Raw genomic sequence first — 144,179 nt, 5'->3', positions numbered from 1 at the left:
CCCTCCCTCTGTCTCCCTTCTCCCGTTGTCTCCCTTCTCCCTCAGTCTGTCTCCCTTCTACCTCCGTCTGTCTCCCTCCCTCTTTCTGTCTCCCTCTTTCTGTCTCCCTCCCACTGTCTGTCACCCTCCCTCTGTCTCCCTCTCTGTCTCCCTCTCCCTCCCTCCCTCTCCCTGTCTCCCTCTGTCTGTCTCCCTCCTCCCTCTGTCTGTCTCCCTCTTTCTGGCTGTCTCCCTCTTTCTGGCTGTCTCCCTCTTTCTGTCTCCCTCCCACTTTCTGTCACCCTCCCTATATCTCACGCTCTGTCTCCCTCTCCCTCCCTTTCCCTCCCTCTCCCACCCTTTTCCTCCCTCCCAGTGCCCTAGCACATTTATCTGTGAGGGGCTGCCATTACCATAATTCCCTTTAAAGGGAACGCCAGCATCTTGTTCATTGCGACGCCGGGACTGAGAAATGTTGACTGTTTTTAAAACAATGTGGTTTCTAAAGACACTGCCCTAAGCACTGGCGCTGCTTGTCTGAAGTACCGCAATACTTTGGCACCTTCAATTGCTTACCTGCATTGGACTGAGTGGTCCCAATACTCCTGCCACTGCAGGAATTGCCAGCAATAACATAATTACTCGAACCAAAGCGCACCAGCGCTTCAACATGCACTGACTGCAGGCAAGTTTAGAATGCGTCTACGTAACTCAGAAACCTTTTGGATTTGAACAACAGATGGTGTTCCTGGATTCTGCACTTGCTGCTGCTCTTGCTAAGCACGTGCTATTTGATGACTGTAATTAAGATAGAACTGACCGGCCAATTTAGCTCGATGGTCGTACTAAGTCAATACAAATATAAAGAAAATAACAAGTCTTTGGAGCACAATTGACATGGTAAACAAACAAGGTGCCACGTCTGACAAGATTAAGTTTTCACACACAGTGTGAGAGTAAAGTCATCTGGATATAAGCGCTGTCATTAAATAAACACTCGATGACTACATTAGACACAGCAGGCGAGATACACATAGGTGGTGTATCTACCTAAAGTATCTATGTAAAACTGTTTTCATTAGCTCATATTTAATGGAACAAGCACCGATGTTTCTGTCTCCTTTCCCTCCCTCCCTCTCCCTCTGTCTCCGTCTCACTACCTCCCTCTGTCACCCTCTTCACCTCACCCTGCGTGTGTCAGCCCGGGCTGAGACAGCCTCCTGGCACACACAGCCCCACCCGAGCACTTCACAGGTCTTTGGAAAGACCGTTTGTATGTTAATGAGGCCGTGCGGTATTTAACCTCTTCTTAGGCCCCTGCAGCTCCACTCTGACTATCATTGGAATCACCCGGCGGTCGGACCCCACAAAGCAGCAGAGTCTCTTGGACTCGCGCTGTAGCAACCAGCAGTGTTTGAAGACACGATTAATTTTTTTTTTAAATACACGGGTACGATGTCTGGAAGTTCGGCGGGCCGCCAAGGAAGGCTTGCCGGGCCGCTGGCGGCCTGCGGGCCGTACTATGAGTACCCGTGTATTAGAGTCTATGATAAGGTTAGCCATCAATAAACATTGTAAATAACACTGTCTCTGCTTTATGGTGTTTCTACGTATAATTTTGTGAATTGATTTGAGTGCATTTTTAATGTCTTGTGGTTAGTTATCTTAGTAAATACAGCTGGGGGTTTACGACCCCTAACCAAAAAATTTCACGTGATGTTTTGTGCTGTCGGTCACAGTAGATATAGATAATAGAGGGCAGTTGGGGGATCCTGGTAACTTCATGGGAAGGGCTGGAACTTAGTGATGCCTGGCCAAATGGTGAGAACCATGCAGATTCAGAATTACTGGTTCAAATCTGCATACAGTGTCCCCATTCAGAGGACCAATCTGCTTCAATTTATCACCTGCTATGAGCAAATGGTAAATGGAAGTGTGAGAGGTGGTGCAGGTGGTGAAGGTGGAGGGCATCAGAAAGCAGCAGAGGCAGTGGCATGGCAAGGGGGAGTGTTCTGTGCTTCCCTGTGCCATAGAAGGGGGTCTGATGGGGGCCAAAGCTGGACTGTGCTTACAGCACACATGTACATGTGATTTTACCGGTTGGATTTTTCAGCCAATAAAATGAGATTTAGAGTCACTAGGCCAATTATCACTAGCACCTCGCCTTGGCTGTAGTATTCCACATTGGAAACCTGCTCCATCCAGCTTACAATCAGAACCATAGAGCAGTGCAAAAATAATGGGTGTTTCAAAAATTAAAAGTGAACTATGCTAAATGGAAGAAGGCCAGTGACCATTATGTTTGTTATTTAAGTTTTCTGAACATAAATGTGGCATGTAGTTCCGAGGACAGATTGAAGGAAGCAAGGGGTAAGAGCAAGGTACAAGAGTACAAGTGAGAGAGAGAGAGAGGAGAGATGGGGTGTTCAAGGGAGCAGCAGAAAAGGGGGAGAGACGATTGCACTTCAGCGTGATTGAAAATATGAGCAGAACTTACATTCTTGTAAAAGACAATGTAGTAGTCTCTGAAATCAATCCGGCAGCTGTGGGCAGTTTCTTTATGTGCGTCTACAGTGATAGCCTACCTTCAAAGCCGTATCAGTTTTAACCAACTGGGAAAGGCACATTTCCACAGAGTGTTTCAAAACTGAACACATGACCAGTCCTTTCAATCAATTCAGACGTCCAGTAATAGAGTGTCCATCATCATTTCTTCTTTATTCAGTACAGATTTCAGAGCAGAGAAAACTGTTTAATGTGTTTGGTATTCATGCTTGCAGGATACAAACTAAGTTTTTGACAGCGAAACTCAGAAGAAGAGAGCACCTTATTAAGACTACTATTCAAACTAGAAATGGGGTTTGATGATTTAATCCATTGCTGTCAAGTCTGGTTAATTAGATATTTGGTGATGCAAAAGCCCTACATTGGTTAGAAGGGACCCACAGAAATACAAGACCCTGTACTTCTGAACTAGCACAGTGACAGAAAACAACACGCTGGAACTCATAGTAGGAAAGGGACAGTTGATAGTGAGTTCAATGTTGGACTCCTGCACATATCACAGAAGAGGAAAGCCTTTTGTGATCTTGAGTGAGGTTTTTTCTCCAGGTCATGGGGCTTGTAGAGAGCACATTTGGTAGTAGAGGTGAAGCTGCTTGCTTGCCCTATTGCCCCAGTTTACTATAATGACTGCAAAGGTTAGTAAAAAAATCTATATTTTCATTGACTCTCCAATGATGGCCGTGGTAGAGCAGTCAAGACTTGACAGAGACAAAGGAGGTGGTGTGAAGAGTGGTACCAAATACATTAACACAGGGTAATGACAATCAATGCAGGTCAAAGTCTAGTTATGGATATCACTTTGCCATGAATGTATTTTATGCTCGTTTCTTATGAAGAACAAACCCCCTGTAAAGTACCAGAGCACAGTACTGAATGAGTGGTAGGATACTGGAGAGGAACATAAATATAACCAAATAAAAGATTATTGTTAGCACTTGTATAGCATATTTATGTATTTTTAATGTTTTTAATTTATTTTAAAGGTTTTGTATAGCCCAAACAAGACCCTTACGGGTATCAGAGTGCTTCACAAGTGAGGTAGTTAGACAAACGAAGCATAGTACAAAAGAAACATAGTAATTTGAGATAAAGACATATGTTACAACTAGATTGTTCCAGTAATCCGAGATAATGTTCACGTAAATTTCGTCATTAGTTGGGATGTTACTTCTTTTTTGAAGGATGCAGATGATGGGTTGCGTCTGGTTTCTGGGGGCAGTGCATTCCAAATCCTTGGAGCAATTCCAGAGAAAGCGCAATTATATGTTTTCTTCTTAGCAAATCTTTGAGGCTTTAGAAGAAGGTTGTTGGCGCTTCTAGAGGATCTGTTCCCACACGAGAGCTCGAGTTTCTGGGCCAGGTAACTTGGGGTGTTGTGTTGTAGAGCTTTGTGTGTCATGCAGGTGATTTGTAGTTGGATTCTTGCTTCGAAGGGTAGCCAGTTGAGCGTTTTGAAGTCGGGGGAGATGTGGCAATGTCTTTTGGAGCCTGTGATGAGTCTGGCCACTGAGTTAAGCGATGCTCTAATCGGAGCAGTAGACGATCTAGGGAGTCCACTAAGTGTTGCACTACCGTGGTCTAGTCTGGGAAGTACTAGTGCTTGAACTGCCAGTTTGAAGTCATTTGCTGGGAGGAAAGGTTTTAGTTTTCTCAGGGTGTGCATCTGAAAAATTTCTCCTTTTGCTGCAGCACTGATATGTTTTTGCATGTTTTTGGTTGCTGTCCAGAGTTACTCCCAGTGATTTTGCTGAGTCGATTAAAAGAAGTTGGCAGTTAAGCGCTGAAAGTTGTTTAAGCCATTCTTGAATGATGTCTATTTGGTTATACAATGTGGCATTAGTACGGCATTACAGAACCTCTAGTAGTCCAGAGTTTGACTTTTCGAAAATTTCAATCAGAGTCTGATTCAGTTTTGTGGAAGTGTTGGTCAGTAGGGTAAGAATTTTAGATTTAATGAGTTGTGAGGTTTTCTTTAGTGGCGAGACCAGCGAGCAGTACCACATTGCTTAGATAGTTCCTTCTTGATACTGGTGCAAATTGGCAGGCAAATGTCAATGTGTGGTAAGGAGCTGATGGTAGCAAGTACTGTACGATGGCTTAATGGACAGTTAAGTTCATATTCAAGCCATGTTAGGTGCATGTAGAGAGTTCTGTCATAAAGAGTACAATTAGAGTTGAGATTTGGTATATCTCGGTAGATATTACTCTTTTGAGCACGTTGATACCAAGCTATAAAGCATACCTGTGCTGTGTTATTAATTTATAAACAGTTATGTCTAACATGCTCTGTAGCAGGTGGTGTGTAAGTATGCATAACTGTATGCATTTAGATGTGTGTGTATTTATGTATGTATGTATGTATTTTTGCATGTGGTGTTTGTTTAGCATAAACCTAGCCAAGAGCAGCACTCTACAGGCTCAAAGAAAACAATCCAGTCAGTGAATGGTTGGAGGGGTAGCTGGGTTCAGAAAGTGGAATTAGACTGCTACTGCATTGTGATGTGTTTTGAAAGAGTTGTGTGTTCAGCTCTTTTCCAAAATGGAACTGGGGATGCGTTGGTTCTAATGCATACGGGGGTGAGTAGATGTTGTTCCAGAACTTGAGTACATAAGTGGAGAAGGTCTATTATTTATCTTATTTTTTTAGTTTTTGCACTTCATCTTCATTCAAACAGTGTCCTTGCTTTCTGTATGTTGCGAGCCACTAGAGTTGGTGAGCTTGTCAACCAGTTATGGGTGGGTGCCACTCATAATGCCTTTTTAGATGATGCAGCTGTTTGCCAAAATCATGTAGGCTGGCAAGGGGTGCTAGTTGATGTTAGACCTGTCAACCATAGGGTAGTCTCCCCCCAAACCTTTTGCCTTCCTCCTCCTCTTTTGCTGATCTCATTTGTGCTGGCCTAAGGACTCTGCACAGTTTACTACTGCTAACCAATGCTAAAGCATTTGCTCACTCCTTAAAATATAGTGGCATTGGCTTATACCCAATTGGCATATTATTTTACTTGTAAGTTCCTAGTAGAGTGGCACTACATGTGCCCAAGCACCGAATGTACCATCCATTAACCCTTAAGCAACCCTTTAAACATGTCTCAGGTCTGCCATTGCATCCTGTGTGTGAAGTTTCTAAACTGCCATTTCAACCTGGCAGAAAAACCCTTTTGCAAGAACCAGACCTTCCGTTTTTAAATATATGTGTCACCCCTAGGATAAGGCCTAAACAGCCCGCAGGGCAGGGTGCAAGATATTTAAAAACCAGGACATGTAATTTTAAGTTTTACATGTCCTAGTCGTGAAAAACAGTTAAATATGTTTTTCACTACTGCAAGGCCTACTTCTCCCATTGCATTTAATACGCTGTAATCTCAAAATGGGAATACGTAAAAAGTTAATGTTTGGTGTTGTTGGAATTCTAATGAAAAAATCTAACTTATGGTGGTCAGATTTAAAATTACAATTTTGAAAATGCCACTTTTAGAAAGTTGGCATTTTCCTGCCTTAGCCTTTTAGTGCCTGTAGCCTGTACCTGGGTCACATGAATTGGTGTTGTTGATAGTTGAGCTTTGTGCATTCTTCCTAGACAACCACACACAATATGGAGCTTAGATGTGCCTGGATGGGCTATCACTGGAAAGATGGGAAGGGGAGGAGCTGGGCCCAGCACCACTTACACCTGAATAGGCTGTGTCCTGCCACCACAGAAAGGGTTGCATGCCCCCTGTAGTTAGTCTGGACACAGGATAGGGAAGGCAGGATGCCTGGGGGACTTCAAAGGGAAATGTCTATAAGCTTCTCCCCCAATTGACAGGCACAACTGGGTATAAATACTGGACCTCAGACACCAGCTCTTCAGGACACTTTTGGACCTGTGGAAACTCTACCAGGAAAAAGGGCTGTTGTGCTGCTGAAGGACTGCCACTCTGATGGACTGCTGCCCTGCTGGACTGCAACCCTGCTATACTGACCTGCTGTCTGTGGCCCCCTTGCCTGGGTGAGAAGGACAGGACTTGCATCTCTTGAACCCATAACCCCAGAGTGACTACAAGGGCGAGAGCTTCCTGATCTGAATCTTCAGGGGCACAATAGGCTACCAACAACCTAGCACCTGCACCTGGACTCTGCCATCTGAGAGTTTAACCTGCCAAATGGTGCCACCCCAGTCCAGGACCCTTGGAAGTGGGCCTAAGGTGCTCTGCCATCCTCTGTGGCTCTAGCGGAGCCAATGCATCTCCTCTGCTGCGCGGGTAAACCCGCTACTGTGTGGATTAGAACCACCGCCAAGACCCCCATGGCATTGCAATCCTTCGCCACATCAAAACCGCTGCTTTGAGGTGCATGCTCGTTGAAGGACCCCGCATCCCTAGATCGACAGCAGCCTCGATGATGATGATGGAGCTCCTCGAAACAGACACATCACCTTGCCTGCGCGATGTATCCTTGGCGTTGGACTTTGCATTGCAAACCCTTGTCAATGGGATCCTCAACATTGCCGCAGGACCTCGCACCGCAGCCTCGCCGCATCATCTTCGGGTACTTGGTGCATCTTTGACCCAGAACCTCACAATGCTCCGCAAACCAGGATTTACTGCACTCAGTTCTGCAGGCCTAATTGGGTCCCTGCAGCTAGCCTGCGCTTGATCATGGCCAGCATGAATTTGTGACTTTGTCCCGGTCCAGCATGAACAGATATCCACAGTTGACGCTTTAAGCCTTTTGGCGTTTTTTTGAGAACATCTTTCAAATTGAATATCTCTGGTTCTACTTATTGGACTTCAACTGCTTTTGTCTTGTTTTATTTATTAAATATAACTCTATTACGTCCACCTTTGTTGTGATATCCTTTTGTGGCCTGTTTTCACTTTGTTTCTGTTTGAAGTGTTGTACAAATACTTTACACATTGCCTTTGAGTTAAACCTGACTGCTCTGTGCCAACGTAGCCTAGGGTTGAACACAGTTTCATTTAGGGGTTGCTTGTGACTTCACCCTGAGAAGAATTATGATTGCTGCATGAGAAAGGTTTCACTCCCCCTCAACCAGTAACCCAATTTCTTACAGAGGAGTTCAATCAGGTTTGGTGTAAGGGCTTGAACTGTGGTTCTGAAGCCACTTTTTGTAAGGAATGGTTGCTCTTTAGCAGACACAGCTGGTCAAAATGCATCTTGGTTTTCGTAGTGTTGTTGAACCATGTAGGCACTGGATTGCCACAACATAACTTTTATTGGACGTGACTTTACTGTAGATGAGGATGTCAACAGGATCTGGAAAAAGTAGGGAGTTGGAGGATGACCACTTTGGAATGCAGCGCAGAGGGGTGAAAATTTGAGAAAAAGCAGCCTTGAGGTTATCAATGTGCTCTAGAATGCCCTGTATGTTTTCACTTAAAAGTGGTTGATGACATGCAACTTCCTATGGAGACTGAGTTAGTAGAGTACTGTCAGGCATGGTGTTGATGCAGTGCTTAAATGCTTTGAAGAGATATCTCTACTTTTTCTGGCAGTTTCATTGATGGTGTTAGTATAGTACTTGGCAATGGCTGATGTCAAGAGTTGACTGCAGTCTGCATAGAGGGACTTCAGGAGCATGAGGTCATCGGGGATTCAGTTTTTCTTCCTATGATGAAAGGGATCTTTTCTGCATGATCATTCCCAAATTTGTTGACTGGTGCTGCTGGTTACTCACCTCTGAAGTGAGTGCACTGAGCCCTGCTGAACAGGTCCCATAGCATTTGCCCTGGACACTTTAAAGTGTATATGCAATTGGATAATCCCTGATTGGCATATCTAACTTACCTATAAATTCCTCTAATATGGCAGAAAGCGTACCGAGAGCTAGTAAGTTAAATGTCACCAGTAGACTGCAGCAATTATTGTGCCAATTTGCTGTCTTTCAAGGCCCTTGCACCACCCACCACCAGTCCCGGTAGAGCAGGATTAATAATAGCTCATACTACCCAGGCCCTTCCCAGCCAGCAATGCAATTTCCCATACGTCCTGCTGACTTAGTAATAATAAATATGCATATTGAAAGGTGTAAAGAAAGTGTGGACGCGACTGGTGGAGCACTCTGACAGAAGGTTAAGATGGGGTCGGGTCAGACGAAGTTGGGGAAGGGTGGGTGGGACAGGTTAGTTTAATTACCCCATTACATGTATCCTTTTCCTTAGACTACAGCTGTTCTGCAATGCAGCAAGAATTGGCCCACTAAATGTTACATCCGAACAATACCGTTTATTAAGCACTGACCAAAAGGAAATGTAATTCTGTTTAATACATACAGTGCTGCTATTGTAACCACGGCGGCCTTTCTAAATCAGACTGTATTGTGGAATCTGATGTACCTAACATACATGTCTATTTCTCAATGAATGCTAATTGTTAAAGAAAAAAAACTAATAAAATGTGTTATAAAAAAATGGTGCCAATTTGTTGTCAAAAAGTGAAAACATGGCTAACGGTCTGGCTTTGCAGCCTAGTTGGGCACTTTTTAAACTTCCAACTGGACATGAGAAAATAGCTCCTATGCCATGATCAAAACTTCCTTTTGAATACTTGTAAGTCAACCCTAAGGCAGGCCTTAGTAGTCCTTAACGCAGGATGGCAGATATTAAAAGGAATGACATGTTAAATCTAACCTTTACATTTCTTGACAGTGAGAATTCAAAATTGTCATTTTCACTGTATTAAAGCAGTGGTCCGATTGGCTAACATGGAGCCCACACGCTAAGTGCTAACTTCCATTAAGGACCACCAAATATAGCACTTCAAGGTATCAAATGAATTGTTACATTAAACATGACATTTCTGAAGTTGGATTTAAAGTAGCTTATAATGCAAAGGGGATAATAGAAAGATACCCTAAAGATTGCCCTAATGTTCTAGCAGGTGTTTCTTATTACCTACTGCAGTTGTCCCTTTTGAAAGTGTGCTGTCCTCCTGCAAGAGATGTGAAGCTCTCTCTAGAACAGTATCTAAAAGGACTAAAGGTGTGAGGAAATGTGACCACCTCCAGAAGAATGGCCAGAGAGCTATGGAATTCAGATGACCTGGCTTCAAAGGGGATACCATCTCTCATGGGCAAATGGGAATCACCCTTCCCTTTGTGCTAGTAGACAAGCTGGCATCTCTTCTAAATGAGGAAAACTCATTGCACAACCGCCTTTAAAGGAAGACTGTCCCAGGTAAAAAGGGTCCTGACATCTGTAATTTGGGCAGAGAAATATGCACTGTGGAATTGTTAAGAGCCAACCTCACAGAAAATTGTATAGAAGTGGGCAGGGTTGGCCCATGGGAGTTGTAGCTCCATTGGTTAGTGACCCTTTCCCATCCACAAAGATGAAATTGGCATAAAAGTTGGCACTCGTAGCTTCCAGCCTCTGTGGGTTGCTGGACTCAGAAAGAACAGAAGAAGGCCTGTGCCTGTTGAACCTGTGGACCTGAGAAAGACTGCTCCAAACAAGACTTCATCTGCTATAACTCCTGAGCCAACACAGGACTTCATAAAGAAAATGGTTGCTTCTGCTGTTAAACCCATGTCGAGAGACACGTAGGGCTGTACCTGTCCCAGGGCTAATTGGCTAGTCTCCTGTTAAGCTTCAGACACCTAAAAAGCTAAGGAAGTCCTGCACCTACATAGTGACCAAGTGACCAGTGTCCACTGCACTCGCCTTGAACTTGGCTGGTGTAGTCTGAGTGATCGAGTTGTAGCCCCAAGAGGTCCCTACCAGGTCCTGAACCCTTGAACCATGCTGGAGCGTACTCTTTCTCACCACAGAACTGAAATTCATCAGCCTAAAGACAAAAATAAGGTTTTTGATATAGAGCTCAAGGCTCATAGACTACCTCTCCTTGAAGATTGAGGGTAGTTTCGAATGACATTGAGAACCTAGGCCTTCAACAGAACGTACATTTTGCCTGGCCTCTGATGTTGAACCCAAATCCAGTCCCTGACAACCTCACTGTCGATGAGAAAAAGGAACCACAAAGGTTTGTAATCCTGATCTGGACCAACCGGGACCATCGGGTCCTGACTTCAAACATGGTCAGCCTGCAACTTTGACTTTGCCCTGGACTGCTTTATCTAAGGATCATAGACAATCGCTTAAAGTGAAAAGCAGTGATATATACAATTATTAGAACTTTTTCAAACTTTTTGGACTGAAAAGCAGAGATTTATAAAAACCTTCCAAAAATCATAACTCAAGTTCCCTTTATCACATTTTTGTCATTTTGGTGTCTATTTGACAAAAGGTACATATTCTACTTTTGTAAATTGGAGTGAGGTTTTTATTACGTCTTTTTCCTTACTTATTGACTATTTTGGTACCGATTACCCTGATTGCTCTGTTCCACAGCTACCCAGGACTCAGCAAAGGTTTGATTTAAAGCACTAATACTCAAAGTACAGGCAAGGAGCTGCATGGAGCCCTCCTGACCTTTATATGCCACCCCCTGGTCAACAGCAGCACTGGGCTGCTGTTTACTTAACTCAGCATTAACATTAACAAGCACTGTCAAAGCCAATAGGTCTTGCCAATGCTCGATCTATTGACTTTGTCAAAATATACATATGTTTGTAGAAAGACTGTTGTACAGCCAAGACCTCCATAGCCAATCACAGCACCAATTATCACTCGGGTCAGGAAACAAAACACTGTATAACTTGATATTCAATCCAGTTTATTTTTTTCATGAAATTTGTTACACCAGGTGCATCATAACAGCGTGAAGTGGCCTACGCGCTTCGGCTGTGGCCTTCCACAGGGTCAAGTAGGTAGTTATAGTTAGGACTCAGTTTCCATAGGAAAAGCATTTTTTGACTTAGCTATAACTTTGGCGTCTTTTGACCAATCTTCATGAAAGTTTCCAAAATGTCAAAATAGGTTGTGCTTGTCATGGAAAGTTTGGGGATGATCCGTGCAGTGGGGACCGAGAAATTGCAGTGCAAAAAAAGGGTGCGTTTGTAATGTTGATTCCCTTAGGAATGTGTTGTCAAACCTACAGCCCGAACCGTTGGATGAAATTACACCAAATTTGGCAGAAAGGTAGATGTTGTTACGCAGATTGTGCTTTTTGTCATTTGGTGCAAATCCGTCCAGTAGTTTTTGAGAAATATAAGCTGAAAATTATAGCTATCTCTTGTCGCAGATATTTCACGAGTGTTTTGCGATGAATCACGGATGCGCGTACCAGTGGGAATGCACTGATTGGCTGGACAGAAAGTTGTAGCTGCCATTTTATCTTCCAGGAAAGGTTCCTGGGGCTGGAAATTCGTGTGAAAGGTAACTTAACGGGACAGCATGGAGACACTCTGACCCCATGTTTAAGAAATGGGTGTGTTAGTGACACAAGTTATGTCCCCAAAATAGAATGTTTTGGTTGCACGCAATATTCGTGGCTACGACCGACAGCGTGCCTCCGGTGTACTGTTGCGGGGTTGTCTTGATTATTGTGAAGTTATTGCCAATATTGGTGGAAATATAAAATAGTTTATCAGTGAATCATTAATACACAATGTTATAGAGATATTGAGATTCTGATAAATGTTGTTATAGAGTTATTTAGATAGTGGGTTATCTACTGTGATGGTCAGAATTAATTATACAGTTATTGTTTTTGAATATGGTGGTGGCTATTGAATTTCATCTTTTGCTTTCCGCTTTCTCGACATAACCGCTGGGATCACGATGACCAACGTCATTGCGATTTCCAGCCTCACCGCGAAAACGGAAAATAGGTTTTGGAGATGGTTGTTCTAGAAATACACTAGACAAGCATGACTTTAAAGTGTACAGTAATAAACTCTTGATGTGTAAAATAATGTAATATGTGTGCATTTATGTGTTTTTCACTTTATGGAAAAGGCGCGATTGTCACAGTTAACGTCAACATAGCCACTTTCCAAATAACGCAAAAATGTAAAATAGGTCTTAAAGATTGATTTTAAAGAAACTTAGTACCAAAACATTAGTGTAAACATGTTTAAAGAAGCATGTATACAGTGATTTTTGTAGCACAATGTTTAGAATGGATTTTTTTACTTATTATTTTTGGATGCGTTGGTGGCCATTGAATGTCTGCCTTTGTTTTCCGTTCTCGCAAAGTATTTGCGATCATCATGACTTTGTCGCAAAGATTCCCAAAAACAAAAACAAAAGGATCTTTTTAAAGAAAATTAACAATATTTTGCATACCCGTGTTGCAAAATATTGTTGTGGTTTTAGATTTACAGTATTGTGTTATGTGTATATGACTGCTACACATAAGACTGGATGCAGAGTGCCAGGTTACTTAGAAACACCCTGTTGCCTTCGTCTGTAAAGTGCACTCCATCATTTCTATAAATTCCATGCATTCCAAAACGCAGATTGTTGTTATAGATACCGTCCATGCGATGGTTTCTGAGGAATGCAGAAACAGTTTTATTAACATGTTCCCTGGCTTTGTCAATCTGTGGACAGTATTGATTTGATCACTTCCATTTCTGTTTTAGGCCTATATAAGAGTACGCCAAGAAAGTGTGAGGGAAAAGCAACATCAGTTCTACAAAGGTTTCTTTCATTAGGATTTCCAGCCCTCCCCCAGTCAATGTACCTAGGTCAAACACAGAGCATAATCATGAGGTCAGGAGCTTTGGAAATTTACAATGGATTTAACGAAAGCCAGCAACTGATGAAACTTTAACCCTCCGTGGCCAAACAAAGTAATCTGCCCATTTATATATTGTAGGAGTGGGACTGCGTGGCCCCCTTTTGGAGCACTTGAGGGCAACGTCACCCCCCGGGGCTACAAAGAAAAATGGTTGGGGGGGATGCAAGGTCTCCAAAGCCCCGGGGACGACCACTCCCCCGGGGCATTATGAATGGTGGGAGGGCCGGCTCCTGGAGTGCCCCGGGGTTTCCAACCCGCCCTCCGAGGAGCAAGGAAATCTGTTCTCTCTTTCAAAGTCTAAATCAGATTGCTTTTCCACATGGGGAGCTGCATGTTAGTAGCTTCCCATGTGGAAAAGCAATGCCGGCTCCCAAACGCGTAGAAGTTGTGCACCAAAGGTGCTGGAGTCATGCATGCTACAGATTATGTGTCATGCATCCAGCGCGTGCACACCAGGGGGCCGCACTGAGCGCTGCGCTGGGAGCGCGACTTCTAATTTTACCGTTAAAAAAATAGCCCATATCAGTAAATTCTAATATACCAGGGGACCCTATTCCCCGGATCTTCTAAAAAATGTTGGGGACCGTGGGGAAAGCCACAATGCCCCCACGGTCCCACCGGCTCCCCATGTCCTTCGGGAGCCGGCATTGCTTTTCCACATGGGGAGATGTGAACTTGCATGTGGAAAAGCAATCTGGTTTGGATTTTGAAAGTGAGAACAGATTTCACTGCTCTGTCTTTCAAAATCCAAACCAAGTTTGCTATGGGAGGGCTGGAGCCACGAGACTCCCGTCCTCTCATAGCAAATAGCAGTGTCCCATGGGTATGCACCCCGGGATAGTGCAGGAGCCGGCCCTGGGGTGTGGTGGTCCCCAGGGCCCTCGAGGACTCCAGGCGGAGGGCCACACAGCCTGCTTCCCACAGTACACAAATCCCTGGGGGGTGGTGGTTCTCGGGGCTTGAGGGGGGTCGTTGAGGCCCACACACTTCTAATTTTGCAGGGGGGCCTTGGAGCCCCCCAACCATTTATTTTATAGCCCCCGGGATGGCTCTCACTCTTGCATAGGAAACAGCAATGTTGAGAAAATCGTCCGGTAAGATAACAAAGGATTTTGAAGTCCATTTTCTGTGTTTTTATTGTAGTTTGCAGCCGTTAAAGCGACGACAATTTTAACTCCGTCTTTGTAAATATGTCACTAAGTTTTGTAATGTCGACAATCTTGTTAAATAGGCACGAAGTATTTATTGAAGTTCATTGTGAATCATGAAGCAATACTGTCTAATTGTGATCGATAAAGAATTGAACGAGTTGTGTACTTGTTTTGTTCGTAATGTGCATAGGGGCAGATTTACAAGTTCATTGCAATACTTTTGCATTACTTTTAAGATGGGAAAAGTGACGCTAAAGTGGCGCAAGGGGGTTGTAAATCTGGTACACAGTGTTCTGTTTTACTTTGCTTTCCTTTCTGTCATATACAGGATCCTGCGTAAATATAACGGTTTCTGTACAGCCAGTACCTTTCAACCCTACCCTCAAACGGCTTACTGCCTGTTACCATAGTAACAGTTCATGGAACACTTAAGTGGGCACAGAGGTTTAGAAGTTCACCACACTATGTTGCTAATCGAAACAGTTACTGTGCTAGACTTTTAAAAGATTTCCATAGGAACCGTTAGTCATAGCTTTAGACTCTGATAAAGAGCTGGTAAAGAGTTAGCCTCAGTATTATACTTCAAGTTATAAATATCATTTCTATTTTTAAATGTTTTCTAACTGTATTATTATCACACTAAATAATAGAGAAATGTCAGAAAAAGAAGACGTATATGCTTTTTTAAATTAACTTTTATTAAAACAACAATAAATAACTGGAAAAGTAACTTAAAGATAACAATGTAATAAATAACTAGAAACATAACTTTAAAAAAACAATTAAACAAAATGTGATATGGACTCCAATAGAAGTAGGGTAGGTAATCTGCAAAACAAAAATGAAAATAAGTGTTCAAAATTAGATCGATGTGACTAAATGAGGTCAAACATTACAAGTTAAGGTAATACTTGGCAATCATTTTTAATTTGCACGTCTGCAGCGTGCCTGATACATTCCACCTCTCTTATAGGCCCGCGTTCAAGAGGTGTCTGTACGGAAGTACCTACTGCGTCAGATTTACGGTATGGAGCAACAGATCTTTAAAATGATTCAGAGATGAGACCGAATTAGGTGAGAGATCAAGTCATTATGCAGAACAATATTCTTTAGGGCTTATTTACAAGCCTCTTGTGCCACTTTTGTGTCACTTTTCCCATGTTAAAAGTGACGCAAAAGTGGCGCAAGGGGCTTGTAAATAAGCTCTTTTATTTCTAATGCATTTAATCAGAGGCATTGTATATCTAGGTTGCTCTGCTTATCTTGTGTAAACACTGTGACCAACAGAGTTCACAGCTTGAACTCAGCTTTGGGTGTACACGGCAGAGTGGACAGCAGTGTCCATAACTTTAAAAGAGAAAGAGAATTGATGTGAGAGAGAGTGAGAGAGAGACAGAGAGAAAGAACAACATCAAAACTGTGAGAGAGAGAAAGTTACAGATGGAGCAGTTAATACTGGAGAAAATACTCGTAGCTCACCTTTTGCCTCCGTTGTGTGTCCAAGCACGTGCTAGTTCCTAGTGCACCCTCCAGTTTAGTGATCTGAAAGATAGTATATAGAGTTAGTAATACCATAGTACATATAACTGCACACATATATTTTTACTTTATTTAATTGTACACTCAGGATAATGTATTTCATCAACTTCCTCTGTAAGGAGGTGTCTGTGCACTGTTTCTTTCAAAGTAGTATATCCCATGCACTCCCACTGCATAGCTGTGAGTTCTCAATGTTGCGTACCTAGACTGTTGTACTCCATTGACTTGCAGAGTTCGGAGGTGAGTGTTTTTCAAGGGAAGTCAGAGGCAGATTTACAAGCTCCTTGCACCACTTTTCCCATGTTAAAAGTGACACAAAAGTGGCGCAAGGGGCTTGTAGATCTGCCCCTCAGACTGTTGTAACCTATCCTCACTGCTCGGAGGTAATTGTACATTCCTACGCAGTGAAGCTGCTGCACACTACCCACTCTTTTCTTTCACAGATGACTTGTCGTTGTTTCGGAAACAAGCTTATTTGCTCATGTTGTGCCATTGGCGTGATTCAAAGAGGGTGCACCACGTGGCGAAGCAGCCTTCTCAGACGTTACGATGGCCACGCATCATCGCAGAATCCACGAACGTAGAGCTTTGTAGGTGTTTTGTGGGGGGATGACGCCAATTTGTGAAACACAACCTGTAAGATAAAAAGGAATTTAACATTGTGTGTAATTTCTTTATCAAAGGAGAGAGGAATTGAGAGAGTGACTGAAAAGCATATTCAGAGCTCACCTTTCTGTCACCGGTGTGTTTTTCACCACGTGCTGGGACATAATGCACCCTGAAGCTCTACATATAAAGGATAGTAAAAGAAAGATGTTATGATTGGTATTTGTTACTATCTTAATGTGGAGTTGAATAACATCGCCCTTTCACACACCTTCCCTCTCGCATTTAAAAACAATTATTTGTATATTTTATATTCCGGACATTTGACCGATTATAAAAACGCTCCTGCTATTGGAAAAAAATATATACATGCAATAAGATACGGTATATAGGACTGCGTACGCCTAAATCGCTGCATCGGTTTCTTGTATCCAGTCTGCTGCACCCCATCGACTCGCTCCGATGCGCACCTAGGCCTCATTGCTCACCTTTTTGTAAACAGGATACCTTCTACATCATGCAGCCCCGCTCTGCCACCAAGACATCTGACATATGGTGCCTTAATATCAGTATGGGTAACGACATACTCGTGCTCCTATCATCATCCCAGGTTCCCCACCCGCTCAGTCCTTCTGGTACCACTAACTCAGTGACCAAAGAGGCCACGCACGTAGTGGTGGGCCTACAAAGGGACAGTATGTCTCACCGTGACATAAAAATGTTCACTCTTCTTTGCGATGATTTATGGTGCACTGAGTTAGTACTATCTTTGGCGCTGAGCTTGTACGTATCCTGCAATAATGTGTAGTGCAGGGAGGCTGCACTGGGAGCAAGGTTTTCTGTCTAGTGAATTCTGTCTTAATAAGGCTACGGGGAGATGACTTGTGGTGCAGTGAGTTAGTGGTACTAAAAGAACTCAGCATGTGCGCACTCTGCGATGGTTTGTGGTTTGGGAGGTCGCAGTGGTATAATGTCTCTTGTCTACTGGAATGGGTCATGTACAATCGCCAATCTACCTGAATCGTGAGCCGTCACAATGTAGATTGAAGGCAGTAGTCATCACTGACATCAAGAAATTCTTTTTGTCGTATCCTTTAACAAAATCTGAGGACATAAAGTGCAATTATCTCTACTTTAAATAAATCAAGGCTAAATTTCATGCTGCCGTAGTATAGATTCAAAGCTGAATTGAAGTTGTGAACCTTGCTGTCAAAAACTGTAGATCGAAGGCAGTACTGAGCACAGATATGGACAAATGATTTTTGTTTCTTATTTTAACAAAAGCTGAACACATACAATACAATTGTCTCTGCATTAAATAAATCAAGGGTGAATTCCCTACTATCCGTAGTGTAGATGCAAAGTTGAATTCAAGTTGTGAACCCTGCTGTCCGCAGTGTAGATCGAAGGCACTACTCGACACAAACATCGATGATTGCTTTTTTGTCACAGTTAACAAAATCTTGGGACACAGTACAATTGTCTCTGCCTTAAATAAATCGAGAATGAATTTAATATTGTCTGTAGAGCTGATGTGCCACTGGTACCAAGTTGTGAACCCTGCTGGTCGCAGTGTAGATCGAAGGCAGTAGTTGACACAGACATCAAGGAATGCTTTTTTTGTCACATACTTTAACAAAATCTGAGGACACAGTACAATTGTCTCTGCCTTAAATAAATCGAGAATGAATTCAATGTTGTCTGTAGTGCTGATGCGCTCCTGGTATCAAGGGGTGAACTCTGATGATCTCAGTGTACATTTGAAAGCAGTACTCAGTACAGACATTGAGGAATGTTTTTTGTTGCATCATTTAACAAAATTGTATCTGCCTTACATAAATCAAGGCTAACTTCAATGCTGTCCGTAGTGTAGATGCAAAGCTGAATTAAAGTTGTGAACCCTGCTGTCCGCAGTGTAGATCGAAGGCTGTAGTTGATACAGACATCAAGGAATGCTTTTTTGTCACATACTTTAAAAAAATCTGAGGATAAAGTATAATTGTCTGTACCTTAAATAAATCGAGACTGAATTCAATGTTGTCTGTAGTGCTTATACGAAACTGGTATCAAGTTGTAAACTCTACTGACCGCACTGTAGATTGAAGGCAGTAGTGGCCACAGATATCGATGAATAATTTTTGTGACTTATTTTAACAAAGTCTGAGGACATAGAGTACAATTGTCTCTGCCTTACATAAATCAAGGCTAACTTCAATGCTGTCCGTAGTGTAGATCCAAATCTGAATTGAAGTTGTGAACCCTGCTGTCCGCAGTGTAGATCGAAGGCAGTAGTTGATACAGACATAAGTCTGCGGTGCTGTGGCGCTGAGTTCACAATCGGCCTGTATCGAAGAGGCATGTGCTCATGGCAGCAGCCACATGGCAGGGTGAGGACCTTCGCTGTGGTGGAGTCTCTTCTCTTTGCAGAAGTGAACCACGCCCAAGGCGTAGCCTAATTATTTATAGTCTTACGCTGACGTTGCGTACGTTGGACCAGCCCACTCCGCTTCTGCTTCAAACGGGGGGGAACACAGCTACATGACCGAAATATTCCCCAGTGTCTTAGATAATATGGTTGCGTCCACTGTGCAGTACACTACACGTATCAATGGTATATCTACACACAGAAACGTTTTTGGTTTGTATAGTGAATTGTGTATAGCATTTCACCGGTAGTCTTGGCGTTGTGCTTTTTGGAAAAACAGGGGACCCCTACACTAATAGGTTTGCCATAGGTAGGGAAACAACACTTTTGGAAGAAATACTTATAGCAAACATTGAATTAATAAGTGCCCAAAACTCTCAAAATACACATGTGAAAATAATAAACAGAGAATTGTGATACGACCTTACATGTATTGTGATAAATTAAATTAAGCAACACAATATGTAATGATATACAAACATTTTTAATTTATAGATGGATAATTACTTATATTCTTTTTCCGTTCAATATATTCAGATTTCATTCAGATAATACTTTCAGTGCAATTAGATTATAAACAATGTACAAAAACACAAAAAGATGACATAAGACATAAACATATACTATAAAAAGTCACAATGGATCGGTCAATGTTCTATTATGGTAGGCAAAAGCGGTTGGTTTTGACTACGCGCGTTTCGGCATTCTGCCTTCATCAGGTGACCGTCATTCGCATATAGACTCAACAGGACAAAGAACTAGAGAAAATACAAAAAGATTTTTTTACATATATATATATATATCTGTACATATTAAAAGTTGAGGGTCGCATCATGGTAATATTACAATCAAAATACCTTTATATACTAGAGAGAGTAGGTCACTATTTACAAAATAATTTACAATCCTATTATGCTAAATCTAGTGTCCGGAAGAACTTCGAAATAATCTCATACTTATCACTTACAGAGTTACATATATATATAATTTCTGACGTGCATTTTACCTGCGATATAGGAAAAAATTCCACTAGAAATAGTATTAGCAATAGGGTGTATGTCCCCATAGAGGTTATCCACCCCTACTGAACTATTATCTATCAATTTTCACCCTATCCAGGATTTTCATTCAGCCTAATATTACCTATATAAATAATAAACCAGATTAGGTTTCCATAGAAGACTCCATCGCAAATTCCAATTTAAGCTGGTACTATAAATGTGTAAGTATATGTAAAGTATGGTGAACTTTTAAAAACTAATTCTAACATGCAAAATATACTCTGAGTAGGTTCTCATTTTTAACATAAATCACCATAGTGGCTGTTATCCCCCATATAGTATTCTGTTAGAGTCCTTATTAGATATCTTTAGGTGTCATATCCTGATTGTGAATAATGGTCTGATGAGAAATGTTGGCTATCCATGAAAACACACCATATGTTATCATGAGCTTATATAGGCGACGACTATATTCTGTTCCTCTATACACTGAGATGCAATGTAAACTATCTGGATAATAGAAATATGTATATTTAGACATAAACTTGTCTCAACAGATAAACAAAAGGTACTTTACCATATGAGCTGCGTTATTGTAAATAGTGTATTATAATATGTATATAAAAATTATTTTGTAAATAGTGACCTACTCTCTCTAGTATATAAAGGTATTTTGATTGTAATATTACCATGATGCGACCCTCAACTTTTAATATGTACATATATATATATATATATGTAAAAAAATCTTTTTGTATTTTCTCTAGTTCTTTGTCCTGTTGAGTCTATATGCGAATGACGGTCACCTGATGAAGGCAGAATGCCGAAACGCGCGTAGTCAAAACCAACCGCTTTTGCCTACCATAATAGAACATTGACCGATCCATTGTGACTTTTTATAGTATATGTTTATGTCTTATGTCATCTTTTTGTGTTTTTGTACATTGTTTATAATCTAATTGCACTGAAAGTATTATCTGAATGAAATCTGAATATATTGAACGGAAAAAGAATATAAGTAATTATCCATTTATAAATTAATTTTTTTTGTATATCATTACATATTGTGTTGCTTAATTTAATTTATCACAATACATGTAAGGTCGTATCACAATTCTCTGTTTATTATTTTCACATGTGTATTTTGAGAGTTTTGGGCACTTATTAATTCAATGTTTGCTATAAGTATTTCTTCCAAAAGTCTTGGCGTTGAGTACATTATTGTTGATGTGAGAAATATTTCCCTTATACATACTTGGTTGCCACATCTCTGAACATTGAGCTAGTGTGCTGTTGAGGGGACATATTATTTTGGGAAGGTCCGTTGTCCTGTTTTGCGCTGCCTCTGAGGTAGTAGAGGGGGAGGGGTCAGGAGGGGTAGTTGTAGTGGTGGTGGCGCTGGGTATTGTGATTTTTTTGGGTGTCAGAAGTGTTTAATTAGTACCTCTATCACATATTGCACTTTAAATATGGGTGTGAGTTGGATGTAATTCACGCAGTACATAGTCGACATCTTTACACTAGTTAAATGTTAATGTTGATTTGTTAGTGGTAAGTGGAACTATTGCCTGTTTTTTTAAGTAGCATTGCAGATTTGGTTTCTTGGTGAAGATATGGGAAGTGGTCAACATTATAATTAGGAATTGTCATTTAAAAAACCTTTGAAATTCACTGAAAAAACCATAGGTTTCAGGCAGGTTATAGTTAGGAATTATCATTTAAAAAAACCTTAGAATTTAACTGAAAAAACCATAGGTTTCAGGGGTGTTATAGTTAGCTGCACATTTCACTCATACAAAACCATTGAAATTCCTCCGTTATAGTTAGTTGTACTAACTGTAACTCTCGCGCCCGCAATTCACTGGTGATGATGTCACATATTACATCATTCATGACATGGTCAGTGACATCACTGATGACATCACTGCTGACATCTCAAATGACATCACTGATGACATCGCCGATTACATCATTCAGTGAATGTGGTTTGGTTCGTTATTTAAATATGTATTATATATACATCAATCTGCATTGAAGAATCAGTGGATATATAAATATCTGGATGGAGGATATAGTAGCAGTGTGATTGACTGTTTACTTGACTAATTTATAGTGTCTCACTAAATATATTAGATAGTGACTAAACTGTATGAATATCTATATTACTTGGTCAGTTGTTGTGTAAACTACTGCACCAGTTGGTTACTAGCTACGTGAAAGACTATATTAGTTATTGATTAGTTAACTGACTATTTGAAGTGGAGCTATAGTAGTCTGATTTCATTTGCTACCTTTCTCATGATCATAGAGTGGAAAGTTGAAGAGGTCGCCATTTTATAATTGCTTTCTATGGGGGCGGGTGTACCACTCTTGTGCTTAGTTTTAAAAAAATGTAACAGTCTCTAAACTATCCAAAAAGAGCTAAAACAACAATGTAATATATGAACTCAGATAACTGGTATGTATATAACTTTTTAATTATTTAAAAAAATTACGTTAGACTACCTGTGCAACCATCAAGGACGTCCTTTCTCCACCAATCTGCAAACGCACCTCCTGGCATACTAGTAGTTGGGGGACGAAATCCCCTTGGCTATTGAGGATCGTTGGGGGCCAACCACTCCTCTTGTTACCTCCAGCAAGTCACACACAGTGAGTTTGCTAAGATGTCTTCGGAGGCCATACCCCTTTTCTGCACCATGCTGCAAACACGTCTCCTGGAACACCACTGGTTGGGGAATGAAGTTCTCTTCGATGCTAAGGGACTACCAAGAAGCTAGTCTAGACACATATCCACTCAGTTACCCACACTGCGACTCATAAACCAACTCATTCACTAATACAGCCACTGATATATCCACTCATACACCCATATAGCCACTCACACACAGCCAGTCACTCATAGAGATACTCACACACCTACTCGCTCAACAATAAAGTCAATCACGCTACCATTTACTCATCCATGCAGCTATACACACACCCATTCATGTATTCATATAGATACTAACACATACTCAATCACCTATACAGTCACTGTCACAAGCACACGCTCACGCATGAGGCCACTATTGCAATAACTCAGTCACGCATACAGTCACTCATATACTTCAACACCCACCTATACTGCCTTTCACATATGCAGTTACTCACCCATATACCACTGACACATCCATTCACTCCCCGACACAGCCGTACACACACACACTCACTCACCCATACAGCTCATTACACTTACTCACTGACACATACAGCCACTGACTCACCCACTCACTCAACAATACAGGCAGTTACACACACCCTCACCCACCCACACTGACATTGAGACACCCATAGATATACTCAGATAACCAATAACTCACTCACCCATACAAAAACTCACGTACCCACTCACACACCTATACAACCACTTAGAAACCAACTAACAGACAGATACAGACATTCACACAAATCACTCACCCATACATTCACGGAGACACTTAATTATTCACTTATACAGTTACTCATGCACTCACTGAATCATCCAATCAGGCATTCATACAATAACCGATTCACCAATATCCCTTGGTATGTTTATTTAACACTCATAAACTTTTTTTGAAAACACTCACAGTCACTGGATGATGTCATGTGTGATGTCATTTGATATGCCATCAGTGATGTCACTGACCATGTCATGAGTGATGTGATATGTGAGGTCATAAACAGTGCATTGCGGGGGCGCTTGTTATAGTTAACTCAGCTAACTATAACTGCTGAATTTCTCTGGTTTTGTACGAGAGAAATGTCAGACTAACTATTACGTCCCTGTAACCTTTGGTATTTTCAATGAATTTCTAAGGTGGTTTTGTATTATATTTCCTATCCTTAACATCCCTGTAACCTTTGTTTTTTTCAGTGAATTTCTAAGGTTTTTTAAATGCTAATTCCTCACTATAAAATCCCTGTAGTTTTTTAAGTAGCACTGGTGTTTGAAGAGTGGTGGGGAAAGGGGGCGAAGCCTCAGACCAGCTCTCAAGAATATCGTTGTGTAGGACTTACAGAAAGTACTGGGAGGGCTTCTTGCTACTGTAGAAGTTAGGGTGGGTGTATGAAAGGTTATAATGGGGTGTGAGTTGGTGCGTCAGAGATGCTGTGGATGATGTCATCAGTGATGTCATGAGTGATGTCTTGTGGGATGTCATGAATGGTGTCACTGACTATGTCATGAGTGATGTAATATGAGAGGTCATAAGCAGTGCATGCGGGGCATGAGTTATAGTTAGTTCAGCTAACTATAACTGCTGAATTTCTCTGGTTTTGTATGAGTAATATGTCAACCTAACTATAATATCCCTGTAACCTTTGGTTTTTTCAGTGAACTTCCAATGATTTTTTTTATCATATTTCCTAACTATAACGTCTCGGTAACCTTTGACTACTTTTTTCAGTGAATTTATTATGGAGGTACAGCAGCACCCACCTGGGGTTGTATTATTGGCAACTACGAGTACCAGGAGGCAATCTTGCTAACGCCCATTGGGGTGGGACTTGGAAAATATAAATTAAGTGTTCCACAAAGTCTGCTGCCCCCGTTGTTGTAAGCCGGTGAACAAGGACAGAAGTATGTCTGAAACGTGTCTAGCCTGTTACTTCGAATCATGGTGGAATGCAGGCACTGCTGCTACCGGCAATAAATGTGTGAACAACTCCCTGTGTGGCATCTTCATTGCTGCAATATTTTTGTGGTGGATTTTAGCGTCCGGTCCAGCCACGAAGACGCCCCACAGAGAGCCCCAGAATTCGCCGAACCAGATCAGGTGGCAGAGCGTTCTCCTACGTTGCAGCTAAGGCCTGGAATGAACTTCCCGTCAACATCAGACGCTCCCCCACCCTCCACACCTTCAGTAGGAACCTCAAGACTTGGCTTTTCGACTGAACCGGAGCTGCAACCCCCTCTCCCCCTAGTGCATTTAGACCCTTACAGGTGATTAGCGAGCTTTATAAACCTCCTGATTGATTGATTGATTGATATAAGCGGCTCTGCAGTGCTCGGAATCACGGGCATTGAGGGAGACAAGTGTTGCTGATATACATGGGCAGGGGGCCAAGTTGCTCCATAAACTGATTCAACCCACTGGGGTAAGACTATTGCTATATAACCCATTGGGGGAGTAAGAGTTATTATGGAGGTATAGCGGCACACACTTCGTATTATATTATTTATTTGGAACTATGAGTACCAGGAGGCCATCTTGCAAAGGCCCATTGGGGCGGGACTTGGATAATATAAATTAAGTGTTTCACAAAGTCTGCTGCCCTTGTTGTTGTAAGCCTGTGAACAAGGACAGAAGTATGTCTGAGATGCGTCTGGCCTTTTAATTCGAATCGCGGTGGAATGCGGGCACTGCTGCTGCCGGCAATAAATGTGTGAAGAACTCCCTGTGTGCGGCGTCTTCATTGGGGCAACCTTTTTCTGATAGATTTTAGCGGCCGGTCTTGCCAGGAAGACACCCCGCTGCGATATATGCGGCTCTGCAGCACTCAGCATCACGGGCATTGAGGGAACGCGGAGACCAGTGTTGCTGATATATATGGGCGGCAGGCCAAGTTGTTCCATGAACTGATTCAACCCACTGGGGTAAGACTGTTGCTATAACCTACTGGGGAAGTAAGAGTTATTATGGAGGTACAGCAGCACCCACTTGGGGTTGTATTATTGAGAACTACGAGTACCAAGAGGCAATCTTGCTAACGCCCATTGGGGTGGAACTTGGATAATATCAATTAAGTATTCCACAAAGTCTGCTGCCCCCGTTATTGTAAGCCTGTAAACTAGGATGAAAATGTGTCCGAAACACATCTGGCCTTTTAATTTAAATCGCAGTGGATTGAGGGCACTGCTGCTGCTGGCAATAAATGTGTGAAAAACTCCCTGTGTGCGGCCTCTTCATTGGGGCAACCTTTTTGTGATGGATCTTAGTGGCCGGTCCAGCCGCGAAGACGCTCCACTGCGATATGAGCAGCTCAGCAGCACTCTGAATCACAGGCGTTGAGGGAACAAGGAGACCAGTCTTGCCGATATATATGTGCGGCAGGCCACGTTGTTCCATGAACTGATTCAACCCACTGGGGTAAGACTGTTGCTATAACCCACTCGGGGAGTAAGAGTTAATAATGAGGTACAGCGGCACCTAATGGGGTTGTTTTTTTGGGAACTACGAGTACCAGGGGGCAATTTTGGTAACGCCCAATGGGGGGGGACCTGGATAATATAAATTAAGTTTTCCACAAAGTCTGCTGCCCTGTTGTTGTAAGCCTGTGAACAAGGATAGAAGTATGTCTGAAACGCGTCTCGTGTTTTAATTCGAATCGTGGTGGAATGAGGGCACTGCTGCTGTCGGATATAAATGTGTGAACAACTCCCTGTGTGCGGCGTCTTCATTGGGGCAACCTTTTTGTGATGGATTTTAGCCGCTGGTCCAGCGGCAATGATGCCCCGCTGCGATATAAGTGACTCTGCAGCGCTAGGAATAACGAGTGTTGAGGGAACGAGGAGACTAGTGTTGCTGATATATATAGGCCAGGTAGATTGGTTGACGTCAGACGCCGAAGTCGGGAGTGGAGAGAGAGACGGAGTGCCGGAATTAAAGCAGACTTTCGGAAGGACCATGAAATAAACCTGTGTTGCCAACTGTGAGAAACTCGCGTCCCCCCCGTCTATGAGCAAACAGTGCCGGGCACCTTCATTCCAAGAAATGAAACATTTGAAAAGAATCCCGCCTTGAGATATACAGTATTACAGTGCCTTCGGAAAAGAATATTGTTGCCCTGCAAAAGCGACATTTCAGTACAGGACAGTCTCCAGTCCAGGTCCTGAGGAGAACCCCTCACTAACACGTGGGTTCGAAACGCGTTGACACGGTACTGGAACAAGATTCAGGAAGGGCATGTCAGGACTCTAACTGTGGATAAAACTCTAGACACGGTACTGGAACAAGATTCAGGAAGGGCATGTCAGGACTCTAACTGTGGATAAAACTCTATCTGACTTTTGACCCTAGTACTTGCCAAGTTCCAGTATAAACAAGCAAGCAGGCTAGCAAAAACACTTAGTGCCTCTTGTTTGTCTGTAGGTTGCATATCAGGACTGGTGCCTCAAACATTGATTGATAATAGGCATTCTATGTCTGTGTTTTTTGTATATATTGTGTAACTGTAAATATGTTTCATTTACAGTGATTGTTTAATTTACGTTTTGAAAAGTGTAAATCTATGTGAATTTTTGCTACTGAAATGGTATCGCTCTCTAGACATATATGAATGAATTTTGTGAAAAAAAGAAAAAATAAGTAAAAAATACTAAATGAAAGGTGTGTCCGCTTAGATCAATTGGGTAAGTGGGACCAGACTTTGTTGTTATAACCAATCTACCTGGCCAATACTTTTGTTGTTTCAATTTGAGTGGTCTAGGCCAGATAGTATATAGACCCAAGCCTTCTTTGTTTCCTTTGATATATATAGGCAGCAGGCCTAGTTGTTCCATGACCTGATTCAACCCACTGGGGTAAGACTGTTACTATAACCCAGTGGGGAGTAAGAGTTATTATGGAGGTACAGCTGCACCCACTTGGGGTTGTAGTATTGGAAACTACGAGTACCAGGAGGCAATCTTGCTAACGCCCATTGGGGCGGGACTTGGATAAATATAAATAAAGTTTTCCCCAAAAGTCTGCTGCCTCCGTTGTTGTAAGCCTGTGAACAAGGGCAGAAGTTTGTTCGAAACGCGTCTGGCCTTTTAATTCGAATCGTGGTGGAATGCAGGCACTGCTGCTGCCAGATATAAATGTGTGAACAACTCCCTATGTGCGGCGTCTTCATTGGGGCAACCTTTTTGTGATGGATTTTAGCCGAAGGTCCAGCCGTGAAGACGCCCGCTGCGATATAAGCGGCTCTGCAGCACTCGGAATCACGAGCGTTGAGGGAACGTGGAGATCAGTGTTGCAGATATATATAGGCAACAGGCCAAGTTGCTCCATGAACTGGTTTAACCCACTGGGGTAAGACTGTTGCTATAAGCCACTGTGGGAGTAAGAGTTATTATGCAGGTACAGCGGCACCCACTTGGGGTTGTAATATTGGGAACTACAAGTACCAGGAGGCAATCTTGCTAACGCCCATTGGGACGGGACTTCGATAATATAAATTAAGGGCCACATGAGGATGGCGGGCGGACTTTGTCCGCCCATCATCCTATTGTGAAATGGGACCGCCCGCCATAAGGGCGGGGGTCCCGTGGGGGCCATTAGTATGCATCCTGCATTCCTGACATTGTGGTGGGCGGTGCACTCAGCACTGCCCGCCACAATGCCAGGAAGGCATGTAGTGCACTTCCATGCACAACATGGCAGGCACCCCGTGGTGCCTTACATGTTGTGTATGGAACTGCAGGGGGATACCATAGGTACCCCCCATGTGCACCCTCACCCCCAGAATCTCTGGGGGCTCAAATAGCAAAGCGGGAGGGGTTTGGGGTACGTGGGAAATCCTCTCACTTTGAAGTCACTGAAAAAAACTTAAAGAAGTGGACTCAAAACCAAACAGCGTCTGACATTTGTGAAGTGCTCCTAGACAAAAGGACAAAGGAAAAAGTAATTCCTAAAACAGCTGCTAAAATAGGACAAGTGAAAGGTGACAAGTAATTGGGTGCTCTGTGGGAGGGAACAAAACATGAAAAAGAGGGACAAATAGGAAAGATTAACCACAAGATGAAAGACCTTTTAAAGAACACACAAAGTAACAAATTAAAAGCAATAGGCGGGCTATAAGCCCACAGAGTGTATACAACATGTCTCTTCGAGACAACAAATTCAGTGTCTAGAGCCGATATGTAAAAAGATGTTACATAAACCGACAAGTATTTATAAGAGGTTAAGTAAAGTTAAAGAAAGAAATTAACTAGGATGTCCTGCACTTCTCGGGTAAGATGGCGACCGTGTAGGACGGTCGGGAAGCAGCTCGAGTGAGGAGATGCGGTCTGGAAATCTGTAGGATTCAGAAGAACCCGAACCATACACCCGCAGTGCCGACACGAGGATATGCATCCCCCACAGATAATGCGCGTTTAAAAAGATCCAGCTACCCTATCTGATCGGATCTGAGCGCAAGAAAGACAAGGGGGAAGAAGAAAAAAAACGCGATCAGCACTGAAGGAGATACCGCCGCATGAAACTTGCCTGCGGTTGGCCGCTTCAGCGGCTTCTGTTGGAGCTGTTACGGGCTGGGAGGAGGCGGAGAGCCCTATTGGTTGTCGGTCTGCGTGCAGAGGCTGCGGTGTCTGCAGAGTCGGCGTCGGCGTCCAGCAGGCAAGCTCGGCGGGGTTTGCTGGCTGAGGCAGCGGCAGCGGAGGTTGTGGAGTCGGCATCCAGTAGGCTTGCACGGCGGAGTCTGCAGGTGAGGGGGAGGCAGTGCAGGAGGAAGGGACAGATTGAGGCTCTGGAGATTCGATTGAGCCAGCGACTATACTCCCCCTGTAGTGATGGGAAAAACGCTCTGAGAGCTCTGGAGGCTTTGGAGGCTCTGGCGGACTGTGGCCCCGAGGGGTTAATTCGGGAGTGTAACAGCACGAGGGGTGAGGCGCAGTTTGGGCTCCCAGAAAGGAGGAGAGAGATTATGGCCCCCAAAAATACCGCAGGAGCCAAGGCAGCTGCTGCTAGAAGAAAGGCTGCAGCAGAACTAGCAGGCTTAACTACAGAGAAAGAGTCGGAGGGTAAAAAGACCAGGAGACAAGATACCCCAAATAAAAAAATGGCACTACAGGGTAATGGTAAACCCAATCTAGACTCTCAGGGTACCACCCCGATATCGAATATTTTTCAAAAACTGGCTAAAATGAAAGGCTCTGATGATACTGCTGATACTGCTGATTGTATAGCCATCAGTAACGAGGTTGACCAGGCTACGACTAGACCTAAGGATGGGGGGGGGGTTCCCAATGATGCAGAGGTTGTACCTGCAAATGAAACAGATATAGACTTGCCTGTGCTCCAGGATCAAAACGAAGACACATTGGGGTCTAAGAAAGTGGATCTAGGTACAGGAGAAGCGGAGGGCATTGTGCCCGAACTCAATCTGCTAGAAAGAACATCAGAGGAGGAAACCGGGGGTGATGGAAGCGACAAAAAAGAGGTCCCCAGCGAAGCGTTCTTTTCGGTGTCAGAGGGCGGGGAATGGTCGGAGGAAGGGGATGACAGTTTGGATCAGGAAATTAGTGGGTCTGATGCAGACACTGACAGCGACCTGGAACAGAATGATCATAACCCTCCAACAACCGCGGTGAAAGTTGTGACAGGCCCTAAAATCCAACATAAAAAAGAGCAACTGACGTCTAAGTTTGCTAATACGGTTCAAGATAGTTTAGGGGGGGAGACGGCACAGATGTCTCTCCTAGAGGTTATCCATCAGGAGATAATCTCCCACAGGGAAGAAGTACGTCAGGAAAGCCGCAAATCTCAGGCAGCAGCTAGAAAAATACAAGGGGCAGTCAGGAAATTAACAAAAGTCTGCATGAATCTAGGTGAACGTGTTAATAATCTGGAGGAACGAGTGGTCTCAGTAGAAGCTGAGACGGCAGCAGCTTCTAGCAGTATGGACTTACAAGGAACTCAAATTACTGATATACAGTGGAAATTGGAGGCGTTGGAGAATAGATCAAGACAGAATAACCTGCGCATCTTGGGAATCCCCGAAGGTTCAGAGGATTCAGACACAAAAGCATTCGTGGTGAAGTTATTTGAACAGGCCTTTACAGATCTGAAAGATTGGAATTGGTCGAGGGAGGTTCAGAGGGCACATCGGATACCTTTCAAGATTCACAAAAATGCAAAAGAGGGGGACAAACCAAGGGCCATTCTGATCTTCTTGGGCAATTTCAACTTGAGGCAAGCAATCTCAGAGAGAGCAAGACCTGATAAAAAAAAGACTGTGGACGGTTACTCCTTTTTTGTGCGCCCTGATTTCTGTCATGTCACGGTGGAGAGACGCTGGAGACTACGTCAGATGATTAAACCGTTTCAAGATAAGGGCATGCAGGCATACTTGATTAATCCGGCTCAATTGAAGATAGTCAAAGATGGTCGAACATTATATTTTTCTTCCGAGATAAAGGCCAAAGAATTTCTGCAGCTGTAGGACATGTAGCAATGCGTAGCAATGAGTAGCAATGAGTAGTAATGTATAGTAGTGTATAACAGTATTTAGAATATTTCTATTTTTGCCTGGTAGAGTAAATTTTGTTTTGCATAGGGTACTATCTTGTGAAAACAGGGATCTCTATTTGGATTAATAACCAACATGACAGGTACACGAAGTGGTGGTGATGGGTGGTGTGGGGTGTAGTAGACATGGTGGTGGGTGATAGGGTACGGGTATTCAAGGATGGGTCATATGTTCAAATCTCCTCAACTCGGGCAGCGAACCATCACGTGCACAGACCTTCAGTCTGAGCGCCTCTAAGGAAGGGGGGGGAGCCCTGGCAGGGGAGGGGAGCAGCAGGGCAGGGAGGGGGAGGGTGCGAAAGAATGGGGGGAAAAAAAAGAAAATTTTTGAGATGGAAAGGAGTAAGACTAGCACTATGAGCAGAATGATATACATGGATAACAGTCATCATAGGGAGAAGAAATACAGCAATAATGTCAGACATTAGGATTTGTACCATAAATGCAGGGGGGTTAAATGATTGGAAAAAAAGACAAAGGATATCACACTGGGTAAGATCTAATAATATAGACATACTCTGTATTCAAGAAACTCATATACCCTGGGATAAAAGGAAGCTGCTGGATATCTATGGGTATACGCTGATAGGGTGTTCATCACAAACATCGATGATAAGAGGTGTGGCTATTTTAGCTAAATGCAATTTGGGGGGGGTGAAACGTAGCAAAACGGATGGGTCTGGTAGATGGGCCATAGTGGAATTGCAGATGGGGGTTACGCTGTGTGTAATTTATGGCCCAAATGAAGATGAGCCAATGGTTTTTGATAAGCTGGAGGAAGAACTGGCTAATTGGGCAACCCCGATGATAGTATGTGGGGATATGAACATCACAGCTGACTGGAAACAGGGAAGCAGATACACAGGGCGTAAACGGAAGGTAAAGAGGGCTCTTGACTCTCTAATAGAGTCACATGGCTTGGGGGATGTTTGGGGACTTAATATGCCCGGGGATCCAGGGTATACATATTTCTCACATCCCGCACAGAAATATTCTAAATTAGATTACTTTTTTGTGACAAAAGGAGAAATCTGTAAGGTTAAAATTACTAAAACCCCAAGAATTATTTCGGATCACAATCCTCTGATACTAACATATAAAACTCCTAGTACTCAAAGGAAATTCTCAAAGTGGACGTTTGAAAGGAAACTCCTAAATGACGAAAGGTTTGTCAAACACATTAAACAATGGGCGAAAGAATTTTTTGAAATGAATAGATACAGTGCATCTAGAAATGGTGTATGGGAATCCTTTAAAGCTTCATTAAGAGGGGAGACAATCAGTTGTGCAGCCAAATTAAGGAAAGAGGATAGAAGTATCTTGGAGAAACGTACATCGGAGTTAGCAGAAGCTGAGAAACGCCACATAATGGAAATAGCTTCAGGTCAGGATAGTTCGGAAACGACTAGAACTATGGCTTTGATCAAGGGGGAGATTCTAAAAATAATTACGCAGAAGGAGATCGGTAATTATCAGACACACAGAGCAAGGAGATATGAGACAGGTGAGCAAGCTGGAAGAGTCCTAGCCCTCCGTATTAGGCAAGAAACGAATAAAAATAAAATTGCAAAGATCAAATATAACGGTGTTGAGCATACAGACCCTAAAGCTATAATGGGGGTATTCCAGAATTTTTATCAAAAATTATATGATCAAGAGACTGTGTTGGTACCAATTTTGCATGACTATGGGCCATCATGCCCCTCGCTGGGGGAGGAGGAGAAGATGCGACTGGACTTAGACATAACATCAGAAGAGATCAAGACTGCTTTATATGAATTAGCAGCGGGTAAGGCAGTAGGTCCTGATGGGTTACCATTAGAAGTTTACAGGGCTTTGGAAGACGAAATCCTTCCTATGTTGGTAGATCTTTTTAATGGAATAATCTGCACTGGAATGATCCCCGATACATGGAAACAAACCAACATCGTTATATTTCATAAGAAGGGAAAACCGGCGGAAAATCCAGGCTCGTATCGGCCAATATCATTGATAAATTCGGATGCAAAACTTTATTCGAAAGTATGGGCCAAAAGACTAGGGAGGGTAATTGGCCAACTTGTCTCACCCTGGCAGCATGGGTTTGTCCCGGGTAGGGGGACAACGGAACACATTGCGCGAGCAATCTCGCTGTTTGACTCAAATGCTGCTACGGGAGGAGATATGGCCATGATCCTTTTAGATGCGGAAAAGGCCTTTGACCGTGTAGTATGGGATTTTATGTGGGAGGTTTTAGCTAGAAGGGGTTTTGGAGAAAAATGTAGAAATGCAATTAAAGCTATGTACAGAGATCCGGTAGCCAGAATTAACGCAATGGGTCTGCAGTCGGAAGAAGTGGTGATTAGGAGAGGAACTCGACAGGGGTGTCCCTGTTCCCCGATCCTTTTTTCTCTCTTCATCGACCCTTTTATCAGGAAAATCCTCGCCTCTGATAACATATCCCCAGTTATAACCAATGGTCATAGCACTAAATTATTGGCATATGCGGATGACCTGGCAATCACCACTAAGGATCCGCAAACGGCAATGATTGAATTAACTCATCTTGCGCATGAGTTTGGATTATGTTCTGGCTATAGGCTTAATACCGAAAAAACTATAATAATTGGGACTAGAAATATCTATAAAAGAGATCCAAGATATGTGGATTCTGCAGTTTATCTTGGGGTAAGAATCAATGCTAATGTTGGGAAAATCATCGAGGAAAATTATCTGCCTCTACTTACCTCAATAGATAGAGAACTCAGAAGATTAGATGTTTTACATTTATCTTTGATTGGGAGGGTGAATGTACTGAAAATGTCAATGTTTCCGAAATTGTTGTATTTATTCCGTGCCATACCCTTACTAGTAGAAGAGGGTTTGCTTAAAAAAATGGAAGCAGTTTTTGTAAAATTCGTGTGGCAGTATGGGAAAGTCCGGAGATCATTAGCTCGACTTTCTACACCATTAGAGGAAGGAGGGCTTTCTGCACCCAATTTGAGGCTGTACCATTGGGTTTGTTTACTGCTGCAAATGAATTATTTGTTGAGAAATTATGTTTTAGAAACTCCACCTGGCTTCTATAGAATTCCGTCAATTTATGAAGTATTACTAGGAGAAAGGGCTCGGGGGCTCCTAACACGAGAAATTAATGTATCATACTTTAAAAGGAGTAAAAGCAAAGTAATGCTAAGTGTATGGGGTACTTGGAAGGCGATACTGAAATTCCTGAAAATCCCGAAGATCAATGGTATGATTGACCTCTGGACCTCAAGACCTTTTTCTCATCTTGGAGAGAACAGAAATAGTAGCTCATGGAAGGCATTGGGTATTAGATGTCTGGGGGATGTCATGTGTGGGGATGATTTACTGGAGTTCGATATATTACAACAGAAATTTGGTATTCCGGCTACCCACTGGCTCCTGTATAATCAAGTCAAGCAGACGATTAAATCACTCAGACCGAGATTAGCATTACAGGAGATAAATCCTCTTATAAAGTATGTAATAAATGGCGGCAAGAAGATCAAAGTAGGGTATAGTTATCTCTTGAAGGCGCTGGGTAATGATATTATACAGATAGAGTCTGCTTGGGCTCAAAGGATAGGGGATCCAAATGTAGACATAGATTATGTGCTCGTATTGAACAAAAAGGTATTAAGAGCAACTAATTTAAAAGCGCAGCACTACAAGATGGTTTTCAATTTGTATTATACCCCTGCAAAGTTGTTTCAATGGGGGCTAAGAGATAACGATAAATGTCCAAGGTGTAATCAAGGCCCGGCGGATCTTCTGCATATTTTTTATTCTTGTCAGAATCTCACACTTGTTTTAACAGAAATGGAAAATTTTTTATCGGGGCTGCTAGAGTCTCAAATATCTCTATCCCCAATTATGGTTTTACTTGGTAGGGATGAAAACCTAGCAATCGGACATGACGCTGAAGCATTTATTTTTCTATCCGTGGCGGTTTTTAGAATCTTAATTGCAGCGGCTTGGAAAGACCCGATTGTGCCCTCTTTTCAGATGTGGCTAACCAGGCTGCTGGGGATCCATAATATAGAGGAATGCCTATATAACTTTAAGGGTAAAAGGATGAAAGAATATGGTAAAAGGATTTGGGCTCCTCTTAGAAAGTGGAGAGAACGAAGATGAATAGACAGTGAGTTGATGTAAGAATGATCCCCCTGTATTATTTGGACTGTAACATTTTTGTGTACTTTTGCTGCCCTTTTGCTGCTTGCCGAGATGTTTTTACATATTAACTGTCTGATTTTATCATATTCAATATAGTTTATATCCATATGTGTAAATGTCTGATGGGATTCAGTTGGTATTTGTAAATTGTGTTATATTCCGATCCATCTCAATAAAAAGATTTAAAAAAAAAAAAAAAGGATGTCCTGCACTTCTCAACTTTAATAACACTTTCATTTTAAACACATCTTACAGCAAAAGTGTAAAAAAATATACAAAGTCTCTTCAAAATTAAAAAAATATATTTTCTTAACAAGCAGAACGACTTCTCCTTCATCAGAATATATCAGTTCATATATTTTTTTTTGTTTAAAGTGATAGTTTTCAAACATGAATTTAAAACCATTCATTCTTTCCCCACCCTTACAACAATGCCAATATTTAACTAAGAGTTAAGTCAGTCGTTATATGCATCGTCTGGGTAGCCTGAGTACCTATTATACGTGAACAACATTATATTTTATTAAATCAAAAATAGGAAATGATTTTGTGAAGTGCACATCCTGAAGTCATATAATTTGAGTTCTTTTTTTTGTTTAAACTCTTTTTAGTGATGTTTTTTGCAATTTGCACAACATATCAGAAATACAAAGAATATCATGGTTTAGTTGTTACTATGTATTGGAAGGTCTTCTTATATGTGTTAATGAAGGAAAAGGAGGGTAAGTTAAAACAACTGCCTAGCATCACACAATTTGGTGAAGTGGGGAAACTGGGATTAATCCCAGGTTTTCTGATTTCACATTATGCATTTCAATCACTTGATATATATGTTTATCATTCCTTATACCCACCATGCCACAAACACCACCTCGCAATCCCTCCTGCCCTGACCCTCAACCTGCTGGCATCAGTGCAGCCCTCTGTCACATCACAGACCAAACCTTTTGGCCCCTAGGAAAAATGTTTGCAAGTACCCATGATTTAAATAAACCTACCTGGACTTGGTATGGATTAGTGCCATTTTCATTCGGTGAGGTCTCACAACCACCTCAACTAATAATCCACTTTTCTCACAGTTCCATATTCTGTGCTGTCTGCAAATGGAGCACTTGTTGATGGTGAGATCTTTGGAGTACCAATGTGCTGGAGGGTTTGACTTGTTTGTTTTAGTTGGAGCATGAGAATTTACATGGGTGTCCAGACATATGTTGAAGCTCAATGAAAGAATGTTGATGTTGGACATGGAGGTGGTAGGGCTAGAGATGGGTTTGAGCTTCAGGCTGTCAATTGTGAAGTCTCTGAATGCTGTGAAGGGTTGTTGTTATTGTTTTTGTTGACTTCAATGTGTTGGTTGTACGCCGAGCAGGCTGATGGATATAGTTTGGTTTTTCGGACCAGTCCAGGGGTATTTTGGGAGGAAAAAGATGAGACTGAGGTATAGGAGTTTTGAGTGTATTTGTTGAGTGATACGCTGTACCATGTTTAGTGTATCGGTAAGGTTTAGAAGGGTGTCTCCTGTTCTTTCCATTTCTGAAGAGTTTAAGAGGTTTGAGTCCCTAAGGAGGGTGGAGTGTGTATGTCAGAAGTCTGTTATTCATTTTTGATCTGGTAGGCCTGTAGACAATCTGATAGGCGATTGCATGAGTTGTAGAGAGTAGGACATGGCAAGTGCAAAGCTCAATTGCTTTAAGTGACACTTGATCTCAGGATATTGTTTATTCTCTCCAGTGCCTTTTGCAGAACCCCTGATGGGTACCCCCTGTCTTTAAATTTCTCATCAATGATTTCTTTGTGTCTCAAAGTACTGTTCATTACTGCTGATACGTCTGGCTTTGGTCAATTCATCAAAGGGAATGCTCTATTTAAGATGGCAGCTATCCGCACAAAGAAGACAATTTCCTGCAATGTCTTTTTGGAAACAAGAGGTTTGGATTCACCTTCCTGAACTTTAATTCTAATATCCAAAAACGATTGATTCATTGCTTACGCTCCTTGTGAACTGTAGGTTTAAAGTGTTTGTATTAGGTAAGTGAATAAACTGCTGCCTTCTGACCATTCAAGATAATAAAAAGGTTGCCAATGAACCTGAGCCACAAGATGATATTTTCGTGATAGATGACAAGTTATGATGGCGGAAACACCTGATCACCCCAGCAGCCTACCCAAAGGTTGGCATAGCCTGGGGTGAAGCAGATATCCATCGCTATCCAAAGGGTTTGTCTGCATATTTTGTTATTGAAGGGAAAAATATTTTTTTCAAGAAAAAATCTAATCATGTGTAGTAGAATGGTTGTGTTGTGTGGACAGCTTAAAGACTGTGCTTTTAGGAAGTGCCTGCATGCTGCAATTCCATCACTGTGTTAAATGTGTGCCGAGCAAACATAGGGAGTCAAAATTGGGCTGATTTGGCAAAGCATGCAGGCAGGCCAGCAGGTACCTGCGTGAGCCTGTGAATTTCAAACCTCACAACCAGGATACCATCAAGGAAGCAAGGTATACCAATTAGCTATCAGGATGTGGAAAGTTGAGCTCAAGGAGGCCTCTTGGAAGTCAGCCCAATGTGGCAGTTCAGGATGACACTGGTTCTTCCATCTCATCAGCTCACTGGGTGGCTCACTACCATTGGAACAATGCTTTGGTCATGGTTGTGCCCATATCTATGGATAAATATGGTGGCTTGTACCCACTTGAGATCGGGTTTGATCTTGAGGAGGTTTATGCAGCTATTGCCGGCAGCCCCTTCAACAAAGCCCCCATCGCAGATGGGATATCTATGGATCTATATAAGGCCAAACCTAATCTCTGGCCCACTATTTTGACTAATGTATTTAGTGCTGTGGCCCAGATAGGACTATCCAAGTCTTGGAAATCTGCTACCATAGTCCCAGACTTAAAAAAGGGGAATAGGCAGGATCCCACATGTTACAGACCAATCTGCCAGTTAAAACTCAGTTTTGAAGGTGGTAGGTCGGATAGTTTTAATGTGTGTAGAAGCCTGGGCCCTACTTCATAATATTATTTGCCCTGTCCAATATGGATTTAGGGAAGGGATGGGCACCCTGCAACAATGTATGACCCGTAACCTCTTGATAAGTTAATATGTAGTGTCTATACAGGGGTCCATTTTTCTTGCATTCATGGACCTCAGTAGCGCCTTTGACTGGGTAAACAGGTCAAAGCTTTGGGACATCCTGGATGTATTAGGACTACCTTCCCACCTGGATAATATTCTTAGAGCCCTACATATGGACGTCAATGCGTAGATATAGCATGGAGGGGTAGTGTACCTAAGCATTTAGTCTCATGAAGGGGGTAAGGCAGGGTTCTGTGATGGCACCAATTTCATTTTTGTTACATATAAATAGTTTGTATACCTGTCTGATAGATAAAGGTGTTGACCTAGCCAAGATAAAAATCAGTTAGTGTGCCCTCCCTGCTCTATGCTGATGATGCAGTATTGGTGGCTAGAAGAGCGAATGAGCTAAAGCGATTGGTTGATCTTTTTATTGCTTTTTTGGATAACTTGGACCTGGACACTAACTTCACCAAGACTCACTATATCGTCTGTGGGAGGGAGACTGCAAAAACTAGACCTATTGATATCAAGGAGAGAACAATTACTAGAGTCCCTTCTTTCCCATATTTGGGAGTGTCTTTTGACTTATTAGAACAATTGGCTTACCTGCATATCTAACTGATGTTCTAAATTTAGTCAAGCTTGCAGTGCTCTGTTTAGATGTTCCTCGTCGATAGGCAACAAACCCATTCTGCACCTACTGCAAATTTATAGAATGAAATGCCTCCCAGTGTTGTCTTATAGTGCAGCAGTTTGGGGGTACAGTAACTGCAGGGTGATCCAGCAGGAAAAGGAAATATTTCATTGAAAATTATTGGGCCTGGACATAAAGAGTGCATCCTTTTTCATTCATGAAGAATTGGGATTGGTGTATGTGGAGGATCAGGTTAAACTGGCCTGTTACATTGGATCTCAGTATGGCGTGACAAGAGATTGAATTCTAACAAGAGTGTGATTGAGGATTGTCTCGGATGTAGTATGGCCACAAGCTACTGGGCTTAGATTATATTAAACTGTCGCCCGCTCCTTAGTTTCTGTGGACCTTTTTAATAGACATAAAAAATTGGCAGGTGGTAGGGTGTAGACTGTGCAATATGATGCACCTACATTTATCTACACAATTATTTTGGCTCCCTCATGCATGAGAGTGCTCAGAAGGGCATTGAACAATGACCACCCAACGTTGTTAGATGAGTGCAGACACTGTCTACACACATTTGACATATACCACAGAATCAAATGGTTTAAAAAACGTTCCTTGAGGAGGCTCCAATCTCCTTTTTTAAGATTCTTTAGCCTATTAAAAAGGTCTACCACAGAATCTATGTCCTGAGCAACGCTCATATTTTAACGCCAACAATAAAACTACAAACTTTGTTGAACAGTCAATATGCTGTTTTATTTTAAATTTTCTGATCCGTTATATTGGAAGTCAAGTTTGTTATGTATCACAAACTTGCACATGCTGCAATTGCCACATTTATATTTGAACTGAGGCATATAAGACATTTTTTTTACTATTTATACAACTCATTTATGTTTATTTATTTAGTTCAGACGACTTCCAACACATTGGAATGAATACTTTTCCTTGATAATACAGTGCTGTGTTTTAAGACTCACATTCTGACTTGTCAGTCGGTTTACGAATGGCTAATTCATAGTGGCGTTGTATTGTCAGACGCTCCTAAGAGGCTGATGTTTACAGAGTATCGTGTTTATTTGCACTCCATTCCAGGACACTGTTGTGCTTTGACGACAGCTCCTTATCATCTCAGATAGAGAGTTTACAGGATCTTCAATCTTGTGGAAAGATTTGGCCACTGTGAGTCGCTATGGTCGAGATACAATAACTAAGTAGATCACAGCACAAGATAAATTGTGCCCTACACTATTGCCGTGTTTTCTTGCTGTTTCCCATTTTATCTTCTTCTTCTTTAGAAGCGATGCACTTTGGTTGTGGTTTTATTTAGCACCAATCGATCTTTGGAGTCTTGACTCTTCTTTTCACTTTATACTTGGAGGTGCACTTTTTGGAATATTGGGGCATATTACCAAGGGCAAGTATTGCCGCTTTTTCGGCGAATTGTGCCGAGAAAGCGGCGATACTGCTAGAGCCCTATTAACAAGGGCATTTTGAAGCCTGGCGCAAGCCCACTTTGCATGTTGGTGATAAACATGGCTAATGACATGCAAAGTGGGCGTTCCCACGTCCAACCACATGTAAAATGTGGTTGGAGGTTGGAACACCCTATTACCTAGGCAGGCATTGGGAGAGGGAGACCTGCGATAAACTCGTTTATCGCAGGTCTCCCAACGCCGGCTCTGCCCAGGTGTTAGGGCATTGACAACATGGGGGAGTGGATCATAAAGCTGAATCCACCCCCCATATTATCAAGGAACACATTAGCGCGTGAAAACAACGTTTGTTTTCATGCGCTAATGTGCCATATCGCCGACTATCGCCAGATTTCAATTCGCCTACGTGATGTGCATTGATAATTGCGCGCTAAAAAGCCGATGAAATCCGGCGATAGCCGGCGATATGAAGATGTGCGTTGTGCGTTTACTAACGCACTTCTTGGTAATAATATGCCCCATTGTTATTCTAATCCCCTTTTTTACAATTTGATTATACTATCTTATGCTAACATCACATATTTTGAAACCATACAATATTTGTAAGTATGGTTCACTTTCAGGTGGCCTTTTCATTCTTTGCTTAAAATCACTATCTTAGTTGATAGTGTTTACGACAAGTGTACATTTTTCTTCATTGTGATATATTGAAGCTTTTGTATTTATTTATTATTGCCCTGAGGAAGTCTTGGGTGAATGCCCATAAAGACGAAACAAGTATTGGCTTTGTGGCTATCTGTTGTTAAAAAGAAAATAATAACTTAAGTATTCACCTGACAAGATCTGGAAAAATAAAGCACCAATAAGAATACGGGAGAAGGCTACTGTGTGGATTTATTGTTGGCGTTAATATATGAGCGTTGCTCAGGACATTGGTTCTGTGGTAGACCTTTTTAATAGGTCACAGAATCTTAAAAAAGGAGATTGGAACCTCCTCGAGGAATGTTTTTTAAATCACTTGAAGGGCGAGAGAGAAGCCAGGGCGTTTGAGAAACACAACATTAGATCCCTTTTGCTCCTGAAATCCGTAACGGGTACCGAATCGTACCTCACAGCTGCTAGACATCTTTGGGAGAAATCATTGCTTACAAAATTTAATTTGGCCCCTATCCGTACAATGATCTGTTTCCCGTCGGGTCAGTTTGATCCCCATGCACTCTTAACTTGTCCTTGTGACAGCTGCCCCCCTAACTTTGAAACATTTGGTTTTACTTTGTAAATATTATGATTTTTCTACTGAAAAAGTATTTAATACAGCTTTTAAAATCCAGGGGTTTCATCCAATTTCGACCTGCCTTTTTATATTTACAGCTATAACCTGACCATGTGGTGATACTGGTGGTTATGGCCTATCTAATAAGGAGCCCTATTTTGGAATAATATTATGTGCACATAATTTACAATGATGTGACATATAGGTTGGCTTCCTTTCCCCTAAATTGTGCTTAATGTTTATAGATTGTGCAATCTAAGAGTATTATGGTGGAATGCATATTTAAATGTTTTTAATGTATTTACGTGGATCCTATGTTTTTTATCTTTTATGATTATAATACATAATCGGATAAAGATTTATTACTACTACTGCACTGATTGTGATGTCTCTATATTGTCTGTGCTAGTCCAAGGCCAGAAATTGTTCCGGAGTGTGTAAGGCTCTTTAAAGGGTAAGCAACATAAAAATGTGGTTTTCCCTCTGTTGAATTTTAATGAGTTGTTATTCAGCCAATTTGCCATCCCTTTTAAACATTTATGGAATCCCTCCACTGAAGTGTGCCTATTGTTATCCAGTGAAAGAATTAATTGCGTATTATCGGCATAGTTTACAAAGTTAATGCTATGGGATCTGATGAAAGTCAGCAGTGGGCGCAGATATACATTAAAGAGGATAGGGCTCAGAGATGAGCACTGAGGTACACCATGGTCTGCTTTTTTTTTAATTCCGAAAAGAACGGGGGGGATTGCTTGAGTTCTGTTTGAAAGATAGGGTTCAATCCACTTTAAAAGCGTTGCATCCACACCTGGACAGCAGTATTTGGTGGTTGACAGTGTCAAACGCAGCTGACAAGTCTATTAGTATCAGGACCGCTGTTTGACCTCTGTCAACCGTCATTCGAAGCTCATCCATAGCTAAGATCAAAGCAGATTCAGTGCCATGTGCCGGTTTAAAGCCTGCTTGTTTGTTTTCTAAAAGATCGCGACTTCCAGGTAGATTGATAATTTCTTACATACATCATTTTTCACTATTTTTACCGGGTAGGGGAGTTGTGATAATGGACGGTGGTTACTGAGTATTGCAGAATCTGCTGAATTCTTGTCGCCTCTGTACTTCAGGTGTCGCAGTTTCAACCTGTTTTGCTCCCTGGTGTCGTCTTTACGTCTTGCCCAAGATATCTGGTTAGGGTGCATAGCCCAAAGGTGCTTCCACATGAGACATGTATTCATAGAGTTCTGCCCAGGTTTCTTAGGTTGGCCCCCATTCAGCACCTGATTTCAAAAAGGTGCGAGTTACTTTTTGGGCATTGAATTATTTTTTTGCCCAGCTGGATAACATAAAACAAATTCTGGGCCACAGATTCCCTTCTCGGCCTAGCGGGAGGTGCTGCTGGTCATGTTGATGGCAACAGTACCAAAACTTTATCTTGTGATATTCCATCACGGGCCTAGGGTTTCATGTCAGGCCCAAATAAGTAACAGTAAAAAAATGTTTTTTTAAATGTGTGCATTTTTCGGAGTTGCTTTATTTATAACAGGATCAAAAATGGTACAGCTGTACAAATAACTTACATTTACACCACATCGAATTGGTTGTTGTGACTCTATTCATGCAAGTTGAAATAGCTGCAGCTCCATGCCTGCATTCCGTTTTAAGTACCACAGCACCACAACACTCATAAACGCAGAAATGTAACGGGTAGCAGCTACTAAAGGGAAACATAAAATACCACAAAGTGACAGACAGTCCAATGCAAATGTAGGCTTGAAAGAACTAGAGTTCATTTGAAATCCATTTGAATGTCTCTCATCAGAGTGTTGTGATTTAGTTAAAGATATCTAGAATTCATGAAATTGAGAGTCTACATCAGGTTTCTTCAACGAGTAGCTCGTGAGCTACTAGTAGCTCTCCAGCTGCCTGTGAATAGCTCTCCTGTATGTAGCCCAGCCTACTTATATAGAAGATTTTGATGAATTTGCGTGGTTTCATTATTATTTGGACACCAAATTTATAAAGCATTTATTTGAGACGAAAATGTGTGTGTTTTCTGAAATCACAAACTGATGTTTGGAGAAAAATGGTTTTCATTTTCAAAATTAATTTAAAGCTATTATCTGAGTCAGAGAGATTTATTGCTCATATTATTACGTTGGAACCATAGGGATTACAGCTAGGGCTGTTATATATTAACCATGTAGGTGTATTCCAAAAGAATAGTGCTTTTTTACTTTACTGCTGGCAACCCTGTCTAATGTACTGATGTGATCACTAATGACAATCTTGGATGGGATAGGCACCATTAGATCACTCATATTAGTAGCTCTAGATGATTTTTATTGAAGAAAAGTAGCTCTTATTACAGAAAAGGTTGTAGAGCCCTGGTCTACATTTACTAATACTTAGATTTTGGGGGTCGGATAAAGTGATTACAGAAAGTACTAATTTAAGAGAGTTCTTTGCTACATTTTTTAACTTACTGATGTCCTAAATATTTGAAGAATTATAGGTGTGCTTTTAGGAATCTTGAATGCAAAAAGAACAATTAATGGACAGAATGCAGAACAATCGGGGTGAATGTTTTGAATTGTTCTGCATTCCATCCATCAATTGTGTGTCTTTTGCTTTCTCGCCCTAAGTGCGCCAGGTATGCCCAGACGTGGGTCCTGGGGTCACTGTGCCATTGGACTCAAGCTATCCTGGTTGAAAAGGGGTGAAACCCCGAACCCGGTCCGAGGATGCATGTTTTCTGGTCCAGGGAGGAACTGGTTTGGCAGTTCGGGCTGGACTGTTCCCATGAGGCACAGGGTCAAGACTGATTTGCATATGGCCAGGTCTAAACTGGGGTGGCACGGTGAGCAAAAGAATGATGGATTTAACCCAGATCTCTTGACTGGGGGTGAATGTTTTGATTTGTTCTGCATTCCGTCCATCAATTGTGTGTCTTTTGCTTTAGGTATATTAGACATGGTCAAATGGTTGTTTGTCACTAGAAATGTAAACGTAATGAGCTGACTTTGGCTGGAATTACAACATAAGACTCTAAAGTAAATAACAGAACACAATAAGAATATACGCTTAAGCAACATAGCAGTACAACTAAAACTTGATGGGTACAGCTGTACAAAACAGTCAAACAGAATGCAACGCAACTACCACAGTACAACACAACAAACGCACAATGCAACATTTAAGCATAACACAAACCAGCCAATACCACATACTATATCACAATCACAAACAATTCAACACAACTAATAGGTACAAACATTCTTGTCACACATTTCCACCTCCTTAAATCTCTTTTTATAATATGGTTACGAGCAATGAAAATTAATAGCACCAGTCAAAAACGTTTTGTGATCTGGCCTCAAGTCTTTGTGGTTAATATTTTTTTATGAATGCTGGTGCTGTTGTGCCCTTCTTGAATCACTTTTATGGTACAGGTTACTAGAAAGTTACACAACCAATACCTTAGATGCTCCCAGTGACAGCAATCGTTTTGCAATTAGAGGTGCAAATGCTCTTCTGCCTCGTGAGGCGGATACTGTTTAGCTTCCCCCATGGATACTATTGTGATGATGATAATTTGTAGAGCGCATGGCTGCTTTCAATGAAACCTCCCAGCTCTGGGATTCTGTTTTCTTAGGGCTCCCCTAGTTAAAAGAGGTAGGTGAAAAAGATGGATTAGTTGAAGAGCCATGTTTTCAGCTACCTTGGCTTTCATTGTGCAGTCTCCTCTGTGCCTTCGCCGTGACCGCATCATGGATTTGTTGTGCTAAGTCCTCTACTTGTTCTTGGGCATTCCTTTTCATATTAAAGTAACTTGTGCCCATCTTTGGGCATGCAGTTTGTCATGGGTCCACTTTGCAACCCTAGCCTAATTAATTCTATACTTTCATATAAGCTATTATATTTTAAGAACTCCATTCGATTACACGAATGTATCGTAGGCCTGGATAGTATTGGTGATCATTATGATCCTCATACATATATATAAATATATATATATATATATATATATATATATATATATATATATATATATATATATATATATAAATATTACCTACTGGCGATAGCCAGTAGGTATATATAGTTAGGATTGTTTTCCATAGGGAAATCGCAACATTCTATTGGGAATAACTTTGGCGCCGGTTGAGGAATCTTCCTGAAATTTTCCTTAACTTTGCCTCGCGGCGCTCCGCTCCTTCCCTGAAAGTTTGGGGGGGGATTCGTCAAGAGGGGGCCGAGATAAAAGGGGGTCCCAAAACGTGTTTTCCCCATGTTAATTTCCATAGGGCGGTTGGACTCACTTTTAGCCCGAACGGCTGAATGGTTTTCCACCAAACTTGGCAAAATTGTAGGGACTGGTAGCCCGATGTGCCTTTGCTATGTCTCAAGATATGTGCTCCAGTGGTTTTTACAAAAATGTACTTTGAAAAAATATATATTGGGCTACATTGGGCTATATATAAATGTAGCCCAATGTAGCCCAATGTAGCCCAAAGATGGCCACCAGAGACAAAAAAAAACAAATGTAGCCCAAATATCACCCAGATGTAGCCCAACTATAGCCAAATGACAGAATGTCCCAGAGTGTTCTAAAGAACAACAAGAGCGCTAACAGTCTTACTTATGACAAAAGTATGGCACACCTGAAGTCATCTTGATTGGAATAAAGTGTTAACACTTAAAACATTTAATTTGCAAAGGAACAAAATGAGGGGGTTCATTTTGCCATAGAAATTATGATTAGTGCTGAAGAAAGAAAAATTAGGGCACATTTTGAGTGACTTCTCAAATCCTCTTATATTTCATTAAAAAAATTCTGATATGCAGTCTCCCAAGATGGCCACCAGAGACAAAAGAGCCCAAATGTAGCCCAAATATCAGCCAGATGTAGCCCAACTATAGCCCAATGACAGAATGTCCCAGAGTGTTCTAAAGAACAACTAGAACGCTAACAGTCTTACTTATGACAAAAGTATGGCACACCTGAAGTCATCTTGATTGGAATAAAGTGGTAACACTTAATACATTTCATTTGAAAAGGAACAAAATGAGGGGTTTCATTTTGCCATAGAAATTTTATATATATATATATATATATATTCACTGAAAAAAACCTAGGTTACACACCAGTTATAGTTAGGAATTAGCATTTAAAAAACCTTTGAAATTCACTGAAAAAACCATAGGTTTCACACCAGTTATAGTTAGCTGGAAATTTTACTCGCATAAAACCATTGAAATTCCCACGTTATAGTTAGTTGGACTCACTATAACTTGCACGTCTGCAATGCACTGCTGATGACGTCACATATTACATCACTCATGCATATATTTAAATATTTAAACATTACTCGCTAATATATGTATTCACTAAGACACACTTAATAAGCCAGTTAACCAATCATTTTTTTTTTTTAAAACACAGAAAAAACCATAGGTTTCAGGCCTTATATAGTTAGGAATTAGCATTTAAAAAACCTTTGAAATTCACTGAAAAAAAACATAGATTTCAGGCCTTATATAGTTAGGAATTAGCATTTAAAAAACCTTTGAAATTCACTGAAAAAACCATAGGTTTCAGGCCTTATATAGTTAGGAATCAGCATTTAAAAAACCTTTGAAATTCACTGAAAAAAACATAGGTTTCAGGCCTTATATAGTTAGGAATTAGCATTTTAAAAAACCTTTGAAATTCACTGAAAAACCATAGGTTTCAGGAGTTATATAGTTAGGAATTAGTTTTTAAAAAACCTTTGAAATTCACTCAAAAAACTATAAGTTTTAGTGGTGTTATAGTTAGCTGGACATTTTACTCATACAAAACCAATGAAATTGCTCCTATATAGTTAGTTGTACTAACTATATTTCGCGCACCCGCAATCCACTGCTGATGATGTCACATATTAGATCATTCATGACATGGTCAGTGACATCACTGATGACATCTCAAATGACATCACTGATGACATACCCTAAGAAAATAGCGATTGTTAAATGTAGCGCACACAAGAAAGTGACCGATAAAATAGGACAAGGCAATGCCTTCGCAGATCACACAGCCCGTGAAACTGCAATGCAGCGAAGCACCACATCCATGTACGTAGTGAAGTCAATGGCTGAACGTTGGCATGATGTCAGGCAGGAAGTGCTAGACATGCAGAGATCTGCTTCTGCGGAAGAACTTGAGCAATGGTCTAAGGAGGGAACATTGGATGATAAGGGCTGTTGGCAAAATAAAGGCATGACCAAGTGGAAACTGCCCATAGCCTATTTACAACCTATGATTCATATGGTACCTGGGCCGGCACATGTTGGAGCTTACTCGATAACAAAATTGCTTACGCAAGTTTGGGAGTATTCAGAAATTGCCTGCACAGCTAAAAAGATAGTGCAGACCTGCTTGATTTGTCTTCAGCACAATCCTGGAAAAGGGACGTGGATGCCTACAGGAGGGTTTGCTACACCAACTGCATCTTTTGAAGTTTTGCAAATGGATTACATCCAGCTTGAATCCTGTAATAATCTGAAATATGCCCTAGTAGTGGTATGTGCCTTCAGTAAGTGGGTAGAGGCATACCCTACGAAAGATAATACAGCTCTTACTACAGTAAAGGTGTTTCTAAAATAATTCTTCTCCACATTTGGTGTTTGCAAACTTTTATGGAGTGATAACGGACCCCATTTTATTGGGCAAGTTGTTGAGTGTGTCCTGAAAGGATTAGGGATTAAGCAGAAGTTTCATGCTGCCTTCCATTCACAATCAGCAGGGCTAGTGGAGAGATACAATGCTTCTCTCAAGCTTAAGTTAGCTAAAATTCAGGCTTCTACATCCTTGAAATGGCCTGATGCACTACTCTTGGCATTGTTGTCCATTAGATCAGTGCCTCATTCAAGATCCGGTCTGACGTATATGAGGTGGTATTTGGAAGGCCTATGAATATTTGGGGAATGCCTAAGCCACGCCCCATACATGATGTACTATGTGTCTTGATGAGTGATGACTACCTATCACAGTTGACTGAAAGTTTGATTTCTATTCATCAACAGGTTCGAGAAGCTCTTCCTGACAGGTCTGAAGGTGAGAGCCACGGACTACGGCCCGGCGACCATGTCGTGGTTCGATCCTACCTGAGGTCGAGCAGCTTGGAGACGAGGTGGTGCGGCCCAGAGCAAGTCCTCCTAGGATGAGAACTGGGGTTCGAGTGATGAACAGGAGGAAGTGGGTGCATTCTACCCACTGCCAGAAGGTGCCATCTACCCTGGTGGAACCTGCTGCCCTGATCGACCATCGAGACATCCTGGATACGGAGAAAGGCCAAGCCAAATCACATGAAGAACCTTAGGAAGTCTTCCTAGACCATACAATCCCTGGTGTATCCCGATGTCAACTGCGGCCCCTGAAAGAAACTTCATTGTTGAAAAAGACTGTTTGAGCAACCGTCCTGGGTTAGTAAGAAACTGAGCTAAAGAGGGGGGGGTCTTCTGTGTAGTAACACCCGTCTTAACCCTCAGTGAAGAAACCAATGGCAGCTCAGGACTTTAGAGCTCCAACTTTTTTGTTACTTCAACAACGAGATGAATATGCCTGTGGAGAAAATATCAACTGCTGCAAGGATCTGTGATAAGAAGATAATGTGCATTGTTGGATTTATTGTCACTGTGGTCACTATGGCAGTGATAACTTGGGTTGTAGAGGAGGTGGCTCCTGCTCGACAAATACTGACTACCACTACTCCAGCACCCTTTGAACACCACTATTTTATTCTCCCTTATCATGAGCAGAAGCATAGACAGTCTTATCTGAACAACACGTTCATCCAGATGTTGATCCACACGCACAATGCCACGAACATTGCTAACTGTTGGGTGTGTGGAATGATGCCAGCTCATCAGAAAAAGGGGGGAACACCTTTCATTCCTCTTCCCTTTTCCCACAACGGTTCTTGTCAAGCTTGGTTTGCACTTCTATTAGCTTCTCAAGTGGCTAATATTACTGATATGGGTGTAGGGAGAATAAACTATTATCTTAATAAAGCATGTTATCCTTATGGAGAAGGTGATCCGCAAGCTAAAGGGACTAAATGGGAGATGGAGGAGTACCAACGAGGAAATGCTTCTGCACATTATGTTTACCCAAATACTCGAACTGCTAAGAGTAATGGGCCATTTATTATAGCTGTCACTTGAACCCGGGCCGATTTGTGTGTGAGTAGTGTTGGGAAAATTCCAGTGGGAAGAAGCGAATGCACTCAGGTTTTGACTATTGATGGTACCAATAACAGCAACTTTACGTCTTCACATAATACATACTTTATTTGTGGAAACAAGGGACACTACCATCCACCTTGGATGGTCTGGAGTCTGTTATGTGTCCTTTTTGCTACCTCCTATGTTTTTGGCACCTGCATCATATCACAAGGACTATTGATTGTTTGATGATATTTCTAAGAACAGATACAAAAGAACAATAAGTAATGATGAGGTGGACCAGACTGACACCGCATTACAGCAATACGCTGACTTTAACTTAGGGCTGTTCTTTTTTGTTGGTGCTGCCTTGAACAGCAGGAAAATCAGACGGTTGACTCGTTTCATGGAAGCTGTGACTAACCAGACTGCAATGGCACTTGGAAACATCACAGAGGAACTGCAAATTGCAAGGAATGTAGTGCTCCAAAATCGTATGGTTCAAGATGTGGTTTTGGCTGATCGAGGTGGTGCATGTTTTACCATCGGAAGTAGCTGTTGTGTATACATTCCAGATCATGCCCCTTCAGTTTTTGATTTGATCTCTAAACTCCACAAAATTGCTGCTGCGATCCACCCTGATACTGGCACATGGACTTTTGCAGTTGGATTTGGACATTGCTCGCTACCTGGGGCTGGAAACTATTGACAGTTCTGTGCATATTATTTGCAATTCTACTGACATGCTGCCTATGTATACAATGTGGTCCAATGCTTTGCTCCATCTGTATCACTGCTTGCACACCTACCAATCGTGATGTTACACAAAAGAATGCCCAGCGTATATTCGACAAAGAAGTTGATGACATGATGAAAATTGATATACATGATGTATACTTAGACTCCTTTAGCCTGTAAATGTCTTCAGCTAATGCTAAAAGGGTAGTTTGTGGAAATTTGGCAGAGAGCGATGTTAGCATTTAGCTGAAGCAATCTTGTTTCCGGCAGCCATTTTGTCGACCATGTGCTCACCATGTGCTCTTTCCTTCTTCTCTGTCGTTTGCCCTTGTGCTTTGCTCAAAGAACTGACTATACTTAGCCTCTGCTACTGTGCACATGCTCAGAAGAGTTTGTAGCTGCCCATGCACCTGCTTAGGTTTGTTACTATCAGGATGTTTCTACTAAAGTCAGCAACTGTTGGCTCCTCCTTCTTTGTTGACTGTGCATTTCTGTATGACCATTTATGTATGTAACTCTCCTATGTGTGCTTGCACTGCCTTCTTTTAAGCTCCTTTGTGGGTATAAAAGACCCATGGTTCTTCTACTTCTTGTGCTACTTCATACACTACCGAAGGGTGTTGTGTGAATATAGTTCCACCTCATGAGGTTAATAAAATATTTCTTTACAATTTCAGTTTCCATGCCAACTTCTATTTACTGGTCTGAGGACTTGTGCGCAGAGAAGGGCGAACCCCTAGCACTGATAGGCCTTGCTAAGGTTCACCTCTACATAAGGACTGGCCAAAACAAAACAACAAGGGGCATTGTTGTACGACCTTGCTTATAATGTGCTTATAATGTGCAGACAAAATCCCAGGAACCTGCAGAATGTGTACACAGCCTTGGGTTCTTATTTGAAAACGGCAATAGAGACAGTTGCAAAAATAAAGTCTTGTAGTAACGTGCGCAAAGCAGCGGGCAATCTGCAGCGTGCGAATGCTAACTTAGAGAAGATGACAATGTCCCCATGGGCCATGTGACAGCAGGAGGGGGAGGAAGGAGAGGTACGGGGTGGAGGAAAGGGGGAGGATAGGGGGAGAGGGGGTGACCAGTAGGCAAATACATGCCCATCAAATCACTCAGTGTATGTCCGTTAAATCCGCGGATCAGCAGGGTTGTATGCATTTCTTTATTGTTCTTGAGAATCCTTACCGGTCAGTCTAAGTACCGTGAGATACCTGGGACAGGTGAGTTCTTGAAAGTCGCAAGATAGGAATTGGATGCAACGTCCCCACATCCTATGGAAGCGGGGTAATGCCTCTTCCACAAAGGCAGTGATCTTCTCCACTGCCAAGGTGTTCCACAGTCTTTGCAGCCAGTCCAAGTGCATTGGCATAGTATCCTGCCCCAATTCAATAAGAGAGCTTGTCTAGCTGCCCAGAGGGCTAATGTAATATCCTTGGCTCTAGTGGAATAAAGTGGGTAGGCCAATGGGTTACAAAGCCCCAACAAAGTGTAGCTAGGGAAGTGTGGGTTGTCGATGGTGAATATCTCATCAACATCTTTGTGGACCTCTACCCAACATCTCTGGAGTTTGGGGCAGTGTCAGAGGAGGTGGGTAAGTGTGCCAATCTTACCACAGATACATCAACATATGCCCATGGCACCAGCCATCTAGAGTGCCACCCTAGCAGGGGTGTAATACCAATAGTGGGCCGTTTTCTGCATGGATTATTTTGCCAGCTAAGCTAATGGAGGATGTGCATGCCAACCTCTTTTGATCTGGGAACTTGCTGCTGTCTTTAGGTGAGTTCAGAAATGTGTAAGTGTCCGAGAGAAAGTATTTGTCATCCATTTTGGTAAATAGCCATTTTTCAAATTTAGTGAGTGGTCTACTAGCATGTGGTTGAATCAACGTGTGGAAAACCTAGTGCTTAACCACTGCGTAGTGTCAAAACTTGCCATAGTTGTCTTGGAGCTGCGGGAAGTCTAATGCCCCCATATGATTATAAAGGTCACCAGTGTGCTTGCGATTGTCTGTTTGCCATACATGTTAATCCGTCCCAGTTTATGTGGGTGGGGATGCCGATTGTCCTATAAAGAGTGAGCAAAGAATAGGGGAGGACAGTCCTCTCATTACAAGGAATCTCTCCCATGCCAATCTGGTGATGGAGGAGATGTATACCCCCGCTAGGTGATGTTTTTTTAGGAAGCCATGGAACCATTTAAATATATGAATTCCCGCTATAGCTTGGTCAGTAGAGCATCAACTTTTTTCAGAAAGGGGCCTGCTTAATTCGACCATAGATCTAAGCTGGGGGCGGCTAAATAGTAGTGTGTAAGCTTTGGCACCCCAAGGCCACCAGGTGCCACTGTCTGCGACCAAAAGGTATGTTCATTTTCTGCCATGCGGGGCTTGTTTCCCATCCAAATGTATGACTCTATTGTGTGCTGGAGTTTTGTTAGCATATGTGAGGTAGGGCCAAAGAGATTATCTGCATTACGTATAGGAGCTTCGGTAGCAATGTCATTTTTACTGCAGCTAGTCTGCCTACTCAGGGCAGGCTGCCCATTCTCCAACTCTGGAATTCTTTGCGGGTTGTGTCTAGGAGTGAGTGATAGTTACACTCCAACGTCTCCCCGAGGGAGGAGCATAATGTAAGCTCCAGATAAGGCCCCCCATTATGGGCCCATTGGAAGGGAAAGCTTGCTTCAGAGTGGCCTGGTCAGCCAATGGAATTGTTAGATGGAGGATTTGGGTTTCTTCCAAATGATCTAAGGTCTTCCATTAGTGGGGGAAGGAAGCTATGGGGTAGGGTCAATGAGATCATTACCTCATCCGCATATAGGGCAAATGTATGCTCCTATTTAACAAGGGGGATACCTGTAATCAGTGTATTTGTCCTTGTCCAGTTTGCCAGGGGTTCCATGTAGAGGGCAATAAGATTAGGGGACAAGAGGCAACCTTGCCTGGTTCCCCTGGTGATCACAAAGTACCGAGACAAGGTGCCATCAGCTTGTACCTGGGCACTCAGGCTAGCGTAGTTACTCCAAACCCATGTCAGGAATTGCTGTCTAAATCCTGCCCTTTCCAATACCAGTCGGAGAAACAGCCAGTGCACCTGATGAAATCCGGTTTGAGCCAGGTCGAATAATCCCTGCATGTAGTGATTCAACTGGGCGATCAGGATTGCTGTGAAGAGCTTAGCATTGATGTTCAAGAGTGAAATGGGGTAATAGGAGGCACACTGCACAGGGATCCTTCCAGAGCTTTGGTATGACCATGACAACCGCCTCTCTTATGGAGGAGAAAAGAATGCTTGAGTCTCCTATAGAGTTGTAAAGTCAGACAAGTACTGAGGCAAGTTGGGGCCTAAAGAGTTTGTAGAACCTCAGGGGGGAAGCTACCAGACCCTGGGATTGTGATAGGCTGCAGTTTGGATATTGAGGCAAGGACCTCCTCTATGCGAATATCTGCCTCAAGTGGAAGGGCGTTGTCGTTGGGTATGCATGTAAGTGACACTGGAGGCAGAAACCCTTAGCAGTCCCCTATATTTGTCTCCTCAGGTTTGTATGGGGTGGTATAAAAATGATCAAAGGCCTGTGCACTATCGCTACCCCGGCAGGCTCTACTACCAGCCCAGCATATGTCCTAAATAGCTATGTTGACGGTAGAAGCCAATCTTCCTTGGTATTCTGGCTAAACATCTTTATGGGAACTGAGTACAGTCATAAACTAGAGGTCGACAGGCCAGAGTCAGTCCAACACGGAGTCTCAGTTGGTGTCTCGATCCCGGAACCCCTGTAGGAGTGGGCTGTGTTCTTGTCAGCTTTCTTCCAGTGTGGGTTTGGGAGTGACTCTCCGCATGCGGCACCTTTGTCTGCTTTTAGCAGTGAATTACCGCATCAGGGTGTCCACAGCTCCCTTGGAGGAGGGCCCCATTTGTATTTTATGGTATGGTCCCAGATGAAAGTGATTATCGGTCTGAAGAGGCAGCGTCACTGTAAGGTGATAGGGGACAGGTCCTCATAGAGCCACACTTTGGCTCCTTCCAACATCACAGGACTTTCTTTTCTGGATGCTGCCATTATAACATCCTTCATCTTGTAGTTATGAACATAAGTTAAGATGTCCTGAGATTGCCCCTGCGCTGTAGCAGGGTGGCCCTCTGTGTGTGTGCAATTAAGCACGATCTCTTTCTCAGCCAGATCTGAAAGTACATCTTGAAATAGGCAGATGACGTGACCCTCCAGGTCCTCCCCTGTCATCAAGTAAGGGGCCCCTTAGCAAAATATTAGATTGACACAATCTGTTCTCCAGATCTTCTACATGGAGCTACATGTCTAAATTCTGCTCTCAGAGTTCCACCAACTCTTGTCCGTTATTCTCTAGTTCTTCCTCACTGGCATCTCCACCCATCTCCAGCGTCGCTACTTGGTTACCTAGGACTGTCACCTCCTTCGTAACCTCTTTGATGTCCGTTGCCACATCAGCCCGAAGCACCACTATGTTCTCACATAGCTTGGTGAAGATGGCCTCAATGAATGGCCGGGTGACCGAGGCCAGGAGGTCATCTGCATCGGTCTCTGCCTCCAGTGGCGTCGAATGGTCTTCAGAGGGCTCCTCTACACGGGGTCAGTCTTCTTCACAGCCACCTTTGAGAGCATGTCCTTTAGCGATGAGTCCATCTTTATACTGTGGTCTGCTATATTTCTTTGGAGGGGGGACCCCTCATTGCCAGGTTGTTCCAAGCAGGGGTAGACTGCCCTTGGCCTTTCAGTAGGTGCACTGAGCAAAGACCTCCAGTGATGAGATCTCGTCCCAGGTGCTCGCAGTGCTAAGTGTCTGCGGTTGTACACTGAACCTATCCCCGTGCTCGAGGACAGTCCACACTGCCTTTCATAGTCCAGGCCCTCAAAGAGACCTGGGACGGTGCACAGCAGAGCACCCTTGGCAAACTGGAGTGCAGTTCCCCCCAGGGGCAGAAGGGTAGAGGTGTGGGCGCCCTCTACTGCTCCTCGGATTTGCCCACAGTCCCAGTAACTCGTGGGTGTCCAGGTAATACAGAGCACCAGCAGACCCTGTGAGCCTCAGTTAAACACCTCCTCTCTGGGTTTCCCCCAGGCTCATTGGGTGTAGTTCTGCTGGGGCTCCATCTTACTCCAGATCTGAATGGGCGCCTGCCCTGTCTTCAGACTTGGCCTCGCCTCAATCAGGATGGGGCAGCGTCACCGCTGGGCCCCCAGCCGCTGCTGCTAGATGCATGAGAGCGGACGGTGAAGACCATGTGGCAGGGGTGGTGCAGGCCCCCTAGCAGGCCCCAGCTCTCTCCGCCTCGGTGGCCCTCTTTGAGTCAGGCAGAGGGGGAGACCTGCAGTGGTCATGCCCCTAACAACAGCCCCCTAGGTCTCGTCATGGCCCCCAAGTGCAGCACAGTGGAATTGGGTCCAGGCTGCAGCAGTACACGGCCCGCACATGGGCCTCCATGGCTCCACAGGCCGAGGACTGCCACACTTCAGCTCAGCCCTCTCCAAAATGGCAGCGCCGCCTCCTGGGTGAGATGCGGCTGCCGCTTTCTTGCTGAAGGAGGCAGCTTGGGATCTCTAAGGCATGCCTGCTATCCATGGGGAGGGGTCTGCTCCTAATCACGGGCCCCCTACAGTGCTTCAGGTCCATTAACTGGGCTGCTCTGGCTGCTGGTGTCTTCAGGCTGCGGAGCTTCATGGAGGAGCTCCTAGGAATTCACCATCTTGGCCATGCCCCCTTTGCGTTTGTTTTGGACCCAGGTTACAGTTAGAATAAATTGCTCCAAAAATTAAATACTTTTTCAACACTTTGGGCCAGTTTGTGTCACTTCTTGTGACTGTTCACTATGACAAACTATTGATACATCTGGTCCCTTATTTCCTTTTACATCGAAATGCAAGTCAAGTCTGTGGTGAAAAATGGATTCTGGTGTATATTCTTACATTTATTGCACAAAAAGTCTTTATACGTCACCATTAGTCACAAGGGCATACATATAATACTGGTGAGTGAAGTGAGGATGCAGAATTGGGATCTAACTATATATAGTGAAATTTCAAATACGGTGATTTCTCTCTGCAGTGCACAGTGTGTCAAGAGACACCAATATGATTTCCCTGCATTTTAATAGCATGGAAGACTATACCACCACATACTTCAAATATTGACTCACTGACATTCGATTGGATAGATTTTGCTGTTTCTCACTCACTGTGCCAAGTAGATGGACTTTTATATTCACTCTAAATCCCACATTTTGAAGTTGCTGAGAGCAAGAATGTTTGAGGATTGGAGGCACAAACGGGTAAAATGAATCTGCAAGGTAGTGACAAATCAGCCGGGATGCTTGAGGACTATAGACATTAAGACATTTGAGAGCAAAGAAATGCAAAATGTTGATTTAACTAGAATGGCATATGCCTGATAAATGGTATGATAAGGAATGGTGTAGATTATAAGATTGCCTTGGCTGAAGACTTCGAGTCCACCGCCTGGGCAAGTCAAAACGTTTCACTCACGATCCAGATGTGTGATTTTGTGAATGATAGTGAAATCTTTTGTCAAATCGTTGTTACAAGCAGAATATCTTATTTGAGTGTTATGCAAGTGTTAAGAAAGCGACAGAGCATTGATAACCATGCAAGAAAACATGAAGGGTAGGGGCAGTATGCAGCTTACCTTCTTTGGCCAGTGTAGAATGAGGGTGGGTGTCTACACTCCCCATGCCTACATCTGAAACCACTCCTGGTTCTCGACATGAATACATCAGCAAACATTTCTAGGGTGGATAACTATGTAAAGAAGGTAATTACTGGGTAAGTGCTGAGTGATTACCCCCTTTTTGAGGCAGAAGGCTCAAAAATCCAGTCCCCATACATCACAATTCTGAATGAGGAAATTCTACCATACAGGTCGAATTTCTGCCAACTGAAAATGCCCTTCTCCAGTGTAAGATTCAACCAATCCTGGTTATGTATTCACTGGTGGAAATTCACCTTTGCAAATGCTCCCCCCCGACCCCGCAAGTAACATGAAATGTGGTAAACAAAAACGGAGGTCTCAAATTATGAAATTATGTAAAGCAAGTTCTCTCTTTTTGCAAGTCTTTTGATTTGCTATATGTTGTGAAACCTGATCAGTTGGTGTTTTATAAGTTCCGTTATGTAACTCAAATAATAACATTGTTGTACAAAAAAAATGCATCCAGACTAACATATGTGGTACAATGTATTCTGCAAAACAATATATTAAGTACATTATTAAGCCTAAACTGTGAAGCAGTTATCTGCAGAGGTCTGCAGCTGCTCAGGCAACAGACAGTGTTTTAAAGAAGTATAATATTTGCATTTTATAGGCTTGCTTTTTTAACCAGCTTCAATTCTATCAAGAGTGAGTTCCAAACACTCTGTGGTGATCTCTGTTCGAATTCTAAACTTACTACAGAGTATCAACAGTCGGGTTTCCAGTTTTTTACAGAAACAATGAAGGTGCAGAATGGGGGTGTTGAGTACATTTCTTTAATAATCACCCTGTTCTTCCAAGTAGGTGGAAATATGATTTAAGGGTTTTTTTCCGATTTGTTGCCAATCCATGTTTCATTTTTTTTTTAAATGAATTAAACTATCGCGCACCTTTTTTTTGTAAACTACAAATGAAATCTGCAAATTTATGGATGTTGAGGTGGAAATTTCTAATTATTAAGAACATTGAGTCTGTACAATTTAAAGCCATACTTGGCAATGGATTATTAGTTTGCGTTTGCACCACTTGTCCTAAAAAATGTTCCTCACTGAGCTACTGTTTGCATTTAATAAGGCGAATCTGGGTATCTCTTTTGACATTGTCAAGTGATTACATTTACATAGACAACCTTTTATTTGGTGAAAAGTGAAAAGATTGCAAAGGCTTGCATTATATAGAAGGAATGTTTGGGGTAAAAAACGGACCCGTTTCTGCTAAATCTTAAATATTCGTCAATTACTGTCGTTTTTAAGCTATTTTTAGTCCTACAAGCAGGTGATGACTTTCACGCAAAGCTCTAGAATTCACGTTGAAGCCTGCCCTCATTGTAATACCTAGCTCTGGGTATGAATAAACAATGCTAGTGGCGCATTTGTGTCAATGAAATCATTGCTGGCTGGTGAAATGTCTTTGTTTCTTGACATCTTAAACAACCAAGCGCTAATCCCTGTTTAAATACATCAGTGCGGACAATTATATGTCTGCCTAACTTTACTTCGCTGGCCGTGCCGATTGATTATTGGGAGCAGGTGCAGAGACCGTTGAATGGCTTTTAAACATATTTCAAAAGCATGAACCCTGAACCCAGAAAAAGGCAGGAAATAGCAACATGTCAATCTCCCAGAGACGAACAAGGCCGCTCCCACTCCCCAGGAGTAATGAAAACCGAAGAGCATCAGGCTATCTATCCATCATTGTACCTTTGATCTTTTCTCCATCTCTTTTCCTTTATTTTCTCCACTCTTCAGTGGAGTACCAGCTTTTGAAGGAATGCTGTGTCCTAAGCTCCAATTTAGGAATTCAGGTCTCCAAGTTCCATTAGGGTGACATTTGTGCCCACTAAAAGGATGTCTTTCCTACGAGAGTTTTGAAATCATGGTTGTTACTAAAAATTTAGAAAAATTTACATTAAAACGCAATAAAACACTAAATATTTCGTTTTTTATATCGAACTGCACTCAACTAGAAACATATTGTTAAAGTAAATAGAAATGTAGTGCGAGCATGGGAAACGCCCAAAAGTATACACCTAAAATAATACCTCAATAACACTTACATGGGCGGATGAATCTGAGAGACAGTGTTAAACCTCAATTTCATGAGACAATGTGTTTCCGTGATAAGGCACAATTCAGCATATCAAATATACAGAATATTAAGGGGGTCATTTATTAGGATGGCAGGCGAACTTAGTCCGCCCCCCATCCTATCGGCTATTGGGACCGCCCGCCATAAGGGCGGGAGTCCCGTGGGGGGTATTAGGATGTGCCTGCCACTGTGGCGGGCGCATCCTGCATTTTTAGCATTGTGGCGAGCGGTGCTCTCAGCACCGCCCGCCACAATGCTAAAAATGCATGTATGCATTTGCATAAACAAAGCGGCATACACCGCGCGGTGCCTGCAGCTTTGTTTATGTAAATGCAGGGGAAAGTGAAGACCGCATGCCTTGAAAAGCATCTAAACAAGCCCATGCTAATATGGCTGGCGGTGTCTATTAGACACCGCCACCATATTAGACCTTTTCCGCGCCGGTCGCAAGGGTAACAGCATGGGGTACTGAGGACGGATGCATCCTAAGTAAAAGCAGCGGGAGTCTGTGGTATTAGTTCTGGCACTGGTCTGCTCAGGGAGATCCAGGTAGCGGATCCGTTATCCTCTACTCATACCCGCATCATTCTCCACCCATCGCAGCCGGGTTGGAATTATAACCTCAACTGTGATCTATCTTCCTACACTAGAACAATAAAGCCCTGAAGAGTCACATCATGCACAAGATGTGACGAAACACGTGTCGGCTGGTTCATGTCAAATGTACTGATCAAGATTGACTTATAAATCTTATCATCAATCAAAATTGGACTTTGATCTTTTTGTATTTTTTTCTCAAGAACACTGTCTTAATTGTTGAGTTCTGACATCAGAACCTATTTACTCTGCAACGTGTGCACAGGATTTGAACTTATCTACTTCTCTGTCATGCCCGAGGGGGTCATTTGTTATTCACTAGATGCTACTTGGGTGCAAAGCCTGGTGCCAATACATCGGAATGTTAGGAATGAAAAAATGGATCACACAGTTATTACCCTGTTACTGCAACAAATAATGTGTGACGAATGTCTTTCTATTCCTATTTCATTTCACAATGTAAAACAGGCTGAATCTAAGGCTGGCAATATTCTTTTTCTGGCTTAGTGACACTGCTTCAGTAGTGTTAGGTTGCAATTTACCCTGAGCATAAGGACCTAATAAAATGTCATAGTGATTATTGTACTGCATATGTTATTATCATGATCACAAAAGTGTAGGTTCAATTGCTTTTTTTAAAAATTACTTTAAATTGCAATAGGGATAAAAAAAAAAAAACAGTCCTAGATAGCTTACATTTCTAAAAACTCGAACACATTCCAATTTGTGTATTTGATTATTTGCTTGGCTGTCCCTCAGTTTTGTCCACAAATGCAATTTTGAATCCCATGATTTGTAGACTTGCATTGGTGCAAGAAGTAAAAAAATGCAGGATGCTTGCTAGAGAAACGGTTTAAAGTTAAACTTTAATTGGGCCTTCGTAGCAGATGAAAGTGCAAAAAGTAACGTAAATAATTTGCACTTTCATTTGCTACCTGTGCACTGAACAGTGTCCCTACACATATTCATAGAAAATAAGAAAACCTCACAGCTGTAGGACAGTGACATCATATGTTTTGCTTTACTGACATCTTAGATAGGCTTTGATGAGCGAGATACTGTTGGCCCCTACATTGTTGACTCTTTATTTCAATGGGGCCATTGAACAATGACTTAATTGCAATAATGACTCCCCCAAACTAGGTGGCCATAAAATCCCTGCTCTTTTAATCACGGACAACACCTTAATAATATAAAGAACCCCAGGAGGCCTGCAAACTTTGCTTGACACAATTTCACGTTTCTGTGTCTCACATGGATTAGAAGTCAATGTGAACAAAATGCAATTCATGGCCTTTAACCCCCATAGGTCGCTCGGAGGCAAGATGTAAATGCAGGGTATCCTCCTTGAGTGAGTAAAGGAGTTTGACTATTAGGGGGTTCAGCTGACAAACACGTTGTCTTGACCAGTGCAGATTAAGAAAAGCAAGGCACTTTTATAGCATAGAGCTGAAGCTGTATAGAGGGCTTTAAAAACTCCTTTTATTGTCCGCTATTGCCAGCCTTGAAGATCTACTGAGCTAAAGTGGTTAGTGCATCACTTTATGGCTCTGAGGTTTGGGGTTTTGGTAATTCATCCCAACGGTTAATAATCGAAAATAGATACATTCGACCTTTTACGAATCTCCCACAAAATGGCCATTTGATTATATTATGATTAGATCTGACGCAAAAATGCATTATGCCTATTGCAAATCTTAAACCCTTGTAAAATTGTAAATTGATACTTGTATAGCGCACTACTCACCCGCAAGGGTCTCAAGGCGCTTGCACGAATACCGCTGTGGAACCCATCCTGGCTTTCCCTGTGAGGTGTCCACTCCTGGGCACCCCCAAGGTGGAGGCCAGGCATCCGTAGCGTTGTGGGGATTAAGCAAGCTGTTGCCCAGAGTTGCAGAGTGGGACTCCATGATTGAAATAGGCACCGAGGCGAGAATTATCTGGTCCGTGGAATTTTGAGCCCAAGACCTGCCGAGGCGGGGAATTGAACCCTGGTCCCGGACTAGACCTCTGCATCAGGGTCTACCGCTCTAACCATTGTGCCACACTTCTCCTCCTGGATAGCGTTATGGTCTAGTAAAGAACTAGATCAGTATAAGAAGGCCTTCATCAACCTAAAAGACTTAGATGCCGGTTGTAAGTTACCCAGGTTCAAATACACCGAAGCATAGCATAATACTTTGGATATGAGTGAGCTGGAACAATCCACTTTCAAGAAATAAGCGGATGACTGAACATCTGAAGACCAGGTACTGTGCGTTAATTAACAAAAAGTGTCACATGGAATTTCGTTAGAGTAGTTTGACAGAAAGATTTCTTGCACAAAAGCCCTTACTACTTTTTGAACAGTTTTTTTATAAGATTGAGCCCCCTAAAGTGAGAGCCTTATACTTGAAATTCCGGCATTCTTCCACAAGTTCATTAGCTCGTGGTGTCTCTTGCCATTGGTATCATCAACCTGTCCAGTTTGTGCTTCCACGTGTGAACCAGTAGCTCATTTTATGTTCTTTTGTGCAGCTTATGCCGGTATTAGGAGTTTTTGGCTGGAACCTATGTGCAGGAGCCAGGGTGTGAAGAATTTTGAAGAAGCTCTCATGGTAGTACTAACAGATAGTTAGGAACTGCATGTGTGTGAAGTGGGCAAATATTTGCACAAGGCATGGAGGTTAAGACATAAGTTATAAATAGAGTAATCGGGCAAACAAGGAACAAGGCTGAAATGTCCTGTGATGGTCTTTTAATGAAGATGCTTTATTACAAAGGACATTTGAAACACTTGGCTGTATAGAAGGCGGATCTAAAATCCCATGTGAACATAGCAGACCCATAAAGGTTTTTGTTGACAGATTGAGGCTTGTGTACATCATTTTACCGGATTGAACCCTGCTTGTCCCCTTTATTGCTAGTAATGCAAATTTCGTCTGTACTATGACATCTGTGCCACATTTCTTGTTTTGTTCATCACTCTCTGTGATACTTCGGTGTATATGTAATGGATGTTTATTTCCTCTGTGTTTTATGTGCATTTTTATGAGATTACAATTGGACGCTACTTGAGCTCATTGATGGTAGACTTGAGTTGCACAATTTATGGGATAATAATAATTCTTGCGTAAACCTTTGCGTAAAGCCTTTCCTTCATATTCCATAATCTGTATTAGAATTGCTGTTTAGCACATTGCACTCTGCATTTTATTGTACATATGTAAACATTGTATTAATTTTTTGTATGGAAAAGTTTATGGTCGGAACTGGTAGAATAAAGAGTTTGATACGTAAACTTACTGCTCATTTAAAATGATGGGATATACGCAGTGGTAGGAACAGTGTTGTTTTGGTTTAAAACTTTTGTTGGTTATTTTTGGAATGATTGTAGGAAAACTGGTAGGAATGAAGAGAGATGAAGACAACAAGGGGCCTGGGTGGGGAGTTTGAGCCAGGAGGCAGGACCGGGGAGGGGGAGGGGACGGGTGAGGTGGACGGGAAGGGCTTATTTGATTTACTTTTTTTGTTTATTTGTTGGTAGGAGTATGATCCTTATTGACGTACTCACAGGGTTAATGTATTTAAAAACTATTAACTAATATGTTAAACAAACTTATAATTGTCTCCCTTAATATCTGCGGTTTAAATGATCCAGTGAAAAGGCAAAAAACTGCTCAAGTCTTGCGAACAATGGGAGCGGACATTGTCTGCCTCCAGGAGACACATGTAGAAGTAGCCCAGAAATCCTTGCTAAACACTCTGGGCTATAAGTTTATCTGGGCAACCTCGCAAGCGGCCAGGGTCAAAGGAGTCGGGATTCTAGTTCCAAAAATATTACCTTTAGTTGTTAACCAGGTAAAAGCCGACTCTTTAGGGCGGTGGGTGATAGTAGGATGTTCTCTTCCCTCTCTTCCCTCTAATTTTGTTTTTACAATCTGCTCAGTTTTTGGAAGCAACCTTGATGATCCAGGGGTAATTAATGGATTAAATGAGGAGTTAGTACGCTGGCCACTGCCTATAATACTATGGCGTGATTTAAACCTAAATCTGCCTAGTACCTGGAAGTCAGATGAGTCCTGGAATTACAGGGGCAGGAAACCTAAAGTTTTCCAGGCTGTGTTAAACCTGATTAGAACTCATGGTCTGAAAGACGTGTGGGCACACCTGAAAACTAATCAGGATGATTATACTTTTTTCTCAGCTCCTCATTTGCCGTTTGCTCGGCTGGACTACTTTCTAATATCGTCATCCTTGGTTCACGATTGTGCTATCGATACTGCTCCTCGATTTCTTTCAGACCACAACCCTCTTATTATCAATTTAGAGGGATTGGTAAATAGTGGGTCAAGCTCTAATTGGACCTTTGAAAAAGCCCTTCTATACGATAATGACTACCGAGAACACATGAAAGGCTGGATACACAAGTTTGTAGATATAAATACAGGGTCAGCTTTGGTAATGGTCGTGTGGGATACACTAAATGCAGGTATAAGGGGGGAGACGCTCCGATTTTCCATAAGAAGGAACAAAACAGAGAAAGCACAGGCTGATTTTTTCCCTATCTAAATGATAGAAGCTGAGAGAAAACTAATACAGGCTGTCCAACTGGGAACTAGAATTGAAGAGGCACAGACCAACGCTGCAGATGCTAAGGCAGAGATGGGGACCATATTAGCAGAAAGAACTGCTGTAAAATGGGCCTCGTCCCGAGAAAGGCTTTATGAAGTGAACTTATTGGCAATCAATTGGCCATATCCACCAGGCAACAGATAACCGCTAATATAATTTCTTCCAATTCAAACGAACTGTGAAGGGATAACTAATGATCCTATAAGAATAGAGGAGGCTTTCAGAGAATTTTATGAGAAATGTTATACTGAAGAAATCACTAGGCCTACAGAGCTCAGAGAATCGGAGATTAACAACTATTTAGATGCAATACCGATAGCTGAACTTAATAGAGAGAGCAGCGACCAAATGGAAATCTCTCCAGCTTGGGAGGAAATCGCAACTGCTTTAACAAGCCTCCAGGATGGTAAGGCTGCAGGAGAGGATAGTATCCCAGTTGAATTTTATAAAATCTTTTCCCAACAAATAAAAGACCTATTTACAAATGTCTTTTCTTCCATTTTTAATGGTTCATCTCCACCTCAGTCTTGGTCCACTGCACAAATAGTACTATTTCTCAAAAAAGACAAACCTTCACTGGAAATGTCCTCATACAGACCAATAACCCTTATTAACACCGATCCTAAGATATTTTCTAAAATTCTCATATCTAGATTGTCTTCAAATATTTAGTCTCTGTTTTCCAACTGGCAGCACTGATTTATACCTAAAAAGGGCTCCATGGAACATGTTCGACGGACCATCACCCTATTTGATGCTGCTAAGGTAACAGGAGACCCAGTCGCATTAATACTCTTAGACGCTAAAAAAGCGTTTGATCGGGTCTCCTGGCAATATTTATGGGGGGTCAAGAGGTGGATTGAGTTCGGCCCTAAGATTCTGCAGGCATTGCAAGCTCTATATCAGGGCACTACTGCCAGAATTTCGATCAATGGACACCTGACAAGGCAGATAGGGATAACACGCGGAACAAGGCAAGGATGCCCTTTGCTCCCCGCTGCTATTTGCTTTGCACATCGACCCTTTGATTAAAGAAATTGAACTTAATTCTGAAATAGTAGCGGTGAGCAGGTTTGGCATTGATGCGAAGATTATGGCTTATGCTGATGATCTTGCCTTAGTAACTCCAGAACCCGAAAGGGCCATTAAGGCTATGGAACAAGAGGCCCAAGAATTTGGGAAGATATCCGGCTATGCCCTTAATAAAACCAAAACTCAGATTGTATATAAATTGGGATGATGATAGAGTAACTCAGAAGGCTAAATTCCTAGGGGTCAATATAGTTTCTAATTTAGATTTAATTGTTAAAGAAAATCTGACCCCGCTAGTAGTGAACATGAAAAAGTCACTTAAAAGAATTAACAACCTGCACTTAACAATAGTAGGGAGATGCAATGTTTTAAAGATGACCTTTTACCCAAATTATTATATTTCTTTAGGACCATCCCGTTAGAATTTAATAATACAATGCTGCATATATTTGATCAAATTTTCTCTCAGTTCTTCTGGGCTTATGCGCAACCAAGTAGAGCTTTTAAATTTCTTTCATTACCCAGAGAGAGACAGGAGGGTGGGCTCTCCCCAACATAAAATGATATTATTGGGCTACCGTTCTGCAATATAGTTCTGAGCTATTGCATGATCTTCCCACTGAAAACCCCTCAGGCCTCCCGTCCCTGTATACAATACCACTAGGGGAAAGAGTAAGGGAATGTCTTTGGCGTCAGTTAGATTATTGTTACTTCAAAAGGGTAAGATTTAAGACAATGATGAATGCTTATAGAGTATTTTTAAATATATTTAAACTATTCGGACTTGCCAAATTAAACTATTATACTCCCACTAGTAATAATAATAATCTACCACTCATTTTTCAAAATGCATATCTTGCACAGTGGTATCAAGCTGGCTTCTCCAAATTGGGAGCTGTGATAACCTCAGAAGGCATTTGACATTTCAGTACTCTGCAAACCCGGTATAACCTGGATCATAGTCAGCTATTTTAGTATAATGCCATTATAGGATACCTAACAAATAAGACCGGCGGTCCAGCAGGGTTCGCTAAGATAGTCCTTATGGATAATATTTTAGAGCCCAGTACACCACGGATCAGCAGCATTTACATAATGCTGAATGAGCGTAGGCCGGATGATATTAGTAAAATGGATGAAAAGTGGCAGCAGAAACTTAATGTGCCACCTAACACTTTTTTCCACGCCCTAAGCCTTGCACAAACGCACCTATTGTCATCGAAACTGCAAGCTCAATTTTTTAAAACAGGCTTTTTCTTATACATAACACCAAGTAGAGTTGCCAAATGGGGCACTGGTAGTGGAACAACCTGCCCGAGATGTGCTGAGTACAGTGCAGACTCAGTGCACACGTTTGCCACATGTTCAAAACTGGTCCCATTATTTGAAAAGGTGCAACTGTTTATTAATGGAGTCCTTCTACAAGACATTCAACTGACGCCTGTTACTGTAATGCTAGGATTAAATGACATGATCAATGTAAAATCAGGGGGAGCACTGCTGTTTGTGGCTATGGCTATCCTTCGGATTTGTATTGCCTCATAATGGAAGAACCCAAACCCTCCTTCGTTTGCTCAATGGCAGGCTCGATTGCTTGCCGGCTATAAACTTGAGACGGCTATATATGCTAGAAAAGGCAGGTCCGGGAAAAAAAGGGGTTAGAGATATGGGATCCCCTAACTAGGTGGCTCAATACATTGAATGTACAGGAGGCGTAGTAATGCTTAGTAATGTTTTCGTTGTGTATGTACTTCTGTTTGCCTTTCGTCTCCTGTTCTCCCTGCCCTCCTCTCCGTCCTTGCCTTCCCCCCACCTGTTTGGACTCACCTTCTTTCTCTTCTCCAATTCGTCTCCGGTTTTTGTCTCTCTTTGTTTTTCATGGCTTTTTTTAATGTTTTTTCTCTCTTGATATATTTGTCTAATTGTAATTAATTAATTGGGTTAATTGATTTCCACTGCTTGTAATACATATTGACAATTGTTTTTGGACTCTGGGTACGGTGGGGGGTTTGTTCTGGGAATTGAGGTTAATACGTTGTAATCTATTGTTTGGAATTTATAAATAAAAACATTTAAAAAAAAGAAATTACAAAAATGATTTTAAATTGCAATAGAGATTAAAAAAACAATAGCCCTAGATATCTTGCATTTCTCAAACCTCTTACTGATTACTTGTTTGGATCTTCATCGGTTCAGCCCACAACTGCTTTGAAAAAAATAAATCCTGTGCTTTGTAGCCTTGCATTGGTGCAAGAAACTAAAAATGCAGGATACTTTCATGAATTAAACTCTAAGCTTATTTGGGCCCGTAAGGTAGCAGATGAAAGTACTAAAAGTCATGTAAATAATTTTCACTGAACATTGTCCCTCCAGATATTCATAGAAGCTAGGAATACCTCATATGCATAGGATAGTGATGTCATATATTTGAACCAGGCTATCTAGTCATTATTTGGTATCTGTTTGATTTTCCTTGGTTTCCTTCAGCCAAAGAAGAGCACATAGGATTTTTCATTATTCACAAATATCAATTACCACAGTAGCTTTCTAGTCTTCTAAGGGTTTGCTTCATATCCATGCTAGTGGTGTCAAATAGGGCAGTGTCATCTATATTTGTAGTGATAACTTTTGGGAGATAATGCTCTTGAGTTAGCTAAAGCTTAAGGCATCGATTAGTGAAAGCTTTCTTTGTCAGAGATAAGCTATCACCAAGCTTGACCTGAATCTAGGTGTCCATATAAAGAGCCTGTATGACTTTTAGAAGCATCTAATCAATGCCCGACAAAGAAAGTTTATTCCACGGGTCGATACTGCCAAAGGTCATTTTGAAGTCTACGAACTGATATAGAGACTTAAGGCCTGATTTAGATCTTGGCAGATGGGTTACTTCGTCACAACGATGATATTTATCCCGTTTGCTGAAAGTTGAATCCCATAGCATATAATGGGATTTATATTTCAGCAGGCGAAATATCTGTCACCCTTGTGATAGAGGTAACCCATCCGCCAAGATCTAAATCAAACCCTTACACTGGAAGGCAACCTAAACTTGTTTACTAGTGTCAAGTGTTTCATTATCTTTTCAGTAGTCCTATTATTGTCCCGGAATACCGTCTGTGACAAGAGGAAAATCTATTTCTCATCTGCCCGTGTTATAAGATCTTTCAAAAGCAAAATCACATACATTTTAACTTCATTGTCGAGTAATTGTGTAATTGGATGGATCCTGGTGGTCAAGACCTCCCTGTTGCAAAGTATATGGGAAAGTAAAAGAGTTTATTAAACGTTTTCTAAAAAACTAGAAAAAATATTGTTATGTTAAATATGAATGTGTTTTTGTATTTATTTTAAAGGTGGAGCAAAACAAAAAAGTTACAGCATTAATAACTTAAATTATATTTTGAATTGTATGATTTTTAATATAATATATTAAAATGCACAAAAATTATTGTTCTGAAGTTTAAATTAAAAAACTTCCACATAGAGTAGCAAGATTATAGTATTTGTTTTTTAATAATTAGTAATGCAATTAAAAATGGAAGTAACTAAAAGTTGTTTAGGCATATTTTAATAAAAAATAAGGTAACATCAGTTTTTAAATGGGAAATGTTATAACAATATGTTGAAATAAAATTTAAAAATATTTAATTTTTTGCATACGTTTTATCATTAAATTAAATGTATTTATATTTTTTACTATTTTAAATAATTTAATTTAATGTAACATTATTTCGCATGGGGTTTTATTTTAAGTCCCTGCCCCCATTATTTTCTACGGGGGGTCTTAGAGTACCTGTGAATGGCCTTCCTCCGACTCTGAGAGGGAGTGCATTTACTACTTTTTTAGGTCCTTTTTGGTTGTAGTAACTTTAGAAGTGCACTTTATGAAGAACACTGTGCTTACGCTTTTGTGGATGGTGCATGTGCATCCCTAAACCCCTCTGTTACCCTCCATAAACCCCAACTTACTCCTCCCTAAAATCCTCCATTTCTAGTATGTACACCCCTTATTTCCATGTGGGAGTTTCTCCCCGTAGAAAAGATAGGAGAGGTGGACGTGGAGAACTGCACTCAGAATTTGTGAATCATGCCCTATTTTATTGTTTGTTTGTCTGTTGTATTAACTTACATACAACCTCATTTTGAGCTCACCGAATTTTACAGCACGAATACTCTGATTTCAACCAGCTTCTTGATATAAATCTGGGGATTATGAGTAATTTCTAACAGAATGGGGAACAATGTGTGGGCACAGGAATATAGTCCCAAACTGTATGTTCTCCCAATCCATGTGAAAATAACAGACCAACATTTTCATCACCCATCTGTTGGGAAGTGAAACCCCAAGCTTTATATTGGCATATAGTTTGATTGGTGGGATTGTGTGGGAAGGGCACAGGAGACCAGGGTTTTGTTTGCAGGAGGACCTGAATCTCCTCAAAGTCATTAGTGGGGAAGGTGGGGCTGGGTGCAGCAGCTGCCCACAGCCCCTGAAGCACTTCATTCAGGCCTGGTGTTTCCAGGCTAGGGATTGCTTGGTCTGGAACCTGCTACTCAGAAAAGGCTACATCTCTATGCCCCACATGAATCACTCCTGGCCGCTCATCATGAAGGCCCTACTGTTATAAGGATTTTAACAAACAAAATGCTTAGAGATTCTACCAAAATTGATGACAGTGAAAGTAGTGTGCCAAAAGTACTGAAATTAAAACATGTAAAGCAACTAAAACTACTGTAAAACTGTTTTAACACGTAGTATGATAGTGTCAATTTACCAATTAAATCAATAATGGAAATGTAATCCATTTGCTGCCTTAGAGCGCGAGTGCAAAATAATGTTGATCACTTGTTATTCTGATTTGCACTTTTCAGAGACTCAAACTCATTGCTTTGAGAGGGGTTTGTGCCTGCATGCCATTATACATTTTATTGAGTTCACGACTAAGCATGGGCGGATCTAGCGGATCTCGCGTACGCGAAATTGCGGATTTACGGATTCGCAATCCGCGAAGATACGCGAACTCTTGCGGATTTGCGGATTTTCCCGTTTTTTGTGTTGGCGAGCGTTCGCGCCGATTTTGGGACAATTTCGCAATTGCGAACTTACTTTTCGGCACGCAACGGCCGCGACTATGTTGTTTCTAAGTCTGGTTTATCTCACAGGTTCACAGCACCCTCTGTTTTACCACTGCCACCCTCTGGGACACCCATGCCACCCTCTGGTACATCCTCACTGCCACCCATTAGGTTTGTTTATCACTGTAGTTTATGGGGGGTGAAAAAAGCAAGCACACCTCCCCTACTTCAACTGCCATGAATTAATTTGGGGTTGATTAATGTGTCAGTTATTTAGAAAGTTCCAGTCTGGCTGGCACCTGCTTCCTTCCTTATCTCTAAATTGCTTTCTGTTGCAGGGAAATTTTTTTTCACAGGACCTTTATGGTCTACTTGTAGCTATTCTATGAGCCTGCTGTTTGGGTCATAGCAGGGTCATAGAATAGTTGCAAACTCTGGAAGGGCCCCTCAGGAAGCACTACAGTGAATGTTACAAATGTTAAGTTTGAACTTTTGCACCTGCTCATTGCTTTCAGTTTAGCAAAAATCGTTTTTTCTGCAATTTCGCGCGTTTTTTGGGGCGCAAATCCGTGCGAGATCGATTTCGGAAGCCGCGAATGCTTGCCAATACACTAATTTTTTTTTGCGACGTGTATGTTCGCGTGCTTTTGTGCGTGTTCGCGAGGCGCTTGTAGCTATACGTTTGCCAAGTTAACCTAGCGGTCGTACACGGGCGCGGCCATCTTGTTTGCGTGACGTAATTCCGTTTCCGGCCGCTATGTGTAATCTCGCAAACTGTGCTGCTCGCTAGTACAATTTCGCGCGTGCTCGCAAGGAAAATCTCGCGCGAACTTACCCACGCGGTCGTGAACGGGCGCGGCCATCTTGTTTCTCATTCATTGCTATGGTTCTGGGCATGCTTTCTGTATCCTCTCTGAATCTCTGCCATCCTTTGCTTGTTTGAAGTTTATTTAATCTATTTTACTTATTATCTATCCCTCTATTTTTCTAGCTGTATATTTTTGTGTTTTCTGCTACTTTTAGTTACTTTTAAACTACTTTTTTAAACTCTTTTCTTTTCTTCTTCACTATTCTATTTCTTCTTTATCATTTAAGTTTATTTCTGCCCAGACCATGGTAAAGGGAGCCGGGAAGCACCCTGAGAAGGGGAAGGGTCCCGCACCCCGTGCCCGGCTCCCGTGCGGGCGTTTGAGGGGGGAGCAAGTGGTGCCACGGGAGATCTTCAGCGCGGAGGAGGTGGCCGCGCTCATCTTCCACGTCCAGCGCCGCCTCCCCAAGACGATCCTGGGAGGCGGCAAGATCGCAACTGGCTATGGCATCCGGGAGCGCCGGAAGCGGTGGGAGAAGGTGTGCCGGGCCATGTATAAGCTCTCTGGGGTCCGGCGCACATATAACCAGGCCACCCACCGCTGGACCGATGTCATGGACCGGGAACGGGACTTGCTGGACGCGCTCGGCGTAGAGGTCCCCGGGCTTGGTGAGTAGTAGTAGCTATTCATCACTACTCTGTTTTATCCGGCTCTGTTATTTGCAAATCTTTGTTCTTTACCAAGAGCAATAATGCTGCCGATTACATTGTAGGTAAATTATATTTCAAAATCTTCTATGCATTTCAGGTGCACTGCTCTCCTTCTCAGTAGCCTTGCTTGCTACTATTCTTATTTGTTTTGTAAATTGTGTTCATTTCATTGGCCTGAGAAATTATGTATGAGTGTAGTGTAAAGATAAGAACTGCGTAATGCTAGACACTAAGGGTCATATTTTCAATTACCGGCGCATCCCTGCAAAGTAGCAGGGATGCGGCAGTAATTGTGTGCCATGCCACCACCACCCATTGGTCCAAAACGTCACAGAAGCCTTACGCATCTGTGCCGTAAAGGCGGCGCATTGATGGAGTTGCGTGCCAACGATGGCGCAGCTCCAGCAATGCTCTGGGGTACCCTATCTCCCCAATGCTGCATCAAGCCGTACGTCGGCTTCAAGCGCGCAGGGTTTGACTCATGCATCATTGTCTTAAAAGTGACTGATTGACATCTTGTAGATTTCCCTCAGCCACTTTTAGGATTCGTCCCTGCGCAGGTACGCCCTCCCTTGCGCCGGAACGCCCCCTGATGGCGCAGGGCTTTACAACGTGATGCATCGCCCATATTTTTTTTTTAATATATACGCCGCACCAACACCATGGCGAGTCTTTTGTTCTGCCGCTGCGTCACAAAAGTCACGCAACAATGGAGGAAAATGAGCCGCAAGGGACTTCTAAATCAGCCCCAACAGACTGAAGTCCAGTCCTTCCTTTAGACACATGGCTATAAGAAGAAATAGTGGTGGTGGTGGGTGGATTGATAGTTTGAGTATTCACTGATCTGCAAGCAGGATGGACTTTGTCTGTCACTTCGCGTGCTGCGGACTGCTGCCTGCAGTGCCAGGCCTAGGCAAACCTCTTTAGTAGTCTGTTTATTGAGTTACATAGGAACTTTCTAAGTCAACGGTCCGCAAATCAGGCAATACGAATAACGTAGTATACCACATGAGATAGATCCCGTGGAATAGTTGTCTATCTATTTGCTATTTCTCCAAAAAATGTTGTTATTGTTCTTTTGAAATGGTTGATTTGGTTGACAAATCTCATCCATGTTTTCTGGTCTTTCTTTCTTTCATGTTGTACATCAGCTCCCCCCAAGGGCAAGAGGACACAGGAGGAGTAGGGTGCTGTTCAGGATGCAGGCCAGGATCGGGCAGGCGAGGGCTCCTTTGCTGGCCCCAGTAAGTTTTAATTGTAATAAAGAGTACCTATTTTTTCCTAGCGTTCCTCATTCGATTTTTTCTAAATCGTCTTTGATCTTCTTGTAGACTGGATATAAATTCTTATCCTGGCTCGAATATGACTCCCTGTGGTATTAGTAGATTATTCTTATTAGTCTGTCTGTGTAGCTAACTAAGATTGGACATTTGGCAATTCCATTGGACTCCCATTCTATTCAGCAATAGCTCTATGCACTGTCTCCTTACTGACTAGATAGTGTGGCAGAGTCATTCAGCTCCCGAAGTCACCGATGATTGATCCCCAATGATCTCTAGATTATCGTACGCAGGACAAGAGAGTACGGAGTCACAGCACAGTCAAGAAGTGTCAGAGGCACTCATGCTTGCAAAAATTCCAAAACCTTTAGCTCATCCACTCTAGTCTGGAGGACCAAAAACCACAGAGTCTATTTAAGTTTAAAAGCTTTATTAAAAGTAAACACATTTATTAAAATCTACTTTGTCATAAAACTATTTAACTGAAAACGGAAAAGTGCTTAGTGCTGACGATTAATTGGACACATTTCTTGTGGTCGAGCCGAGCTCTCACCTGGTTTGAACTTGATCCTGGTCGTGTTCTTAGGAGTCAAGCTTCTGTCTGTTAGGAGAAAAAGTGGTGCGTGTTAAAAATAAAAAGCAAGCATTCATCAGTTGTGCATAAAAGTGCAGCAAGACAACAGCCTTCCCTGGACAAAGGGACATTTTTACTTTAGAGTAGACAGTCACAAATTATTACATTGTATTCTGTTTTTTTAACATTTCTTCTAGACCAAATATTATATAGTAGTGAGTGGTGTATTCTAACATTCTTAAATGTACTTTGTAGGTGTAACATCTGGTGACGGGGCCAGCGCGGAGGTGGCGGTGTTGGGCGAGGACTCGGAGGACTCTGGGGAGGAGGCGGTGCAAGAGCCGGCGGACGGTCCTGTGGGGGTTCGCACGGTGGTGGCGGGAACAGGTAAGCTATATATTCCTTACTTATTGAGATTGAAGACTGCATAGTGTGCTTTCTGCACGGGTGTATTACAAATCAACGGGGTAGTAGCCTCCTCGAAATGTACTTCGACTTAGCTGTGAAGTTTTTGGTGAGAAGAATCCCAATAAGTTCTTAGACGAACGTGATGGATGGGATGAACGAAAAGCGAAAGAAGGGTGTAAGTAAGTGGGACGCGAAATTGTATGATGGCTGGCAAAGAAGAACGATATGTGTTTGCTTGGCCCCCGAGGTGGCTGGGAAGGAAAGAATATGGTATGGTGCATGGCTGGGTCAATGATGAAGCAAGGATGGGTGGAAGGACATCAGCCTGGGTGGGTGAAACAGAAACTGTATGTGTGCGTATACTTTGAATGAATGGATGCCTGGAGCATGGTATTCTCTGACTCTTAGATAGCACATGTGTATCTATAGAGAGTAGATGGTCGCTGGATGAACTAAGTGTTACCTTGAAGAGCATGTAACACCGCACCCGCACGTCCGTTCCAGTGTAGGGAAGGCAAGGAAAAGAAATTGTAAATGTGTCCAATACTACCATGAATAGTAGCAGTACTTTGTATTGCAACTGCAAGCACAGCATATATCTGGTTATTACGGTGGACACTCCGTACCTCTCTTAATAACTTTAGTTTAGTTGTAGTGCGTCATTCATGTGTGGGTGTATCACTGTTCACTCAATATTAAGCAAAGCACCTAAAGTCATCCCATATGTCATCAAATACGTCCCATGAGAAGTGATAGATAATCAAATTATTTAGCTTCTTCATTTTCCTTTTCTAGTACTCATTTGCACTGTAGGGTGAAAGGTAAATTAATTAAGCAGTAGCCCTTGTAACAGAGTATTCTCAGTGCCACCCGTAATAGAAAAGTAATAGCTTCACCACCCGCATGTACTGGACGGGTACAGTAACGCAAGTCTGTCTCACTCATCATGGTGTGCAACAGTTTTTCTCGGGTGCAAGTTCACTGAGCAGGAGGTCCTGAACTATAAGAACTTGGTAGAGGGCCTCCGCTCCGAGCTTGCCACCCTCCGCAAGGAGTATGATGCCCATGCCGCAAAATGCACCAGGTCCAGCACCCTCCAGTAGTGGAGTGTCCCTTGCCCTTTTTTTATAGACTTTTGGGGGGTGGGATTTGGGAGTTGGGATCGTTTTGGGACTTTTCAAAGACAATCGTTGGGGTTAGGGTGGGTCTTGAGGGAGATTATTTTGTTAGGGCTACATAAATATACATTTTTAAACTTTATCTGACCATACCTGTTTTTTACTGCTTTTCAGTCTGGTGGGTGGGGGACGGGGGTGTAACAGTAAGTTTGTTTTCCTGAACAGTCGTAGGACTTTAGTAGTACTACCGTCAATCTCTCGTCTAGTCCTAAATAATACTCCATTATACTACCTCCCACCAAACGCTTATCTTACCTGTAATTTGTGTTAGAAATTAGGGCTAGGCCCAGGGCTGGCTCCACGTGAAATGGGGATTAACGTTGGCAATCCTGGGCGGGTGAAATTTCCTCATTGCGGTGGTACTAGCGGTGTGACACAGTGGCAGTTGCATGCCTATGGAAAAAAAGAAAACGAAACCTGGTTTGTCCTTACTGTAGCATTACAACGGTGACGGTACCATCGAGAATATAGCAGGTGACAGTACACTAGAACAGTGCCATAATGTAGCCTAACAAATGGTAAAGTATTTGCTTGCAAGTATAACTAGTACTTGCGTTGAATTTATTTGACATTGGCTCCTACTACTAGAAGATATAGTACTGAAGCTGAGTAAGTCTAGAAGATATCCTCGTATTCCTTCACCAGCCTGTTGCTATGACCTTATCCTCCCCAGCAAGTGTGTGGAATTATTGATGTCATTTTAGTCAGACATCAAGCAAAACAACACAGCCCGGGGGAAGAGGGTTAGGGTTTGGAAAATGGATGGGAATGGGGGTTTCTTTTTGGGTAGGTTTTGTTGAGAGAAGAAAAAAAAAGCAAAGCATGGACAAACAATAATTGAAGATAAAGAGAATCTTTGGGTACAAACTAAAGCTAAGCACATGCAGTCACACTCATAGAATAAAACAATGGATACTGTATCTGTATTGCGTATGTTGTTGGAGTTGTCCTGTTGAATTTGGTAAGTAAGTTGCATGCAGCAAACAATTCCTCTTATTGGCGGCACTCCTCCATTCCAGCTGACGCTTCGTCCATCAATGTTGGTGACCACTGACAGAAGACACCCTGTCCACTGCCTGCCTGGCGGATGTTGACTGAAACCCGGCCTGTAATTATTGAACGGAAAACAGGAAGTGCTATTACAATACCACTGATAAATAAATGAAAGGTATGTACGCTGTGTGGTGCAAAAAGTGACACTTTGATTTCCCTAATAGACAGTACAATATTTTTGAAATTGCGTGCTCTGTCTGAGTCACCTTTTTAAGGATAAATAAGTATGGCCAAAATATTATAGCGGATCTTTCCCCTCAAGGTAGGTGTACTGTAAACTGTGTTTTAGAACAAAATTTGACCTTTCCAGCAATGCTCCCACCAAGACCCTTACTAAAGCCAGTCGCAAAAATGTAGAAGACCCCCAATCAGATCTCCAAAAACGATGCCTAGCAGAAAAATGGTGACAAAACGTACTTTGAAAGTAACAGTAGGCCCAAATACAGACCGTGGATTGTATTCAAACCACTTGCAAGCAAGCAAAAGTATCCATAGCCAGCATCGCTCCAACAGTGCTCTAAAACCCCAGAACTGCGTTGCAATAGAACCCCCCGAAACACATGCAATCCTGCTGCTAGGGCGAACCCTAACGAACCCTAACTTACAAAAAGTGCCAAAACTGGTGTTTCCTTATGGATTTTGTCCAAAACACTTCTATCCGGTATTAGGCCTTCCCAGGAATGCCCCAGGCAAGACCCGCCAACCCACCTGCAAAAAACCACCCGACAACACCCCCAAACAGCGAAAAAGCTAAATCTCATACTTACAATATCTCTCGGCCTTCGGTCCAAACGCGGCGCTGTGCAGCTAGGTCATCAGATTCATCACATCAATCACCATAACTCCTGTTTTCCACCACGGATTTCCTGAAAAGCAAATGCAATCAAGATTAGACTGTCGCAGCAGTGCTTCGACAGAGACCCCGGCCGCAACCCACCCACGAACAGCAGGAAGCCCCCCAAAACGCTACATTGAACAAGATGTCAGAAGAAATAGCAAAAAAAAGGCTGTTCCTTAAGGATTTTGTCCAAAACACTTCTATCCGGTATTAGGCCTTCCCAGGAATGCCCCAGGCAAGACCCGCCAACCCACCTGCAAAAAACCACCCAACAACACCCCCAAACAGCGAAAAAGCTAAATCTCATACTTACAATATCTCTCGGCCTTCGGTCCAAACGCGGCGCTGTGCAGCTAGGTCATCATCAATCATCATAACTCCTGTTTTCCACCACGGATTTCCTGAAAAGCAAATGCAATCAAGATTAGACTGTCGCAGCAGTGCTTCGACAGAGACCCCGGCCGCAACCCACCCACGAACAGCAGGAAGCCCCCCAAAACGCTACATTGAACAAGATGTCAGAAGAAATAGCAAAAAAAAGGCTGTTCCTTAAGGATTTTGTCCAAAACACTTCTATCCGGTATTAGGCCTTCCCAGGAATGCCCCAGGCAAGACCCGCCAACCCACCTGCAAAAAACCACCCGACAACACCCCCAAACAGCGAAAAAGCGAAATCTCATACTTACAATATCTCTCGGCCTTCGGTCCAAACGCGGCGCTGTGCAGCTAGGTCATCATCAATCATCATAACTCCTGTTTTCCACCACGGATTTCCTGAAAAGCAAATGCAATCAAGATTAGACTGTTGCAGCAGTGCTCCCAAACACCAAAAATCACCCACAAACACCCGGAACCCCGCCAAAGAGCACCTCAAAGGCAAGCAAGTCAGCAAAAACGGCAAGAAATTTCCACCTCATATTTGGTCCAAAACACTTTTGTCCATTATTAGAGCTTCACAGCAATGGGCCCAAATCCGTCAACTCACCCGCAAAGAAGTACAACACCCCCACAAGTGCTGAGTCTTTCTTCATTGGGCGTAATCCAGCACTCTGCTTTGAGGGAAATCGCAGTCTGGAGGAGGAGGATAGAGGAGCATGTTCTTCAGAACTTGTGAACCTGAGGAATGTAGACTGCGGCACCTTCAAATCAATAAGCAAACAAGTGAAGACAGTTCTGCTGATGGTCTTGTTTTTGGGATTAGGTGATTAAAGTTTGAATTAAATTAACTGTGCAAAACAAAGAAAGAGAGACACACTGGAATAAAAGTGAATAAGGACGAAAAAGAAAGTTCTTTATTCATTGTCTCATTTTCAGGGCTCGGTGTCAGGGAATAAGAAGAAGATTTCATCATCATACTCTGCGAATTCAGGCAGGATGAGGTCAGTGCCACCGAACAGAGAACAAATCCCCTCATCTACGTTGCCGTCCTCCTCGTCTTCATGCGGCGTGCTTTCTCGTACTTTGTAATCTGGTGGTATGAGGTGCTGATTCATCTTGATCATTGTCAGCCGCTCCACATTTTTGGGCGAGAGGCGGCTCCGTTTGGGAGTTACAATGCCACCAGCAGCACTGAAAACACGTTCAAAAGACACACTTGCGAGTGGGCAAGACAAATAGTTTATAGCCAGGTTGGAGAGCTGTGGCCACAATTGTGTTTTGCCATGCCAATACTGCAATGGCTCATCATTAAGAAAGACCTCTGTTGAGTCATTCATATAGTCCTGCACCATCGACTCAAGGTCATCAACGGTTCCTCCACTTTGCTTACTTTTTGCTGTGCCTTTGACATTTTTTCGAGAACCATACCCAAGCAAACTTAGCCAATCCTCCTCAGCAGCCACTGTTAGTGTTGTGTGTGGTGCAGATGATCCAGTTGCCGGTGTCTTTAATGGCTGAGAGGTCACTTGTGCCCCAGCCACAGGTGCAGAAGTGGATTCTTGTGACTGGGGATGGCCTGCTGATGCTGATGTACTGTCTTCTCCTTCAATAACCTGCCGTTCTTTTTCAAACCTCTTGGCTGACCAGGCTAACCAATGTTTGTACTTTTGAACATCTGCATCAGCAAAAGGAAAGAATGCTTCGCCTGCCAGCGCCTTTTTGTAGCGTGGATCCAGAATAGTAGCACAAATGTAATGCTGATCTGACTTGATCTTTTGAAGACGTTCATCACCACGTAGGCGCTCTAATAATTTCTCAGACAAAATAAAATGGTCTTTTTTTTGTACATCTTTTTGAAACTCAGAAGACACCGCCATCAGTTGGTGCTCCAGCATGCACAACAATGGGATAGCTTTTCCCAAATTAGAGTCCTCTTGGCTGACTGCACGCGTGAAGAACTCAAAAGGACGAAGCATGTCTGTCAGGCTTTTAACTATGTCCCATTGCGCCGCAGCCATCCGCAGGTCCTCCTTCTGACTTGTACCCTCTGTTAAGAAATAGTGATCGAGTACCTTATACTGCTCATACAGACGCTCAAGCATGTAGAAGGTTGAGTTCCAACGTGTTGCCACCTCCTGGATGAGTGCTTTCACTGGTATTCGACTTTGAAGTAGCAGCCTCCTCAGATGCTTCCGGGCCTTAAAGGAATGGCTGAAATGGTTGCACATTTTGCGGCAGGTGGCCATTACCGCGAACGCTGCACTGTCTCTATCACTCAAGAATTTTTGAACGACCAGGTTGATACAGTGCGCCAAACACGGCACTCTAACATAGTTACCCAGCGACATGGCCTTAACTACATTGGCGCCATTATCCGTGGAAACATAACCAATCTTGCGTTTTATTGGAGATAGCATTTTCAAGACCTTTTTGTCAAACTCTTCCAAAATGTTTTCTGCTGTGTGACTTTTCTCCAAGCCAAACATGGCTAGTGTTGCATGTTTCCGAGCAGCTTTGAAAACTTTGTCCGGGTCAACACCTGCGTTTAGCTTTGCTTTAACACCTGAAAAAGAGACCCAGTGTGCAGTGATGCACATGTAATCAGCGCCTGCGCCACTGGTCCACATGTCTGTTGTCAGATGTATTGTGTGAACAGCACTCTTCTGCAAAGCTGCCCCAATCGCCTCCAGCACATCTTCATGTAGTGCTGGAACCGCAACTCTGGCAAAATAGAACCGGCTAGGAACCTTCCATTTAGGGCAGAGCGTTGCCACTAATTCTAGAAAACCTACCGCTTCTACAAAAGAAAAAGGGAGAAGGTCCACAGCTAGCATTTTAGCCAGCTTAGTGTTATACAGACGCGTCAGTGGGTGGTTGCGTTCATATGGCACGTCTGAAGTAAGCATTGTTCTAATGTTGCCCTGGACCAAGCATTTACGGGCTGATAATGACTTCGTTGACCCAATTTTGCTCGCTGGTGAACTTTTGTGCGTTGGTGTCTCACTCGCTCCAACACTCTTAGTGTGCCTCACATTGGGTGTGCTGCTGACAGGGGTACTGGGTGTAAGGGAAGTGTTTGACACCTCTTCTTCCTCCTCGTCATCATCAGATGCAACATCAACGTTTCCTTGAATTCGGCCTTTCTTGATCACATCTAGGTGCGCAAACCATTGGACAGTGTGCTGTCTCCTAAGATGACCTCTCTGGCCTCCGGTACCATAGTTGGTACCTGGCTTACCACGACTAACTGCAACCTTACAAAGGGTACAAATGGCAAACTTTGGATTTTTTTGACAAACAGTAAAGAAGTCCCAAACTGGGGACTTGAAGTGTCTGTGGGACCTGGAGGAGGCGGCGATACTGGTGGTGGTGGTCATGAAGCTAATGCCAGATGAAGTGGAGGATCTGGATTGCCCAACTTTTGTACGTTGTGCACTTTCACCGCCACTAATTAAGGTCGAGGTGGATGGAGGTCTCTTCTTGCCAGAAAGAAATATGGAAGCGGGACGAGTTGGTGTACTACTTAACTCCAATGATTGTGGTGTTTCCACTGCCTCCTCATCGACAACATCATCATCATCACGCTCAGCAGCTCTTCGGGCTAGGGTCAAAATGTCTGTTTGCTGCATGCCCGCTGGGGCTGCAGTGACCTTTATGATGACTGGGTCGTCGTTGGCAGAGTCTTCATCAGCAGCAGTATCCGCCACTTCTTGTTGAGCCTCATCACACTCCATAACTCTGAGACTTTGGACGAGCTTCCTTTTACGCTTAACTACCTTTGTCGGATCATGGTGTGCCTCACTCTCAGACGGCAGTGGTGCTGCTGGTTCCCAAGTTTGATCCGTATCATCAGAAGGAGGTGTGCTTGAAGAAGATGTAGACACCACCCTTGATCTCTTCCTTGCTAGGGGTGTGGAAGACAATGAAGGATCATCAGGAGGAGTGGCTTCCTCAAATGATACCTCGCCTTGATTGTCGATTTCCTGATGTGCCCCTACTTCGGGAGGAACAACTATTGTGGGCACTTGTGACCCTCCATGCACCTCTGCTTGCGCATCTCCTTGCGCTGCCTCTCCTTCCACATGTACTTGGGCTTGTACTTGCACATGTGATTGTTGTTGCGGCTGTGGTTGTTCAACACTCGTCAGATGAGCTACAACAACCTGTGTTGATTGAGGGACATTGCTGCTGCTTTCTTGCGATGAGCCAACATCACTGGTCGATGGTGATTGAAGAACTATACTGGCTGCCTCTGCAGCACTCAAGGGCTTGGACTTAAGTTGGTGTGGTGGTGGTGGTGGCACTGAGCCCAATGGAGCGGGGGTGCTGCTGCCAGCTTGGTCCCCAGCAGATCCCGCTGCTGCCGCAGGCATACTTTTTTTTTTACTCCCAAAAAAAGCGGCGGGTGGCACACCAGTCTCCTTGGTAACTTGCTTCTTCTGCTCCTTACTGGCACCTTTCTTGCTAGAGGAGGTACGGGTTACTTTTTTTGGGGCCATCTTCTTCAGAGCAGGTCAGAACAGCAGGCAGCAGTTGCACGAGTTGCAGAGTTGTCTGTGTCCAGACGTGACGTCGCGTGACGTTATGCTGCACACACACACCGCTGCAGGACTTCTTCCTGGCACTGGTAGTTCTCTTGAGTCTTGTGCACCTAAAAGAAATGGAAGACAGAGGAACATCAGTTCAGTTATACACCCCAAAAAATCGACAAAACACAGAAAAATCAGCACAATCCCATGCCATCCATGATGTTTACATTGAAGACACCCCACAGAAAGACTAGGGCCATGCAAGTATGCAACACTCACTACCCCTGGGCATAATGGATGAAAAGTAGGCAAAATAAGTGCAGGACTCAGACACTGCCTCTCTTCAAAATGGCCCCTTACACCCCAAGCACATGTTGCCTGTACCAGCCAGGACTCAAGATGGCCACCACCACCACCCACATGGCCACAGTCCACATCAACAGTACACCCCCAAAAAACAGAAAACCAGCCAGAAATCACCACAATCCAATGCCATCCATGATGTTTACATTAAAGAGAGTGAGACCACACTACAGGCACACTCAGTCCATGCACCACTACCCCTTGGCAAAAGGCCCCACCAGCAGCCCCAAAAGAACGACAAAAAACAATAAAATCAGCACAATCCCAGCCCATCCATGGCCTCAATGGTGTTTAAATTCAAGAAGACACCCCTCAGAAACACTAGGCCCATGCAACACTCACTACCCCTGGGCATAATGGATGAAAAGTAGGCAAAATAAGTGCAGGCCTCAGACACTGCCTCTCTTCAAAATGGCCCCTTACACCCCAAGCACATGTTGCCTGTACCAGCCAGGACTCAAGATGGCCACCACCACCACCCACATGGCCACAGTCCACATCAACAGTACACCCCCAAAAAACAGAAAAACAGCCAGAAATCACCACAATCCAATGCCATCCATGATGTTTACATTAAAGAGAGTGAGACCACACTACAGGCACACTCAGTCCATGCACCACTACCCCTTGGCAAAAGGCCCCACCAGCAGCCCCAAAAAAACGACAAACAACAATAAAATCAGCACAATCCCAGCCCATCCATGGCCTCAATGGTGTTTAAATTCAAGAAGACACCCCTCAGAAACACTAGGCCCATGCAACACTCACTACCCCTGGGCATAATGGATGAAAAGTAGGCAAAATAAGTGCAGGCCTCAGACACTGCCTCTCCTCAAAATGGCCCCTTACACCCCAAGCACATGTTGCCTGTACCAGCCAGCACTCAAGATGGCCACCACCACCACCCACATGGCCAGTCCACATCAACAGTACACCCCCAAAAAACAGAAAAACAGCCAGAAATCACCACAATCCAATGCCATCCATGATGTTTACATTAAAGAGAGTGAGACCACACTACAGGCACACTCAGTCCATGCACCACTACCCCTGGGCAAAGGGCCCCACCAGCAGCCCCAAAAAAACGACAAAAAACAATAAAATCAGCACAATCCCAGCCCATCCATGGCCTCAATGGTGTTTAAATTCAAGAAGACACCCCTCAGAAACACTAGGCCCATGCAACACTCACTACCCCTGGGCATAATGGATGAAAAGTAGGCAAAATAAGTGCAGGCCTCAGACACTGCCTCTCCTCAAAATGGCCCCTTACACCCCAAGCACATGTTGCCTGTACCAGCCAGCACTCAAGATGGCCACCACCACCACCCACATGGCCAGTCCACATCAACAGTACACCCCCAAAAAACAGAAAAACAGCCAGAAATCACCACAATCCAATGCCATCCATGATGTTTACATTAAAGAGAGTGAGACCACACTACAGGCACACTCAGTCCATGCACCACTACCCCTGGGCAAAGGGCCCCACCAGCAGCCCCAAAAAAACGACAAAAAACAATAAAATAAGCACAATCCCAGCCCATCCATGGCCTCAATGGTGTTTAAATTCAAGAAGACACCCCTCAGAAACACTAGGCCCATGCAACACTCACTACCCCTGGGCATAATGGATGAAAAGTAGGCAAAATAAGTGCAGGCCTCAGACACTGCCTCTCCTCAAAATGGCCCCTTACACCCCAAGCACATGTTGCCTGTACCAGCCAGCACTCAAGATGGCCACCACCACCACCCACATGGCCAGTCCACATCAACAGTACACCCCCAAAAAACAGAAAAACAGCCAGAAATCACCACAATCCAATGCCATCCATGATGTTTACATTAAAGAGAGTGAGACCACACTACAGGCACACTCAGTCCATGCACCACTACCCCTGGGCAAAGGGCCCCACCAGCAGCCCCAAAAAAACGACAAAAAACAATAAAATCAGCACAATCCCAGCCCATCCATGGCCTCAATGGTGTTTAAATTCAAGAAGACACCCCTCAGAAACACTAGGCCCATGCAACACTCACTACCCCTGGGCATAATGGATGAAAAGTAGGCAAAATAAGTGCAGGCCTCAGACACTGCCTCTCCTCAAAATGGCCCCTTACACCCCAAGCACATGTTGCCTGTACCAGCCAGCACTCAAGATGGCCACCACCACCACCCACATGGCCAGTCCACATCAACAGTACACCCCAAAAAACAGAAAAACAGCCAGAAATCACCTCAATCCAATGCCATCCATGATGTTTACATTAAAGAGAGTGAGACCACACCACAGGCACACTCAGTCCATGCACCACCACCCCTGGGCAAAAGGCCACACCAGCAGCCCCCAAAAAACGACAAAAAACAATAAAATAAGCACAATCCCAGCCCATCCATGGCCTCAATGATGTTTAAATTCAAGAAGACACCCCACAGAAAGACTAGGCCCATGCAACACTCACCACCCCTGGGCAAAGGGCCACACCAGCAGGCCCAAAAAAACGACAAAAATCAGCACAATCCCAGCCCATCCATGGCCTCAATGGTGTTTAAATTCAACAAAACAGTTGTATCATGCACCCCTAACCAACCCTGGTCCTACTGGATACTGTGGCTACCCACAATATAATTTATTTAATGTTCTGAAAAAGTTCCAAAATTGTACTTGCAGCAACTGTAATGCCCCAAACAAACTTACTTCTGAAAGTTGATTTCTAATCCAAAAGTGATCCAAAGACAGTCAAAAAGGCCTCAAATCCAAATATCCAGCAGCACCCACAAAAAGTAATCCTTCCAGCTCCAGATCCAAATGAAAGTGACCAGGAGATGGACAAAGCACTGGGAGGAGCCTGCTGGACAGGAACAGGAAGTTGGAGACTGTGGGGCACTTCCTTCCTCCCCCCCCCAAAAAATGGACTCCTTGCAAAAAAAAAGGCCATGCAAATGTCAACCTGAGGAGTGATTCTGATAAAAATCATAATTTTCTGAAGGTTTATCCTGTTCGCTGGTGATTTTCTTGTGCAGAATTGCAAAATCTCTATTTTGCGAGTGCGAGATTGTTCCTTTCCGCCGCAACTACGTGTTCGCAATTGCGAACTCTCGCGAGGTGTGCTGTGCAAGGTGGCAAGCCGCGATTACGTATTCACGGGCGCCAAACTCCCGCGGGATCACGCAGCAAGATCCAAAATGGCGCGGCACTCGCAAAGAGAAACAACTCGGCAAACGCTAAATGACGGAAAGTGAACGCCGTGCACCACGCCGCGCGCCGCAACCAAGCAAAAATTCCGCCGCGAGCGGATTCACGGATTTTCGACAAATTCGCGAGAGTTCGCGGATTGCGAATTTGCCGAAAATCCGAAAAATCTGCGATCGGAGCGGATTTTACGCCCATGCTTATTCACGACTAATGCTGATCTTGTCCAATTCAATGCTATTGACCTTAATGTTAATAGTGAAGAGAGAAGAGTCTACTTATTTGGCATCAACGCCAGAAAGGCCTTCAGCAGGACATGGAGAGACCTTGGCAGCGACGCGATCTTGAGCAGGTATAGAAACTAACCATCAGTCACCTCTTGGATATATTTTTCTTTTGCATTGCACAAGTGTTGGCAAAATAGAAGCTGCTACAGCTCAAACAAGGACCAGCCATGGCCTACCAACTCTGTCAAAATTGGCGAGTGACTCCTTACATTCCCATCACCCACGATGTAACTGTCCAACTACCATCTGATACAAAGATTGAATGGGCTTCTAAACACTGCAAGGTATGAATTGGCATGTGCTGCATCTCTGGGCAGGACAACTGAAATGTTTGTGCTTGATACTGTTAGTATCCTTATTTTAGGGTAGCATGAGTTACATCAATGATTTCAAATTAAAAAAATAGTACAATTTGAGTTAATTTGTTTTCATCTACTTTCCTTTGCCATGTTCTTTGCTACAGATTTGGTGTAGCAAAATGGCTGTGCCTTTGACTTAGCAATCTTGCTGTGATTCCCTGGCAATATTTTTTCAGAATCTGCTCTAACCTACTGTTGAAAAATACGCCTTTTTAGGGGCTCACTGCTGCAGGGGTTCACCCTTATCAGTCCACTGGCCCTTAAACCAACAAGGTAGAGATTGGCATAGAGGCTGGAATATAAAACCAATGTTTATTAGTCACTCATGAGTGGGACTACATCGATACAGCACCATCGGGCACTGTATGAGGCAGTACAAGGAGTACAGAAACCAGGGGTCTTTTATATACATTTGTTGCATAGTCAGCATTGGACCAAGGGGTGGTACTGGCACATACAAGAATAGTTATTGACTAACATGGGCATAAAAAAACTACTTGCTCAGCAATGTGGGAGGAGACATAGTACAGCTTGATCAGTTAAAACAGCTTGACAGTAACATTCTAAGACAGGTGCATTTTAGCAGCTACAGGCCTTTCGGAGCATACACAGTGCTCTGACTCAGTACTGAAGGAGTTACCTATAGTTGATGACTCAAGCAGAATACAAGGGCAGGCAACAGTGAAGACGGGAGAAGTACACGGCTAACACATGACTGACTAAAATGAATGCCACAAACAAAATGTCTTCAGCTTATACTAAAGATAATTTCTGCAGTTTCCACACTACAAACACATTTAAATTTGCACTGATGAGTGCAAGAGTAGCATTTGCATCAAATGAAAATGTCTATACACATCAAAAATCAGGAAATAGTGGATGAGAAGGCAATGCATTATTTTTGCACTACTTCGCGCATGGCTCTATAAAATTGTAAAACTCATGCTACAATGTTGGTAGGAATTTTCCAACTATGACTAAGTACACTATCAAAATTAGAAATGTGTAGAACTCTATCCAGAGCACGATTCACTGGCATCCTTCAGAGGGATTCCACCCAAATGCATCTCAGGATTCACTGGGCAGCAGCATCTGGAAAATCAATATAGCATTCTTCATAAGTGGATAGACCATATGTGAGAGTGGTTGGATTTTTTCTCTTCTCCCCTTGCCTAAGGGCCAGGTGGGTGTATTTGGTGTCCCTGCTTTAAGCTGTCCTAGTGGTGCACTATCCTTTCATCCTAGCCCACAGGCCAGGAAAGATAATCAGACACAACCGCTACCTTACTTGTCAACGGGAATGAGAGCATGAGGGGATTTTCCTTTTTCTCTTTCAGTTCTACCCATGTGCTGGAGGGGAATTTTATGCCACCACCCCACCATGTGTAAGAAACTAGGGGTAAGTCTTGCCTCTTCCCTTCCTTACATGTCCAAGAGTAGGAGGGTTCTACCATATTTTTATTTGGCACCAGGTAGCTGTTTTGCTCTCCGAATCCTCCTTCAAGCTCCTAAGAATCACAGCAAAGGAGGACAGGGACAGCTGCCTCGCTATCTTGCTGGTATTTACCAAGAGTTACAAAAGGGGGTGGTGATGGACGGAGCATCTGAACCAATCAAACACTCACACCCAGTCAAAAGATCTGGGTTTAATCCATCACCATTCTTTAGCCCACTCTGCCACCCCAGTTCAGACATGGCCATATGCAAATCAGTCTGACCCTGTGCCCCATGGGAACAGTCCTGCCCGGACTGCCAAGCCATGCCTTCCCTGGGCTGGAGACAAGCTTTCTAGGACCGGTTACTGGCATTTCAGCCATCTTCAGCCAGGCTTGCTTGAATCAGTGGCAAAGTGAACAAGGGACTCACGTCTGAGCATACCCTGCCAACTTATGGCGAACAAAGCGGTACAAAAGGGGGTGGTGATGGACGGAGCATCTGAACCAATCAAACACTCACACCCAGGCAAAAAATCTGGGTTTAATCCATCACCGTTCTTTAGCCCACTCTGCCAGTCCCGTGCTCTCCGTGCCACTGGAATCAAGCTATCCAGACTGATAAGGGCTGAAAGCCCGAAACCGGTCCTTGGAGGCTTGTTTCCAGTCCAGGGAGGACCTGGCTTGGCAGTTTGGGCTGGACTGTTCCCATGGGGCACAGGGCCAAGACTGATTTGCATATGGCTGGGTTCAAACTGGAATGGCATGGTAGCAAAAAAACTATGGATTTAGGCCCAGATCTCTGTACTGGGGTGAATGTATGACATTGTTCTGCATTCTGTCCATCAACTGTTGTTTTTGCCTTTGTCACCCCGAGTGGGACGCATATGCTCAGACGTGAGTCCCGTGCTCTCCATGCCACTGGAATCAAGCTATCCAGGCTGATGAGGGCTGAAATCCTGAAACCGGCCCTTGGATGCTTGTTTCCAGTCCAGGGAGTACCTGGCTTGGCAGTTCGGGCTGGACTGTTCCCTTGGGGCACAGGGTCAAGACTGATTTTCATATGTCTGGGTTCAAACTGGAATGGCATGGTGAGCAAAAAAACGATGGATTTAGGCCCAGATCTCTGTACTGGGGTGAATGTATGACATTGTTCTGCATTCTGTCCATCAACTGTTGTTTTTGCATTTGTCACCCTGAGTGGGACGGGTATGCTCAGAAGTGAGTTCCGTGCTCTTTATACCACTGGAATCAAGCTATCCAGGCTGATGAGGGCTGAAAGCCCGAAACCAGTCCGTGGATGCTTGTTTCCAGTCCAGGGAGGACCTGGCTTGGCAGTTCAGGCTGGACTGGTCCCATGGGGCACAGGGTCAAGACTGATTTGCATATGGCTGGGTTCAAACTGGAATGGCATGGTGAGCAAAAAAACGATGGATTTAGGCCCAGGTCTCTGTACTAGGGTGAATGTATGACATTGTTCTCCATTCTGTCCATCAACTGTTGTTTTTGCATTTGTCACCCCGAGTGGGACGGGTATGCTCAGACGTGAGTCCCATGCTCTCCATGCCACTGGAATCAAGCCATCCAGGCTGATGAGGGCTGAAAGCCTGAAACCGGTCCTTGGATGCTTGTTTCCAGTTCAGGGAGGACCTGGCTTAGCAGTTCGGGCTGGACTGTTCCCATGAGGCACAGGGTCAAGACTGATTTGCATATGGCTGGGTTCAAACTGGAATGGCATGGTGAGCAAAAAAACGATGGATTTAGGCTGTACTGGGGTGAATGTATGACATTGTTCTGCATTCTGTCCATCAACTGTTGTTTTTGGTATTTACCAAGAGGCACTCGTGGCTGTTTGCTTTCAAAGGCCTCATTTTACCGGAAGGTGCCTAATAAAGTCTCTCCTACACATTTGAACAAAACCCAAGGATCTACCGATTATGACCGCAGGTGTTTAGTCAAGGCAAGGGCCATGAAGCACCTAACATCCTGCCCCTCTGTGGGGTGGATTAAAGATGCCACAGACTGCTTCAGTCTCCTTCAGACTCAAAACAATGAAGGCGACTGAAGACCAGGACAGCTGACACATGCCCCAGAGCTCTTGTCACAGCTGTGCAAAGGCACCTGGGCAGCTATCGGCAGACTGAATCTCCTTTGTGTGTATTTTTTGGGAGTCACTGCAGTTCTATTCTTATGAAGGTACAATACCCATCTACTTTTGAGCAAGACAGTGGAACAACTAGCATGGGCCAAGTGGAAGGCTACCCATGACCCCATCCCACTCTTGGGCAAGGTGGTAAAGATGTCAAATAACCTAAACCATTGGGAAAGGTGAAGGGGGCTCATATTGCACTGTGCCCTTAAGTGTAAAGTGGGGGCTAACAAGTGTGCCTCTTACCTTGGCAAAGGCAGGAGGCTAACAAATTCTGCAACATATGGGGGTTATCATATACACCTGCTCTTCACAAAACAGTAGGGCTACCAAATACCTCCACCTTTTGGCAGTGAAGGTGGCACAATCACATTCTCTCCTTATACTTAAACAAGGTGGCAGGGAACTCTCCCCACCCTTTGAGAAAGGTAGGACGAGTGACCACCTTAGGAGGTTCCCCCAGCCAGCAGTCCAGCTGTATTCAGTGAGGGAGATGGGCTCAACTTATGCCTCCAGGCGTGTGGAGATGTATAATGTAGACCTTCTTCCCTGTTACCCAAAGTTAGCTTTATGAGCAATTGCACAGCCTCAGGCCGCTTGCAGCATTGCCACAATCAGAGTTCACTGCCACTGTGAGTGCTGGGTTCGACCAGTGCTTGAGGCCCACTGTTATGCATCAGGTTCAAGGGCTCAGTCCTGCCGGCCCAATCTCCGCCAAAAGTGCTATACCTTTACCTTACCCGGCTGTGCTCAGGCAGTGTCTTCGCTCCAATCTCAGCAGCTTGTTACTGCAGGTGGAGGCCAGGAAAGGTGCTGCAATGATTCTGAAAAGGTCCGAGACCGAGGCGGGAGGCATCGCTCGTAGCTGGAGCTCTCTGCGCACCTTCCCTAGCACTGGTCGGCAAATCCAGACAGTGCCCTTCCCCCTGAGATCACCGTGAGTGGTGCAGTCATTGCTGGGGTGCCCGATCTGCAAATGGGTCTCTCAATCAGTTCCCCACCTTGGAGCTTCTCAGGGCATTACCGCTGGCTCACCAGTTATTCTGATTCAGGCGACTCACCGGGTTGCATTGCCAGATGCCTCCCAGGTCAGTGTCCGATGCTGTCTTTATCCACAATTCAACCGGCATCTCTCACCCATAAGCTGTCTGTCTTCAGTCACTGCACTCACCCTCAAAGCTCAAGGGTTGCTCCTAAGAGACGGTCCGATATGTTCCCTGTACTCCGGTCGGATCTCAGTGGCAGACTGAGGCCATTGCGGTCACCATTCTGCACAGCCTTCTCCGTGTCTGTGTTGTCAATGACCTCAGCTCCCAGGTTTTGCCACTGGCAATCACCAGGCTCGACCCGGAGGTTCCCCTCTCTATTCCGGGCGCACAGCGGACATTTGGCGTGCTCGAATCGGCCCCGGCTGTGTAATTGTAGCAGAGAATGTTTGGGCTGGTGCGGAGCTCTTCGCTAACGCGTCCACCATAGTTTCCTGTCAAGCCGCACCCCCCTGAGATACAGGCCCTTATATGTACAAACTGCCCCATTCAATTTGCAGAAAAGGTGGGTCGTATCTTTAATATGTCTGATATAAGTAGTATTGTACATCTATTTAAGACTATGGGTCAGGATTTCTAAGCACCTTTCTAACGATCCTGTTAGTTATTCCAAACTTTATACACTCTGTATTTGGAAGCATTTTTAGGGGTCTACCTCTGATCCTGCTATCAATAGTGGGAATCCTGATTACCATTTATCTGCTGCGCAATGGATGGCCCAATCACCAACGAGATGGCAAAAGCGCCCCTTGAGCAGAAATACTGTGAACGCATGGTACAGCATCTGGGCACACCTCACTTACGGGAACTGAGCACCTCTTGGTTCCTATTATTTAAGCCAGTCTCGATGGACTGCATCTTACCTGTTCTTTGATGCCTGTTTTGCAGTGACAAATGCGTGTTGGACCTCTGTCTGACACTTGCGATGGAAACGCCTGCAGACTTAAATACCAGGCTGGAACCCTTGAGGTCTCATGCTTGGCAATGTCCCCAGTGTATTCCTATACTGATGACTGTATTCCTCGGGAACCCGCAGGTGCCTTTTACAACTGGGTTGAGCATCAGCTCTACCACTAGAACCCAAATATTGACTACACCAGCTAGTGGCAGTGCTGAATATCATCTGTGCTCCATTAACGTACTCGGCGAGGTGTTACGAGGACCGTCCCCTGCAACAGCAAGCAACGATGATGTTGTGTCTCCAAGCCAGGACATTTAATCTATAATTGGCTCAGTGTGTGCTGGGAAAGTGTTCGGATTGTCCTTTTTTTCTAAACTTAACTAAATTCAGAACATTTCCTAAAATGTACACTTTCTCGCTGAAAAGCATGGCCTTTTGACGCTTGTAGAAATTCAACTTATATAAACAAACTCTATTAGGACTGTGGCTTAAGTGACAATTCTAAACTGATTTTGTAGTAAAATATTTTTTTCTCCCTTTTTAAACTGTTTATAAAATGATTTCAAAACAAGGTTTTGACAAAGCTCATTGATAAATGTTTTATGCACTACTATCCAGTAAAGAGAATACTTCAGTAGCATTTATATAATTGTTGACTGTTTGGAAGAGGAGTGGGTGTTATGTTTCATAAAGGTACCCTAATATCGGCCCGGGTAACATCGTACCCCTTCACCTACATCACCTCCCCTACACTACACTGTAACAAGCCTTTTAGGATTGAACCTTTACCTAGTTCTAGTCCTGGGTGCAGAAGAGTTTCTACTAAACAATAGAGTCCTATAACTCCATCAATAGACTCACACAGTATGAATAAATATTCACAAGGGTTCTCAGAAACCAGGCTGGGACAACACCACCTCCTCCCCATACCTACGTACATGGTACATCCTATACGTCATCCTCAAATCCAACAATGGCTAATACACTAAACAAGGCACAAAGGAACCCTAGATTCTTCCTGTATAAATACAGCACCTCTTGCTACTATAAGACAGCGGGAACCAAGACTTCCAGGCTGACACACTGACCAGAGACGCTGAGGCTCCTGCATGCAGACGCTCCAGCTGACAGTTGGCGGAACATCCCTCACGGGGTGTCCAACTCGAGACCAAAAAGGGCTCCTACATTCTCACACTTCAGGTAATGGGGTTCGACTAAATCCTAGAGGGATTCTTGGCTTTACACCTCCTCACATGCTAGGTACACTTAGGTACATAAAGATAGGCATCATAGGAGGACCACACTTTTATCATGCATTTTATATTCATGCATTTATTCATGCTTATTGCAAGATGGTAAAACTGTACTATCCTTTTATATTCACTGTACTGCTAATCATATATCTCTGCTACTGTCTAATGGTTATTGCAGCTAATATATTTAACACAAGAATAACAACTGTTTATTCTATGTATCTCTGAGACAAACTAAGTGAGCACAAGTGACTTAGCGAAAAGTAGTATATTGTTTCCACAATCCTGAGGGATCAGGGTTGTCATGTTCTAAGATTGCCAGAAACTATTCTCTCCCCGATAAGTGGAGATAATAGTGCCACTGTGAGCTAGCTAATGCAAACAGGCTAACATTCTTGGTGTGGGTGCTCAGAACCAGTCTGCCACCAAGCCCACCGTTTATGTTATCCGGACGTGCAGATTCTGAATAGGAATATATAGGAACTACACGACAGCCAGTCTGCCAGGCTAGTGAAGAACTTAGCTTCTCCGTGGTGGAGGACCACGAGTCATATCTAGAGATTCCTGGCTGCCTATGATGGATGTGAATCTGCCTGTACAGCTGATGCACTGTGATCACTGAAGACTGCTGAGCAGGTCCCCAAGTTTATTTCACTGGCTTGAAAATCTCTTTTTCTTTCCAGTATTACCCCTCAAAAGCACAGTCACGGCCGGTGCTGGTAAGCGCGGTGGGGAGATGGAGCTTGGTGGGGCGGTGGAGCTGGGTGGGGCGAGGGGAAGTTGACATATGACAGAATAGGTTTTATTTATTTAATTTTACTTATTCCGTTGTCACCCTCCCAGCCTGTCCCGCCTGCCACACCGCGCTTACCTGAGATGGCCCCTGCTGCACAAGCAGGGATTTTCTTACTGTAAAGTAAAGGAAAACATGTATTCATGCGCATCCGAGATATTTACACATTTATTTTCCTCGGTCTGTCATGCCTCATGTGCATGTCCCAGAAAGGAAAATTCTGCTGCAATGGCTCACCAAAGTAGGGTGGTGCTACTTGCACCACAAACTTGTGGGCTAGGTCAATGTCAATGGTTTTTGTTGGCGAGCCACCTAAAGGTCCACTGGTTAAAAACTCAGCACTTTCCCCCAACTATCACTAGAGAGAGTGAACCATAAGTTTGCATAGCTGGGGTACCACTTCATGGTGGTTTTCCAGTCACCCTAATATCTAAATTAACCCATCAGTGTCTGAGATCACTCTGTGGGGCAACAACGTTTTGTGGGGCAACAAAGTTTTTATAGTAATTTCCCAAAGTCTGCTTGACACCCTGGCAGCAGAAAAAGAGGTACAGCTTCCCATAATAATGGCACAGTTCTACACCTTACTTTGAGGAGACTGTATGAAAGAAATGCCCATAAGACACAATACAAGAAGAACAGATGTTTGCCTGAACATTCTGCAGCCTGGGCAGACTTAGGAGGCAAGAAAAAACAAATAAATGTTTTTATTGCCTACCATCTCAAAGGCATTTGATATAATATTGGAGGAGTATGATTGGTCACAAGAATAAGGGCCACATTTTAGCAGTCGCAAACGGAGATTTGGGCCGTATGTGACCACTAAAAAGGGTTGTAGCATGTATCAACCCTATTTTGTGAGTCAGTAACCTTTTACCAATGTGCAAAATAGGGTTTGCGAGTCTCTCTTAGGAAGGGGCGAGCCAAGGGCGTCCCTTACTAATAATGAGTCGCAAGTCCTTGTAGACTTTTGCATCCAGAATGCAGTCACAAAACAATTGCAGTTTACCACCTACTTCAAGTAGGTGCTAAGCCAGTCGCAAATGGGAAGGGGTACTCAGGGAGGTCCTCCCCCTTATTACTGGCAGTGATTTTTTTAAAGAGCAAGCAGTGGTCCCACAGATCATTGCCTACTCTTATGAAATGAAACAGAAACGTTTTCTTTTTCTTTTTTAAACGCATCCAGTTTCCTTTAAGGAAATCAGACTGCATTTTTTTTAATTGCTGTATTTTAAAAATCATTTAACAACATGATGGTCTGCTGACTCCAGCAGGCCACCATCCATGTGTGAACTAGCGATTCCCAATGGGTCACAAATTGCGACCTGCATCATGAATATTAATGAGGCAGGTCCCTTGCGATCCATTTGGGAATCATATACGGTGTCTGGGACACTGTTGTACATTTCATTTTCCAACTCGCAAATTGCGAATCGCTAAACATTGCAGTTTACAAGTTAGGAAACAGGCATACCTTGTGTAAAAAGTAAACACAATTGGGTTTCAAAAACCATACTCAGAGGAGCCTCAATTTTTGAACAAATACCCTATCGAGCCATAAATTAGAAGGTGCATACAGCATTTAGTGCCAGAATTCTTATTTCAAGGAGTCATATCCGCTGCCAGTCCAGCATGAATATTCTCATTTTCCCAGTACCTTAAACTGATTAAACCAATATGGTATTTTTTACACTTGAGCACACACACTATAAAATGCATATAGACTAACTTGGGGGTCGATTACGATGGCGGACGGAAGGACGACCGCCGTCCTGGAGTAGGCGGATAAAGGCTTTTTTCTGTCCGCCTGCCGCGGACCCTCCGTCCGCCATATTAGTATGGGAAACACTGTCAAATATCCGTACGCGGCGGAAGAGCATGCACCGCCGCGGAAGTACACCCGACCCCGCGGCGGACGCACCCCATCCAGAGACACCGCCGTACGAAATGACGTCTCCGACCGTCCTCTAAATCAGGATGGCGGAAAACACACATAAAATCGCTGCGGAAAAACAACCTGCCTGAACACGGCGGACTCACCACAGCGGAGATACACACCACAAGCAGATCGCCGTCATGGACCCAGCGCTACACGCATTTCCGATACTCTTCGTGCTCCACCACCAGCAAGTCATGGCCCATCACCAACGACGACGCAGGTACGCCAACACACCAATTTACGCCGGAAGGGGAATACCTTCCAGGGCTGTGACGTAGGGAGCGGGAGTGTCATGTTTGTAAAACTGCCTTTACGATCGCACCAACATATCAACAATTCAAGTACACAACCAGGAATGACAACGACAAACCACGACACATGATTGACTTGCTTTATTAAACATAATATTGGTATAATCGTACACTACCCAAGAGCATGGGCACTGGGTACAACAGAGCAGGTACATCAGAGGCAGAACATGAGGGCACAATGCAGTATCACAACAGCAACAGGGCAGTGTTTGCAACAGAGTAGGTACATCAGAGCCAGCACACGAGGGCACAATGCAGTATCACAACAGCAACAGGGCAGTGTTTACAACAGAGCAGGTACATCAGAGCCAGCACTTGAGAGGGCACAATGCAGTATCACAACAGCAACAGGGCAGTGTTTACAACAGAGCAGGTACATCAGAGCCAGCACTTGAGAGGGCACAATGCAGTTTCAGAACAGCAACAGGGCAGTGTTTACAACATAGCAGGTACATCAGAGCCAGCACTTGAGAGGGCACAATGCAGTATCACAACAGCAACAGGGCAGTGTTTACAACATAGCAGGTACATTAGAGCCAGCACATGAGGGTGCAATGCAGTATCACAACAGCAACAGGGCAGTGTTTACAACAGAGCAGGTACATCAGAGCCAGCACTTGAGAGGGCACAATGCAGTATCACAACAGCAACAGGGCAGTGTTTACAACAGAGCAGGTACATCAGAGCCAGCACTTGAGAGGGCACTGTGCAGTATCACAACAGCAACAGGGCAGTGTTTACAACATAGCAGGTACATTAGAGCCAGCACATGAGGGTGCAATGCAGTATCACAACAGCAACAGGGCAGTGTTTACAACAGAGCAGGTACATCAGAGCCAGCACTTGAGAGGGCACAATGCAGTATCACAACAGCAACAGGGCAGTGTTTACAACATAGCAGGTACATCGGAGCCAGCACATGAGGGCACAATGCAGTATCACAACAGCAACAGGGCAGTATTTACAACATAGCAGGTACAACAGAGGCAGCACGTGAGAGGGGCTAAGTGCATCAACAGTCCATTGCACTGAACAGGTACATCAGAGGCAGCACGTGAGAGGGGCTAAGTGCATCAACAGTCCATTGCACTGAACAGGTACAGCAGAGGCAGCACGTGAGAGGGGCAATGTGCATCAACAGTCCATGGCAAGGCACAGGTACAGCAGAGGCAGCACATGAGAAGGCACAATGCAGTATCAGAACAGCAACAGGGCATTGTGGCCAACAGAGCAGGTACATCAGAGGCATAACATGAGGGCACAATGCAGTATCAGAACAGCAACAGGGCATTGTGGCCAACAGAGCAGGTACATCAGAGGCATAACATGAGGGCACAATGCAGTATCAGAACAGCAACAGGGCATTGTGGCCAACAGAGCAGGTACATCACTGGCTACCCAAGTACGTGTGTCAAGCGACCCGTCACAAGGACAATAATAATGTCAGGGTGGTGACATTCGTCAATCTACACACAAAGTAAAATGACATGTGAGTGATGGCAAATTAACCTCACACCACAGAATCTGGTGGAGTGCTTGAACTACTCGCCTCGGACACACTTCCAGCACCAGAAACTGGAGTGTGAGACACAGCCACCGATCTACTGACTGACACATGAGCCATAGACCCAGACACACCGCCAGCACCAGAAACAGGAGTGTGAGACACAGCCACCGATCTACTGACTGACACATGAGCCATAGACCCAGACACACCGCCAGCACCAGCACCAGGAGTTTGAGACACAGCCACAGCTGTAGTGACTGACACATGAGCCATAGACCCAGACACAACGCCAGCACCAGAAACAGGAGTGTGAGACACAGCCACCGATCTACTGACTGACACATGAGCCATAGACCCAGACACACCGCCAGCACCAGCACCAGGAGTTTGAGACACAGCCACAGCTGTTGTGACTGACACATGAGCCATAGACCCAGACACACAACCAGCACCAGAAACAGGAGTGTGAGACACAGCCACCGATCTACTGACTGACACATGAGCCATAGATCCAGACACACTGCCAGCACCACAAACAGGAGTGTGAGACACAGCCACAGATCTACTGACTGACACATGAGTCATAGACCCAGACACACGGCCAGGACATGTCCCTGTACACTGACCAACAAATACCATGCCTGCATCTGACACATGAGAGTTGCGGACACACACAATGCCAGTACCTGCAACAGGAGAGGGCACAACTGATACAGTGCCACTACATGATGCATGACAGCGTACAATAGACACAGTGCCACTATCTGACACATGAGAGTGAACTGCAGCTGACCCACTAGGACCACTGAAATGATGAGCCACAGGGCTGTATGGGCCAGGAGGCAGGGTGGCCCTGGGAGCTGGGGAAAGATGTGCTGGAGCGACATTGAGGTGGTCAGGTGTCACTGGTGTGTGCCTCCGTTTCTTTGTGAAATGTTGGGGCACCCAGCCATGACTGGACTGGTAAGTGGAGTGGCATCATCAGACATCAAAGTTGGATCATGTGCTTGTGGTGGTCTGCTCTCTGGGGACGTGCTGGACCCTGCCTGCCGTTTGCTGTGGGCCTGCCTTCTGCCCTCTGCTTCATGTATAATGTGGGATGCAACAACAGTGTACTCCTTCCTCTGCTTCTGCGGGGCGTGGATGGGAGTAGAGGTATGGGGGGACTCCACCGCTGACACATGTGTTGTACGTTCCTGAAACATCAGCCTGAGTGCAGCCAGGGGTGATATATGCCTGTCCTTGATGGAGCTCGTGTCCATGGGATGTGCCTTGGACGTGGGAGGTGTCCTGTCTCTGGAATGTCCCTGATCCCTGGACGGTGCCCTGTCCCTGGGTGCAGACTTGTCCATTGTGGTGTCCCTCTCCTTTGAAGCTACCTTGCCCTTGGGAGTGTCCCTGCTCTTTGGAGGTGGCCATTCCTTTGCAGTGTCCTTGTCCTTGGGAGTGTCCCTTCTCTTTGGAGGTGCCCTATCCTTTGTAGTGTCCTTGTCCTTGGGAGTGTCCCTGCTCTTTGGAGGTGCCCTTTCCTTTGCAGTGTCCTTGTCTTTGGGAGTGTCCCTGCTCTTTGGAGGTGCCCTTTCCTTTGCAGTGTCCTTGGGAGTGTCCCTGCTCTTTGGAGGTGCCCTTTCCATTGCAGTGTCCTTGTCCTTGGGAGTGTCCCTGCTCTTTGGAGGTGCCCTTTCCTTTGCAGTGTCCTTGTCCTTGGGAGTGTCCCTGCTCTTTGGAGGTGCCCTTTCCTTTGCAGTGTCCTTGGGAGTGTCCCTGCTCTTTGGAGGGGCCCTTTCCTTTGCAGTGTCCTTGTCCTTGGGAGTGTCCCTGCTCTTTGAAGGTGCCCTTGCCTTGGGAGTTCCTTTTGTGGGGGACGCCTGTACAGCATGTGAAGCTACTTCCCCCAACACCCCTTGATGATCCTGTGTGTCAACTCCAGTGTAGTTCACGTCGTCTTCGGAGAAAGATATCCCAGTCCTAGGGGATGGTGTCTGTGCCCTCCGTGCCCTGCCTTGCTGCCTGTGGCTGCTCCTAGTGAAATAACCTGAATAAGAGGCCGGGTCTGATAAATCACTCTCCCCTGAAACATCAAGTGGTGTGGATGGTGGTACAGAAGTAGCACCCTGTCTATGCAACTGTACAATGGCTGAAGACACAGTGTTTGCCAATGACTGAACTGTTCTGTGGAGAGTGAGACCAGCAACATCGCCATGCATCCCCTCCATGAATGCCACCACCTGTCCCAACTTCCTATCGCGGTCTTGGAATGCATTGATCATGTTGGTCTGCCCTACACACAGCTGTCGCAGCAGATCTACTGCCTCAGCATAAAGTGCACTTTGTGACACAGGGGCAGGCTCCGTGGTGCCTGCACCGAAGGCAACTCTGCTCCCCCTCCTATGGCGAGCACGAGCAGTACATGTTGCAGCGGGTGGCAGTGTGGGCCCTGTGTGCTGTGTCCCGACTGAAGGTGTCGATTGCCCACTCCCTGTCTGTGACAACAGTGCTGACTCACCAACACTTTCTGAGGATGAGGACGATGGTGTCTCCACATGTGAGTCCTCAGGGACGGTTTTATCCCCCTCTCCGTGGCTGCCCTCTTCAGTGTCATTCTGCGTGTGTGTGTCATCTCTGATCCGGATGCATTGCCCCCACTCATCTCCGTCGTCTGTGTGTCAGTGCCCTCGGCCAAAGCTGGAAGAGAGAGGGAAGAGATGTGAACCTAAGTGCCACACTCACGTACTGAAGGTTACAAAGTCACACCGATCCTTACAGTCAATTGACATGTAGCACCCATCCTGGACACGAACCACCCGTACCACACATCCTCACATCATAGATCCATGGGTGTCTGTGAAACCTGTACATCATACAAACAGGGCAAGTGTATGCAGGCCACCACACATGTCATGCCATGAGACACCAGACATCAACGGCATGTCCTGGAACCCTCAAATACAAATCACCTGGTATGTCCACCTGGCGGACATGGGTGCTACCGCTCACTCCGCTAATGCCACCAACATGCAATATATGCAAAAGATACGCACTACGGATGTCAACACTGTGTCTGAGCACGAATACATGCATGCACTCACAAGTTACAGACACATACAGTCTGCTTACCGCCAGTTTGCTGTTGAGCCCCTCTCGGCCGGGCAGACAGCTCAGGATGCGTCACAGCAATTATGCGGTGCATTAGAGGGTCATGGTGCGTCGGGCAAGGCGGACTGTTCTTGGAATGATCCCCAGTGTCATCTCCGCAACATTCTTGCTGAGCCTGGATATGTCGTCCCAGCGCTTGTGGCAGTGTGTGTGTCGTCTATTGCACACCCCCACTGCCCGTACATCACGTGCTATGGTCCCCCACACAGCCTTGCGAAGGTGCAGCTTCACCTACCAGGATGGGAGACAAGAGGGGAATGTCAGTGGACTGTTTGACATTCATAAACATTGCAGAAACACATATCTTCATGCAGCCATGCGCAGTACAACACATGTGAAGGTCCCACAGCACACCGCCAACCTTGCAGAAGCAATGAGTCAGTGACCACCTCATGTCCACCAACATGTTACCCATTTCACTTACCACCTGTCCGGGGGCACCGTAGAGCCGTTCATAGTGGCTGAGCACACCGTCCACAAAGACGTCCAGCTCTGCTGCGGTGAAGGGACGAGATCGGATCTCTTGCACTCTCGACATGGCAAGGTCCTGGACTGTGGCACTACAGCAGCAGTTGTTGGATAGCTCAGGAGCAGCAGGTGGAGATGACGGTCGCAAGCAGCAGCTGTTGGATAGCTCAGGAGCAGCAGGTGGAGATGACGGTCGCAGGCAGCAGTTGTTGGATAGCTCAGGAGCAGCAGGTGGAGATGACGGTCGCAGGCAGCAGTTGTTGGATAGCTCAGGAGCAGCAGGTGGAGATGACGGTTGCAGGCAGCAGTTGTTGGATAGCTCAGGAGCAGCAGGTGGAGGTGACAGTCACAGGCAGCAGTGGCTGGAAGCAGTGATTGTGTGCAGAAAATCTTCACACATATATAGGGCCCAGAGCACATATCAGTGGCACGCGTCTGCAGCAATTGGTTTTCCCTTGATGCATCATTCAAAAATAGCCAATGACTCGCACTGGTGTGGCGGTGCACGGCTTCCGCAATTTTTGAATGCGCTTACGCGCAACGCGTAACCTGTTCCCATTGGCTACATGTGCACGGACCGTCACGTTCACACACCGGCAACCGCATGTGCGCGCTAGCGCAATGGTGCATCATTTGAAAATAATCACTCACTGGCACCGCTATGGCGGTGCACGCATTCCGCGGGGGCGGTGCAGGCCAACATATACATTTGTTGATGCATTCTGAAATGGCAGTTGAGAAACCCCCTTACAGTGTTATTGCGGCAGCCACCGCCAGTCCAGGCCAGTCACCCACCGCCAGGACTGGCCGGTCACCCACCGCCAGGACTGGGCAGTCACCCACTGCCAGGACTGGCCGGTCACCCACCGCCAGTCCAGGCCATTCACCCACCGCCAGTCCTGCCCAGTCACCCACCGCCAGTCCAGGCCGCCAGTCCAGGCCAGTCAACCACCGCCAGTCCAGGCCAGTCACCCACCGCCAGTCCAGGCCAGTCACCCACCGCCAGTCCAGGCCAGTCACCCACCGCCAGGACTGGGCGGTCACCCACCGCCAGTCCTGGCCAGTCACCCACCGCCAGGACTGGGCGGTCACCCACTGCCAGTCCAGGCCAGTCACCCACTGCCAGGACTGGGCGGTCACCCACCGCCAGTCCAGGCCAGTACCCACCGCCAGTCCAGGCCAGTCACCCACCGCCAGTCCAGGCCAGTCACCCACTGCCAGGACTGGCCAGTCACCCACCGCCAGTCCAGGCCAGTCACCCACCGCCAGGACTGGGCGGTCACCCACCGCCAGTCCAGGCCAGTCACCCACCGCCAGGACTGGGCGGTCACCCACTGCCAGTCCAGGCCAGTCACCCACCGCCAGGACTGGGCGGTCACCCACCGCCAGTCCAGGCCAGTCACCCACCGCCAGTCCTGGCCAGTCCCCCACCACCAGGACTGGCCGGTCACCCACTGCCAGTCCAGGCCCGTCACCCACCGCCAGTCCAGGCTAGTCACCCACTCCCAGGACCAGGCGGTCACCCACCGCCAGGACTGGCCAGTCACCCACTGCCAGGACCGGGCGGTCACCCACCACCAGGACTGGCAGTGGGTGACCGCCCAGTCCTGGCGGTGGGTGACTGGCCAGTCCTGGCGGTGAGTGACCACCCGGTCCTGGTGGTGGGTGACTGGCCTGGACTGGTGGTGGGTGACTGGCCTGGACTGGTGGTGGGTGACTGGCCTGGACTGGTGGTGGGTGACCGGCCAGTCCTGGTGGTGGGTGACTGGCCTGGACTGGCGGTGGGTGACCGCCCAGTCCTGGCGGTGGGTGCAGCAATAACACTGTAAGGGGGTTTCTCAACTGCCATTTCAGATTGCATCATCAAATGTATGTGTTGGCCTGCACCGCCCCGTGGAATGCGTGCACCGCAATAGCGGCGCCAGTGAGTGATTGAATTCAAATGATGCACCGTCGCGGTAGTGCGCACATGCTTTTTGCGGGGTGTAACCGGGATGGTCCTTGACCATACAGCATTTGTCATGCTTAATTGCGGTATAAACGGTCATCCTCTGTGTTGGTGGAAGGTGTCCCCTGATGGCGTATGTACACACACTGCATGTCTCCGCACACATGTAATCTTCTTAGTTGTACATGTATGTCAGGACATGTCCGGAATGCTGTAAGAATATTGATGTGAAGTCTATGGACGTGTCCACGTGCGACATTCATGTCCATTGGTTGCATGTGTGCTCATACTGTTGACCTTGCCAGTGGTTAACAAAGACTAGTGATGTGTGCCCAAGTTGCATCAGATGTGCATGGCGACGTGTTGATGTTTTGGTTTTGGGGACACACGTTTACAATTCTACACATCTACACAGTACCGCAAGGGTGTGTACACACATTCATTAGCTGTTGTGAGTGTGTGGTTTGTGTGTGCAAGTAACAATGATGTGTGTGTACATGCATTCTGTGTATACGTGTCTGTTGTTGTGTGCCCATGCATGTCAGCTGAGGGAGCATTGTAGGTGTGTTCATGGGTGCATGAAGACAAGGAGGGTGTGTTCCAATTTCATGTTGTGTGTGCACGTACATGTGTGTCTGTGGGGACGCTTGTTCACATATGGGCCCTCAGTCATGTGTTGTTGCAAGATGTTTGAACATGTGTGCACGTTACATTGTAAATGTTAGCACACAGGATGTTCGTTGTGGTTGTACATTGTGTGTGTAGTCAGCTGTATTGCCTTATATATTGGACTGGTCACACATATTGTCACTGTCTGCAACATGTATTATTAGCATTGTGTTGGTCAAGATGTGATAGTGTTGCACAGCTATGCGTTGTTGGTCATTTGACATCTGCTGCCATCTACACCCACACAGGAGGGCTCCAAATGTGCATCGACCATACACTGTGCTGGAGGACATGGTTGACGAGGAGGTGATCCGCAAATACCGGCTTGACCGACTGAGATTGCAGGAGCTTGTCACACAATTGACACCTCATCTGCAGCCACGCAGGACATATCCTGGAGCTTTCACACCCACAGCAAAGGTGATGGCGGCACTTCATTTCTTTGCAACTGGCACTTTCCAGTACACAGTTGGTCATGCCGGAGGGATGTCACAATCCATGTTCAGCATGGTACTGAGGGATGTTCTGAATGCCATGATGCTTTACAAGGATGATTACATCCATTTTCCATGTCCGGCAGAGTTGGCAGCAGTCAAAGGGGACTTCTATGCCCTGGCCCAGTTACCACTCGTAGTGGGTTCCATTGATGGGACACATATTGGTCTCATACCACCCCAGGCACGTGAAGCTGTATATAGGAATCGGAAGCACTATCATTCGATCAACGTGCAAGTGGTGTGCCTGGCTGACAACATCATCTCGCATGTGTGTGCCAGATTTCCCAGTTCCGCCCATGACTCCCACATCATGCGGAGCAGCATTGTCCCCCAACTGATGGCTAATCTGCGTCCAGAACGTGCGTGGCTTGTAGGTGAGTGTGCTGAAAGGACAATTGTGTTGTCAGTGTGTTGTGAGGACAATTGTGTTGTATGTGTGGCATGGTGTTCCCACAACTCCTGGTAATGAAATTTGTGTCTGTCATCCCCCCACCTAGGCGACTCTGCATATCCAAACCGGCCGTGGCTGCTGAGCCCCATCAGGAATCCTACTACCCCTGGTGAATTGCGTTATAATGATGCCCATGGGAGGACACGTTGAGTGATTGAACGTACTTTTGGACTGCTGAAGTCTAGGTTTCGCTGCCTGGATAAAACCGAAGGGGCCCTTCCATACTCACCAGGCAAAGTATGCAAAATCGTGATTGCCTGCTGCATGCTCCACAACCTGGCCTTGCGCAATAACATTGAACTTATCATGGACCCTGAAGACCAACAGGTTGCTCGGCCTCCCATCCCACCCATGTCGACTGATGAGGATAGTGGTGAGGAAGAAGGTGTGGACCAGAGGCGTCAGCTCATTGATCGCTATTTCCCTTGAATGTGAGTAACTATCGCTTGTGCAGCCAGACAATGTGTGATGTATGTTTGGTGGTGGAGTGTGAATGTGGTGTGTCTATGATGCCTGTTCTGGTATGTTCTGGTTGCAAGTGGTTTGTAGATGGTGTACATGCAATGCTCCCTGATGTGTGTCGTGTGATCCACTTAATTGGTGATGAGTGTGGTTTGTGGGATGTTGCAGTACAGTGTGTTGTGATGGGTGTGAATCTCTTTCCTGACCTGTGTTTGTTGTTCTCTCATTATCCCTAGGTCACTCCCACAGAGGCATGGTTCTCAACAACATTGATCACTGCACCAGGTAACGTTACATTCTAAGACAATCATGTGATTAAAACATGGAGGCCACACATCATTGAGTGTTTATGTGATGTTTATTTACAGGTTGAGGATTGATGTTGGTGCATATTTACAAAGAAGTGTTGGTGGGGGAGTGAGAGTTGAAGGTCATGGCAGATGAAACACCGTGGGGACACCACAAAGTTTGATGTCCAGCTAGTCCAACAGACGTGTGGCAAGGCTTGGCATTGGGGACAGGATAGTTTGCAGGGTGAATGGCAGGCTTAGACAAGGGTGAAGTCATTGGCGCCCCCTCTTAGAGCGGGTAGATGGGGCAACACCACTGCTCTCACCTGGATCCAGCCTCGGACGGCCCCTCCGTCTTGGAGCCGGAGCGGAGACAGCTGTGGGGGCAGGTTGGTCAGGGGCCACCTCCCTGTCCGTGAGCTCAGTGTGGGTGGCAGTGGTGTTGGTGAGCGGTCCCGCTGGGAACTTGGGTGAGGGGGTGGTGGTGTGGCGCGGGATAGCCAGTACCTCCACAGAGCAGTTTGCTGGCCCATGAGGTCCACAATTTGGCCTATGCGGGTATCAATAGACCGCAACAGATTACTGCTCTCTTGTGAGTCTTGGTGGGCCCGATCAGACTGTGCCTGCGACCGCTCATAGGAGGCATTGACTCTGGCGATGGCTTCCAGGGTTTCGGTGCCAGGATGGGGTGGGTGTCCTTCCCCACCTCGCCAGACAACTGCACTCCTGGTTGTGAGCTGTGCCCTCACCTGTGTCCTCTCACGTCCACTCTCCCTGCTTGCCTGGGATGTTGATGGTCCATCATCGGCCGATGGGTCAGGCAGGGTGGCACAGGCAGGAGTGGTGGTGGTGGTGATGGTGGAGGTGGTGGTGGTGTTGGCTGCACAGCTCACAATGGCAGCTGTTGGTGTGGTGACACAGGCCGAGGTGGTGGAGGCAGTGATGTCCTGGGAGCCTGATGGCCCTGGTAGTCTGCTTGGCCCCGCGTTGTCCTCTGCGCTTGAGCTGGCAATGGGCTCGTCCCCAGAGAGTCCGTGCTGTGAGGGGGGTGACTGGTGCTGGCGGTTGCTGCTTTCGCCAGTCAAGTTGCGATCACCTGAGGGACAAGATTATCATGATCAATGCTGTGGACATGACATGTTTTTGGTACCAACACTACAAATCAATGACCTCTCGCACACACCCCACCCACCTCTCTCACACACCCCCACCCACCACCACCCTCCCTGTGGACATGGGGGCCTGTTGGGAGTTGTAGTGCTGGTCTCTCACACACCCCACCCACCTCTCGCAAACCTCCCACCCACCTCTCTCACACACCCCCCACCCACCACCACCCTCTCTGTGGACATGGGGGCCTGTTGGGAGTTGTAGTGCTGGTCTCTCACACACCCCACCCACCTCTCTCACACACCCCACCCACCACCACCCTCCCTGTGGACATGGGGGCCTGTTGGGAGTTGTAGTGCTGGTCTCTCACACACCCCACCCACCTCTCTCACGCCCCCCACCCACCACCACCCTCCCTGTGGACATGGGGGACTGTTGGGAGTTGTAGTGCTGGTCTCTCACACACCCCACCCACCTCTCGCACACACCCCACACACCTCTCTCACACACCCCCCACCCACCACCACCCTCCCTGTAGACATGGGGGCCTGTTGGGAGTTGTAGTGCTGGTCTCTCACACACCCCACCCACCTCTCGCAAACACCCCACCCACCTCTCTCACACCCCCCCCACCCACCACCACCCTCCCTGTGGACATGGGGGCCTGTTGGGAGTTGTAGTGCTGGTCTCCCACACACCCCACCCGCCTCTCTCACACCCCCCATCCACCACCACCCTCCCTGTGGACATGGGGGCCTGTTGGGAGTTGTAGTGCTGGCTGCTTTGACAACATGCAAGGCTGGGAAGGTAGGAGGCAACATTTGTGTTTGGTCATGGTGTGTGCATTCGAGGCCAGGACTTCACATTTGGGTGACTGTGTGGTCCACATGCATGGATTGGGGCCAGGGAGATGTGTGTTGGCAGTTGTGCATGGCAGACCATGGCAGTGTGATAGTGGTGATTGGTTTGTACTTACCAGCCTCTTGTCCCTCCTCGATTCCTTCCAGGCTCTCAGGGTGCAGTATGCCCAGCACCTTCTCCTCCCATTCTGCATATGGTATGGGCTCCGGGGGAGTGCCGCCGCCAGTGTGGTGTGCCCGCAGGTGGTTCTTCGCCCTGATGCCTTTCACCATTGCCTTGAGGTCGTGCCACCGCCTCTGGATCTCGTGTTTGGTGCGTGGCACGGTCCCTGACGCATTGACTCTGGTCACTATCCTGTCCCACATGTGTTTTTTGGTTGTGGTCTGCTGGACTAGGTTGTCGAAGAGAAGTGGTTCGACACAGATGATTTCATCCACCATGACCTTCAACTCACTGTCTGTGAATTTGGGGTTTTTCGTTGGTGCCATGGTGTGTGATGTGCAAGGTGTTGGTGGGGTGGGGTGGGTTGTGCAGGTGTGTGGTGTGTAGGGATGGTGTTGTGTGGGTTTGTGTGGTGTGTGTGTTTGTGTGCAGGTTGTATGTGTGTTTGTGTGTGTCTGCTGTTCGTGGTATTGTGGCTCTTGCTTGCAGCTATGCTGTTATGCAAAGGACTGTGATAGTGGGAGGGATTCTTTTTATACTCTGTGTGGTGGTGGTGTCCCAATGGTTGTTGGCAATCAGGTGTTCTGTGGGTGTGGTGATTTTGGTGCATTTTTCGGTGCTTGGGGGGGTGTCATTGGGGCGTGTGGTTCCTGGGGGTGGGTGTTTCAGGTGGTTGGGTGTTCTGTTTGGTGTTTTTTCTATTTACTTCCGTCTGCCATTTTGTAATCGGTTTGACGGCAGGGATGGTGTTTGTGTGGTCCTTCCGTAGTCATGGTCTGTTTTCCGAAGTATTGTTTCCGCGGCGGTGGAGGACGTTGGAATGGCGGAGTTACCCTAATCACGCGGCTGGACCCTCCGCAGGTATGGCGGCAGTTGGGCCTGTTCCCGCGGTCATGTTCGTCCGCGGCGGTGGGTGTTCTTTTGGTTCTGTCCGCCGCGGACGGTGTTTGATGTGATCCGTCCGCCGCGGTCGGAGTTTCTTGACTTGATTATCCTAATCGCAACCGCGGATTCTCCGCGGTGCGGTCGGGAGTGATTTTGCCGCGACCATGGCGGACGGTACCCGTTTCCGTCCGCCATCCTAATGAGCCCCTTGGTTAGAAAAAGATATATAACCACAAACCTATATGCCATTAGGGATTGAATCTCAAACTTTGATAGCATACATGTACGTGGGTTCCCAGTACTGCTTTACATGTCAGTATAAGAGCTGTTTCCAAGTTAATCAAATTTGTTCAGGAAGACCTATAATATAAAAAGTTAGATACACATGCTCACAGGATTCAACGAAATTGAGGGAAGTGCAACCTGTAAAACTGCTTGTCCTACTAAATCCCCCATCGGTAGCTGCATACAGTGCTCCCTCAGGCTATGCTACATCCTCAAAATCAACTTTGAAAACCTCATCAGCAACTCTAGGGATAATGCTCATAACACGGTTTAAGAATGGTTGTATAACACCCATTACCATTGGTGGCTGCTCCTCAAACCTGGGTGGATGTTCCAGATCAACCTAAAAGGAAATTTACCCCACATGTGCCCTTGTTTGTAATAACACCAACACTGGTGCAAACCATGATTTACTATAGGGCAGTTGCTATACTAAGGGCTTGATTTAGATGTCGGGCAGAATTCCTTCCGCTGACACCAACTCTGTCCTGGGACCGACCGACACCCATTCGGTGGTCCCCTACATTTCACCATGGGAGCATGCATTACAGCCATAAACCGTCCGTAATGCATGCTCCCATAGGGAAATGGGAGGTGCTGTTCATCCCTGCACCTCAAGGTGCCTGCCACAAGGTGCAGGGATCAACATGGGGGCACCATAGGTGCCACATCGGCCTCTAATCTGAGCCCGTGCACCAAAGAGGGCCCTACTGGGGGCCTCCAAACACGCTTTTCGAAAAGTTTCCATGTCAGACATGCCGGCATGAAAACCAAGGGCCCGATTAGGATGGAGAGCGGACTTTCATATTCCCGCCACCATATCACAGGCTGTCAGCGGTCCCTTACTAGGCATTACAATGCTTCTGTCACCACGGTAGTCGCAATGCCTATTTTTTGCTGTGCAGCACCTGCTGCAATGCAAAAATGGGACACTTTACATATACCTGCACTTCGTGTCAAGCACATGAAGTCCCATTTCCATTCCACCTGGCTGTTCATGACAGGTTAACTGCCATGAACAGGTGGGTGGAAAGGGACATCATAATCCTTACGGTGGTGCCTGTTAAGCACCAGAACCATTGTACGGACTACAAGCCCCTCTGCTGCACCAGGGGGCTCAAGGAGCCTGTCAGATGTGCTGCGGTTGGTCTTTCCGACTGCCAATACATCGCCCCCCATTGTAATGTGGAGGGCGATGATTTAGTCACCAATGGCAGTGGGACTGCCACCAACAGGCTGGCGGTTGCGGTCTCACCGCAATTGTAATTACAATGGCGGTGAGACCGCCACCGCCAGAGAATTCCAAAACCCATGGTAATTGACCCCTTAATGTTTTTAGACTCTCTTCGATGGGTTAATCATTGCACATCTAGGATGACTCATAAATATACCTGCCCAGTCAACAAAATATGTTCTCCAAAGTTACTCCAGGATAGCCACATCCAAATATATACATCACTATTTGCTCTTGGTTTTGGAGGTTTTCTCACAGAGATGCCCATAATTATTTTGCCTTTTCTGGATTGGCCCACTACAGGGCACATACTATGGCAGATCATATGATGTCCATTCACATGTTTGTCTCCTCTGCCCTTCCTGGGTTGCACAATCCCTATTTACATGACCTGTCCTTCTGCGACCCCTGGGCAGACCCCCCACAGAGCATAAACTATAGTATTTTTTGTATAATATCCTTTCATATGGGTTGCTACTGTACCACTCCTGCGTAAGCTCAAGGGCATCTATATTCGACAGAAGTATAAACCGGTAAGAGCTATTCAAATTTGAAGCGATCTAAATTACATGATATAGACCAGTGTTTCCTAAATGTGGGTCATATCACACTGGTGGGATGTAAGCCAATTTTGGTGGGTCATGACTTTCACGTCCCAGGGGTTTTGTTCATCTTGTGTTTTCTGCACTGTAGGTTTAGCAAACAGACCAGACTCTATGTCACCTTTATGGCTGTTATTAAACTGTGCAAATAATTATAATGTTCCCCAAGACCCATGGAATGGTTGAGCATTAATATTATGCATAAGATATGTGTATCTTATTTTTGTGCATCATTTTGCTGGTACACTGACAAAATATCGGCACTCAAAATATCCCCATACAAAAATATAGTGACCAAAATATTAATGCCAAAAATATCGACATCCTGAACTTGGTAACTACAAAAATATCAGGAAAAAATATCGCTGTCATTAGTTCAGTTGTATAAAATATCGTTTTTTGAATATATATAAAATAAAACAATAAATGTGAAGTATATTAATTAGTAAAATTCATTTTTAAAAATTACAAAACTTATTTAATATATATCTTTAAAAAATCTAACAAATAAACGCAATTAAAAAAAGTTAAACACACATATAATAATTAAAATATATTTAAATATTTAAATATCTAACTCATATGATAATTTAACATAATATAAAAACAAATATACATAATATACATATATATATATATATATATATATAACATCAACATAAAATCTTTACAAAAAAAACGTATAACTAAATAAAAAAGTGAACAACTTAACATTCTTTAAATGTAGCAAAATAGTTTTTACATATTAAACATATTAATTATTACAAATATTATACTTTTAAATAAAAAACATATTAATATACATTATGACAGCATATAATAAATTATAGCATATAAAATGTCATACATATACTGTTCACACTACAATTTATACAAACTACCAAACCTATTAACATTAATCAATAAAAAATGTATTACTCCCACGTCACACAAAGCGAAAACAATGAAACTGGTTCAAATTTGGAAATCTCCCTCCAATAAATGCAACAGTAGTAAAATCGTTGAATTGTGGATAAGTAATATTTACTGTGCCCATTCCAGCCAGTACAACAGTAGCAATACTGTTGCAGTGTGAAGGGATAAATTTACTATTCCCACTCCAATCACTATAACAGTAGGGAAAGTGTTTGATTGCGGAGGGGTAGCATGTACTATTCCCACCCCAATATATGTAACAGTAGGGAAAGTGTTGGATAGCGGAGGTGTAAAATGTACTATTCCCACTCCAGCCAGTACAACATTAGGGAAAGTGTAGGATTGCAGAGGGGTACAAATTACTATTCCCACCCTTATGAGTGCAACGGTAGGAAGAGTGTTGAATAGAGAAGGGGTAAAATGTACTATACCCACTCCAGTCTGTTCAACATTAAAAACAAACAAAATATATTCAACAAAATAAAATTGTTTTAAAAACAAATTTAATAAAAAAATATATAAATATGTTAAAAATAAAATGAATATTTAAATGTAATTTAATTATGTAATATTTAATATTTTAAAATAATGAACCTAAAACCATATCACAATCTTAAAAACATATCACAAATACCTACAAATATTCTTATAAATAAAATACAAAAATCGTTTTCACACAAATAAAATATTTTTACAAAAATAATAATTATTACATACATTTAGTTGTTACTTCTCACCCTATGACACCACAAAACTCACAGTCTGCACCTAAAAAATTATTTACGCTATTAATATAAATATTCACCAACAAACGAATTTTCAATCATTAAATATTCATCATTAATTAATTACAACGAATTCACTTCCCACAATAAATCCCCACACAGCACACAACGCACTTGTGACATGTAACAAAACATTATTTACACAATTACTATAATTAATTATTGAATTAATATATTGATTTACTTCCCAACTCATACCCTTACAAAACAGACTACCCACGTCTAAAAACTAATATATATATATATATATATATATATATATATATGTATATTGGCACAATTAACATAATCAATTATCAATTAAACAAATATTATTAGTTAGAAATCAAATTATACTCATTATAATTAATTAACTTCCCACCATATACCCCTATAATCCCCACAACCCGCACCTAAAATCAAACTTTAAAAAAATAATTACACACAAAATTAATTTTCAAATAAATAACTAAAAGTATTTAACATCTAATTATAAAGTAATAAAAAATAATTTGTTCTCCACCCTTTACTTCTTTAAACCCAGAACCCACACCTAAAGAAATGTAAATATATAATTACATAATTGATTATCAATTAGTTATCAACTAATTATTAATGAATTAAACAAATCTACTTCCCACCCATTACCCCTATAACCACACAAACTGCACCTAAAACAAATTACACAATTAACACAATTAATTATCAAATAATTAATTAATATTAATTAACAACTCATTAATATTTATTTAAAAATAAATGACTTCCCACCCTTTACCCCTATTCGCCTCAAAACCCACCTATCAAATTTAGCATAAAAAACCTTAAGCATTAAAAGCACAATTAACTCACTTAAATATCAATTAAATAAATATTATTAAAGAAAAATAATCATTAATATATCATAATTAAATGATTTCGCACTCTATTCCCCTATAAGCCCAAACCCGCTACGGAACCAAAAAATACAAAATGTATTTAAATAAAATGTAATGACTACTAAAAATGTAACAGATATATTAAAACAGAAACAACACTTATACAAAAAATTGTATCACACATATTTAAAATAAATACTAAAATACATAACACTAAATAAAATACGATATTTTAAAGAACTATATTTTTGCAAATGATTTTAATGACCTATATTTTAAAAACCAATATTACTTACCTTCAAATCAATATTTTTTAGATAAATATTCTTGACATCGATATTTCCATGTCACGATTAAGCGTAGGTGCAAAATCCGTTCAGCTCGCGGATTTCGCGGATTTTCGGCAATTTCGCGATCCGCGAATTTCGTGAATTTGCCGAAAAATTCGCGAATCCGTGAGCAGGCGGATTTTGAGCAGTTGAGCACAAACCGGTGGCGTCTTCTTCGATAAATATGAAGGGCAGGGTTAATTCTGGCACGATGCTCCTGTCACAAAAATTAAACCTCAACAGGAAGCAATTGCAGATATAAATAAAGCAGGTGCCCGAGTTGAAGCTCAAATTCAGTAACGCATTCATCAGCCCAAAAACAAACGTGAGTTTCGTCGAGGCAGGGCAGGTGTGCTTTCTCCCCATATCTACCGTCGAAAATTAGCTGTGATGCTGGATAGAGGCCTTTGCATCCTTCATTTTCACAAGCGCAATCCCCTTGCAGTTCCTTTGACCAGGAGCTTCTTTCTTCTCATCTGCTGCTCTGATCAGTCTCTGACCATTTATACACACAAGAGGCATGTGAACTTGCATAGAAAGCCCGCCCGTTTGGCCCCGCCCACACACTCGCGGTGTGCACCGTCTTCCCGCCATTTACCCACTATGATGGACAGCTCACTCAAGGGACCCCTGCGACCTTAGGCGCGATGGCATAGTAACACACACATGGTCACTGGAGACAACTCTTCTGGCAGGAAAAGCACTCTACATTTACCCAACGAGGTAGCACTTACTGATTAGCCAGTAGAAAGTACTCCAGTTGAGTAGAGGTATCGCACAAAACAATGGCGTATTCTTGGATAAATTAAATATGAAGGGCAGGGTTCATTCTGGCACGATGCTCCTGTCACAAAAATTAAACCTCAACAGGAAGCACTTACAGATATAAATAAAGCAGGTGCCCGAGTTGAAGCTTAAATTCAGAAACGCATTTGTCAGCCCAAAAACAATCGTGATCTTTGTCAAGGCTGGGCAGGTGTGCTTTCTCCCCATATCTACCATCGAAAATTGGCTGTGATGCTGGATAGAGGCCTACACCGACATGGCATTTTAGTGACATTGTTTAAACAAGCATATTCCTCTGTGTATCCGGGTCTGCATTAAAGTGCATTGCCACTTCAATGCTCTGTTTGGGACACCGCGTATTATGCTCCGAACACTGTTTTTTGGAACTGTGGCAATCTCTTAAGAATGTACCATATCTGTAGGTTGTAACGCATAAGATTTCCCTGAATAACACAAGGTGACAAGAGAAAGATGACAAGTGATAGAGCGCGGGTTCACCTGCCCAGAATTTTACCATACTCACCTGGGCCCATAAAAACATACACACTTTGAACAGGTAAACCTACGCTATACCAGTGATTTTAATGTTAACCTTTAAGGACCTATACCTTTGACTTACCAAACCTTGTCACCGGTACCTAGAGTCCTAAGGGGTCTAGGGAGTTAGCATAATAGGTAGAAAACAATCATTTGCACTCATAAATAACCACAGACTCAGGAAAGATTTAAACGCTTTATCTAAATATTTTCTTAAATGTTAGAGTCCATACTAAACCAATCAGAGCTTGATGAATTAGAAAGAGTATAATCAAAACAAGATGATGTGAAATTATCATGAAACTTTCTTTAAACATTGAAGCATAGGAAGGGTAAGAAAAGGGAAACAGCACAATGACATATCCAGCTCAGCTTTATATTTACCTAGAATGGTGTGAAGACCAACCCTGGCCACAGACTGGGATAAAGGACAGGACCCCCGATAGTGCAGGTGCCAACAGGATATAACAGGTGCGGACCAGAATCAGGATAAGTACTGACCAAATTGGATCAGGACAGGACCACCGCAGGTCAGAACTGGCACCCACAGCTAAAGTATAACGCCAGCGTCACACCGTCTCTGCAGCTAACAGTCGGACCCCGATTGGGTTAGCGAATCTTCTCCCTCAAGAACCCCGATTGGGTTATCAAACTCCTTCCCAGAACCCCGATTGGGTTATCGATTCTTCTGACAGAGTGCTCCGCCAGCACCTCTGCTCTCGATCGCCTATTGAGTGCATTGGGTCAGTGACAGGTCAGCTATTCGGACAAGTCGGACAATCTAACTAGCTAAGCCTACCTTAGATATACCATTTTCCAGGGCAGTATACCACCCCCCAATGTTGCAAATGTATAAATTCCCTCAATTTGATTGGTCAAAAGACGAGGAGAAGTCATCACACTATACCAGTTATGAGGTCATGCTCTTCAATATTCAGATTTATGTTCCCGCCCAATATTTTATTTTCCCACGCACTTTTATTCCACCCGGCAGTGAATGTATCAATAAGAACTACAATGTAACATAACAGTTCGGTTCAGCTTCCTCTCCAAGGGTCAAGAGGTAAGGTTCCCATGAACATCTTCTAGCAAGTCAGGAGTTGGCCTGGTTTCAATGCCACGGCTTGTGGACTCTTGAGCTCTTCTGTGCAGTCGCAGGATTGCAAGATGGAGTGCAGCAAGATTACATCAGGCCCAAATACGAGCTAATAGCAAAGTCAAGGAGAAACAGTTTTAGAACAAAGAATAAATGAATGCACTGTATACCACTCATCTCTACTCTATCCCCATTACTTTATTTTAACTAAAGCATTAGAGATTGTGCAGAACGAACAACTTAGTAAAAGCAATAGTGCAAGCGTTAGCACGTTAACACACAGAGTAGCCATCTTAGTTCTAGTGCACAGAAGCAAGAATTTCCCACCAAGCAGAGAGAATACGTCATGTCACGTGAGTGTGACAGACGCATGCGCAGAAAAATTCCCGCGTTTCAGCGGCCATTTTAGATTAACCGAGTTACGGTTAGTAAAAGCACATATGCAAGCTTCCCCAGCTTACTAGAAATGTAGTGTTTTGCATTGTTAATAATTAGTGTATTACAGTTTATTTCGAGAGGGCTGAGTCCAAGCAAGGCGTTTTACATGCAAAACCTTGCTCCATCACAACCTCATGTAAGCATGAGGTGTTCATAAACCTAAATTTACGCATTGTGAATTGTACCTTCACCACCGATAACTTTGGAACTTGGGAACATTGCTCAAAAGTGATTTCTTGGAAATGCCATAACTCCAAGCTATGCACTTGAATTGTTTGTTGAACTCCAAGCTGTATTTTTAGTTTGGCATGCAAGTGAATGTTCCAAGTACATTGTGAATAACTGATATATACTGTATGCTGTCTTACATTGGACATATAATACTCTCCATTGTTGTTTCAGTACCATTGCCTCTACACACAAATCTGAAGATCAGGTGAGTGCAGAGTTCGTAAGCAGGGTTGTAGAGCAGCCAATATACAGAACTGCAAGTCATATTTTTTTCTTATTTTGCCCTAACCACACTTCCCTTCTGGGGCAGTGTGTGATCCAAGGTTACAGTTCCTTAATCATCTGCCACTCCAAGAGCGATCAGAGATCCAGCATCGTCTCCGTGATCAGAACCAGGTGAGTAAATGAGAGCGAATTGCCAAGCAATAAATAAAGATGCCTTTAAATTCTGTATATATCTTGTCACATTTGCTGCACTTCAAAGACAGATGTTGAATGCCGGGCTATGCCGTCTAACAAATTGCTGCATATCTACTTAACACAGGGATTAGTGTTCACAAACACCTCGCACTTGGCAGTCAGAGAAAGAAAAGTAAAGTGAATTATGTGGCAATCTTGCTGGGATGTAATTTTTCTGTCACACACAACAAAATGAAAATAGCTGTAAATAAACTGAAAGCATTCGGCCATTAGGGAAGTAAACACGAGGCACACATTTTGTAATTCTGAAGTGTGATGGAAACAACGATTTTAATAGGATCAAAACAAATCAGGACCCTTTACTAGGTGATGCACAAATGATAAAAAATCACTGAACTGTGATTTCCAGACATTATCATGTGAGTGCAATGGAATTTGTGCTGTCTATAAATGACAGTGCACTACCACACGATGCTTTAGTTATACTGAAAAGTCGCCCTCCTCATGTCCATGAAAGCTAGGTGGGTCACTAAAGTGTGTTCTAAAAATTGGGTTATTGTTCTAAAAGGTTTGGGAAGCAATGATATAGATCTTATGAGTGCCCTGCTATCTATCGATTTTTATTGCATCAGATAACTAAAGATACCCTGAGGAACATTACTTATCAGATGCTATAATTATCAATAGTTACCACGTCTATATCTCAATTAACTGGGACACTCAATCAGGCACTAAGATGGTAGATGTCAGCAGGCTTCAGCAACCACATCTTTTTTTTCATGTTTCCAAACCACTTGGATATATGATGTTTTAGGATTATGGCGTAATCAGTTAAGCTTTCTCTGCCACACATGCACATCATGAAATTGGAAACTCTTTGTACCTAGGCAACAACACACTCCCTCACTCTACTCTCTACTCATCCACTCACCTGCTTAAAGCTTTAGCATGCTATTTTTCACTTACACTTCAGCCTCACATTCATATGGAATAGGAAATTACAATAAGAGCAAAATTATGTTCCTCGTGCACCAAAACACTACCCATGTACCCACATGGTAGACACACCAGTCAAAGCACGTCCACTGTGTAGCAAATGTGCGTTGGCACCTCATCAGGGGTATGAAGTGCTATATAAATGTAACTGCAATTTAATACAGTTGTGCCCAAAAGGCATTCATCACACAGAGATCTGCTTAGGTAGAGCTAGGCCTCTTAACACAGCCAATAGCAAAAAAACTGTTCTATTTTCCCCGCTCTCATCTATAAAACCCAGTTATGCTCTCTTTCATGGTCAAGGTTTGTCCCATATGTTTGGTGCTCAAAACAGAGTTTGTAGGTGTATGTTTTGTGTCATGTGGGTGGAAAATTAAGTCAAAGGCCCATGTACAAATGGGCCCGATGTGAGTAAGGTATCTACCCCACCCTGTAAATACCGATAACACTGGATGAGGTACTTGACGTGTGTGAGAAATACCTCCTAGTCGAAGCTTTTTTCACCTGGAAATGAGGCATAACATGCAGAATCAGTATTAAACAAATCACATTCTGCCTGTTTTGTTTTTATTCTGGGAATTTTTCCTGCAGTAAAATACTCCAGGAGAAAACAGGGGAGTGCTCCACACTCACACACCCTCTGCTCATCTATTCACCTCATGCTTTAGTATACTATCAGTCACTACTTCACTTCACTCTAACGTGGAAGTGCAGTGACAAAACCTAGTAAAGAGCATAACTTTGCATTCCCACTCTGAATTCCTTTTTTGCTCTAACAGGCATTTGCGCAGTGATTGGAATTTAACTCTTGGAATCAAGGCCTTAACGGAAGAGAGGGTCAAAGAGGCAGAAAGTAAAAGTTGTCAGAATTGGACTGGGGAGAATGGCACTTAGCTGGCTTATATTGAACATTCATTATCTGACTATGTGCAAATGACTTTACACGAATGAATGGAACAACCTAAGTGTGCGCTGCAGTCCTGTCACAAATAACAGAAGGATGTTTCAGCATGCTGGCAAGACACAATTGGTCAACAACTGTCAAGACGGATGAAGATGGAGAGCTGGTCTTCATTAGCAATATAAAATACACTTTGGGATGGTGAGGAGAAGACCATGAAATTGGGAAGAAGGGCTAGCCGCTCTATAAGAAACACCCTGGAACTTTGTGACAATTTTCCAACTAGAACTGACGTTTGCAGATGGGAGGATGAAGAGAAGTGTGCACAGCAGTGCTTGAAATGGAAAAATAGAAGTGCAGGTACTCTGCACCAGAGTACCTGCGTGTTTCTGAGAAGTGCCGGTACTCTCCAATTAAAAGTGTAGCATTTCTCTTGAGAAGTGCCGGTACTCTCCCTTCCAAAATAAAAAAGTGCTGGTACTCCGTACCGTACAGTACCGGCCCATTTAATGCACTGGTGTACAGATACTAAGGGGATCACAGAAGCTTTGCAGTAATGCCTACATGGCTATTTTTTGCAGGAGAGTGTCGTGATAGTTACATTTTATGCAGCCTCTCTTTCCCTTAACACGAATATAAACGTGAGCATTGTAGAGCACCTGGTAGTGCACGAGCCTTTGATGATTTATATTTCCTTTTCCTTAACCATGATGCAAGTGTGGTGTGTACAGAGCAGTCACTAGCCGCAAATTCCCCGCTGTAAATTTACTAAATTACATTCCCTGGCCAGCTGGGTCAGTTTTTGAATTATATCTGAGTGAAGCCAACTCTATGAAAAGATTTCGCAATGCACTTGCTTCTATACAGGGGGTCCCTTATTCTTGAAAGCCAGCATGGCTCGCACTTTCATTATATGTAGAAAGTGCCCAATCTGTAGACATTCTGATGCCTCTAATTGTTTTCTTTATTTTAAAAAACTATCATTGAATAAGCCCCCAAAATGTTGATGCATAAATATTATCCAAGATTATTTATTCATCTAGTTGTCAAATAATTTGTCCTTTTCATTACTTTTTTTTTTAATTTTAATTGTTAATTGCTGATATCTGTCAGAAGCCATTGTGATTTTGTAATCTCAGGCATACTGTACACTTTAATTTGTCAATTTAGGAAATTAATTTGTGGAATAATGAGTGGAGGTCACAGGTCAAGCAGTTGGAGTTCAGACCTGCTGACAGGTTGACCAGCAGTTGGGGGCTAATGAGAACTCGCCACTAAGTGAACGGAACAAAGGCAGACAGATTACACTGCCCCGTTTGTTGACTAGAATCTGTAACATCAGGCAGCTGGGCCTCGTTCCCGCCATGCCTACACCTCACGCTGCTCAGGAACGCATTCAATGTCCAGAACATTCTTCAAGAGAAATCGCACTTATTGATTTTATGCTTCCTTGTGCTAGGCATGAACAGAATTACAACAACCACTGTTTTTCAGGCTCACTTAGCCTATAGCTCACTTAGTCAATAAGTCTGGCTAGTCTAGTCTAGTCTAGTCTGGATATTTGTATTGCGCAACATATCACTTCCCGAAGGAGTCTCATGGCGCATGCAGACAGTCCCAGAAAAAAAAGATAGGTCTAAAATGGGATTTTAACTGAAGAGCCATGTTTTCAGTTTCTTTCGAAAACACATGAGTTCGGTAGTCGTTCGTATGTCTAGGGGGAGTTTGTTCCATAAAGATGGCGCCATAAAGGAGAAGGCGCGTCCCCCATTTCTAACAGTTAGAACTCCTAGTGGAGTAAGTTGTGACTTAGAACTTGATCTCAGTTGTCGACCAGGTTGGTACCATGTTAGTTTTTGATTCCAATATTTTGGTCCTGAGCCATACATGTGTTTATGTACCAAGCACATGGTTTTAAATATGGCTCTTTTTTAACAGGGAGCCAATGTAGGCTTTTTAGGCATGGCATAGAAGGGGATCGTCTGGGTAAACCCAGGATCAGGCGAGCAGCCGTGTTTTGCACTACTTGCAATTTCCTAATGTGGGACTCATTTATGGCAAGAAGAAGAGAGTTACCATAATCTAGCCTGTTTAATATGAGTCCCTGAACCAAAGTTCTGCGTGCTTCTGCTGGTAGCCATTTGAAGACCTTTCGTAGACTTCTCATGATTCCAAAACAGTTGCCTACGGTATGATTTACATGGTCCTTCATGGACAATTTGTTGTCCATGTAAAATCCTAGGTTACGGACTGATTCTTTTGGGACAGGGCACTCCCCCAATTCCGGGGGCCACCGGTCATGGGTCCAATGTTCGCTTGCTTGCCCAAAGGTCATAATTTCAGATTTGGTGCCATTCAACTGGAGATGGTTTAAACTCATCCAGTTTTTTACCTCTGTCAGACACATTTTAAAAGGCTTTTTGGTGTCATTTACGTCCGGGCCAAGGGTAACCAGTATTTGCGTGTCATCCGCATATGAGAACACGTCAAATCCGTATGTCCTGATCAGTTTGGCCAAAGGGGCCATGTAAATATTAAAAAGCGAGGGGCTAAGAATAGAGCCTTGCGGCACGCCTCTTGTAACAATCTGGGTACTGGCCAGAGTCTCCCCTATTTGTAGTGTAGTTGTCCGATTAGACAGAAAACTGATAAATCATTTTAAAACCTGCCCTTTGACACCACACTCCCACAGTCTTCTAATCAAGATCTGGTGTGAGATGGTGTCAAAGGCAGCCGATAGATCCAAAAGCACCAGAATGCAGGATTGGCGTCTGTCTAAAGCAAGTCTGATGCTGTCGGCAACCTCTACCAGGGCTGTCTCCATGCTGTGAGCAGCACGGAAACCAGACTGTGAGAAGTCGAGTAGGTTATTTGCCTCAAGATATGTTACCAGTTGTTCGTTTACAAATGCCTCCAGTACTTTTCCTGGATAGGGCAACAGGGAGATGGGGCGATAATTAGACAAGGTGTTTACATCGGCACCGGGCTTTTTCAATAAAGGTTTGACTCTGGCTGCCTTCCAAATTTTGGGAAATTCCGCTTCTGTCAATGATGTATTTAAAAGGCGGGACAGAGGAGCTGCTAATACTGGTGCAAGAATGGTAAATAGTTTTGAAGTCAGCTGATCGCTAGGGGAGCCTGATTTGATTTTACGTCCTAATAGCATAGTTTTTTCATTATCCAGCTGATCAAATGTGGACCAGCTCGGAGATGAATCATGCGTATGTACCGCTTGAGTTGCGTATAGCTCTTGTTCCAGGTGTTGGTGGGATATATTCTTTGTTTCAAAGGAATTACATATTTTCATAATTTTTTCATCTAGAAATGTAGAAAGGTTTTCCGTCCATTCATTAGTTGTTGGCATTTCTTGCGGACTTTTGAAGGAGGTAAATTCCTTTAAAATATGGTAGAGCTCTTTAGACGAGTTCTCAGCTTTGTTTATTCGTTCAGCTATGTGTGTTCTTTTCGCTGATTTTATTTCCCTCATATATTTAGTATGTAGGGTTTGATACATTTTACGATTTTTAAGATCCTTATGCTTACGCCATGTTTTTTCGGCATTCCTTGTTAAGGTTTTAAGTTGTTTTAGCTGGTCAGTGAACCAAGGCGAAAATTTCTCCCTACAATACACCTTTCGAAGTGGGGCTATCATGTCTAGTGTCTCGTGGACAGCAGATTCCAGATACAGGGCTCCGAGATTGACATTTTCATTTACATTTTTCTGATCTATCACAAAATTCTCAGAAAAGGCAGCTAGAGTTATTTTTTTCATATTTCTACATGATTTGTGATTTTTATTTCTTGCAATTTCTGATCTATGGCTGCTTATAGAGAATTTTATAAGAAAATGGTCGGTCCATAATAATGGAATGGGAGTAGTTAGTGAAACATTAGGGGAATTAGTAAATAAAAGATCAAGCGTATGGCCGGCTTGATGGGTAGGGCCTGTAATTTTTTGTGTCAGATTAAGGGTATTCATAGCAGAAATTAATTTTTCTGTATCAGTGTTGGACAAGTCATCGATGTGATAGTTAAAATCACCTAATAGTAGAAAAGAGTCTGCTGTCAATGCATGAGGGGCAATGACTTCTAATAGAATGTTAACAAAATCTGCTTTATTCCCTGGGGGGCGATATAATAAAGCACCCTTCCATATTTCTTCTTTTCCTAGCCTATTTGCTTTGAAAATTATGATTTCAAAGTCCTTTACCACAGGGCTTTCTATGATTTGGACATTTATATTCTCCTTGGCTGCTATGAGTACTCCACCACCTTTTCCCTTTGTTCTGTCATACCTAATAATGGAGTACTGGTGGGGAAATGCTGTTTGAAGATCAGGGATGGCATACTCATGTAGCCATGTTTCTGATATAAAACATAGGTCCGGTTCTTCAGAATCAAGCAGACTCCATATCTCGAGAGCATGTTTTGGAATAGATCTAGCATTAAAATATATGGCTGTGTATTTACCGTGTGGGGGGCTGGCAAAATCGGTTTGAGCATTATCTCTCTTGACACAGGCGCAGGGGGCTTTCTCGAGATCAGTTAATAGTTCTGACATCGCAGCTGTAACTAGGCCTTATATGGTCAACAGAAAATGAGCCTGACTGGCTCAACGGCAAACCTACTTTATGTCATAGAAACTTGGGGGGTCATTATGATGGCAGAAGGCCCGCCACTGCCAGCCGTGTGGTGGCGGGCCTTCCACCATCGGACCGATATTTTATCCCCACCAAATTAGGATGGCAGGGGGAATCTGACCACGACCGTGGTGGGAGGTCTTTGCGCCTGCCATGGGCAATTGGTCTGATTGCCTGGCAGAGTGGTCAGCATCCTAAAATGGTGGCGGTGCCTAGCAGGCACCATCGCCAAATTACAATGCTGCATCCCCGCCAGCTGTTGTATGGCAGTGGAACCACCATTCACAGGCAAGCGATCTTTGTATTTGGGGGCCTGTTGCGGGCCCCCGTGGGTTTGGTGGTGGGGGGTACACTGGGGGTACCCATGGTACCCCCTACATGTCCGTGCACTAAGTGGCAGGCACCTTGTGATGCCTGCCACGTAGTGCAGGGAAATGCACGGCATGGTACTTCAACATTGCAGCAGGTACTGCAGCCAGCAGCACCCGCCGCAATGTTAGAGATATATGATGCGACTATCACTGTGGCGGTCGCATTGTAATCTCATGTGCAAGATCGCCGCCTTACATTCGGCCGGTCGCAAGTCCTGCAACGATGGCGGTTTGACAAAAGTCCGACCGCCATCGTAATGACCCCCTAGGTTAGGAGAAGATATGGCCTCAGTAGGAAGTAAACTGTAGTAATTCAGGAAACAGAAGTAGATTTAGATTGGAGGTTTATTGAAGAAGAACAGCTTGGACATCCACAGTCTTCAGGAGACAGGCTAACACTGCCCAACTCCCATGTACAGAATGTAGAACCAAGACAGAATCATAACAACTCTTAAAGAGACAGGAAAAGGGAATACCACACATCTTCCCCCCTTTGAAACAAAAACCCCCCCAAAAGTTAATGAATGTAATCACGCAATTTGATAGGAGAACACTTGACACGAACACTTCTCCTTAATGCATCATTGACAGGTTGTTCAATAGCAGGTTGTTCAATAACAGATTGTTCAATAACATGTCCAGAAATAGCAAGATCAGGATTAACAAAAGGGGTATCATCAGGAGTAGTAGGATGGTGAAAAGGAAAAACAACATCACCAAATTGCGAACCAACATTCTCAGTTTGAGGCTCACACCCAAATGTATCCAACATAGCAGAAAAAGTAACATTATCTTCAGCACTAGGGATAGATTGCGAAATGGTTTTAGGATCCAAAGCTTTACACAGAGAAATCCTTCTAAAAGTCCAGATCTTACCGCCCTCAACTCTTACAGCCTTGGTAAAAACCTCAGTAACCTTACACGGGTCAGACCATTTACTCCATTTGTTGCCAAAAGTTCTACCAAATTTTTTTCGCACAAAATCTCCCACTTTGATTTTAGGATTGCGAATAACAGAACCAAAACTATTTCTCTTCATCTTTTCCTGATAAGCTAACACTTTTTCTTTGACTTCGAAAGGATCAAATGAACGTTGACAAGGAATTCTATTTTTCATCCACCACGGTAACAGTTTGGAGCCCGGTTTTCTACCTCTCAACATCTCAAAAGGAGACAAACCCGTAACAGAATTAAGGGAAACACGATAAGACAAAAGAGAAGCACGCAACGCTTCTCTCCAATTCAAATTGCTTTTAACTGCAAGTTGAATGGACTCTTTAATTACCCTGTTAAAGCGTTCTGTCTGACCATTGGCCTGTGGATTATAATTTGACAGTTTTTTGTGAACAATGCCACACCTTTCAAGAAAGGAAGAGAACTCTCTGCTAATAAACTGTGGACCATTGTCCGAAACAATTTCAGCCTGAATGCCCTCTCTGCAAAATACTTCATCCAAAAACTCCACAATTTGAGTTGAGCCTATTTTATCCACAACTTTTAGCTCTGGCCATTTAGAGAAGTAATGAATCAAAACCAAGATAAAAACATCCTTGTTAGAGGACAAATCAAGAGGACCAACGATATCCACTCCTAATTTTTTCCAAGGAGAAGTAACAAACTCAATCGGTGAAACACCAACAGCTAAAGGTTTGACAGATTTGTCACTCAAAGAACAAGGCGAACAAGAACTGACCCATTTATCCACCATACAATCAATACCTGGCCACCAGTAGAATTCACGAATCCGCCTTTTTGTGCTAGACATACCTAAGTGACCTTCATGAGCCATTGAGATAATTTTCTTCCTTAAGTCAAAAGGAGGAACAATTTTATCACATCTGGTTACAAAACCTTGGTCAAACATAATTTCATCCTTGATCTTATAAAAAGATAAGACATCACCAGATAATTTACGTTCCTCAGGCCAACCATGTTGTAAGTAAGACACCACACTTGATAAACCAGAGTCTTTATACATAGCATTTCTCCATTCAGTTTCAGAAATAGTGCCAGACAATTTGTTGTAACGTTCGCCATTAACATCCCCAATAGAAAACACCACATCAGAATCACTATGAACACTTGAAATCTGCGAATCCAAAGGCAAACGAGACATGCAGTCAGCATGTACATTCAAGCGGCCAGGAACATATTCTACAACACATTGAAATTCTTGCAATTTCGCAGCCAACCGTGCTAAACGCGCAGTCAAGGTTCTACCACCACCAGCAGATAGCATGTTAATTAAAGGCTTGTGATCGGTGCGTAGACGAAATTTGGTTCCCCAAAGAAACTGTCTGAAATGTTCAACAGCCCAAGTGCAAGCCAATAACTCCTTTTCAATAGTAGAATAATTGTACTCAGCACCCCGAAGGGTCCTTGAGGCATAGGAAACAACATACTCTTCACCTTTGTACCTCTGAATTAACACAGAACCTAGACCTACATTGCTCGTATCCACACATACAATACATTCTTTACCCAACTCAAAAGGATTGTAAGCACTTGCCAAATCTACAGTAGAGAATACACATGCACCTGAGAGAGTGGAAATCAACTCATGTATATTAGGTAGCGGATGCCTATCTCTTGATTTAAGCTCCGAAGATCGACACATAGCCGAAGTTCGCCGTTGCTTTTAATGGATAAAACCACTGGCGAAACCCACGGAGAAGATTCAACAGGTTCCACTATCTTCCTGGCAACCAGATCGGATAAAATCACTTTTAGTTTATCACGGTACGCTAGTGGGACATTCCTAACTCTGTGCTTCACAGGAATAGCCCCTTCCTTGAGAATAATTCGATGTTTGAAATTCTCGAATTTACCTAATTTGTCAGTGAAAATAGCAGGAAACTTTCCCTTAATCAAATTGGTAAACTCATCAACCTCAGGAGATATAACATACAGAGGATGTGATGCATTGGGGTCAAGTTTAATACCTAATTCATGCTGATGAGGCTAACTGAGAATGGAAGCACCATTAGTAGCAACATAAACTTTGCCTTTAATACTCTTGCCTTTAAATGTGATATCAGCCCACATGAAACCAATTAAATCAATTTTATGGCCAGTGTAACCACCGGGTCGTACATCTGGTGGTGATAATTTCACAGAACCCCAAAATTTGTTGAAAATGTCCATACCTATAATACTGTACCATGCACACGAATCAATGAGCATGGACATTTCATTGCCATCAATCAAGATTATATCTTTAGGAAAACCTTTACATTTGGTGTCACCAACACACAACAAACTATTAATTCCAAGACCATCAATGGGATCAGATTCTTCATCTGTCAATAAATTTACTTTTTGAGTAGACCTACATATTTTACTAAAATGCCTGAACGTTTGCATTTAATGCAAACTTTGTTCCAAGCAGGACAACCTTACATGGTCGACACCCCCACACCTGTAACAAACAATTTGGTTTCTCCTTTCAAAAGGTTTAATGTCTCTTCTAAAATTCTCTTTTTGTTTATTAGGAATAAACTGTGGTTTATTGGGAACAAACTGCATTTTTTTTAAATTGAAAGGTTCTTTTACCACAGAAACTTCAGGAATCGCTACTTTATTTTTACTTTCTTGACCTCTTATTTCGCTCACAAATAATTCAGATTGTTCAATGCCTTTAGCAATATTTAGCACAGCCTTAAGAGTAGTTTCAGTTCCCATCCAAAGACGTTCCTGTATTTTCTTACTCTTAGTTCTTATCATAATTTGATCTCTGAGAACTTGTTCAAAGTTAATTGTCTCAAAGGCACAAGAACCAGCGAGAGTTCGCAAAGCAGCTACATAGTTCTCAATTGATTCATCTTCCTTCTGTGCATGCCAATAGAATTTAAAACGTTCCATAACAGTATTTATTTTCCTTCCAAATCTAGCACCCAATTGTTTAACAACAACATCAAATATATTCAGATCACCTGCACCCTCAATAGGAGGTCTAATTCTTTTAGACCAACACCCCCCAAACAGATTTTCAATAAAGCTAATTTTATTTTAGAAGAACATCCATCCTCCTCTACAACATCAACGTACGCTAAAAAAGTAGGAAACCATAAATCCCATTCCATTTTAGGATCACCAGGTACAGGTAAAAAATGCGCAGGAGAAACAATGTTATTAGACATAGTAGAAAACACGTTGTAATATAATATAGTATAATGTAAAGAGAATAAAACACTAATAAAAGAAATTTAGAATGAATACATTACACACACATGAATAATAGAAACAAAACAAACTAAAATAAAAGAGGTAGTCACCGATGTCTATCTTGAGGAAGAAAAACGTTGTGAAGTAGTAATATAAAAGTGAGCTGTAGCGCTTTGCTGATGTAGGAATCGTGATCAATAATAACAAATAGCGCTTTGCTGGAATCGTGGTAAATAATGATAAATAGCGCTTTGCTGGAATCGTGGTAAACAATGACAAATATTAAGGTTCATGAGAGCGCTGCCGTGCGCATCGGCGTTGAAGAGCGTTCAGGAGTGTTGCCAAGGTGATCCAAAATGGTGGAGAACGTGATGATGCAGGACGCTGCAGACGCTGCGCAATGCGTGATGACGCGGTGAAAGTTCCGGTGTAGACGTAATTGACTCAGAAGCCGGAATGGAGATTCGAAATATGCAGGGCTCACGCGATGTCGGGAAAATTCAAATATACACAGTTGGGCAGCAACAGTACTTAAAAATAAGGTGAAGTTACTTTCAGAAATTAAGTATAATAATTTCTATAGAGAAACTGCTGAAATTTCTTCCGGTATTGGGTAGAAGAGCGATATGGTAAAAAAATGAAAATTTTATAGAAAATGACATTTAGAAGTCATTAAAAACAATTTGTGAAATTCGAAGGAAAGGTTCAGAAAAGAAAATTATTTCAGCCGCTGGTGCAATCAAAGCACATTGAAAAGAGTAATCAGGCGCAGGTGCAATCAATATACACTTAAAATAGATAAATACCTTCAGGTATACGTGAACACTGTTTTTTCAATCCTTTCTCCAAGTATCCACTTCTTTGAAAAGATGGTGTTCTAAAATTAGATCCCAAAGCGTCGCCAAAATTATTTAGTAATTCAGGAAACAGAAGTAGATTTAGATTGGAGGTTTATTGAAGAAGAACAGCTTGGACATCCACAGTCTTCAAGAGACAGGCTAACACTGCCCAACTCCCATGTACAGAATGTAGAACCAAGACAGAATCATAACAACTCTTAAAGAAACAGGAAAAGGGAATACCACATAAACCCATTAGAATATACTCATCATCAAGAGGGTTGACAACTATTTTTAAGGAAACCATATCAGCCACAAAGATGGACATTATTTTAATACAATTTTTCTAAGTTGTTCTAATCAGACGCAACACCGATCCTGCATTCACCTGCTAATTCCTCCAGCTTAACAGCTGTTCACCCAATAACGGACCTTTTATTGACATCTTAGATGCAATGTTAGATCTGTTCATTGCCAATCCAATGTGCATCCTTTGCAATCTAAACATCTATTTAGCCAAACTCAATTGCATCAACCCAGTTTAATATTATCATCCCTAGCGACTCACAACCTAATTCCCGATTACAACCAGTCCAACCCACTTTGATGCCACACATTAATCCCTAAATTCTGCAACCCAGGCATTATAACAGTCCAGGGAAATTCTCCACTCTGAGGACCGATCATCACCTCATCTCCTTCTCACGGAATATCCTTCAGGATGCTCAACTAACTCATTTCATTCAGCTGCAAGGTAAAAACTCGGGCATAAGCTGAAAATGGGCAAATTTAAAATTAATCTACCCACAACTGGAGAAGTAAAATTTTGGGATGACTACTGTGTTTGGCAAAACTATTCCTCTAAATTTTTTAAAACATACCAGAAACAAACAGAAAGCCCCTTAAATGAATGGAGACCTACCTAAAAAAGATTCAAGGACACATATCAACACTTCAATGTACCAGACAGGAATCAGAGAATCCTCTTGATAAAATGTATCTATACAAACATACAAATGTGTATAAATCACACATCAAAAGTGCATTAAAAATGCAACATCCAAGCAGGCTCTACAATAATTTATCCCCTCTACATTTTAACATATACATGAAATCATTACCAGAGCTAATTAACAGCATTGATCTTATCTGCTACAACAATGCAGATGACACACAATTATTGCTCAAACAGGAAATCACAAAACATATATCAAACTGAAACTTAAAAATTGTTTCAAAGCCATAGATCAATATGGGGTATTGGACTATCTTAAACTAACTGCATCAAAAACTGCACTCAGTTGTAGGATTGGAAAAGTTATGATAGGGTAACACTGTAGCCGGACAAACTACATCCACTGTCAAAAATATCAAAAGCTGTAAAAAAAACTTGGGATTGTCATGGACTCCCCACTCGCCATGAATGCCCAAGTGGGTAAGCTAACCAAGATGACCTTCTACACTATGAAGGCACTCCATGGCATTTTCCCCACCTTGGATTTCCAAGAAAGGTTTAAGCAACAACATCACTTATCCCCTTAAGAATTGATCATATATGTAGTATCATAGGATTCCCCTGTCAACTATGAGATGACTCCAGATTTTTCAGAGCTCAGCTACCAGATTACTGTTACATGTAAAGACACCAACACACACCTCCCCTACCTTGAAGCCTCTCCACTGGTTACTGGTCACTGGAAGATGTTTTTTTATTGCCTATTATGTATGTCCAATGCAATACACAGCGAAGGTCATGAATTCTTACAGAAGAAAATGAACACAAACTGTAAACAATGAATTTACATTCCAGACGAGCACTGCATTTGTTCATTTCACCTTACAAAAGAAAAACATTCTGCGGCACAATTTTATCTGTACCAGCAGCAAATCATGGAATTCCTTCCCAGCAAAACAATCTGCAATTTAGAAGAATAGTAAAGAACTGGCTATTTCCAAACTTGACCTTTAAGACAACTTGAGGCACCATCTTCTGCAAAGCAGGACACCTAACTAGATTAAACCTACTCTGTCCACAAACAGAAGTTCTGGCCTAATTATCAAGATGTTATGCAAGAAATCAATCGGCCTTATCAGCCGACAGATCTTGTACTCACCCAGTAGCTGTATTATAAAATAAAAGTGTACCAAAAACTTAAACCCTTTTTTCTACTGTCACCTGCCCAAGATTGCATGAAACTCAACAAGCTTCCTCCTGCTTTATTGCATAATATTTGGATAATCCCTGCACAAAACAAAAAGGTATTTGATTTATGACCATCAAAAAACTACCATCACCTGTATGCCCCCCCCCCCTCCTCTTATTCGAATCCTAGATTGAATAGCATGCCTTCTGGCTTTTTCTATATTAACTTGTGTGAATTGCCCTTGCTTTGACTGATAGCCCTTAACCCAAGCCTTCCTACAAACTGATAGTGATGAAATCTAACTCCCTCTGATTCCAGGGCAAACAAACTGGGGTAACACATGTAAGTGTTTCTTCTAAGAACACAAAACTAAACTCATTAATTAAAAGCCACTAAGGTAACAATTAATCTTGGGTTCCCCAATAGTATGCTAAAGAGCTTCAATGACTCATGACAGGTAGTAAGTGCTAAATAAATGCAATTATAGTACAATACGCTACAGACAGGTGTCTGGCTCCTCCTAAATGTTGATATCCATATTTACAGGATTTGGTTGGGCATACATTAATCTTACACTGGAAAAAGAGTGTTTGCAATGCCCTTTATGCCTTATTGGTAAGTAATGCTCAATACAGCAAGCCTGGTGAGAAGTCAATTGTTCCGTAGGTCAGGTGCATAGGTATGATGTGTTTATTATGAATCGCTATGATAATGGGAGCGGGCCTGACATTTATTTATTGTGAAAAGCATATGTTATAGTCAATAGGCCTTAGCGGGTGGATTGTTGTTACACCCTGTTAAGGTGTGTACTTGAAAACCCATAGAATACAGTAGCAGACAAGGATTTTAATATTGCATAAAGAAATGATCATGTTCTCCTCCTTAGTTGATATTTGGTTTCTAATGATCAAGAAAGTGTCCCAGTTGGTTTTGTTTTTTTAGAAATATTTATTCTTTTCTAGAACAACCTTTTCGGTTTCATCCTCATTTATCCAGTATGGTATAGAATTACATTGTTGGTATTGCGGCAGCTGACACGTGTTTCACACTAGGTAGTCAACAGGACCAGGGCTTTCTCACGGCTTTTGATGATTTAGCTGACACAAAGTGTTTTTTTAGCCAACATTAAGCAGTAGATCATTCATCAAGTAATCAAAATAGGTGCAGATATTTCTGCTATGATGGTAGGCGGAAGGTCCTGGGGAAATTCCACATACTAACAGCGTGGCACTGTAGCCACACTAACTAAAGAGGAGTACATGTTTATTTCTTTCTGCACTCTTACAATATGAGGCTGGAAAAGGTCCAGTGCCTCGAGATAATCTCCTCCATTTAAGTAAATTAAATTGGGCAAAAATATCCAGGAACGGGATCCCTGGAACTTCTTCCGTACTGGGAACTCAAGAATTTCAATATTGGTTGCCCCCTCTGACAAAGCTCTGGCTAGAACAGACATAACCCAACACAGAGAGGGTCCCTGAATTTACATCTGTCCTTGCTAGCCTTAGCTAAGCATTGGGTAGAACCACTTGTTAGAGCTGTAAGGATTTCTCACTAACCTGTGTACAGGCAGCAAGCACCAGTCTGGAGATGTTTTAAAGTTCCAGGGCTGATGTGTTTGACAGCCAGCTCTCTTTTCAGTTTTGGAAATGAACCCGAAGTCCTGGTTCCTTTCTGCTTCAGGTGCAGCATGGACCTCCCTCAAGAAAGAAGCCCACTTTTGCTCCTTAAAGGAAAATTATTAAAAGTACCAGCTGTTTAACGAGAAGGAGCTGACCCTAGGATGGGTAGAACCTTCATCAACCTCATAAACAGTACATGAGGCCTGGGACTGAGCAGAGACTAAATCAACTGTGATGAGCTGATCCTTTATCCCTAGGCCAACGCTGTGTGCTCTCAGTTGCTCTCACTGAGAAATGAGGAATGCAGCAGCTCCCTCCCCTGGCCCAGAGAGCATTGGACGGGGTACCTGCACGCAGGTCCTGGGATTTAAAGGCTGCAAACCACATGCTGCAGTTACTAAGACATTTGCTCCTGATATTGCCTGCTCTGTTCTCACAGCTCACCCATGCTATTAAGTTGGGGACACCTGCCTTATTAAGGCAAGGCCATCACTATGGCGGGAATTTTAGGACAGCATTATGCCCAAGAGTCTCTGTTTTTTCGGGCCCACACTCCTATGGCAAAATGTATTTATTGGCTTTTAATCTAAAGGAATTCTGCCATCACTATCACTAATGGGCCAACAACCATAAACATACCACTAGATGGTATTAGACGTAGTAGCTTGCATGCCTTCTCTTTCCCTGAAGTACACAGGCCCTTCAAAAACTTCTGACACGTCCGGAATAACAAAAAGTCAAACACAGTCAGAGTTTTCTAAGTAGCATGTGACTGAAGAGGTGCTGACTGAAAATGTAAACATGTTCAGTGATCGCTGAGCTCCTGATCTATAGTCCTCTGCCAAACTCCTGGTGCCTCAGGACATCAGAGGTGAAAAATTCCAATTGTCACAGTTGGAGCCCAGTAACCCCTTACAGCCCAGTGAACCTCGACCAAGTGATACTGCAGATGGGAAGTCTCTAGGTATAGAATTCCCTCATACTTATGAGTTTGGAATCAGGGAAAGGGAAAGAAATGGGGAGTTTGAATTACCACAATGACATGTTCCATTTTCCCTTGAATACTGTACACTGTCACTCATTCACATTTCTCCAGCTTTAACTGGTAAAATGTGAGTGTGGAAAAACCTGATGGTGTAGCTTTTGCTCTCAGAATCATTATTCAGCTGGTTACTCTGTCTCACTGCCAGTAATAACCCTTGCCTTTCTGTTAGTCATAACAGACTCCAGACCCGTGAGGAGAACCTAAGATATCCCCACTGGCTCCCCCGTTCTGGTCATGAGAGTAGGGTGATCGAGGGTTGCCAACAGACCAAAAAGCATTTACAGCACTAGGTCACATCTGTCAATGATTTTAAAGATTAACTGTTCAGTATCAATCAAGGTTGTCACAGGACCCTAATGTGGATGAAAAGTAGATTGTGTCTCCTTTGGAATGCTATTATCTTCCATGAAATCTTGCAGTTGGCTAGGGTGCATCTGTGCAAACAATTTATTTGAGTTTAAAGCATCAAATATGGTATTTTTCAACAGAGACAATATCCAACTTTTCTTTAGAACAACAGGGATATTCTCTGATCCAAATGAATCCCTAATGTTCTCCATGATAAATGGAGATAGCTATTTGGGATATTCCTTTATTGTTTTAGATGGAGAAAGGTTGCTGTTGCAAGTAGTATGATTTGTGCCTAATTAGAAAATAGCCTCCTCTAAAGTTATCTCAAAAAAAGATAAAGCTAAATTATTCTACCTATTATTAGGTTGTGACTCTATCTATATCCCTCGCTCCCTTGGAAGGATGGCAGAGCAGACCTAATCTGAGTGATTTTATTTTGAAACTGTTTCTGTATAACATGGCAACAGTAACGCAGTAGATTGACTTGCTGATAAGGAGGTCAGACTTCCAATCTATCCTAAGCAACTTATCACTTCTTTCATAGAGCTAGCTGTTTTGCTGATTTTATATGAGAATCTTTATTTCTTTGTTTTCAAAAGAACTTTTTTTATTGTATCCTGCACCTTGCTGCATAATTCCTATAGAAATAGTTTTTCCAGGTCCTTTCCAGTTTCCCCAAGTCTGTCTGAAACACTTTTAGTTCATCTGGAAGCAAGTATAGAAACATACTTACTCTTTTAGACATCTTGTTTTTTAAGATGAAAACGTCATCCATGAACGCACAAACAACTTTAAGTTAAAACTGACTCCGCCATTTTATTAATGTCACCAGATAAAGGGCACTAATCTTGACCTCAAAAATGACTTGGGCATTATTTAGATTTTGGGGAATAAGTAGTCTGCCCCAAGCATCATCTGAATTACAAGACACTTATAGAATATCCCATCGCCCAAACTCTACATAAGGACCTATGTTTCTGAAGTCTGTTAGCCCATTTCGATAATATCCTAAGCTATTGTATTTCCTCATCAGATCTGAACTTTCAATCTCATGTTACTCTTCTCCCGACCCTCTACTACACCTAATGCCACTAGATGTACCGATGACAGCATTACAAATCCAACTTCCCTGAGAAGAGTTTCATCCACACCTGTTATGTTAAAAAGGGTCTGTTACTTTTATCTAAACACAACTGAAGGCATCAGAACATCTGTACAATTATCTGTCAATTGCACTGTTGGACCTACCAGCTCAAAAACTTCTAGTTGGTCCACACCTAGGTGGCTAATTTTATATACACCATATAGCCTACAAGGCCATTCCATGAATGGCTATGGGCTATATTCTATTTGACACCTGGAGCCTATGCCAGGCATTCTCATCAATGGCCTTATTAACTATATCTATTGAGCAGCCACCTGAATATCAGTTTATATGTTTGCGATATGTCTGGCTTTCACATCTACACTGTTAGACAAGTGGACTGAGTTTCTCTACAAAACGACATCTGCTAATTTTTCAGATCATATTCTTCCTGGATTCTGTTACAACATTCCCAATGGCTTCTTCACCGTTCAGTGTCCAGTTACTTATGAACTTATCTAAACGTATCATCATTACATCCATAAATGATACTCCTGCCTTACTGATTCAATGATGACATCGAATCTAAGTTTAAGATCCTGCTGCAGGCATTACTCTGTCAAAATGAGGTGCCTTTGAAATGCTTCTGCACTGCATTCTGGGCAGAAGTTCAATCATGCCCCCTTAAGGCGAAAGTGATGTTTTCATTCTCTTTTTATTAATATATTTGTTTATTAGCATTTGAAAGAATTCATACATCATAGCATTTTCACAATTTCAATTTTGCACACCATATTATTGTCGTTATTTGTCACCAACAACAAGTACAACAACAAAACTAAAGGAAGCAAGACAGCATAATTCCTTGTTCATGGAGTAGACACTGTGATCTACCTAAAAGAAACACATATCTATCATTCCTTTGCGCACCAGTCTCCAGGTCCAGGTTGATTAGTATATTTACCCAAATATTGCGACAGGGTGGAGGTAGTGTTATCGTCATTGAGGCGGTTATTTATTGTTGGTACATGTGATATGGTCGGGTGTGCATCCAGATTATAAAGGCGTGTCCGAAGGCTGCATTATAAGTTGTTAGCCAAGTTTGAAAGGGCCCCCATATATCTGGGTATGGACGAAGGGGGCACTATCTCCCAAAATGTGCTCAATTGATCTTTACAGAATGTGGTGTCTAATACCCAGGTCTTGATGGTAGGATTGTTTGGCTTTCCCCAATGTATGGCAATTCTACGTTTTACCAGGAGGAGGAGCATAGCTAGGAGCTGTCGAATTCCAATCGGGGCATCTTGTACATACCCTAACAGCTCCATTCTGGGTGTTGGGTCTATATTTACTTCTTATATTTTGCCAATCGTTTGAAACATCTCAACCCAAAATGTTGCCACTGGTGGACACTTCCAGGCTATATGTAGGAATGAGGCATGAGGGGTACTGCATTTCCAGCAGTTTGTGTCTGCTTGGAGTCCCATGCAGTGGAGTTGGATTGGGTTTCTTTATATGCGATTTAGGAATTTGAAGGGTATAAGTCTTAGTTTGTAGTTTGGGGATAGCAGTTCTAGCTGGCAACAACATGGGCTCTTCTAGCTCAGAGTTTCAGCCTTCAAGCACTCTGGGCTCCGTCACAGGATGATCATTGCATTGTATTGTACAATATAGTAAGGAGTTTACTCGGAAATACGTTAGTCAGCATTTGTTCAAGGGTGGGTAAAGTAGGTGGAGCATTCGGGAATGTAATGTGGATCTCACGGCATGTACCTCTAGTGCGATAATATAACGATAAATTCGAGAATCTAGAGGACATTTCTAGACAAGGTGTGGGGCGAGTCAGGAATGCATCATTAGGGTAGAGGTTAGCAAATGCAGTGAGGCCTAGTCTTGATGCTCTCCCAACATTCCCCTTATCATCTAGCTGGGGCAGCTGCGGATTTTGAGCTAGTGTAATAGATGGTGCATATAATATCGGACATCCTGCTCTGTCGTGCAGCCTGTCCAAGGCCCAACGTAGGGTTTTGTTTGTGTTTAGTTCATTAGTGCACTGCTTATGAGCTGGATATATGGCCACATTTAATGGTGTTGGGGCAGCTGTATCAGCTTCTACTGCTACATGAGGCTGAAATGCCATTGGAAATATCCAATGATGGAGAAACTGCGCCTGAGCGCAATAGGCATATAGTGATATATCTGGTATGCCCATACTGCCCTGAACAAGTGGGAGTGTGAGCACCTCCCAAGATACCCGTGCCTGTTTGCCCGCCCATACTAAGGAGATCATTAGAGATCTTCAGAAATGCTTGAGTTAATGTCAATGATAAGTTCACAAAGATGTACAACAATTTTGGATGGACAATCATTTTAGCAATCGCTAGCCTCCCGGCTAGGGATGTTGCGAGTTTAGACCATATGGCTATTTTCCCCTCTAACCATGTAACCGCCCACCCCTAGATCATGTCCTATAGCTCCTGCATGTCGCAGCTCAACCAGATTCCCAGGTATTTGACTCGGCCACTAGCCCAGGTGATCGGGTAGTCTGATTTGAATGGCACAGTCGAGTTCATGAGTGGGAGTAGAATTGACTTAGCCCAATTAATCTTTATACCTGATATGCAACTAATTTTGGGGAGTTCACAGAGAACTGGATTCATATTCTCTGCAGGGTCCCATATATATAATGTGATATCATCAGCATAAAGTGAAATGGTCTCATGTTGAAAATCCCAACCCTCTTATCTTGTGATTCTATCTGATTCTAGCAGTGAGGGGCTCCATGGCAATGGCAAAGAGGATGGGTGATAAGGGGCATTCTTGCCTGGTCCCTCGAGTGATGTCAAATGGGGATGAGAGCAGCCGGTACACAAGCAGTTTGGCTGACGGTTGTGAATAAGGTAATTCAATTTGCTTTATGAAAAGAGGGCTGAGTCCTAGTCTAGTAAGAATACTGAAAAGATATGGCCACTGCAGTGAGTCGAAGGCCCTGGTGGCGTCTAGTAATGCCGCCATGGCTGGTGTCTGGGGATCCAGGTAGTGCATCACCGAGAAAAGGGTGCGAAGATTGTGCGCAGTTGATCGTCCGGGTATAAACCCAGATTTATCGGGTCTAGCAATGAGAGGGAGAAGAGGTTTTAATCTATTAGCCAGCAGTTTCACATATATCTTGTTATTAATGTTACTAAGTGAAAGGGGACGATATAAATCGAAATGATCAAGGGTTTTTCCCGGCTTGAGCAGCATTAGTACTACCGCTTCCCTAGTTGTGGGAGGTTGTTTTCCTTCTCTTTAAAGCTAAGCTGTCCATCTGTCCAGTGTCGTTCATGTTTCCTTTTTAGAAAGACCTGTAACAGCATGTTCATGATTGTACACCTTCAGAAATAATTTGCAACTATCTAGTTAGCATAATAATAACAAAAGAAAAAGTTTGCCTTTAGATTGGCATTTAAAAAAGGAGCTTTTGTGTTCATAAAGGGTTATGGGATCCCATTAATGGGTGATGATATTCACTGCTCATGAGTTCATGAAGCTACTTGTAATAAAATGCTACGATTACAAGCAAATAACATTTCACTTGTGTCCAACAGCAAGTACTGCTGATTTTAGTATTTCTATTACTACTTGTTTTACTACCAGTAGCACTAACATTATTAGGGCTACCAATAATAATCCATGTAATTGGAATACTACTACAGATTCTGGTACTACAAGTAACTTTGCACGCATAGGTGGAGTTCCCTCCACTGTGAAGGGGATATCCTTACTGGGAACTGTAGAGAAACGTAGACAACTTTGCTATTCTTTTCAAAAAAATTAATACAAATATTTTAATGCATAATATAAATGAAAATTAACTTAAAACATTAAACATTAACCTAGAACGAATACAATTTGCTAGCACGTTAATGCATCAAATTAAATGCATATTAAATCATTAATTATTTTAAATGTATTACTTTACATTTAATTTATAAACAACTTGTAAACAATAATTAAAAAAGATTTCCAAGGTAGGAGAATCTCCCTGAGGCTGGGGAGGTCTTAGGTTTGTCCTAGGAGGGAAGGACAGGCACATGGATGTGAGAAGTTGGCCTGGTATGTGATGTTCACTATTCTAGTGAGCACCGTGCACCAGTCCAAACGACCCTTATGGTGAATGGTTGTAAGTCAACCTTTTAGACCAGCTATCCTAGGGGTAGCATGGACAAAAGCAGTCTTAGGCTAAACTCAAGAGGGCATGTGAAGCCAGCTGTTTTACCATATGCAATCCTTTTAACATCAAATGAAAGGACACCACACAAGTTATATATTATAAAATATATGTATTTATTACTAGAATAATCCTCTGTACTCTTTATGAGGGCAGAAGCCCAAGCAACAAAGAACTTCATATAGCATACAAAAGTTGCACAAATATGGATAGGCCCTGGTGGCCTTTAAAACCATATACTAAAATAGTGGTATAAGAACCACGTCACGAACAATGGTAAGGCCTAGGGCCTTGGAAATCGCTGGGGCTACACTGGACTAACATCAGGGACGTGGGAGGCCCACAGGATGAGGGTGCAGTGTCTAAATGCGCACGCATGCACCAATAGAAGTCAATGGTGCGTAAAAGTTAGAAAGTTACTGTTTTGGAAGTCTTCCGACTGGACTAGAACTTAACCACTTTAAACTAGAACACTAGGGATGTAAATCTCTACAGGAGCACCGTAATGCTTGTGTTACCTCACCCACAGGAAGGTGGTGCATAGGTGTCAAAGTGTGTTGGGTTTCGTCGTGGAGTTCTATGGAGCCTGGGAGAAAAAATGCTGCAGGCGACCAGGAGGGAAGAGTCCGGTTGGATCCAAGGGTGAATCGAAGATGTAGAGTACCTGAAAGCAGAGGGGACAGAGTCTGGGTCACTAGCCAGTGACCAGGAAGGAACCAGGAAGGAACCAGGCGATGTCGGGTTGCGATCAGGTGATGTCGTGAAGCTTGTCTCCGCTGCCACGTGGACCTGGAGGTGTTGAGCTGGTTTTCGACTTAGTAAACTGATTTTGGATAAGGGTCATGATGATGCTTTGGTATTATTAGATCTCTCTGCTGTGTTCGATACTGTATCTCATACTATTCCTATGCAACGCTCCTCCGATTTTGGAATAGGAGGGTCAACCTGGAATTGGATGCGCTTATTTTTGGCAAAAAGAAAGCAGGCAATGTGGATGAACCCTTCTTCTTCAGGTATAAAGATTCTTAAACAGAGTGCAACTAAAGGATACTCATTGAGTCCAACACTGTTTAATATCTACATGTCGCCCCTTGTCACTTTATTGGAATAATTTGTTATTAACATCATATCATATGGGGACAATGCACATATTTTGTTCTCTTAAAAGGGCTGTTCCATAACAGCAAATGAGGCTTTTTTGGTCTGCATGAGGGCAGTGATGAACCTGATGAGAGTAAACAACCTACAGTGTAATGCAGGCAAAACAGAAGTCTTGTTATTTGGTCCAGATACTGTTCCACGCTGAGAGGGGAGCTGGCCCAGGGAGACACCAGTTCCTCGCTCTCCAGTGGCTATGGGTAGGAACCTGGGTATTCAATTTAATTGTTACATTTCTTTTATGGCTCAGGTTTCCTCAGTGGTAAGAGCCTGTTTTTGGATAATGCAAACATTTTAAACGTTTTTGACTTTATTTCCATGTGAGGTGCAGAGGACTGTAGTTATTTTTTGTCTCAACTGCTCTAATGTGCTGTATTTGGGCTTTCCTGAACATTTTATCCAAAGTCTGCAATTTGTACAAAATATGGTTCTCTGCCAGACTGCGGCAATACCATCCAACAATATTATTACTCACTACTGATTGCCAGCAAATGGTGGTTACATGCTGTAAACAGGTATCGAGAGATGGATCCTGCTTTTGCAGTCTTGGCCACGCAAGTTTGGAATGGTTTAAGATTTGAGCTCAGGGACATGCTGAATGCATGGAGCTTCCAGAAATGGTTAAAAACACATCTGTTGGGACTGCAATTAATTTGTAATGGGGATGTCCACATGACAGCACCTGGACACACTCTGAGTAAATGTAGATGTAGAAGTTCATCACCCTGAATGGCAGCACAACAGAATATGTTCATCCTGGAAAATTGCTTGCACCCATTAGAAGCCTCGCCCATGGACAGCAGAGATGCCCTATATTCAGTACCACAGAATACCTTTTGGATATCCCAACTAACTGAAGAATGTGAAGAATATGAAGAACGCCACTGCCTTGAAAGAGTGACTCAGAAATGGGCTCCTGGGGTCAGAAATACATCTCCGACTGAAGCAAAACCGAGGGATGAATACAGATCGCTGTTGAAAACTTAAACTACCAGCTTGGCTGGAATTTGATTCATCCATGCCGGCATGGGGCTTCCTTTCTGAAACAAGAAATTACTTCCCTACCTCCTATTTGTCCCTACTCATACTTACAGCACTGCAGGCCCTTCCCCAACACCCCTGAGAGATAGTTATATGATTCTTGCTAAATGCACATGTTGCCGACGGGTATGTTGAATCACTTTGTTGTATTAGTTTCTGGGTGTCTGGAGAGGGCCTCCTTTATTATGGTTCACATTACCACAAGGGGTTGGGTATTCTTAATGGATATTTTACTTCCTTCTTTTGGTTTTACTCTTGCTGACCACCTCTTTTCACAAGAGGTGACGGCCCTTATGAGGGGGGATGTCCGCTTCTGGGTTGGACATGCTAGTCTCCAGTCCTACTCATATCAAGGTATATATGATAGGCTTGATTTCTGGGGCAGCTGATCATATCTGGTATGAAGAAGGCATCCTACAGGTATGGAAGGACTACTTATAAATCCCTTTTCAGGTCCTCTCATAGCAATCCAAGACAGGGAAAGGAAACAACATGGGGAGGCAAACGGCCTCACAGAGCAAATATCACCCTTGGTCGAAATTAAACACCTCTAAGGTGGTAAAGATCTATGTCATACATGTCACCCAGGGAAAATACTGGAAATACTGTATCAGTAGGATATGATAATTATATAAACTGGGTGCAATCAGTGGTGGATACGCTTTTACCAGCAAACACCAGGCATAAAGCCTAGTCTTCTCCTTCTGCACCTTGGTACTCCCCTACTCTTAATAAGCAAAACTAAGATGCAAGAAGCTGGAATGCATGTGGTGAGTTGAATATGCTGACTCGGCAAGAGTAGCCCTGAGATCCAAACAGTGGAGCTCTAAATAGCTGATTATTTGTGAACAGAAGATATTTTATACCTCTAAAATCCCGAATGCAGTCAATTTTGAAAAGGAAATGTTCCAGATCGTCAACGATTTTTCAGTTGCTAAGTATATCTAATACTATCTTTTTTTAAATACATTTTTTTATAAGAGTTTTAAGATACACATCAACATAACAATGCAAAAGGAATCCCCGAATAGGGAATTAAGAAGTATCTAATACTATCTTATACACACAAGAGCTCACGATTCAGCTGGCTGAAATTGTAGACACCAAGATAAAGGCAATCCTTGAGCCGGACAGAAATATTAGTCAGTCCAAACCTCTGAGGTATGCTCTGGAGGCAGATATAGAGACAGAGTTAAAGACCCCTAGTCTCATCACCTCTAAGCAGGCTGTTATTCTAGACCACTGGGCACTCATATCGGAAACAAAGCTTTCCATCATCTCAGCGACACTGAAATCTGGGTCCCCTCATATTTACCGATTCATAAATAACGAATCGGTAAAATTCGGTATTTATGAGTCGGTAAATTGAAGTTACCTACATCTGGCCCTAGATCCCTTGCACCTGTCTCAGTGGCAGAAGATGGCTGGCACTCTTGGCCCCCACATTGAGGAAGGTATGAAATACATCACTGGCCTCGAGGCTGTCCCCTGATGTTTGGAAAGGGCCTTAATTCCTAAAAATCCTAAAGCAGATCCTTGGGCTCTCTCCAACTACATGAATTAATTGTTAACAGAGAGCCTGGCGCAGAGTCAGGTGCTAGACATCATCCACTCAGGTTTTTTTCTTCTGCACAGAACTGAACAGCTGTGCTGGCCATGGGGGCTGACCTTCGAATGCTGTCGGACAAGGCTAAACCATCTGCTCTGGTTCTCTTAGGTCTGTCAACAGCATTCAATATGGTCTATCATGGCATTCGGCTGGACAGGTCACAGAAAGCCAGGATTAAAGACGCTGCCTTTGACTGGTGTAGATCCCACCTGACGGATAGATTTCAGAAGATCTATCTTTCCCATTACTCTCTGACTTTAAGGTATTGCATCAAGGGGTGCCGCAGGGCTCTGCAATTAGCATTACTCTGTTTAATTTGCACATCTTCCCTCTTCAGAAACTTATTAAATCTTTTGAAG

The sequence above is a fragment of the Lissotriton helveticus genome, chromosome 6 (genome assembly GCF_964261635.1).
Source record: "Lissotriton helveticus chromosome 6, aLisHel1.1, whole genome shotgun sequence".
NCBI classification, from domain to species: Eukaryota; Metazoa; Chordata; class Amphibia; order Caudata; family Salamandridae; genus Lissotriton; species Lissotriton helveticus.
Note: the sequence above shows the minus strand (reverse complement) of the source record.